General features: G+C 41.6%; 1 protein-coding gene across 1 annotated transcript; it reads right to left on the bottom strand.

Moving 5' to 3' along the window:
• Window positions 1-27,998: 27,998 nt before the first annotated feature.
• LOC126100536 (protein downstream neighbor of son homolog) lies at window positions 27,999-108,486 on the bottom strand. The gene is made up of 10 exons (XM_049911153.1): window positions 108,389-108,486; window positions 83,378-83,591; window positions 80,316-80,502; window positions 68,294-68,439; window positions 58,989-59,238; window positions 52,602-52,752; window positions 48,254-48,504; window positions 38,342-38,545; window positions 33,797-34,007; window positions 27,999-31,335 (listed from the first exon to the last, which is right to left on the bottom strand). The coding sequence occupies exons 2-10, from the start codon at window positions 83,584-83,586 to the stop codon at window positions 31,118-31,120; spliced, it is 1,827 nt and encodes a 608-aa protein (XP_049767110.1). The 5' UTR covers window positions 83,587-83,591; window positions 108,389-108,486; the 3' UTR covers window positions 27,999-31,117.
• Between the last annotated feature and the right edge of the window lie 35,693 nt (window positions 108,487-144,179).

Consider the following 144,179-nt stretch of genomic DNA (forward strand, 5'->3'; position numbering starts at 1 on the left):
CACACAACCTAACAAACACTTGCACGAAGACCTGAACGATATCCTACAGTAACTAAGCACACACGAAGACAAATCGGAAGGCGATATATATATATATATATATATATATATATATATATATATATATATATATATACACACACACACACACACACACACACACACACACACACACACACACAACTCATGAACGACAGGCGAGCCAAAACGCGTCGCCCGGTAGGACGATCGACCGACGATTCACAAAGACCGTGGCCCGTCTTAGGTGATACTTGGCGGCAATGGTCGGGCGAGTCATGTCGACGCAGACCTCAACGCTGCTCCAATCCGACAGCACTAGTGCCGCATTGCAACTCCCCGACTGGCAGGTCCGGACTGCACTCTAGACGCGTTCCAACTGACTGGCAGACTCGAACTCGCGACGTGAGGGGATATATCGATACACGCTGCTAGCGCCGCTCACGATCAGGCAAAGCAGCAACTCAGTGACAGGAGTAATTTAAATTAACGTAGTGAGGTGGAAGTACGTTAAAAATAGGGTGTCAGATACATGATGGCGGCAACACGAGCCGCGCATGGCTCATAAACGATCTTCCGTCTAATATACAACAAGCAGAACTACTTCTCTCTGCTAATACGCTAGCATTGTAATCAGTTCAAGCATACATACCGAAACAGAAGAAATGGTAAACAAGGTTCTTAAAAGTATCATCGAGTGGCTTTCTTCGAATAGTCTCACCCTCAATTTTAAAAGACACGACGTATTCAGTTCTGTACAGCTATGAGTAGTACACCAATGACAAGTGTAATATATGGCGAGGAAATAATAAATAGGGTGGGAGCTTTAACATTATTGGGTATCCAAATTGATGAGAATTTCAATTGGAAAAAAAACACTGTGGAGCTCCTAAAACAGTTTAGTTCAGTCACATCTGCTCTTAGAATCATTGCAAATCTTGGGAAGAGACAAATCAGGAAGCTGACAGATTTTTCACATTTTCATTCAGTAATGTCATACGAAAAAATGTTCTGGAGTAACTCATCTTTAAGAAAGGAAGTCTTCGTTGGTCAAAAAGGTACTGTAAGAACAGCATGTGGTGCTCACCCACGATCATCTTATATATATCTGTTTGAGGAGTTGGCCATTCTGACTACTGCTTCACGGTATATTTCTTTCCTCGTGAAATTTGTGTCAACGCTGCTGTGTCATAAATCGCAATGGAGACACATCTCTACACCAAGTGTTCAAAACAAAGAGAAAAGAATGTGCAAAGTTTGTCCCTCACACCTTGATTCCAGAAGAAAAGCGATGATGCGGGGGCACCTGCCGCGACTTGATTGACATGCAAAATGCGCGACAAGTCTTTTCTGGTAAAAATCATCATCGGTGACGAGACGAGACCTGAAGTTAGGAGTACAAACCAACTACAAATTAAGAAAGAGCAGATATTCACATGAAGACGAAGCTTTGACGTCGTAACCGAGATACAAGCCAATGCGACACCCGAATTGAACAACGTGGCAAAGGACAATTTTTCTGACAGTTTCATGTGGTTGTATGAAGGTTCTGTGAGTTTTACTCAAGTGGAGGAAGACTGTGTAGAAAAGGGCCGTTCAAGCTTCCTCGCAGAATAAAACTGTGTTCGCAGGAGAGCTTCTGTAAAATTTCGGAGGTAGGAGACGATGTACTGGCAGAAGTAAAGCTGTGAGGACGGGGCGTGAGTCGTGCTTGGGTAGCTGAGTTGATAGAGCACTTGCCCGTCAAAGGCAAAGGTCCCGAGTTCAAGTCTTGGTCCGGCACACAGTTTTAATCTGCCAGGAAGTTTCATATCAGCGCACACTCCGCTGCAGAGTGTAAATCTCATTCTACGGCCGTTGAAGCTACCACTCTATGGAGCAACGGGATTTCGCTCTTCGCTTCGGCCTCGTCGGAGCTCTGCCAGAGGGAGCGCTTGGCTGTTTGTTAATGAAAGCCAAGAGGAGCCGTGCGAAGCGGGCATATTCTCCTTTTGGGGAAGACTGTGCTGTCGTAAATTGAAGACTGAATTTGAAATTGTTTAATCACGAGCTAATCAATGCACTGGTGAGCAGTTGAGGATATACATACATTACTGGCCATTAAAATTAATACACCACGAAGATGACGTGCTACAGACGCGAAATTTAACCGACAGGAAGAAGATGCTGTGATATGCAAATGATTAGCTTTTCAGAGCATTCACACTAGGTTGGCGCCGGTGTCGACACCTACAACGTGCTGACATGAGCGAAGTTTCCAACCGATTTCTCATACACAAACAGCAGTTGACCGGCGTTGCCTGGTGAAACGTTGTTTTGATGCCTCGTGTAAGTAGGAAAAATACGTACCATCATGTTTCCGACTTCGATAAAGGTCGGATTGTAGCCTATCGCGATTGCGGTTTATCGTATCGCGACATGGCTGCTCGCGTTTGTCGAGATCCAATGACTATTAGCAGAATCTGGAATCGGTGGCTTCAGGAGGGTAATACGGAACGCCGTGCTGGAACCCAACGGCCTTGTATCACTAGCAGTCGAGATGACAGTCATCTTATCCACATGGCTGTAACGGATCGTGCAGCCACGTCTCGATCCCTGAGTCAACAGATGGGGACGTTTGCAAGACAACAACCATCTGCACGAATAGTTCGACGACGTTTGCAGCAGCGTAGACTATCAGCTCGGAGACCATGACTGCGGTTACCCTTGACGCTGCATCAGACAGGAGCGCCTGAGATGGTGTACTCAACGACGAACCTGGGTGCACGAATGGCAAGACGTCATTTTTTCGGATGAATCGAGGTTCTGTTCAGCATCATGATGGTTGCATCGGTGTTTGGCAACATCGCGGTGAACGCACATTGGAAGCGTGTATTCGTCATCGCCACACTGACGTATCACCCGGCGTGATAGTATGGGGTGTCATTGGTTACACGTCTCGGTCACCTCTTGTTCGCATTGACGGCACTTTGAACGATGCGTTACGATTTAGATGTGGTACGACCCGTGGCTCTACCCTACATTTCAGCAGGATAATGCACGACCGCATGTTGCAGGTCTTGTACGGGCCTTTCTGGATAATGAAAATGTTCGACTGCTGCCCTAGCCAGCACGTTCTCCAGATCTCTCACCAATTGAAAACGTCTGGGCAGTGGTGGCCGAGCAACTAGCTCATCAAAATACGCCAGTCACTACTCTTGATGAACTGTGGTATCTTGCGTAAGCTGCATGGGCAGCTGTACCTGTACACGTCATCCAAGCTCTTTTTGACTCAATGCCCAGGCGTATCAAGGCCGTTATTACGGCCATAGGTGATTGTTCTGGGTACTGATATCTCAGGATCTATGCACCCAAATTGCTTGAAAATGTAATCACATGTCAGTTCTAGTATAATATATTTGTCCAATGAACACTCGTTTATCATCTGCATTTCTAATTTTAATGGCCAGTAGTGTATTAAAGGAACCGTAAAAAGGAACCACAATTCTAATTAAACATGTTGAACATTTAATGAAGACGCTTATTACAGTAAGTATTAATGCCAAAAACATTTCCAGTGAGAAAGGACAAATGAAAGTAAATATTTACTAACTACGAAAGTTAATGCATGATGGCAAACTGAAAGGTAAAACTAGGAAACCAAAGCGCAAAGGCTGTACGAAATTAATCCACATCTGTTTTGTATAGTTGCTTTCTATATTTTTTTCTTTTCGTTGCGTAAGAGCTTCAGTGTTGGGAATGACTGTTTCAGTGCAGCTCAGTCTCAAAATACATTTCAGGTGGTAATCTGATATAGAGGATCTCATTCGCATTCTATACAATTTCATTAGGGAAAAGAATGTCTCACAATTGTATGTTGATCCGAACAGGCTAAGCATCTCTATGCAGTTTAGGGTAACGCGTCTGTGATAAATGTTTTTAAAAGTCACTTAAAGTCTTTAAACTCTGATATCTATCTTTCAGTTCGGAGTCGCACTGAAGATCTATGATTTCCATTTGAAGAGGGTGGGTTACAGAATCGACGTCCACAGAGTAAGGAGTAGCAAAAATTCTTAAATCTGTTTCCAAGCGCGGAACATCAGTGAACCTCATTTCAAATTCAGTACGCAATGTCCTTAAAAGATCTACATACTCTCCAAAATCTGCAGCAATGGCAACGTTTTGTTAATGCTGACACTTTCGGAAAGTAAAAGACGTTTCTAGCCTCCAGCTGCCTTACCCTGAGCGACAGTTTCATCTTGAGCGCCTTTATTTTGTCACAGAAATGGATGATGAGAATATCCTTCCCTTGAAGTGAAGACGCAAAGACACCCTGTTACATCAGTTAAGATGACTAAATCAAAACTCTATATACCATCCGACAGTTCCGGAACACTTTCTCCCTTAATTTCCATGATTAACGACGTTTCTTCGGGCTGTTCAATGAAGCGCTCCAGAAATCTAGCACAGCTGAGCCAGCGAACCTCTCAGTGATAAGGTAAATCTCCATATTCACGACCAACATCGTCCAGAAACGCTTTGAAGAAGCGATTATTGAATCCTCTTACTCGACTATAATTAGTGATTTTCTCGACCAAGTTCATTACATTATTCAGTTTTACCCTTTTGAAATAGAAATGTTGTTGAGGACTCAAACAATGAGCAACCAGGAGACCGTGATTCTTCAGTTTTCTCTGGACGAGGCCTACTAAGCCACTGATTTCACCAGTCATAGCTAGAGCACCGTCATTGCTAAGGAAGTCAGTAAGTCCCACAGTGTACCAATGTTCTCTATAACCCTTTCAAGTACATCAAACATGTCTTGAGCTGCTGTTGTGTCCTTGAATGGGATGAGAACTAACATCTCCTCGCAAACTTCCAGCATTTTGCAGACAACCTTGTAGGTACGGCAACCGCAGCTATGAATAGTAATCTTGGGTATTAATAAACCGCTTCAGTTGTATTTAGTTCTTTATTATTGGATCACTACGGTTTCATCTTCAGGTGAACATATAACTAAAACATTAGAGCGGGAAAGCTCGGAACCTTTTTACCCAACTTTCGTTTTCCGTCAGAACAAAACACCGCTAAAAAGCGGTATGTCATAGAATTTAACAGCCGATTTCCAATATAGTGGATGGATCCACTTCTTTGATCTATACGGAATCGCGAACAGGGTACGCCGCTGCGTGCTCTGTCATTTTCCGAGCTAATATTTTAGTCACACGTTCACCTTAAGGTGTAGCTTTTCGTACCACGAAACCGGTAGTGACTCAATAATAAAGGACTAAATACAGCTCAAGCTGAACAAGAAAATTATTAACGACATTCTGCAAGTTCTGTCTGAAGCACCCTACCACTAGAGCTCCTGATCCAGGCGGTCTATAAAAGCATCCGACTATCATTTTTGGCCGATCTTCGATACTTAATTTCACCCAGATTAATTCACAGTCGGAATCTGTGACAACCTCGTTAGATTTTATGAAATTCTTTACTGCAATAAATACTCCACCACTACTAACCTGTCTTTACGATAAATATTCCAGCCTGAACTTAGGATTTCGTTGTCATTAACTAACCTTCTGTTCTAATACTCTCTGTACATTATATCCTTCAGTTACGAATACTATTTCTAAGATGTTTCCTTGCATGCTCCTGCAATTTACTAAAATCGTATTACGTTTTCTATCTCTGATCTGCGACGACGCACATTCTCTGATGACATTGTGGCTAATTTATCAGGCAAATCGTCTTTGATCCCAAGAAAAGGTTTCGCTAACCTAAAAAAGTCCTATGTGCACGCCACACGTACTCCACTCCCCTAGTAGCCGCTTCCTGCGTGCAGTGCACGGGAACCCCACAATTCCGCACGCGAGAAGTTTGCATCCGATACAGTCGCAGAGTCGTCTGAGTCTCTGGTTTAGACCTTCCACTCTGCTCCAAACCAGAGAATCCCGATCAACCCAGGTACGACGAAAGGAGCCGAGAATACCCTCAGAACTCAAGCGGCAGGCGTCATATGCCACTACAAACAACCGATTGCACCTAGTGCGCTCGGTAACCGCCGGCAGGGCCTCCTCCACGTCACAGGCGACACCCCCAGCAAACGCACCGAGTGCATACTAGCATTCTTTCCCGCCTTGCCTGCTATTTCCCTGAGGGGCTCCATCACCTGCCTAATATTGGAGCTCCCAATGACAAGCATATCCACCCTCTGCACTTGTCGGGACTGGACTGGAAAGTCGGCCACAGGCTCTGCAGGAGAGGCATCCAGAGCTATCATCAGGATTGGATACCACCTCGTACCTGTTGCGAAGGCTTAGGGAGCCAGCCTCGCGACCTGATCCAACTTCCGCTTTCCGGTCAGTGACACGCAAACCCACAGCTGTCTGCCACCCACTCTCGAGTGACGACAGACATGTCAGATGTTGCGTATCGAAAATGCAGCGGCACCCGGGTCACCAGGGGATTCCAACGGCACCAAAGGTGTCGCATGTGTCGTCACCAGCGCCCCGATGTTGCCGCAACTTTGAGCTTTAGCCAGAAGGTTGTCGACGCTACACAACTTCCAGCTGTTTACGAACAGCAGCCAAGTCTCCATGTGTCCGCTCACAACGAGCACAGTATCTAGCCATATCATCGCGTGTAAAAATAGATATAAGATCTAAAATGGCACTACTGAGTTTGGAACGCACACAAAATGTGATGAGGAGAATACAAAAACACTAAAAACTCCTCTACAGATTTCTCACTGTACCCTGAGGCGGAAAGGTCTTAAGTGCAAATATATTTCTCTACTGAAGTGGATGTATGTACAGCTACCTGTCACTAGCAACTCTGCTTATCCATTATCTACAGCTACCTGTCACTAGCAACTCTGCTTATCCAAAAGCTACTGAACGAGGTACGTATACAAACTAGAATGCATTGATCTAAGCCATATGCTGTGTACCAGCACGAGATTTAAACTTAGAAGGGTGACATGGAGCTTCTAGCGACAGGAAAATTACATTAGGAAGCCACCTTACAGAAGGATATGCACCAAGATTTACACAAAAACAAAACCTTAGAGTAATTTGCTAACCATTAGTCTACACAATAAAATACACAGGTATAGTTCACGTTTTTGCAGAAGCACGTGAAAGAAAGGGAAACTAAACTAATCATTGGGTATCAGACGAATGATGCTGATGCTGCTGCTGCTACCGCTGCTGGCGCGTCACCTCGATAAATCAACCCAGAAGGGTCAGTGATAATATTTCGAAATTCTCTGCAATGACAGAAAACTTTATGACAAAGGAATGGATCAACAAATGGACACTGCAGAAATAGGTGTACTTTTTTGTGTGACGTAATGCATTTACTGTTGTGCTCCCTGATATGGTGGATTATACTGTAATTTTTATGTCTAGTTTACAATTACATCACGATTATAGTTTGTAAAATGTGGTACTTTTCTGCAGGCATTAAAAATAATTGTTTCACAATGTGAAGATGCGTTTTATTACCAAACAGTGAAAGTTTAAAATGAAGAGGATGCATAGTTAATGACATGACACACTTATTTGTTTATGGTTACGTGCAAAAACAAAACAGCTAGCCGAAAAAAACACGGTTTTATACAGTCAAAAGACTGTCCTGAAAGGAGATGAGAGGACCTGCAAGGCAGTTACATCTTGCGGCCTGCATTCAAATCGGGCAGCAGGCAACATCCGGTCACTGCGGTAAGTTGGAACAAAAATATCCTGTTCTTAATGTGTTAAAAAATAAAGCATTATTCACATTAACAAACATTGGCAGAGGTGAAAGAAGTGTTAAGTGAGAGACAAAAGTCTTAGAAAACACCAAGGATCGAACCCGCGCCCGTCATTTAACCAATGAGCCATCAAGTCACGTAATTTATCAATGATGAAAAACAGGAAGCTATCCTGCTTCCATAAATCAGCTTTTTTTCTGTTTCAGCTTTCGTGTTATTCAATATTGAGCTGTGCCACCATTTTTTTCTCTAATTCTTCACCAGATTTCTCGACTACATCAAATGGCTCACAGGCATCGGAACTAGCTACTTCTTTGCAGAGTATTTCTTCATGCTTCTCGATGCGCTACAACTGCAATTGCGGCTGCCTCGTCTCCGTCTTTCTTTGTTGGTTCTTGGAACCCTGTTACCACCGATCTGTCTTTCCTTTAAGTTCTTGAACCCGCTTTCTGTCACTAGTTGACTTGAAAGGTTTAGTTCTTCTGTGTTGTGCCGCTTCCGTTCATTGCCACTTTTCTCTAGATTTCTTTTCCAAACATTCGTGCATTTTCTCTAGCTTTACTTTTTCCTCATCCTGTGATTCCGTCTGCCATTTTAGCTTCTTTTACTTCTCGTGGCACACCATTTCAGATTTACTTATAATGATTTCTTTCGCGAACCTGAAGAACGTAGCACTAAAAACTGGTGAGTAGTCTAAACTCACGATTCATAAAACAGTTACTAGAGCATTATAGTGTAAAATATTCCGACAACTAATTTACACGGTGCTAGAATTCTAAGATGCCTCTCTGGCTTGATGTGTGTTTAGTGTCGAGTCACAGAGTACGTTTAGAAATCACAATGTAAAGTCTTCAAAGAAATCTTAATTATATGGGTAATCCTCTTTGTGTCTTTACTTTCTAAATGCGTCTTACTAACAGGTTTTCAGCTACTCAAGGTCAGATGAGCGCTGCGACACAAAAAGGATCAGAGAAGAAATAAAAATGTTGAGGTTTGCCGATGACATTGTAATTCTGTCAGAGACAGCAAAGGACTTGGAAGAGCAGTTGAACGGAATGGACAGTGTCTTGAAAGGAGGATATAAGATGAACATCAACAAAAGCAAAACGAGGATAATGGAATGTAGTCGAATTAAGTCGGGTGATGCTGAGGGAATTAGATTAGGAAATGAGACACTTAAAGTAGTAAAGGAGTTTTGCTATTTTGGGAACAAAATAACTGATGATGGTCGAAGTAGAGAGGATATAAAATGTAGACTGGCAATGGCAAGGAAAGCGTTTCTGAAGAAGAGAAATTTGTTAACATCGAGTATAAATTTAAGTGTCAGGAAGTCGTTTCTGAAAGTATTTGTATGGAGTGTAGCCATGTATGGAAGTGAAACATGGACGATAAATAGTTTGGACAAGAAGAGAATAGAAGCTTTCGAAATGTGGTGCTACAGAAGAATGCTGAAGATTAGATGGGTAGATCACATAACTAATGAGGAGGTATTGAATAGAATTGGGGAGAAGAGGAGTTTGTGGCACAACTTGACCAGAAGAAGGGACCGGTTGGTAGGACATGTTCTGAGGCATCAAGGGATCACAAATTTAGTGTTGGAGGGCAGCGTGGAGGGTAAAAATCGTAGAGGGAGACCAAGAGATGAATACACTAAGCAGATTCAGAAGGATATAGGTTGCAGTAGTTACTGGGACATGAAGAAGCTTGCACAGGATAGAGTAGCATGGAGAGCTGCATCAAACCAATCGCAGAACTGAAGACAACAACAACATACCCTTGGCGACTAACACATCTCATTAGAAGAACTCACACAAAGAGTGACGTGCTGGTGATAAATTTTTAGTGTCCATTGCTTTGGAACGCAAACTGTCATAATACCAGTACAGCCGAATACAGTGAAATCCAATACGTCGTTAATTCACAGTAAGCTGAGCATGATACTTTGTTGACTTCCATTCAGCTTCGTAGTCACATCAAGTGACATATCATTTTGACATCAGTCTGAGGCAAGCCGCGTGTGACATTATAGCTTGTCCCAGATTAATTACCCTAAGTTGAAAATAGTGAGAAATTTAAAATGTTGGCCATCTTTAAAAATCAAAGATGGCATCATATGGTGGGAAGAACACTTCCAAGTTAAAATGGCGGGAAATTTATACACACGCTCGTCCTTAGCCAGTTGTGCAATGACCGATACATTTACGGACTCTCCCCTACTCCCAACGCCCCCCGACTCCCACCACTGCGTTCAGGGTTGACGTGGACTACTAGAAACTCACAGTGCAGGATGGCCCCCACCCCCGCCATCACTGGGGAGATAGTTAAACATGTGCATATAAACTCAACAGTCATCTGTCCGTCTAATTCTTTTTACACACGATATTCCTACTCACCAGTACCTATTATTTGACCGCCAAGGGTATAAACGTGTGAATGTCGGAATAGCATCCAACACTGAGTTCAAAGTTAAGGTATACGTAGAAAATGTACAGCGAGGTGTGAAGGTGCCGTTCCTTCTGATAGAACGGCAAGCAATCTGCCTTATACTGAGAGCCAGTTGACAATCTACTACAGTCCATTCCATTTCAACATTGTTGTCTTCAACACCAGCAGCGGCGGCCGCGGCGTCAGGGTATCAATAGTGAAAGTGTTTGGCGGTGCAAACGTTAAAATTAATAGTTCAAGGATCATCAGAGTGTGTATTTTTAAAGCATCAAAGTGTTCCAAACCTGTGCAGTTCGTAAGACACAGTATGTATTGCAATGGACAGACTATTTAGATGGCGAGTCCATACTAAAGTGCCTTTTGGCGATGATGCAAAATGTGTACTGCAAAGTAAAGTTCAGAATGCCGCCAAGATAGATAGTTGCATAGGTATTTACATTTATAGGGTAGTAAGCTATTCCCAATAGGTTTGAATACAATACATGATGAATTTAAAGCATATGAAAAACGATTATTAGAAAAATATTGTTGGATGGCGATTGGGGTCACCTGGAAAAAGAGTGACTATATTTTGTAGTTGCAATATGTGAGCAGTATTCACTTCTTGTTGTGGTGATGTCAGAGCATTTTGTACACCTCTGTAGTATTTAGTGAGTGCTGCTGCTCTCAGTGTCTCAGGAACGCTGACTGATATTTGCTGCCAGCGAGAGGGAAATAATGGTCTCTGCAGAATGTGAAAGTTTTCAAGACGACAAGCATTAGCTGTCAACACCCGCACTGCTAACTGTTGTTTGTAAGACTCATCATTTAGCTCATACAGGTAGTTTCAACCGTTCCAACTGGTATCAGCTATAAACTAGTGGACCATGTCCCAGATTTGTAAGCATTTGTTGAAGTGGAAGGAATTTACATGTTTGAGCTGCAAAACTGGAAGCTGTATTCGTACCACTTGTGGTCATGGATGGACAATCAACTTATAATCAGATGTCAGTTAATGACATATGAGCAGTAAAAGCCTTCAGGAGATCGTAAGACGAATGACACTGTTGGAGTTGGGTATATTCACCACGATCTAGTGGTAGCATCTCTAGATAAGAAAGTAAATAACTAGGTACCAAATCTAGGACCTTGCTGTAAAATATTGAAAAATACAAAACATTTAGTATAGTTCAGTGTAAATTGTGTTATTGAGACTATGCGCAGTCACTATTATGACGATATCCCTCTGTTGCCATTATGTCATTTTGCTACATTGCTTACTTGAGCGCTCAGCCCGTCCAGGTTGTTGCAATAGCATCCATGTTTGCTGCTGCTCCATTAACGTGTCTCTCTCATTGATATTCTGCCTGGCCTTTAACCGATTCTGCTCTGGCACTGGCATAGCCAGGGAATAACTTAAACTATCTTTTATGTATGCACCTGGAATTTTATTCTGGCCCGCAACAGCTCTCACTCAAGGATAACTTAAGAAGATTACCAATATGAAACGTTCTGGGATAGAACTGTCGTTTAGCATATGGCACACAAATGTTAATTACATTGTTATAAAAGAAAGATGTCCACAGCCATACGAGCTAGTAGAAGTCAACACAGTCTAAGGACCCCAAGCGAAATAGTGTGGATTTGTCAAATATATTTATAACGTCCAAAATAGATTACGTGACACTAGTCCTACCACTGCGAAAGGATGTGGCCAAAAGAATTTCATCCGCTCTCCGCCACTTCGTCAGCTGCCGCGAACATGTTTTTAAGGTGAAATATGAAATACTGATATTAACCGACAGACAATGGCAGCTTAAACCACGTGGACGTATACCATAGTGCAAGTGTTGTATATCTGTAAAACGTACAGACAGTGGGGGAAGTCACATAACAATATGGCGGCATCTATTTTAAGTTGGTTGGTTGGTTGGTTTTGAGGAAGGAGACCAGACAGCGAGGTCATCGGTCTCATCAGCTTAGGGAAGGACGGGGAAGGAAGTCGGCCGTGCCCTTTTAAAGGAACCATCCTGGCATTTGCCTGGAGAGATTTAGGGAAATCATGGAAAACCTAAATCAGGATGGCCGGACGCGGGATTGAACTGTCGTCCTCCCGAATGCGAGTCCAGTGTCTATCTCTATTAAGTGAAGTAGCACTGACCACCCTGGGTCCCTACTTAGATGTCCACCATATACCACATGAATTATACCATCTGGAACGTTGCATCACAGAATATCGTCGGATTAAAATGAGAACTCCTGAAAACATGTAACCAAAGTAAAAGAACTTCATGGAACGTAAGTACAAAGGCTTCAAGTGACACAAAATCTGGAAAAATGTCCACGACCCACTATTACCTACAAACGTAAGGGAAAAGTTGTACCATGCTGTAGGATGCATAGTCAATGAATAAAATGTTGGGTGAGGGAAAACTTCTGCATATAAACATTAAAACCAGGTAACTCGCCAACTTTTTGTTTACTGATTATCTGTCCTGTTGACATTATAGTTTTATCTAAGGCTACAAAATGTATTACCACAGCTGTGTACAACCAGAATGCAGTCATTTGCACCTAGTAATGTTTCTCTGTTAACAGACAGTTGCACACGTTTTGGTCAGCCTGGATCTTAATCTTTAATATGAAGCTAAAAGTAAAGCGACTGAGTTATCTAAAAGGCTTAGTTATTTAAGTACAGCGTTGTGTGCTGCTGTTAGCAAGTTGTAGCTTGTTGTGATTCCTATGTAATAATAGGCTGGTGTTGACAAAAGAGCTGAAGGAGACCATTCCCAGATGCCAGTAACAGACATAAAATAAGCTTTAGCCTGGTACTGCAGTCATGCGATTTCCCAGTATGGCTGAGGAATGGTTTTTGGGTTTCCAGCCATGCTGACAATCCCACTTTAAAACACAATATTTCAGTGACTGACCAAACTGTTCTTGTCTTATGTGCATTAAAACGTCTGACTGAATATTAAGTTGGAATCATCAGTCCAGTAAAACCTAGTCCTCTCTTATTCTCAATTCATATATCCCTTATAGTGTCATATGAAATTAGTGTCCCTTTTCTAAACCTATCAGACATACCAATGGAAGGTACAGGTATATTAACTAGTGTCATTATGTCTTCATCGATTGAAGGTGCTGCCAGCAAGGAGAACACAGCATCTCCAGCTGACTGATCATGTGAGACTAGCTACCCAGTCAATTCAACTCTCAGCAGCCACGATATCATTCCCATTCTCTGCTAGTCAGCCAATGCCATGTTCTGGTCTAACCAATGCTTCCCACTGTGACATATTCATGGACTCGATCAATTAGCAGTGTGCTGTTCTTACTGCTGTGCAAGTCAACCATGTCTGTGGCTGAAACTGCTAGAGATGCAGTTACACTTCTGTGCCTAAAGATTGGTATACTCATTCAGCTAAGCAAACTAACTATAACAGTGGTTCCCACCACCCCGCATCAACTTTGCTACACTTGTATTAGTGTACTGCAACTGTGCTGTATTTGGCGTCCACAGCACATCAGTTTGTTCTTATACATGTGTAATAAATAACTGTTGCCACGGAGGAGCAAGTGACAATTACTATAGGAGCACTTGATGTGTAATATTTACATGCAGAAAGACCATGGCCTTGAACTTCACACCAATTGTATTTTCTCATATATTTTGTTATGTTTTAATTCTCTGCAACCCAGTTTAAAAAATGTCTGCAGAAAGTAGATTCTGTCAAACCATCACAATACTAAGATGTGACTGTAATTTTAAGCATTGTTTTTGATAGCTAGGACTACCTTCCATTTGCATTTATTAAGGAAGGGACATTAGGTTATAACCCTCCATTGATGATGAGGTCATTAGAGGTGGAGCACAAGCTCAGATTGAGAAAGGACAAGAAAAAAAAATCAGTCATGTCCTTTCCATAGGTGACATACTACTGTTTGCCTTAAGTGGTTTACAGAAATCTGGGTGTCATGTCAAACTGCCATCCTCCCAAACATGAGCCCAACATCTCTTCACCGTGCAGCCTTGCTTGTCCATTCATGTTTAGTTGTGTAAAATGGTGTATGAAAGTACAAAGGAATAGATACTTCCCACAAAGTCTTTAAGGTACATAGGAACAAATGAAACATTAGAGTATTAAGTACTTTCAGTGACAGGCTCATTATACATAGAGTACAAGCTTGGCAAGTATTAGGCAGAAATCCTAAAAGACCTATTCAATGGAGCAGACTTGACACTCACCTTAAGTGATTTAAAAGAACCTGAATTTGGATATCCTCTGTTCCCTCAGTGCTTAACTGCTGTGTCATCTAGCTTGTTTTCTGATGTAAACCTATTAATGAAGCAGTGGTTGGTATGAATTTTGAGTCTAGAATGTGAGAATCTACATCAAGAATGAAATGGGCAACTGTATATAAGGGAACTTCTAAAAGGTAAGTTACACATCATTCCACACTAATACCGTTGTGCAACAAAAGTGAACCATTGTAAGAACAGAGTACACATTCTGGGTTTCCTGCAGTCACAATTCTGTTGCAGTATGGATAACCAGTGGATCACAGTGTGGGAGTGAAATAGCAAGGTAGCTGGAAATTTACTCAAAAGATGAAGTACATCTGAGAGTATGATTCTTGTGGGCAAAACGTCTAAACTGCACACAGATTCTCTGTGAAATTCTGGCAGTATATGGAAAAAACACAATGTTGCATCCAGCCATAGTGAAATGGTGCCATCAATTTGACCAAGGTATGCTGATCAAAAGGAAGGCCATCGACATCCACCACAGACTGCAATAAGCAGGCAACTGAGGAACTGATTCCCAGCAGAATTTCTAATGATGAGGATATCTAAATGATTAATGGAAAATCTCATATAAAGATGTGAAACAAATACTAACAAAGAGATAGAGGGGCTGGCCAGTACTTACCTCAGCTCAGTACAGCCGATAGATACACATAAAACAGAACCGAAAATTTATGTTCCTAGCTTTCGGGACAAATGTTCCTTCATCGGGGAGGAGAGAGGGGAAAGAAAGGGAAGAAGGGAAAGAGATTCAGTTACTCACAACCCAGGTTATGAAGCAACAGGGAAAGGAAAATAGGGAGGGTAGCAAGGATGGAGGCATGGTTGTCAGAGGGAACAATTAATAACAAAGTTCCCTCCTTGCATCGGGGTGACTTAACTTCAACGTAGATTGTCTTTCCTGCTCCCTTGGGAATTTGCTGAGACTGATCAATTTGAACATTTACTCTGACGGTTTGAACTGATGCATCGTTTGGGCGGTCCATTCCCACAATGTCAGTTTTGCTGCTCCTTTGAGTATGATCTGATGAATGATTTCCTAGACTGTTGTTGCTACGGCCTAGTTTGAACTTTCTTTCTGCGACAAATATCTATGCCTCATTAGCGGACAAGAAATCAAATCCAAGTACACCGTCATAACACATTTCGATATTTGAAACTACACTCATGCTCATAAATTAAGGATAATGCTGATACATGGTGAAACAACACTCTGGTGGGCAGTATGCGGGTTTAAATCACCTCGAGTTATGACCATGCAGTGCACTTGACCTTCAGTCATCGCACGGTGGTGCTGGCATCAGTCCACATACACAGAGGTGTGTTGGTGCATGTCAGAATATGGTGCAGTGACTAAGTCTGCAGACGTTTCCAGGTGTGCTAATGGTGACTGTGTGTTGAACAAGGCTCAAATAACACATAGTAATGACGTTATGTGGGGTAGAATACTAGGGCGACTGGAGGCTGGTCAAACACAGCAGGTTGTAGCACGGACCCTCCGTATGCCACAAAGTGTGATCTCAAGATTATGGCAACAATTCCAGCACACAGGAAATGTGTCCAGGTGCTCCAGTACGGGATGTAAACAGTGTAAAACACCACAAGAAGACCGATATCTCACCATCAGTGCCCGCAGACGGCCACGGAGTACTATAGGTAGCCTTGCTCGGGACCTTACCGCAACCACTGGAACAGTTATCTCCAGACACACAGCAGACCTGCAAGGTGCATTCCACTGATCCCTGGTCATAGGAGAGCCTGTAAAGCCTGGTTCAAGAACACAGTACATGGTCATTGAAACAATGGTCCCAGGTTATGTTCATGGACGAGTCCAGCTATAGTCTGAAAAGTGATTCTCGCCAGGTTTTCATCTGGCGTGAACCAGGAACCAGAAACCAACCCTTTAATGTCCTTGAAAGGGACCTGTATGGAGGTTGTGGTCTGAAGGTGTGGAGTGGGATTATGATTGGTGGACATACACCCCTGCCAGTCTCTGACAGAGGAACTGTAACAGGTCAGGTGTATCGGGACAACATTTTCCACCAGTATGTCCACCGTTTCAGGGGTGCAGTGGGTCCCACCTTCCTCCTGATGGATGATAACACATGGCCCCACCAAGCTGCCAACGTGGAGGAGTATCTTGAAACAGATGATATTAGGCGAATGGAGTGGCCTGCCTGTTCTCCAGACCTAAACCCAATCGAGCTCGTCTCGAATGCTCGGTCGACATACCGCTGCACGTCTTGAAACCCCTAGGACACTTCAGGAGCTCTGACAGGCACTGGTGCAAGAATGGGAAGCTATACCCCAGCAGCTGCTCAACTACCTGATCCAGAGTATGCCAACCCGTTGTGCGGCCTGTGTGCATGGTGATCATATCCCATATTGATGTCGGGGTACATGCGCAGGAAACAGTGGCATTCTGTAGCACATGTTTCAGGACGGTTTTCTCAACTTAAATACCATGGACTTACAGATCTGTGTCGTGTGTGTACCCTACATGCCTATGCTATTAGCGGTAGTTTTGTGTAGTGCCACGTTGTGTGATACCACATTCTGCAATTATCCTTAATTTATGATCACGAGTGTACTTGCACTCTTTCTGTGTATTTATCTTTATCTTTATTTTCATCTTGATCTTGGCCAAGAATTAATTCTACGACAACTTCTCCATAGTTACATAGCTTTCCCCTGTTTAACCCTCGCACTTTTAATAGTGGCAGTTTCAATTTATCTCGTTTATCTATGCCACATCAGATTAATGAGGTCTGTGCTCCTGTGTCAGTAAGTAGTTTGATGTTTCTCCCACAATATACAGCACCTATCACGAAGTCATTTTCGGTCTGATTTTCACTGGAACTAACAGGAATCACTGCCTCTTGCAAGGGGCGGACAGAGTGGTGGCCCGTACATCCCCGTACTCGTTTAAAGATCTGGCAGATTGTCTGTTATTCGCATTACCTTTCTTCTTGTTGCGACAATCTCTTGAAACATGAGCCTGCATCCCACAATGATACCAAATTTGGTTCTCTTTACAGTCCTTATACTTGTGACCCAGCTTATCACATCTGTAGCGTTGTACTGTTGTGTTGAAAACTCTGTGTTCTTGTTTCTGAATCTCATTCAATCGTCTTAGTGCTCCAACAGCTGATTCTACTGCTTCCTGGAATGTTTTACATCATGCCAATCGCTGTGCAACCCATGAATGAATGTGTCCAAGGCTCTCTGGTAGGCTTCGAACAACTGAAGGTTATTTTCATTTTCACCTTCTACTAAATCGTATGTTTGAGTGTTGATGTTTCGAATTCTGTCAGCAAACTGCTCAAAAGATTTGTCTCATCAAATTCGCAAACTGTAAAGCTGCTCTCTGTAAAATCTGATCGCGGTTTTACTTTTAAATCTCTGAACGACAATCGTTCTAAACTCATTGTAATCTTCTGTTCACGCAAGCAGGCTCTGCGCTAGTGAAATCTTGTGCTGCTCCCTGAATTCTTAATTTGGCAACCACCAGCTTATCGGAATCTGTCCAGGATCCTAACAGGGCAGCACCTTCAAGTCTACGAAAAAACACTTTCACATCATCTTTGGGAACACTGGTACTGATACCAATAATGAAAAATTGTACTTATACTGCATGAACTATCGTTTGACAAGTCTTTCGGAATGTTACGCCCGCTTCTTTCTGCTTTTAACTGTCGAATCCCTCTTGCAGTTCATTAATAACAGTTTGTAGATCGACAACGTTACTCTGACTTGATTGCGACATTTCGTCTAATTTAATGCCAATGAGTCACTCAAATGCAAAATAAATATTCATCACCACCTTTCGTATTCTAACCAAACTGAAGTAGACCAACCTGATTTCCAGTGTTGGATGTCCCCATGTAGTCGGAAGATGTTCATGCTGCTGCTGCTGCTCGAAGTTAACGTTGTGCTGCACCTCTTATGTAGATTTTCCATAATTATCCCATGCTGACACCACTTCTTTAAGGGGGTTGTTTGTGTTGATACCCCCAGATGATAATTACACAAAATATTTGTCAGGATTTGTAAGTGGTGGGTCCTTGAGGTACAGCAATACGCGAACACCGAGAAGTAAGTTTAAATAGTTTTACTAAGAAAAGGCTTATTATGAAACACACACGGTACGTGCACCCATCATCACTGTGCCTGACATCCTAACAGCAGCTAATTACGGTTGTATCGAAAGGCTCCATGGTGAGCTAAGAAAAAGAGACATATTCGCGCCCGAGGCCGTGCTAGTTAAAATGGCGCGATCGGTGGCCAGTCACTTACTCCCTGCGTTGCACTGCGGCCGGACGAACATGTACTGACCAAGCAAATTGTCAGCATTCCAGATAGGTCAGATGACAAGCGTGTATTATGTGCCATACAGCTGCGTCACCCCGTAGACCCTTACAATTACAACATTTGTAGCTAGTGATTATGTTTTGTTTTAAAATTTTGTGGATTAACATGTCTTGATCAAGTGATTCAAATGAAGAACAAAATGTAAAGACAGTAAATTAAATAAACAGGAACATTTAAAGGGAGGTGAAAACAATGGTTCAAATGGCTCTGAGCACTATGGGACTTAAATTCTGAGGTCATCAGTCCCCTAGAACTTAGAACTACTTAAACCTAACTAACCTAAGGACATCACACACATTCCTGCCCCAGGCAGGATTCGAACCTGCGAGTGTAGTGGTCACGCGGTTCCAGACTGTAGCGCCTAGAACCACTCGGCCACTCCGGCCAGCAAAGGGAGGTGAAAATAGTGTTAGATAAGGACGTTAGAAATATATTTCCGCAAAAGATCTACTTCTCTATGAAATACGACAGAACCAGCCAATAAATACAAGGAAAAATGCATGGCGGCACGAGGAAAGCAATACATTTTAATAAGCATATATGTTGGAAAACTTGCAACTACAAACATACCTATCACACTGCAGTTATTAGAAGATTTGATGTGTTGTCTTCAGTCCAAACACTGGTTCGATGCAGCTCTCCGTGCTACTCTATCCTGTGCAAGCCTCACCATATCCGAGTAACTACTGCAAACTACATCCTCCTGTATCTGCTTACTGTACTCATCTCTCCGTCTGCCTCTATGATTTTTACGCTCCACGCTTCCCTCCAGTACTTAGTTGGTGATCCCTTGATGACTCAGAATGTGTCCTACCAACCAATCCCTTCTTCCAGTCAGGTTGTACCACAAATTTCTCTTCTTCCTAATTCTATTCAGTACATCTTTATTACTTATGTGCTCTACCCATCTAATCTTCAGCATTCTTATGCAGCACCACATTTCATTAGCTTCTATTCTCTTCTTGTCTAAACTGTTTATCGTCCATGTTTCACTACCATTAAAATACTTTCAGAGGATATGCTGACACTTAAATCTATCCTCTATGTTAACAAATTTCCCTTCCCCAGAAACGATTTTATTGCATTACCGGTCTACAGTTTATATCCGCCCTACTTCGACCATCATCGGTTATTTTGCTTAACAAATAGCAAAACTCATTTGCTACTTTAAGTGACTCATTTCCTAATCTAATCCCCTAAGAATCACCTGATTTAGTTCAACTACCTTTGCTTTTGTTGATGTTCATCTTATATCCTTCTTTCAAGACACTGTCCACTTTCTTCAACTGCTCTTCCAAGTCCTTTGTTGTCTCTGACAGAATTACAATATCAGCAACAAATCTCAAATTTTTATTACGTCTCCCTGGATTTTTATTCCTACTCCAAATTTTTCTTTTGTTTTCTTTACTGCTTGCTCAATATGCAAATTGAAAGACAGTGGGGATAGGCTACAACCTTGTCTCACTCCCTTCTCAACCATTGCTTCCTTTCATGCCCCTCAACTGTTATAATCACTGTCTAGTTTCTATACAAACTGTTAATAGCCTTTTGTTCCCTGTATTTTACCCCTGCCACCTTTAGAATTTCAAAGAGAGTGTTCTAATCAACATTGCCAAAAACTTTTTCTAAGTCTACAAATGCTATAAACGTAGGTTTGTCTTTCCTTAACCTATCTTCTATGTGAAGTCGTAGGGTCAGTGTTGCCTTGATTGTTCCAACATTTGTCCAGAATTCAAATTGATCTTCCCCGAGTTCAGCTTCTAGCAGTTTTTTCAATCTTCTGTAAAGGATTTGTGTTAGTATTTTGCAGCTGTGACTTATTAAACTGGTAGTTCAGTAATTTACACACCTGTCAGCACCTGCTCTCTTTGGAATCAGGATTATTACATTCTTCTTGAAGTCTGAGGGTAGCTCACCCATCCCATACGTCTTGCTCACCAGATGGAACAGTTTTGTCATGGCTGACTCTCCAAAGGCTATCAGTAGCTATAACGGAATGTTGTCTACTCCCGGGGCCTTGTTTCGGTTTTAGTCTTTCAGTGCTTTGTCAAATTATTCATGCAGTATCATATCTCCCTTCTCCCTTCTCATCTTCCTCTACATCCTCTTCCATTTCCATAACATTGCCTTCAAGTACATCTTCCTTGTTTACTCTCCATATACTCCTTCCACCTTTCCGCTTTTCCTTATTTGTTTAGGACTGGTTTTCCATCTGAGCTCTTGATATTCATACAGGTGGTTCTCTTTTCTCCAAAGGTCTCTTTAATTTTCCTGTAGGCAATATCTATCTTACCCCTAGTCATATATGCTTCTACATCCTCACATTTCTCCCCCAGCCATTCCTGCTTGGCCATTTGCACTTGCTGTCAATCTCACTTTTTAGACATTTTTATTCCCTTCATTTATTGCATTTTTACATTTTCTCCTTTCATCCATTAAATTAAATATCTGTTTTGTTATCCAAGGATTTCTACAAGCCCTCATCTTTTTACCTACATGATCCTCTGCTGCCTTCACTATTTCACCTCTTAAAGCTATCCATTCTTCTTCTATTGAATTCCTTTTACCTGTTCTTCTCAACCATTCCCTAATGCTCCCTCTGAGACCCCCCACAATTCTGATCCTTTCTTTTGTGACAGCTCCCAAACCCAAGCTCCTCGGCGGTACTTTTGGGGCAGCCACCACAAATCGTATAAACATGGGTAGTGACCAGGATGTAGCTATGTCTGTTGGCCGAAAAACAATTAATGACAAGAATTGCACCAGCTAGAATGAAGAGATACTTATCTTTATTTCTGACGAAACGTGCACCAGCAATACAAGTCCAAGTAATATCCAAGAGTAATCCGTATAATGAGCCTAGTCGAATACAATAGCAAGTATCACACTGCAATGGCTCCACTATAAACTCCACGAAAGGCTAGCAATAGACAATCAACAAGTGACTGTCCATCTCCGGGCCAGCGTTCCTCCTTATATGCAAAAGGCAGAGGGCACTGCGGACGCGAGCTCAGCCATGGTGCGACCTCTTCCGTCGGCGGTAATGCTCTGAGACGCTGACGGTCGCGACAGGAACTGTGGCCAGCGATGTCACGGTCAGGGCGCGTGTGCGTGAGTTGGTTGGTTGGTTGGGTCCGTGGATACAACACTTTCAGCAAATCCAGGTTACATCTCCTTAAATTACTGCCTATTTGCAATTTCTTCAGTTTTAATCTGCAGTTCATAATCAATAAATTGTGGTCAGAGTCCACATCTTCTCCTGGAAATCTCTTAAAATTTAAAACCTGGTTCCTAAATCTTTGTCTAACTATTATATAATCAATCCAAAACCTTTCGGTATCTCCAGGTCTCTTGCACATATACAATCTTCTCTCATGATTCTTAAGTAAAGTGTTAACTCTGTCCGAACAGGCCTTGGAAGGCCAAACAGCACCAACCGGCTGCCTTGTCATCCTCAGCCCAGAGGCGTCATTGGATGCGGGTATGGAGGGCATGTGGTTAGCACACCGCTCTCCCAAGCCACGCCTTAGCTATGATTAAATTATGCTTCGTACAAAATTCTACCAAGCAGCTTCCTCTTTCTTTTCTATCCCCCATTCCATATTCGTCTACTACTATTCCTTCTCTCTCTCTCTCTCTCTCTCTCTCTCTCTCTCTCTCTCTCTCTCTCTCTCTCTCTCCCCCCCCCCCCCCCCCTCCACTATCGAATTACAGTCCCCTATAACTATTAAATTTTTGGCTCCCTTAACTATCTGAATAATTTCTTTTATCTCATAATACATTTCCTCTCATCTACAGAGCTAGTTGACTTATAAATTTGTACTAGGTGGGTGTTGGCTTCATTTCTATCATGGCTACAATAATGTGTTGATTAGGCTGTTCATAGTAGCTTAACTGCATTCCTACTTTTTTTTTTTTTAACAATGTTAAAATCCATCCTGGATTTTACTATTCTTTACTCATTATTAAACCTACTCCTGCATTACTCCTATTTGATGATGTATTTATAGTCCTATATTCTCCTGACCATAAGTCCTGTTTCTCCTGCCACCGAAATTCATAATTCCCACTATATCTAACTTTAACCCATTCATTTCCCGTTTTATATTTTCTAACCTACTTTCCCAATAAAAGTATCTGACATTCCACGCTGCAATCCATAGAACAGGTTCACATAATGAGGTAGTATTAAGTAAACAAAAATTTTAATTAATGACAAGTCACCAATGATACGGCATGAAAACATCAAAATTGTGGAAATGGGAGTGATGTCACCACGGTAACTGAAGTCGCTCATGATGCTCAGAAGACACTGAAAAACAACATGCTGCTTCAGCACTTCACTTCTTTTATAAAACTGGTAGCCAGCACCATGGCCAACTATTCTTAAAATGTGCTAACGAGAAGCTACATTCACTATCACTGTACTGCACTGTCATCTCATCACCTACATGTTCCAAACATTCAGTCCCACTGGCTGTATGTTGGTTTTGAAAGCCACGTTCGTCAGGATGTTCACAGAGCAAGTGCAAGGCATGTCATGGGAAGAACACTCCTTCGGGAGTGGATCAGACTGCGCAGCTGCAGTCTCCATTGCAATCACACCGTAACAACATTTTTCTTCAATAACCTGTATTGCAGCACAGTGATTCCATTTCTACATGTTGTTAACTATTCACTGCAGAAAAAATGATAAACAGATGTGAGTGAGTAATTCCTATCCACCACCTTTTACACATTACAATACCAGAAATTCTTCTACAGAATAGAAGGAGTTGTCAATGAGAAAATTTTGTCAGTCTTTTACCAAATTTTACTTTGCTGTCTGCCAAACATTTATATCGCTGAGTAAATGATAAAAACTTTTTGTTGCAGCACTGCGGAGCCCTTTTTGTGCTAAAGACAACCTTAATGTGGAGTAATGAATGTCACTTTTCCTTCCAGCACTGTAATTCTGTACCTCATGATTCCACTTGAACTGCTGTGGATTATTTACAACAAACCTCCTGATAGAATAAATACACTATGAAGCAGTAGTCAGAATGCCCATCTGCTTAAACAGATGTCTACAAGATGAGCGTGCGTACATTTTTGCAGAATGAAGACTTCATTCTTAAAGATTAGTTACCCAGATTTGTCTCCCCCCAAGATCTGTAATGATTCTAAGCTCAAATGTGGCTGAACTAAGTTGTTTTAGGAGTTCCGAATCCAAGTCATTTTGTTACAGCATACACACACAGATATTTCATAGCTTTTGAAATATTTTTTTCTTTTATACATTCAGGAAATCAAGTAGCACCAATATTATACCTATGCTATACACTTACATAGACTAAAGGTGTTTGTCATTGGTTAATCATTGAGCATATGTTTGTATTCACCATAGTCTTCTCCCTCACCCCAACCCCCTCTGCTTGATAATGTTCTCGTAGCTTTCAATTCAAATTTTCTTCCTTTTTCGCAATTCCCACTTTAGTCTGTAATTAGCCTTTCACATTAGTTCAAATAAAGATGCTGCACAAGCAATACACATAATGAGTCCTTCCAATTACCACCAAATTACAACATTTACACAAAATTTAGATCTAATTCGATAATGTGAGTCATCCAAACAAGTACGGCAGGGATTCCAGACAGCCTCTGTTCTGACAGTAGCCTTGTCCTCTCACACAGCACTTCCGGTGAGAATTATTTTCTCATTTTTTCATATTTTCAGTTTTTTTTAACATACTTCTATATTAGCCATCTTTTTCTTACAGTCATCTGTCTCATTTCTCAGGCCCTCTGAATGTGTCTTGCTTTTTCTTCCATCTCCTGAACAATCTTTTTAACTGTAAAAGCTTCAGATTGGCTGTCTTCCTTGAGTATCTCATTATTCTATTGGATATGCACCCTATGAACCCAAACCCACCTATGGACAAGAAAAATATTTTATGTCTACGGCAGCATACAATCCTAGATTTTCTTGTATGGTTTTTCAGTTATACATGGATCACAAGGTGATCCCCTATAAAATTCATATGACATTTCTTGTTCTGAACAGCTGCACATATGTACAAGGAGTTTTGAGTCATGGACAAAAACAATGAGAAAAAGATGTCCAGCATTATTTTTCATTGTGGCTGTCTGCAGCTCAACGACTCCTCAACATAACGAGTACTAATCTACCCTAAGTTGTTATTCCATCCTGAATTTTGAATTTCTTATACACTCCTGGAAATTGAAATAAGAACACCGTGAATTCATTGTCCCAGGAAGGGGAAACTTTATTGACACATTCCTGGGGTCAGATACATCACATGATCACACTGACAGAACCACAGGCACATAGACACAGGCAACAGAGCATGCACAATGTCGGCACTAGTACAGTGTATATCCACGTTTCGCAGCAATGCAGGCTGCTATTCTCCCATGGAGACGATCGTAGAGATGCTGGATGTAGTCCTGTGGAACGGCTTGCCATGCCATTTCCACCTGGCGCCTCAGTTGGACCAGCGTTCGTGCTGGACGTGCAGACCGCGTGAGACGACGCTTCATCCAGTCCCAAACATGCTCAATGGGGGACAGATCCAGAGATCTTGCTGGCCAGGGTAGTTGACTTACACCTTCTAGAGCACGTTGGGTGGCACGGGATACATTCGGACGTGCATTGTCCTGCTGGAACAGCAAGTTCCCTTGCCGGTCTAGGAATGGTAGAACGATGGGTTCGATGACGGTTTGGATGTACCGTGCACTATTCAGTGTCCCCTCGACGATCACCAGTGGTGTACGGCCAGTGTAGGAGATCGCTCCCCACACCATGATGCCGGGTGTTGGCCCTGTGTGCCTCGGTCGTATGCAGTCCTGATTGTGGCGCTCACCTGCACGGCGCCAAACACGCATACGACCATCATTGGCACCAAGGCAGAAGCGACTCTCATCGCTGAAGACGACACGTCTCCATTCGTCCCACCATTCACGCCTGTTGCGACACCACTGGAGGCGGGCTGCACGGTGTTGGGGCGTGAGCGGAAGACGGCCTAACGGTGTGCGGGACCGTAACCCAGCTTCATGGAGACGGTTGCGAATGGTCCTCGCCGATACCCCAGGAGCAACAGTGTCCCTAATTTGCTGGGAAGTGGCGGTGCGGTCCCCTACGGCACTGCGTAGGATCCTACGGTCTTGGCGTGCATCTGTGCGTCGCTGCGGTCCGGTCCCAGGTCGACGGGCACGTGCACCTTCCGCCGACCACTGGCGACAACATCGATGTACTGTGGAGACCTCACGCCCCACGTGTTGAGCAATTCGGCGGTACGTCCACCCGGCCTCCCGCATGCCCACTATACGCCCTCGCTCAAAGTCCGTCAACTGCACATACGGTTCACGTCCACGCTATCGCGGCATGCTACCAGTGTTAAAGATGGGATGGAGCTCCGTATGCCACGGCAAACTGGCTGACAGTGACGGCGGCGGTGCACAAATGCTGCGCAGCTAGCGCCATTCGACGGCCAACACCGCGGTTCCTGGTGTGTCCGCTGTGCCGTGCGTGTGATCATTGCTTGTAAAGCCCTCTCGCAGTGTCCGGAGCAAGTATGGTGGGTCTGACACACTGGTGTCAATGTGTTCTTTTTTCCATTTCCAGGAGTGTATGTAACATGAAAACATGCACCCAAATTCATCAACACCTTGCCTTTATTTTGGTAATTTACTCATTGTATAACTGCCATCTGCATTTAATTACTGGGGAGTCTGTATGTACTAAACTTTCATATTTCTCAATACAAGCATTTTGACTGCAAACATTTAGTAGTAGAGAATAAAGTATTGTGAAGCATCAAGACTCTGATGAACTGTGCACTAGATGTTCATTTTGAAACACTCTGTGTAATGCCTTAAACAATGGGAATGTCATCACAATAACTTTTCGTACTTTGCTGCCCACCAGCATCGTCAAATTCAGGTTTACTTAGCATTCATTGGGATCTCAGATATTCCAATTCTTGCGAAGAATACTGTGAGATGTCATTGTCCCAGTTAGGCTAATAGCCATCTGGCTGAAAAGAACCACGAGTCCTACAATAATACTGTCCTCTTCAGTTGCGTCATGTAAAAGTGAATCCAAGTCTGTACAATATGGTCATTTATATAAAAATGTGAGAAGTAACAGAAACACATCAACATTTCCACTTCACATAGTACAACAGATAACAGACACACTATATAAACATGGCAATTAAGTTCTTTTCCTCTCAAATAACTAACACGTATATTGTATGACACAGACCAGTTATACTACTGCTTTGCACTATTCAAAGGAAGGGGAAGAAAGGCAAACATCAGCATAAATGTTTTGTATGATTGAAAATGAACATAAATATAACTCAGAAAAATCACTGCTCATCCTTCTATATTCCAATTTAAAGTAAAAACATGAAAATACATATTATAACAATTAATACAAACTGTTGGTTCACTGAGATCCATTAGCATCTAGTTTATTAATGAATATTAAGTGGTACCACTAAAACATGGTAATTATTCAGGAGCAAAGCTGAAATTAAGCTTTTGAAGCTTACATTGGTTGGATAAAAATTGTTAGATATACTTCTGTCGAATCTCTCTGAAAGAGAGCAGATGAATAGTTGATATCAAATAACGCATAATGAGGACACCAAATTACACAACAAAGACGTGTTTGAAAATGTCCAAGGACAGAAAGTGTATGAAGTGACCTCATATGTAATTGCTGCTTCCTTCCTTTGCTTCTGCTGGGGCAAGACTAAAACCCTCTCAGAAACAGCCATCCAGCAATTAGTCTGAAGTGATTTATTAAAACATAAATCAAAATGCTTGTCTTGCAGTTAAATTTCTTACAATTAGAAGCCTAGGATTAATGATGTGCTGCAGGGTGTTCAACAAGGAGTCCATTCCTTTTCATGCACAGTATTACAATGACCAACCCAGCTGTGTTCTTCAGATATTGTGTGTCCAAGAGTCATGAAAGTTTCTTTAGCATTGTTAAACTATGCAATGTACTAACTGTAATAAGAAACATATTGTGGTGAATATCCAACCAATAAGGTACGAATCCTTCCAATGTCATAGTTATTCTCGGTATATGGCAAATAAATCACTCAGCGCTGGAATGTTCTCCTGGCCTGAGCTTTGTATAATCATGCTCTTGATTTTCAGTATGCTATTAAAGGAAGTATATCAAACTGAATAATAATTTCACAGTGTTTTTTTCAATAAACAAACGACACTAGCATCCCAGAATATTATTTAAAGTAGAGATGCTATCGACACAGCCAACTGTAAACCCCATAATCAGAACTTTTGCAGCTCCGGTTGTTTCCAGTGTACTGCAATATCTGTTGCAAGGGACATCATCAACAACAGCACTGCAAAGAAAATAACAGAGGAAGTCCTACATGCTGATTCACAAAGTTAATAAGAGGAAGGTTTATCATCTCCTCTACAATCTCGGCTGCAGAGGAAAGATCAGCTTTACTGTACAGCTCCTATTTCACCTTCTACAGGCACATGGCTGTCCTGAAAAAGATATATAGAGGGGATTTTGCTACTTGCAGTGCCTAAAGAAGACAGATGAGTCAGCCATCAAACTACTGTGCATAAAATGGAATTAACAGCTCAGCTGAATACCCAAAAGAACATCACTAATCAATGACACCATGAAACCCTGAGACAATCACAAAATCCTAGAACCTTCAACTCTGTGCTACCTTGGTAGTTTGGAGCCGTGTACTGATAGATAATGCACAAGAGTACATGCAAAATAAATATGGCCATATTACAAATGGGGACATAAACAGCTCGTCTGTGAGATGGAATACCACTTTGTTGACAGTGTATGGCTGCAACCCTGCTTCAAACTTAATCAGTTACCCCTGCACTTTCTCAAAATACACAAATATTATGAAACATAAAGTGATTGTACATACTGCCTATGCCTGATGTTCTGATTAACATAAATCTTAATCCTGGATGAGAGACAAGGAGCAAAATGATACAATGTTATATTTTACTGTTCTTTGAATAGAGGCACAAAGAGCATCACATGCTCAATGAAATCTTTCATATGAACATTTTGTCAGATATTAGGTGTGACTGGAAAGTTTTAAGAATGGATCTGCTACTGCTTACTGGTTTGGCGGGCAGGAACACAGAGGGTGGAAAGTGAGTCATTGCCTTGTCCTTGAATGCTCTCTGACACGAAACTTGTTTCCTTTACTCAGTTTGTTGTGGCAGCTGATTGAGAGTGGATCTGTTAGGGCTTGTTGCCGGATTCTGTCTGCATGAAAATGGATGTAAAAACGGAGCAACTAGTTTGTATGAAATTTAGTTTTAAAACCGGGAAATCAGCTTCTGAGACTTATGAACTATTAAAAACAGCTTTTGGAGATAATTGTATGAGCCAATCAAATGTTTTTGTCTGGTTCAACAGATTTAAAGTGGCCGCGAATCATTTGAAGATGAACCACAGTCCGGCCGTCCTTCCACCTCAAAAGCGAATGAAAATGTTGTGAAAGTTCGTGACTTAGTGTGCTCTGATCATAGATTACAATTAGGGAGATGGCTGATGAACTTAATTTAAATTTCTATGCAGTTCAGTCAATTTTAACTAAAGATCTGACCATGCGTCGAATGTCCGCAAAATTCATTCCAAGAGTGTTGTCAAGTGACCAGAGACAATACCGACTTGAAGTGTTCCAAGAACTGATTAATCGGACTAAAAATGACCCAGATTTGTTAAATAGGGCAATAACAGGTGACGAATCTTGGGTATATGGATATGATCCTGAAACCAAAATGCAGTCTTCGCAGTGGAAGACTCCAGGTGCACCACAACCGAAAAAAGCACGGCAAAGTCACTCGAAGGTGAAGACAATGTTGGTGATTTTTTTTCGATTCTACTGGTATTGTGTATCACGAATTTATTCCTGGAGGACAGACAATTAACAAGGAATACTACAAATGTGTTCTTGAGTATTTGCGTGAAAAGGTGCGAAAGAAAAGGCCTGCATTGTGGAAAGACAGGAGTTGGGTGCTACGCCATGACAAGGTTCCAGCTCATCGTGACTTCTCCATCATTGAACTTTTGACGAAATTCAAAATTCCTGTTTTTCCACAATCGCCATATTCCCCTGATTTGGCCCCTGCCAACTTCTACCTGTTTCCTAAACTGAAATTTCCACTTAAAAGGAAAGCGATTTGACTCAATTGAAGACATCCAGGCAAATGCGGAGAGCATCCTTAACACACTTCAGGAAAAAAGGAGATGGATCACAGTACCACCATTTTATAATTACACGGCCATTCTTAAAACTTTCCAATTTCACCTCATATTACCGAAATGGGATAGGAGGGTGCAGCAGGTTCTGCAAAGATCCAGTAGCATCTTATTTCAGATAGGTCAAATTATATGGCTAATTGATACACTGAAACAATTTGATTACCTCAACATTTTCAATGGCAAATTTTGCTCTCTGTAGTAAATATTTCTAGTGGACACTAAATGAATGTCCTCTCTTTGTAAGACACAATGTGTTTATACCTTGTTGACCATTTAACAATTCACTCACTCTGCTCATTTCATAATTTTTCATATATTCCATATGGAGTTAATTGAAACACTAGCTCATGATGTGTAAATCATGATGAGTAGATCACAATGGAATGACACAGACATCAGTGTTGTTTTCACAATCTCTCTGGAGTCTATGATACAGGATTTATGTCTGTTCGAAAACTAGACAAAGTGTGGCATGGTGTAAGTGTCTGCTAGGGACCAGTAAAATTTTGTATAATGAGCTTGTAATAGCTCTAGTCATACCACACATTTGGTTTCAGCTGTGCTTATGTCAATTCAATAACATCACCATATGTTTTATACTTCTTAATCATGAATATCATACTAAAAATACAAACAATCACAATCTAACAGTCTTTCAAGAGGTATCCTCATTATTAATGATCAGAATTCCTAAAATGTACCTCAGTACATTCTTACCAAATCTGAATTTCACACACCATTAAAAAAAGAAGACACTTCATTTACTTAGTAACAGCAACAGCAAAGTGCTGCATCATTTACTCTAAATTAAAATAATTGTTTGTTGTAAATTAAAATAAGGATTGAAAGCTTTATCCAAGAGCAGTATAACTCCTTACTCTTTTAATATTTGTCTTCACTGTGAGACAAGCTCTGTGACTGCTGCCTGATGCAGGCAAAACAACCTTGGGTGAACTGCCAACACCTATGACCAAGTATATGTTCCATCACTGCAGTACTTTAAGCCATCCAGTAACTCGACACTTTCTGGATCAGCACAACAAAAGTTCTGCAGCACTGATGGTTGCAGACCACAGTCACTTAGGTTCTCCTGACCAAAAGCACTAGGTGCTTTTGTTGGTGTAACAGGGCAAGTCGATATCGCACTCTTACTGGGTGAAGCTTCCGATGAGGTATTTATTCCTGCAACAGTTAAAACTGTGTTGAAGTGCAATACTCATATACTATTTCAAATTATTTGAGGCCAATGAAACTTCATGAGCTCTGTGGATTAAGTAGTAACAAATACTGAAAATGTATTTACTATTTCTTCATCTTAACACAGTAAAAGTGATTAATCATTATTGCATATCAAGAAATAAACTATGTTTAAAAATCAAAGGGAGATTATTAATCACTCTCCAGACATTGAACCCCAAATGTTATATCACTGACTAAATGATTACCTGCTCACACAGCTAATGAATTCGCAAACATTATGGCCAATGACACTTTTGACTTGAAAATTACGAGAACAATAGTTGCACTGTACATTGAGAATTTCTACTTCTATCTAAACATCAGTTTTACCTTGAGTAACATGGCTAATAGGTGACATAGCAAGAATTAACATTGTTGGTCATTCTGTGCATGTGACACCCAAGTAACAGTTTACGATTCCTCACACAGGTTTTTCGCTGATAACCACGCTGTTGAGCGCCCCACAAACCAAACATCACACAGGTTAAACACCGCAACAGGTAAAGTCAGCTGCTGAGATGGTAGTTCTCATAACAATTTCAAAATTTCTGGCACTTTGGTTTTCTGGGAACTAGGCCATTGTCAAGACTTATTTTTGTGCTTGCATTTCAGCTCCTACTGCAAGAGCGACCCTCTGAGGTACCACAATTGTAGGTAGCCTAGTCGATTTCCAATGTAAGCTGCTTCAGTAATTGAATTAATGTGCATTCTACTTGCTCAGCTACCTGAAACTGCCAAACTTTTTATTTGTAGATGCGTAACAGTCAAACCATGACATTACCCGAATACTGCCAAAGATAAAAGAGGGGTGAGAATGCATGATTTACTGAAGCTTCTCTGGTAGAAAATTAGGTGGTGTGTGCTGCTTTTAGTACCAAGACCCCAACTTGTTTAATTTCTGTCTGCTTTCTTTTCTGTTAATGTATCTATGAAAATAATCAATGTTTGATGATATAATTTGGTTAGCTAAAAAAATCTGCCCACCAAGTGGAAACACGAGAAAAGATGATGTTATTTCTCCTTATGTAACCCCTTGCCAGTCTTTGTTAACACCTATCTTGTTCAAACTGTCTTCAGTTTTTATCCTTTACTTTTGGGTTTCTGAGTTTCTACAAGCAGTCAATACATATATGATTGGATGATGATGATTAATGATTGGACTCTGATAAAACTTAAGTGCTAGAGAATTAAATCTGATTGTCCCTTGGTCCCAACATGTGATCTGCTAGTGCCAGTTTACCTGTGTTGCTTTTCTTAGTACTCCGTGTGTACACTTGATTGCATGTGAAATAGGTTTTACATGCTCTTAATCTGACAAGTGGCGATACATACACTTTGCTGCATTCAAATATTTACACCTCTCCCTTGTTGATTTACAGTCTCTGTCAATAACACATCATATTATCTCAAGGAAAAGTTTTCCCACTCATTCATAAAAAAAAAAAATCACAGATCACATCAGCATAGTGCTAAGAAGACACAATAATGACACTGTATTTAAACCAACAAGACAAGTGTGTGAATATCTAAATACTGCAACGAACTTTGTGACATGCCACGGCAGTAATATACAAATTCCCTAGCACATGCGGTGAAGGGTACATAGGGAACTAGTAAAAGAAATGTTAATATTTGGCTCAAGGAACACCAGAATAGCTGACTGGACATTGCAAATAAACTGGCAGTGGTGCATCACACACTGGGACCAGAGACCAACAAATTCAGTTTTCTGATACTAAAAAAGTCCAATCACAAATGCACGCCTTAGGCCATGGCCTAGTTCCCAGAATAGCAATGTCACAATGTATCTAAACACCAACAGGGAAAGTCTACATTTATATGATTTATGGCATTTTTGGAAACATGTTCTTACCCAGTATCTCATGCCATAAACACATCCACTTCATCAAGGCCAACTCAAGAACTATGTGAACAAAGAGTCTGTTGATGACCATCTGTCATTTCTCCATGTGAAATGCATGAGGCTGTGATAAAGGACGGGGTCTTCAATCATTTCTCTGTCACAGCCATGCCATTTTCACACACTATGCACCGGCAACAATGACAACATCTCAATAATCCAAAATTTAGCTTGGACCAGCAAATGTATTCTACAACCAGGGGTAAAATACGAAGCTACTAGAATGACATGCAGTGTCAAGCCTGTATGGCAAGAAGCAGTGACATTATACTGCTGTACCCATTAGTTTAGGTTTTAAATCACCTTCACTGATCACAAATTCGAGAACAAAATGTCTGCTCTATATCTGAGGGTGGTAGCGTCAATAACCCTGCAATGTTAATATCAACACATTGTATCACAAATGGGGAAAACGAGCGCGCGCGCACACACACACACACACACACACACACACACACACACACCTGAGGAATAAATTGTTACCTTGCTCCAGTACACTTTCTCCAGGCTGCTCAGTTTTGGCTGCCATTGTAAATGCTCTCGTCTGTTCAATATGGGCAAATGTGACAGAAAATTCTTCATGCGTGTGCTGAAGAAGGCTACATAGGTCATGCAATACATGGGGAAGTATTGGACCCCTAAGTTCCACTGAATGATATGTGCTTCCTTCCAGTTTCACTACACTCTGACGAACCTGTAACGTAGAAAACATTTGCCAACTTAATGATGGCAAATTTTGGATGCGGCCTCACATGAAGCCACTCAAAAGTCCTTATTGTACAGTTTCATGGCAACCAGAAACAATGAATATTCACGTATTTGCAATAAATCTATGAATAAAACATAATAAATATGCAAAACACTGTAAATGAAAATCAAGTCCAATCTCACAAAAGATGTAAATAATTAACATGTTTCACCGGCATCATACGGTACTGTTAGTAGTACTTTGGGGCATCACATAGTTCACATTGATCTGTGTCCTGAATGAATATTTATTTGGTTCACTTACCCAATATGTTAATATTTTCTAATGTATTTTTACCTTATAACATTTTCCCTCATTCATAAAGTCTTCACTTCTTAAATGATTTAATTTGATTACAACTTATCACAAACAGCACATCTGACTTCCACAGGAATGCAAAAAATGCCAAATGCTCACTAGTGACTATAAAAAACAACTGTGAAGCCAACTTCAAAGGTTATAAATTACCTCCTCAATTTCAAGAGACATATTTAAAATATGCTGTGAGTGTAAAGAAGTGCTACTTCCCGTAATGATACAGCACTAATATTAAACATTACCTACTCAATGTACGCAAGTTTCTTCATCAGTAGAAACCACAGAAGGAGCAGTTGACCACCAGCTTAAAGACTTAAAGACTACCAGCCACCAGGCCATCTACACACTAACCTCGAAGTGTGCATTGGTAACACCCACCATGAATAGTCATGGGAAGTTATGATGGCAGAAAAGCTGATTTGCATGGCAGATGGCATAGCAAGATTTTTGTTTTTATCATGGGAAAATTTTAAATATTTAATGTAGCCACTACCTTAACATACTGGGAGTTATAACGCAGTTAAAATGAATTTTTGGAAAAAAACAATTTGTTTACAGGAGCGCACGCACGCACGCGCACACACACACACACACACACACACACACACACACACACACACACACACACGCGTAATGAATAGTTTAACAAGATGAATTTTCATCATCTGCTTTTTCCATGTAGTGAGGCATCTGTTATACATGAAGGAATCAAAACATTACAACCACTACTTAATGCAAGAGCACTTCAAAAAGTAAGTTGCACATTATTATGGCAGGACAAGTAACTTTTACTGAATGCTGCACTACACTTTGAAGGGACACAGACACATTACACTACTTTTCAACAAAGTCATCAAGTCTCTGTAAACAATGGATAATTCTACCAATCATTCAGTTCCTCAATAATAGGAATCTGTTCCTTGTTCATGGAGCCATAGGTGAACCACTGTGTGAATGTACTCATCCTTAGGAAATCTTTTTATCGCCATATATTCTTTCAGCCTGCCAAAAATTTCACGGTGCAAGAACTGGGCTTCCCGATCAGCATTACCCACATCCGAGTGCCATTGGCCAAACTGTTGGCACCATTTCACTATGGCTGGACACGACATTGCAGTCGTTACATATACCGCCAAATTTCATGGTGAATCTGCAAGCAATTTAGAAATTTTACTCCAAAGAACTGTACTTCAACTTTGGAGTAGGTTCCCAGTTGCTGTGCCACATCAATTGCACACAGTGATGCACCTGCTATCCACAACGCAGAACTGGCTGCAGGAAACCTGAAACATGTACTCTCTTCTGACAATGTGCCACTCTCATTGTACAATGTATGTGGCCCCCAAATGTCTGCGCACTGGTCATGTAATTCTTGTAAATTAAGAGCCAGTAGTCTGTGGGTGCACAGCTGGCATATGCAAACATCCCAGGTGTGTTCCATGAGTTTCATGTCAGGCAAATTGGTGACCAAGAATTCATTATCATACTCCTCAAACCACTATAGCACCATCCTGATCTTGTGACTTCCTGCTGGAATATGCCATCACTATTAGAGAAAATATTAAGCATGGGATCAAATAAGGAACGCAGAAAGTCCACAATAATGTCCACATAATCTACAAATGTCATATCTTTATCACCACAAATCCCATGGAAGCCTACATGAAAGACCTCGGTAAAATAATCCGGGCCCTCAATGGTCAGCATCCAATTGTGATGGATGTTTCGAGCAGCCGTCAGCCTGGATGATGATGTTTCCAGACGCAGTAACAAGAAATGTGATACATCCAACAACTGACACATTTCCACTGATATACAGTCATAATAACAGTCTCATGTCCAATACAATTGTAGCTGACAGTGTTGCTGGGTCAACATGAAAACCCACAGAGGTTGTCTATCGCAGGGACCCATGTTGAATAATATTTGCCAAATATTGTGCTCTGAAACACCACCACTGTAGTCTAAGATCAAATCTGCCACTGATCCCCATCTATCATTATTTACATAGCAGGCAAGTCTCCGAATTCCACATTCTGTGATATCTGAACATCCCACATCCTGTCATCTACTCTTTGTTTTGCTGTCCTTCAACCACATTCCATAAATGCTTATGACAACAGCACACAAACGGCTGACCATATTCACTGTTTCCTAGATGCTCTTCCCCAGATACTTGGCCATAACAATCTGCCCTTTGTCAAAGATGGTTATGTCAGGGGATTCCCCATTTGTTTCTGCTTCTCTTATATACTTTCCTTACTGAGGTATGTGCTCTCAAAGCCACCAGGCAGCATTCACTCTTACTGTGTTTATGTTTTGGTTCAGTGTATATAAACAGAAAACAATTGAAAATGAAATTATCAGCTTCCAAACTAACATAAATTTTTAGCTACACTACAGTGCCACATGTCACCTCAATCAGCATTTCACCTATGCATTAGTTGGCTTCACCAATGAACAACCAAATCATCACCTACCAACCTAACCCAGACCTCAGGCTACACTACAGATCTACCTGACACCACAATGTAGATTTTACCTTTGAGAAGAAATCATTAACAATATTTCAACATAGATGGTGCAGATGTGCAGTATATAACAAAAGAAAAGGCTGTAAGCAGCGAAAGCTGAGGATCGAAGGTAGGGCCAGACAGCAAGAGTAATTCTTATCACTTTGATACCACAATGAAGATTTGTATTTCAGAAGACATTGTGGCAAAACAGGACTTTGAAGGATAACCCATCCACAAAATGTGATAGCGGCATAAAGATGTATCTACAGTGCAGTCGCTGTAATAAGATCCCCAACAGCTAGCAGTGCTGTTGCCAGCTAACAATCTCAGCACACAGCACAGCTGACACTGAGTCCGTGCCATCCCTGCACCCTTATGCTCTTTTTGTTCTCATAGCATTCAGTCTTGACTGCATATCCTTGTTGTCTGCCACTAGCGAAGTGACCTTTTTTGCTGATGTCAGTTCTGATAACGTCTGTGCAAAATGATGGCATCTCATATGGGATGCCACAGGGGAGTATTTTCTGAGAATGTGTACAGCAGATATTGTTGTCTGCTGGGTTACTGGTGGTCACAAACAGTCTGAAAAGCTTGTAGGGTTGGTTGTGCTGAGAAGTAATCGTTAACAAATTTGAGACACAGTGCCATTTCTGAGTTAATAAGATTGAAGTTAGCCAATCAGGCCATTGCATCATCTCTTTCGTGTCTATTTTTTTCACTAATTCTGAAAGTTCTGGTATTTGCATATTCTGTTCTGACTTTATATTGTTTTCCCTCAACCAGACCAAAATTTCATCCTTCTTTGTGAGTTCAGTCGATGCCTTACTTAACTGAACAGAACAGCATTATCTATTACAACAACACAACCTGATATTTGGCAGTAAGAAAGTAACATTTCAGCAGTCATTTCTTCTTGTTAATCTACAGATTTTTCTTATTTACTAAAAAAGTAACACAGCGGCAGGCATAAAAGAGTTCATTGCACCAGCAGGAAGAAGAATAAGTTGCCTGTCCTCTGTAAGCACACCCATTGTGGGGCGGAGGGGGGAGGGGGAGGGGGAGAAAGAGGGGGGAGAAAGAGGGGGGAGAAAGAGGGGGGAGAGGGAGGGAGGGAGAGGGAGGGAGGTAGGTAGGGAGGGAGAGGGAGGGAGGAAGGTAGGGAGGGAGAGGGAGGGAGGAAGGTAGAGAGAGAGAGAATATGTGTGTTTTTGGGGTGGGGGGGAGGTGTGAGTTGGGGGAAACTGCCCAATGCCTCTTCTACACTGTGAGCGTCTGTCTTTACTGCTATCACAATTTATGTTAAGTTCAAGACTTATATTACTATTAACTTCTAAATTCTTTAGCTCTGTCCTTTTCTTTTTTATAATGTTAAACACATGAAGTGTGGCAGTATGACTGGTAGCAACAAAATAAATGCAAACAGTGGTTATATTACCACAGACTGACCTTAATTGGCCGAAGAGTTCCTCCTTGAAATGCAACAGGTGCAATAAGTGTGGGAGGAACACCAGCTAATGGTCCAGATGCTGCTACTGTAGACTTGCAGTTCATAAGGAAATTGAAGAATGCCTGAGCCTCCACACCTTCCACATAAATAAGACTCTCAGGTGTACGATCCACTTCACGCTCCTTGTTATGAACAGTCTTAGTCTGGAAAAACAATAATTACTAAACAAAACACTCTTTGGAAAGAATTAAAAATTTGAGCAGAATATAAGAATAAATAATTTAATTTTTACATGTCAAACTTGCAGGCAGCAGTAGCAGAAAATAATGTTGGGAACACATTATTCAGGGTAGAAACACACTGAAAAATTGTTAATCAGTGAAACAAAGCTATAAGATAAATTGTTAAGCACAAAGCAACAAGAATCGTTCATTGCACTTTATTGGCTCTCCCTCCAATGTGTTATCTACCTCCAGCTAGTCCATCTGCAACTAAGTAAAAGTTATTTTCTTAATTAATATTTAGCTCTTTTCAGACATTACACAGCTTACTGCCATATGACAGCAAAATATGAGATGAAAATAAAATATTAAAATGATGATTACAGATCTTTATCTGAATGTGATTTTCCTTTTTACTGATATCAGATAGGACTCCTGTTCACTGGCCATGACAAGCCCATTGATACCCACCAACTGCCATGTAATCGTCTGCCAATGGCATCATCGGATGCAGTTTGGAGGGGTGTAGAATCACAGCACATTGCTCTCCATGCCATTGTCAGTTTTTGTGACCTGGAGCTGCTACTTCTCAATGAAGGAGCTCCTCAATTGGTCTCACGAGACTGAATCTATCCCATTCCAGTCCTCCAAGGAAAAGTCACTGGCAGTACCAGGAATCAAACAACACAGGTCCTATGCATGGCAGTCACTCAGTCATGGAGGCAGACACTGATGTCAGAACAAGGAACAAATTGCAGTGCCTTCAAAGTAATGAAAAGCAAATCTTGCAGTATTATTTCTACCCCAATCTTTGGAATCAGTGATACAATAATACTTATGACAACCATAATAAAAAATATAATTGCAATGCTTCTTACACACAACTCTATTTGAAGTTACCATGGTTTACCAAAAATATAGACCACACCTCTTGTCACTGCAGGGTGTTCCAGGAGTGATGGTCAATATTCAAGGATGTGACAGAATGATTATTTGAAGCAAGAAAGTCTAGTAAACAAGGGCTCCAAAATGCATACCTTAAGAGCTATGAGCACTACATCTTCAATATTATGAAACAAATCCCTTCTACTGCAAGCTCTTTGCTTTTTTGTGTTTTGAGGGGTGGTTGTACGGAGAAAAACAAGAAACAATGTTCAGTAAATATGGACTCTAAATTGCATGCCTTAAGAGCTTCAAGCACTTTTTCATCTTCATTGCTGTGAAACACATCTTTTCTACTGAGCAAGTATTCATAGCTCTTAAGGTACAAATTTTAGAGCCCATGTGTAACAGATTTTTTTTTTTCATATTTACGTCCTTGCTACCTCCTCCCAAAACATGAAAGCAAAGGGCTTGCGATAGAAGAGAATTTTTTCGCAGTATTGAAGTGAAGAAGTACTCACAGCTCTAGGTATGCATATTAGATCCTCTGTTTACTACACTTTCTTGCTTCAAATGATCATTTCTATCATATACTGACCATTCCTCCTGAGACACACTGTATTTACAGAACTTCCTCACAATATTATGAATTATTTATCTTCTTTATTTATAGTTTTAAAGAACCACTGTAATTTTGGCACACAATTATGCAACATGCTACTACATCCAACGAACAACATTAAAGACAGGGAATAATAACAGTAAAATTATGTGATTCTGTAAGATGTTAATTTCAAATTAATAATGATGAACACGTGATGTCAAATATGAAAAACTTGGCGCACTGTTAGAAATCATCAAAGTATTTGTCCAAAATGGCAACGGAAAACCTATAACTGAACGGTTGTAAATGCTAACAAACACAAGTCCTTATTGAAATAACTATATTTTCCAAATGATATTTCAGCAAGTTACAACAATAACAGCCATACTAAATAATGTTATACATTTAGCCAAAGCCTTCTTCAGAAAAGAAAAAAAAAAGAAGAAGAAAAAAGCACACACACACACACACACACACACACACACACACACACACACACACACACACACATATTCACACAAGCAAGCACACATTACCACCATTCTGGCAAATCAGACTGGAATTCCAAAAAGGAAAGGCTGATTGTTGGGGACTGCACCACGTGAGATTTTAAAATCTGAGAGCTTGAAGATGGAAGACTGGGTAATAAACAAGATACGAGATTACCAATAAAACATCGTGCAACAGTTAACAAGAGGGAAAGCTGAGTGCATTGTATGAGGTAGAGGTAAGGCCAGGGAAAAATAGACACGTCAGAAAATAAAGAGAGATCAGCAGTACCAGTATTAGATGTGATGGAATGGGAAATCTGTTAGGCTACTTGGTAATTAGGCCCAGTGAAGGTTGAGGTAAGAATGGTGGTGTATTGCTGTGAAGAATCTGCATCTGAACAAATGTTTGCCTCAAATACCAAGGCCATATGAGAGGGAATGTTTGACATGGTAAGGATGGCAACTGTCAACATATAATTACTGTTGTTTGCTGGTAGGTTTAATGTGAATAAAAATGTACAGCTCACACGTGGTGAGGATGAGGTCAGCATCAAGGGAAGTGGCACAGGATTCAAAACAGGATCATGTGAAATTTAACTGAGATACTGTATCTAGAGTTTACAAAAATTTTAACAGCTCAGCCTCACAATGAGTCCATATGGCAAAGATGTCACATTCTTAACCACACCATGGGGCTGAAGGCTTACAGATACTCCACACTATTAGCCGGTTGGCTGACAACTCCATGTACAGCATCTGCTATTAAGATCTCATCCCTATGATACAAACTGATCACCAGTCCCTCCTTAAAACATCAGGCTCATCACAAGGACCAACGTCTCAATCCACAGAACTTCTTACTCCACACAAATCATGCAGTTCCACCTTTTGTCTTCTTTCTATGACCCAAAAATCAAATTACCCTGGCCATCCCATAGTTGCTGGCTTCGAAGCACCCAGCAAATGTATATCCGCCTTAGTTAAAATTTGCAACCTATAGTACAAAGATTTCCCTCTTATATTAAAGATACCAATCATTTCCTAGATTATCTGAAATTTGTGCCTGTCACACTCCCATCACAACCTTCGCTTGTCACCACTGATGCCACCTCTCTCTATATCAACATCCCCCATGTCCATGGTCTGTCTCTGCTGAACGTTACCTCGACCAGTGCATACCTGATTCCAAACCTATGTTGTCCTTCCTCTTCGCCTTAATGAACTTGATACTTACCAAAAACTACTTTAACTTTAAGAGGTAGACACACATACAGATCAGGGGCACAGCCATGGGAACCAGGATGGTTCCTTTCTATGGTAACCTTTTCATGGGTCACCTGGAAGTGGCTTTCCTGGAATTCATATGTCTTCAGCTCCAGATTTGATTTAGATACATTTATGACATCTTGTATGGACTCACAGTACAGCTGGCATGTTAAAATTTTTGCAAACTGTAAATACATTCTTCAACTTAAATTTCACATTGTCCTTCATTGAATCCTTTCCTTTATGTTTACCTTATCCTCATCAAGTGTCAGCAACATGTCTGTTCACATTAAACCTACCAACAAACAACAGTACTTACATTTTGATAGTTGCCATCCACTTCATTCAAACGTTCCCTTCCATACAGCCTTGGCATTCTAGGCAAATGTTTTAGTTCGGATGCCAACTATTTACAGTAATACACCAACATTCTCTCCTCAGCCTTCATGGGACATAAGTACCCCACCAGCCTAAGTTCAAAAGCAGATTTTCGGGGGCATCACACCCAGTCTTGGTAATGTTGATCCCTCAAAAAAACAACTTAGGAGTACACCTCTTGTCACTCAGTATTATCCTGTTCTTGAATATATCAGTCAGCTACTTTGGCAAAGCTATGACTTCCTAAAATCATGTCCTGAAATGAGGTCCATTACCATTCTGCCCACCACACCTAGAATAGCTTTCTGACACCCCCACTCCTCCCCCCAAATCTCTGCAATATCCTGGTCAGACCTAGACTGCTTCTGCATCAATTTCCCTACCATATGGCTCCTACCTCTGTGAGTGTCCCACTGTGCCCTATGCATACTCCTACCACCACGTATACCAGTCCTGCAACTGGCAAAACATATACTATCACTGATACAGCCATCTATGAAACGACAGGATGTATACTACTTGTTATGTAAACATTGTTTTGCCTTTTCACTGGTGTGTCTACCAACAAGTTATCAATTAGGGTGAATGGACATAGACAGAGGTGGTTTACCATCAATACACAACATCCTGTTCCAGCTTGTACTCCACAACATAACAACCATGACCTCAGTGACTGTTTCACCACACGTGTCATCTGAATTCTTCCCCCAAGACACCAGTGTCTCTTAACACCATAGGTGGGAACTGCCATTACAGCATGTCCTCACTTCTCACCAGCCACCTGGCCTTAATTTCTTCAGTCTCAGCATTTCTTCTCAGTAACTATTCCTTTCAGTTTTATGTATCTTTTATGTCCTGGCTTATCTATTTTTCGCTGCCCCTCACCTCTACCACATAAAACGCACTCAGCTTTCTGCTCTTATTAACTCTCACACGATGTTATGTCAGTGAGATCTGTCTTGTTTATTTCCCTATCTTCCACCTTCAAGCTCTCAGGTTTTCAAATCACATCTAGTGCAGTCCCCAACAACCAACTGTCCTCATCCCGTCTGGTAAGTTTCCTGTGACCTGGGCTTCTGGGTACAACTTTTCCAAACTCTCCCACTGCCAGAAGAATGAAGCATTCATTCCAAGAGCTTGCATATTTCCTTATCCTTTACATATGTTTTCACCTGCCCCTGCCTAGTTGGTAGATTTTTTATCAATCCATTTACATGAAGTTTCTATCAGGGAATTTGAGTTATAACAGAAGTGTTTAGTGAATCCTCTTTGAAATAAATATAAATCCTGATCAGTAATTAATACATACTCCCATCATTTACTCAATTACTTTATTGTTGTAACAATGTTATGAAAAGGAAAGTTGCCACTCACCATATAGTGGAGATGCTGAGTGTTCCAAATAGAGCTTTCGGCCCATAAGGCCTTCATCAAAAATAGACCCCCCCCCCCCCCCACACACACACACATATTACTGCAGTCTAAGGCTACTGTAGCCATATTGTGAGCAGCAGCACCAGTGCATGATGAGAGTGGAGGACTGGGTGGGGGTACGGAGGAGGCTGGGGCGGGCAATGGAGGGATAGTAGGGTACGGTTTGCGGACAGTGCAGTACAGCTAGGGAGCATGCAGGAACAAGGTGGAGAAGGTAGTGCAGCTTGTGCAGTCGGGAGGTCAGACAGAGGGCAGGGGAGAGAGGGCAGCGGAAAAGGACAGAAGTAAAAAGACTGGGTGCAACGGTGGAATAAAACTACCCATCTCCGGATGCCACCCCTCCTCCCACAATGACTTCCACCTGTTCAGATTCCACCAATCCTTAGCCCTCACCAACATAGTCCTGCAAAACCATATCAACCTAGCCCAAACCTCCTTGCAGTACCTTCACTTCATCTGCAAAATTCTCCTGCTATGCAATCTGAAATTTCTGGAACCCACAACACACACCGAAACTCTTGCCATCCAGGAACTAGAGCAACATGGACAACGCCACCTCAAAAAGCTCTCCACCCTGCTCACTTCCTATTCCCACCTTGTAGTACCACAACAACCTCCATACCTCCTCCACGCCGCCTCAGCTGACAAACCCTGTCTCGCAGACCTACTACATTTACCCCAACCTCCAAACTTGTCATGAATCCTTCCTCCAGAAGCCTTAGCCCCACAGAAATATTAGTCCTTTCCGAAGGCCTCGCCTTTTGCCCCACTCCCAAATTCAATCATGCAGGACTTGTTAAAGATCATCTCACCTCACCTTCTCTCCTTCTGGTCGTTACAGTAGAAATACTTTTTCGCCACCAACCCTACCAATCAGACTCAACCAAAGACCAATGTTGAACTCTGCCTAACTCAGTCCACTCCTCCATCAAACCGTGATCCACCCCCACTGCCCCCAAATCACCCTGTTAACTTTCCAGAATTTCTTAACCTCAAACGTTGCCTCACCATCATTCCCCAAGTCCCTCAACATGCAAACTAACCTTACATCTGCAGAAAGAATTGCAGTCCACTATCTAAAAACTGATCCCGACCTTATAATTTTACCTGCAGACGATTCCACCACTGTTGTTTTGAACCGCAAGCATTACCTGGCAGAAGGACTCTGCCAGCTGTAAGATACATCCATCTACAAACCTTGCCGCAGTGACCCCATTCCAGAAATCCAGAAGGATCTCCAGTCACTTCTCGATTTCTCACACCCATCCCAGAACCTCACACTGGAGTCCATCTCTCTGCTCACCCCTACCACTCCCCACACTCCTACCTTCTACATGACTCCTAAAATCCATAAACCCAACCACCCAGTATGCCCCATTGTGGCCAGTTACTGTGCCCTCACTAAGAGAATTTCTTCTCTCGTTCCTCCACCGACTCTCCACAGTTCCTGTCCCTTTACCACCTGGTGCCCTGCTTGTCACTATTGATGTCACCTCCATTTCTCGAATGTCCATGGCCTTATCACTATTGAACACTACCTTTCCCAACACTCCACGGATTCCAAACCAACAACCTCCTTTCTAGTCGCCATGACCAACTATATCCAAATTCACAATTACTTCTCCTTTGAAGGCATTTCCTACAAACAAATCCAAGGTACAGCTATGGGCACCCGCATGGCACCATCCTATGCCAACCTATTCATGGGCCATCTAGAGGAATCCTTCATATACACCCAGAATCCCAAACCCCTCACCTGGTTCAAATTCATTGATGACATCATTGCGATCTGGAACACGGGTGAGGACACACAATCCACATTCCTCCAGAACCTCAACAACTTCTCCCCAATTTGCTTCACCTGGTCCTACTCAACCCAACAAGCCACCTTCCTGGATGTTGACCTCTGCCTCAAAGATGGCTATATCAGTACCTCTGCCCATATCAAACCTACTAACCACCAGAAATACCTCCGCTTCGACAGCTGCAACCCATTCCATACCAAGAAATCCCTTCCGTACAGATTAGCCACCCACGGTTGCCACATCTGCAGTGACGAGTGGTCTCTCTGAAATATACCGAGGGTCTCACTGAAGCCTTCACAGATCATAATTATCCTCCCAACCTACACAAACAAAGCTCCTGTGCCTTACCTTTCCAGTCTCCCACCACCTTCCAAAGTCCCACCATCCGGCCATAGAGCAGTCTTCCCAAAGTAAATCAGTACCTCTCAGGACTGGAGCAACTGAATTACATTCTCTGCCAGGGTTTCAACTACCTCTCACTGTGCCCTGGAATGAGAAATGTCCTGCCCACTATCCTTCCCACCACTCCCACAGTTGTATTCCACCATCCATCGAACCTACACAATATACTCGCCCATCCATATACAACCCCCGCTTCCAGCCCCTTACCTCATGGTTCACACCCCTGTAATAGACCTAGATGCAAGACCTGTCCCATACACCCTCCCACCACCACCACCACCACCACCACCACCACCTACTCCAGTCCAATCACAAACATCACCCAACCCATCAAAGGAAGGGCTACCTGTGACACCAGTCATGTGATCTACAAGCTAAGCTGCAACCACTGTGCTGCATTCTTTGTTGGCATGACAACTAACAAGCTGTCTGTCCACATGAATGGCCACCGACAAACAAGTGGACCACCCAATTGTTGAGCACACTGCCAAACATGAAATCTTTCATTCCGATAGCTGCTTCACTAACTGTGCCATATGAATACTTTCCACCAACACCAGCTTTTCAGAATTGCATAGGTGGGAACTTTCCCTGCAATATATCCTATGTTCCTACTACTCTCCTGGCCTCAACCTTCATTAGTCATTGTCCTCACCCAGCCAGCATCCCTGTTCCCATACCAGCACTATACAGCCCTCATGCCACTATCACACCCAGTCTTTTTACTTCTCTCCTTTTCCACTACCCCCTCTCCCCACCTGTCTCCGTCTAACCTCCCGATTGCACATAGCTGCCCTACCCTCTCCACCTTGCCCCTACGTGCTCCCTAGCAGCACTGCACCATCCACCACCCCTACCCTAGTATCCCTCCCCCTGCCTGCTCCAGCCTCCTCCTTATCCCCCACCCAATAGCCACACCCATCATGCGCTGGTGCCGCTGCTCACAGTGTGGCTACAGTTAACTTAGACAGGAATCGTGTGTGCGAATTGCGCGCGTGCATGTGTGTCTGTAGTCTATTTTTTATGAAGGCCTTACGGGCCAGAGCTTTATTTGGAACTGTCTTTTTGTTGTGCCTATCTGCGAATCAGCATCTCCACTATATGGTAAGTAGCAATTTTCGTTTTTATAATATTGTTACATTCCACGGTGGATTTTCCATTGTTTAATTATGTTGGTGTAATATGTCCATACTGGCATTGTCAAAGCTACATCAGGGAAATTTTACTTAATACTTTATTCATTATTCAATACATGCGAGGAGGGTAATCGTGTCATTTTATGGGTGCTAGATGAGTAGCAAAGAGTACTTGGAAAGAAACTTACTACTGCAGACGCAGACATTCATTCTAACATAGGTACATCATTTTAAAATCACCAGATGATTTCAAAAGGCTGGTTTGTCTATTTGGAACTGAAAAGAGCAGGTTTGTATTGCATCATAGTCATTGGAACTGTGCTACACAAGAATTAGAACATTTTCTCATGTTATTAAAAAAAAAAAAAAAAAAAAAAGTGGTGTGTGGTTTTCCCTTTGCTATGTTGCTTAATGAAGCACCTGCTCAAAAAGATGAGTTCCATAGCCAAAAAACAGGGATCCACAACACTGCGAGAACAGTCTTGTATGTTGCAACATTTCCCATACAACCGATTGCCATACTTAGTGCATGAGCTCTCAAAGGTGAGAGAAATTTGCCATATCTTGTGTGTCACCTTTTGTAAATGACTCAGCTCAACAGCCAGCAATTCTGGTACAATGGGCAGAGAGTGCTCACCTGGGAGAAGAATCAATGGATGTCGCCACACTGTCTAACCAAACTGAATAGGGAAAACTGGCCTGTAATTATTCAGGTGTACTGGAAGAAAAAACAGCACCCAGAATTTTGCAGTGATTTTCAGGGAGCTACAAATTATTAGCAAGTTTTGAAATTTGCCATAATCTCCCATATTCCCTCCCTCTATTCTACAACATACTATGTAGTGATATTATAGGGAGAATAGAAATTTATGTCAGCAGTCTTGAGACACCAGTAGAGAGATAACATATTGAAGTATCCACTTTCAATAGACATAGTGTATATCCTGATAAAAACTACTGTAACATGATTGAAGCACGAGTTGTTTTAATAGTTTTAAGTATTTTGTATGGTGGCAAAGTAGTAAATTCTAAAAGATTCTAATGTATACTGAATGAGCCACCATTTGTCAAAACTGGGCTGAAAACTATGGGTTACATAAAATGAGACAAAGTGGTAGGTGGAGCCTCCTGTGTACATACATAAGACCACACAAAAATAAACCACACTGTGGATACACTTGTAGACACAACACCTACCTTGGACCCGTTTAGATCCATAGAAACCAACAACTTTCATTTCATTGTGTTTTATAAAATAATAATAACTGATAAGTAAATGTTCAGATTTCTACCTGTTTACTGTTCAGTTTCCGAATTTCTTCTTTCCCCATGCCCATACTGTGCAACCAGTCTTCTCCATCTTCATCATCAAAATCATCTAAATCCTCTTCTTCTTGTTCCTCGGCATTTTTTGTTTGTTCTCCCTGATTATCTTCTCCTGCTGAATCTTGGGTCTCGTAACCCATATCTGAATTTGTACCCTCTGAAGAACGTTTGCTTCCACTTGGATTGCTTTTCTTCAGTGGCATAGTAAATACCACATCTGTGCAAAATTTCAAAGTATGGTATGAAAATGCTGAAATGTCAGCAACGAAGAACAACACAAGATTACAGTTTCAATAAATTATGGACAATTGCTGGTCAATAATTACTTTCCAGAGGCTAAAGATTTAGTACTGCTGACAAACAAATTCAAAAGCAAAAGTGACCTGAAGTGAGAAAGCGGGTAATTCTGAAATTAAAATTATTTTACATGTGACTATTAGCAACACTAAACATTTCCCCCAGGTCAACAATTCCGTTTGATAATTTACTACTTTCCTTAATTAAATGTTTTTGACATGAATGCAATTTTAAGCTCAAAATGAGAAAGGGTGTTGAAGACAACCAATGATGCCATATTCGAGAAGTATTTCATATATACAAATGTGTATGACCTCTTCTTACTATTGAAATAAAACTTCTGAAGATTAATGAAATGCTCACAGATGCTGACTCTACTCAAAAGGTTAAAACTTATTTCAGACAAGATCTTCACCTTTTGAAGGTAATGAACTACCAAATGAAATAATGGAAACACCTAGTAGGAATATCAATGTAAATGTCTTAATTGTGCCTGTCTTCTTTACAGGAACAAGTAAATGAGCCATATGAGAATGTTACGCCTTTGGTTAACAATTGTAATACAGTTATTGTCATTCGGGTGAATGTATCTAACACAATGGACTGGAAAAAACTCTTCAAAAGAATCCTTCCATTACAAGTTTTAGCAAAATTTTGTACCAAAAACCTGATTAATGGAATACAAATGTGCTGCTTGTCTTTTAGTTTCAATAGTTTAATAAATGTGAAGTTGTTAATTCTAATAATACCAAGCACAGCATCATACAATTTTTCCACTGTAATTTTTCCACTATAACACGACCGTGTGGTTTCACTGTTGTATGTCTGTTAGCTATTGTTCAGTGCTGTATTGAGTAGTAAGTTGTGTCGCATTGTTTGCAAATTTCGAGATAGCAGAGCTACAGGAGCAACATGTCTGCATTAAATTTTGTGTGAAACTTAAGAAAACCTACACAGAAAAACACCAAATGATGCAGGAAGCTTATGGCGATTAGTTCATAAGCCATAGTTGGTGTTACAAATGGTTCACATAGTTTAAAAATGCCCAGATGGAAGTTAAGGATGACTCTCGTTCAAGACGCTCTTCGACATCTGCCGACAATACTCATGTCAGGAATGTCAACGAAGTTGTGCATGCCATTAGAAGACTGAATGTTGAGAAGTTGCAGAAGAATGTAACACTTCAGTTGGGTCATTCATGAAATCCTGACAAAGCATCTTGGAATGCATTGTGTTGTCACCAAGTTTGTCCCATGGCTCATGAGTCAAGACCAGAGAGACCTTCGCCTTGCAATCTGTGAAGAGCTTTTGGATTGTGCAAATGAGAACATGTTCCTTAAGAGAATCATAAGAAGAGACGTAGGCCTACACTTATGATATTGAGACCAAGGTTGAGTCTTCACAATAGGTCAGGAAAGATTTTCGAAGACCAAGAAAAGCTCGTCACATCAGGTCAAATGTCAAAGTCATGCTGCTAAGAGTTCTTTGATTTTGAAGGATTAGTTCAGCATGACTTCGTGACACAGGGACAAACTATTAATTGACAGTACTATTGGGACGTGTTGCCACATCTTTGAGAAAATTTGAGAAGAAAACAACATGAAAAGTGGTGAGTCAATTTATGGCTCTTGCATCACAATAATGCACCCGTACATTCACTCCTGTTGGTGTGCGACTATTGCACACCTGATTTTTTTTATTTCCACAGCTGAACATCCCATTGAAAGGATGAAGATTTGCAATGATACATGAGATAAAAGAAAACTCACAGGTGCTCCAGCAAGAGGAGTACCAAGACTGCTTCTGGAAGTGGAAACACTATTGGGGGCAGTATATCGATTTTGGAGAAGAGTATTTCAAAGGAGACCATGCACAATAAGTAAAAGGTAAGAAAAATTTTGTGCACAAAGTTCTGGAATTTGTTGAACAGACCTCGTATTTGTTACCTTATGTGAAGGATTGTATTCTACTTGGTAAACTAAAATATTGTGACCCTAATGGCATAGCTCTTGCATGAATGAAGACTACATGAGAGAAAGGAGGGGACTCAGGTTGTGTCACAGGCACTATCTCTGAATGAGGAACATAAGTGACGTTGCACAACGATTAGTACTGAGACCTCTCTCAAGCTTAAACTACATGAATAATCTTCTGATCATTTTCAAGGGCAATTCAAGAAGCATAATGTATGCAGGTGACACAGGCATATTAATGAAGTGTCAAACATAACCTTAGGTGAGACAACTAATAGTTATGTGTAAATCTCACGTAAATTCACATTATGTGATTCCTTTTGACACCAGAATAGACATTAATGGTCATACCTAAACGAAACACACTGCATAAAATTTCTTGGAATACAGCTGGACACCAAGACAAAATACAGACAACACATACATAAACTAATCAAGAAACTCAGTTCAGCAAGTTTTGCCCTTAGATGCATCTTTCACTGTGTTGGAGCAGAGACAAAAGTGTTGACTTATTGTGCATATTGTAACCTTCTGTTGTCTTATGGAATTATCATCTATGGCAGTGCACCTAAAGTGCATTTAAATTCCCAGCTCATCACTCCAAATGAATATTAAAGCGCTTAAACATTCGTTAATAGTGGAAGGCTGATAAAAGTTCTGCAGAAAGCAGAGGCACTTGCAACAGCAATTAAGGTAAAAAGTTAATGAAATAAAAACAATTGTGTCAGTTACATAACTCACCAAAATGATTTCATTCTCCATGTACAAAAATAATGTGTTTTCTTTCTTTTTCATGCCCATGCAGTAACACAGTCAGAAAAGATGTGAATTGTTTACTGTTTTTCTTTTCTTTTTTTTTTCAACTGAAAGAAATTTTATGCTGGCTTACAGGAATCTACTGCAAAGATAAAAGTTAAGAGAGCTGCTAAATCAATTGAAACAGCAAAAAAGAGGAGGCTTTACTGATCTGAAACTAGGCAAATTGCCCGACTCCCTGTTCCTGTCCTGGGGAGGCGATACTACAATCCAATAGCAAAAATGTTGTGCAAAATAGGTAACTATAGGTCTTGCAGGAAGCATTTTAAGGAACTTCGAGTTCTTACACCGATTTCCAAATACTTTTACTACCATGTGATTTTGTCGCTGACAACAATAACCAGTTTAGTTGAAATGCTAATCACACGAACGTAATACAAGACACAAAAATAGCTTTCATGTAGGTTTTGTCTACTTGTGTAAGGTTCAGCATGGAGTTATGTACTCTGATGCGAAGATTCAACAAGATGATATCTAGTGTGAAACAAGAAATTCAAGATCTTTAGCAACTTGAAAGAAAATTAGAATCATACCTCACCTGCCACTCTATCTGCAAATTATCTGAATCTAGACTCAAAGATTGAAAAGTTCTATCAGCAATATGGCAAATAGTTTGAGACTGCAGGGCAAGTAGTAGTGGACTGTAAGGAGTTTACAACCCATGATTTTTTTATCACCATACTGCGATTTTTTTTTTTGCATTTGTGTATGATATAGGCCTATTTTAGTTTTGGTAAAATAAAAAGGCATCAAGATAGATTGTTAGACATGTATATTCTTTTTTATCTCGCAGAATGTTTAAGATGAGTTTTATGACAACAGGCCATCAGAAAGAAACAACATAGTGCTTGCACTGAAGAGAAATGACATTTCTTCGGTTAAAGTGCACTTCTGGAAGGAATAGTACCACAAAATGAGAATCAATGCCACTAAAAATATAATGAAGTTTGCTGTGTAGGAACCAGTGAAATCACAATCTTGGTAAAGAAGTAACTTAGAAAAATATTTCAATGTAAGCATAAGAAAGGTTTTCTTTTTTCCAATGAACAGCCAACATCAGGTGCATTAGTTCATTATCTGAGGCATGAGGTGTCAAACAATAATGCCATTTCCTCTACAAGAAAAACAAGCTCATTTACATGACAACCATACATTAATCTTTGTTAACTCTTATCAAAAGTCTCTGAAGTGTCAAACAAAGCTTTTACAACAGAATATAGGTACCTACCTTCTTCTTTTAGCAACTGCCTAAAACCTCTTGTTGTTGGTGTAACAAAAGCATGTGTATTGCTGAAACCACCTATTCCAGCTGCACGAAAAAGGCACGTGAAGGTGTTTGTACAAACATAAAAATATGGACACTGGCATGCCCGAACAAGCTGGAAGCAGAAAAGAGCTATGTTAATGTTTATCAATAAAATTCTTAATACATTATGATGTTAATCGTGAAATCATTATTTGTTAGTAGGCAACATTATTACCAACAAGAAAACAAGCATTATTGTGGAGAATTTGTTACAGTATAAAGTCAAGTGCCAGCATGCCAGTCACGAATGATGGAGAAGATGATGATGATGATGATGTTTGGTTTGTGGGGCGCTCAACAGCGAGGTTATCAGCGCCCGTACAATTACCCAATCTTTGCTCAGTCCAATTGCGCCACTTTCCTGGATGATGATGAAATGATGAGGACAACACAAACACCCAGTCATCTCGAGGCAGGTGAAAATCCCTGACCCCGCCGGGAATCGAACCCGGGACCCCGTGCTCGGGGATGGAGAAGAGATGGCTGATAGAAGACATCAGCCAATTGCACGCTGACTGACCGCTCTCCAGGACGACAACGTGACAGCAGCAGCCCCTTTGTAAAGAGGACATAAGTGCCACGGCCCAGTTCAATAGTAGCTACAAGACTAGTAACTTGTATAGCAGCAACTTAGGATTGTCTATACTGAAGACGATTGCTTACTTTGTATGTCACCCTTTGCTTGTGACACTTCTGTAGTAGTCAAAGTTAAATATTGTCTCTTTTCATTTTGAAATAAAACTCATTAACACGATTTGTTTGAATTATTTATCTAGAACACCGAGTATGTAAGATTCCTAGGCTCCACATATTTGACAATGAGCATAGAGGCATAATATTTTATGACTACACTGGATTTAACATTTGGCGACGAGGTGTAAGAAAACCCCACTGCCTGGCTGCCACACTTGTTTGTAGTGGGCTTTTGTATTTTGCTGACACCTTAATACTACCTTGTCTTTTCTTTTCATGTCACATATCTACATGTTACACGTTTTAAGTGTTTCTTGTAGTATTTTTGCTAATCACTGTTTTCAGGTGGGCACTGCTGAAATTTTCTTTGCTCGTGTGCTTATTTTTATTGCTAGCATTGTCTGTTTATTGCATTCGCCTATTCCACAATGAACAACCCACCTCTCCCACCCCCAGCACAGGCGCAACAGCTGCAAGTGATAGATGCAACGCAGCTAACACGGATGTTTCAGTTTCAGACACAGCAGATAGCTACGCTACTAAACACGGTACAGCAGCTCCTGGTGAACGCTGTGTGCCCAATGGAACAACAAGCAATACCTGTAACTCCAAGTGCTATACTGCTTTTTCGCCAGTTTAATGAAAAAGAAGATGAATGGCTTGAATGGTTGCAACAGTATTAAGCCCACACCATTGCTCACAACATACCAAGTACTGTGAAATTACATTACTTTTTGTCAATGTTATGAAGTACAGTCTTTTGCCTCATTCAGAAATTGTTCCCTAATGCAACTCTGAGTGAACTTTCCTATGATCAGGTTGTAGATTCACTAACCACTGTGACCCACAAGTGAATGTGTGGCAGCTAGGTACCAATTCTTTCGTTGGAAACTTATTGCGAGTGGGTAACAGATTCGCAGGGTATGAACAAGGAAATGCCAATTCAAATGTGCTTGTGGTGCATTATATTCAGATGCTACACTGCGTGATGCGATCATGTACAATGTAACTGGTGTCAGACTCAGAGAACAGATTTTGAAACAGGCACAGCCATCATTTCAACACGTAGTGCAAATTCTAGATCAGTATGATTCAGGTGCCGTGTCGGCCAATAAAACTGAGCAGGCACTAATTTGTCAGGTTGAGTCGTCCCTTGCTTGTGACCGGCTTATCAGGCAGCAACAGCCCACATGCACCAAGCCTTGTAAACAGTTCTCTACACAGGCGAACAAAATTAAGTCATGCCCTCGGTGCTATTCATGGCACAAACATCAAAACTGCCCATCCAGAGAAGCGCAGTATTACGCTTGTGGCAAGAAATGTCACATGCAATCTGTATGTTTGCAACGGAACAAACAACAATTCTGCTCACTAACATAATTCTTGTCATGGGGCCCATGTAATCAATGCAGTGCATTCAAAGCCTGCTACAGGCTTAAGCAAAAGTAGCAAGCAAACACTTTCTTCAGTGCTACTCCAGTCCAACAAACTTTTTGTTCATTTGCGTATTAGTGGAAAAGTATGGAGTTTCAGTTGGACACGGGTGCCCTGTTACACCGCTGAATCGTACCACATATGAACTGTTAGACTCCGAATGCCTGTCTAAAACTAGCAAGCACCTGACAGCTCATAATGGACAAGACATTTCCGTTCTCAGAAAATGTATTTTACCTGCCACATATTGCTCGTATATGCTAACTGTGACTTTCACTGTGCTACAACCACGCAATTGTGAGAACATATTTGATCTTGATTCATTTGATTCTTTTGGCTTTAAACTTCAGGATAATGTGTTGTCAGTGACTGCATGCAATGCTAAAGACACTGTACCTAGATTGCTGAAAGATTCCCTGAACTCTTTTCTGAAGGTTTAGGCAAGACTAACCATTATGTTGCACATATTACTATGAAAAACAATGCAAAGTCGAAATTTTGCCAGGTCAGTACTGTTCCCATTGCATTACAGGACAAAGTCGTTGCTGAACTTAAGGAATTGCAAGATAGCGGAGCTGTTGTGCCCATCCAAGCTAGCCAATGGGCAAATCTCCTGGTTTTGCTCCCCAAACCTTCAGGTCGCATTTGCCTCTGTGTTAGCTTTAAGTCTACAGTCAACCCACAAACTGTGATTGATACTTACCCATTGCCATGCGCAGAGGATCTCATGGACAAATTAGGCATTGGTCGCTACTTTTCAAAAATTGATTTGCACGACACATATCTTTAAATACCACTAGAAGGCGGCTCTCAAAATGAGTGTGTTGCGAACACTCATTTGGGCTTGTTTAAATATTTGTGCTTGCCTTTTGGCAGTGCTTCCGCACCCACCATTTTCCAATGGTATTTGGAACAGCTGACTGCTCAAGTACTAAAGTGTTCAAACTGTTTGGACAATACTGTCGTAGCAGGTTGTACACCTGAATAACATATTGAAAATCTGCATGCTTCCTTTCATGTGTTATCTGATGCAGGACTAAAGTGTAGACTTGGTCAGGTCATAAACAGTCAAGGTGTACATCCTCTTCAGTCACATCTGTTAGCCATAGGAGACCTGCCAGTTCCTCGCGATGTCACAGAATTGCAGCCAATCTTAGGGAAAATGAACTATTATATTTGGTTCATACTGAATGCGGCACAAATTGCAGCTCCATTACATTGCTTGCATCACAAGAATGTTCCCTTTGTTTGGACAGATGAGTGCCAAGAAGCTTTTCAAAAACTTAAAGGTGCATTGCTCAGTGATCAATGCTTGGTTCACATCGATCCTCACAAACCAGTTGTGTTGCAGGTAGACACTTCCTCTTATGGAATTGACGCAGTGCTTTCGCACAGGTTTGGTGATAAAGACAGCCATATTGCTTTCGCATTAAAAGTGTTGTCCAAAGCTCAGTGTAAATATTTACAAATAGAGAAACAGGCATTGGCTATTTTGTTTGGTGTCACCAAATTCCACCACCACTTGTGTCACAGAAAATCCTACATAGTAATGGATGACAAGCCAGGACAGCCCTTGTTTCATCTGATGAAGCCGGTTCCTGTACAAACTGTCCAAAAATTGCAAAGATGGGCTTTGTTGTTGTCTCAATACCGGCATGAGATTGTGTATCGTCCGACAGCTAAACATGGCAATGTGGGCACACTTTCACATCTTCCGATTGGCTCTGATACAGACTTTTGACGCTTTTGCTGCATCTTGTTATCACATCGATGCTCACAATTCTCAGTTTCTTCACTCATTTCCTCTGAACTACAGGAAAATTGCACAGGCCACAGAAGCTGATCCAGATTTGAACATTTTGCTAAAATACATCCACACATTTTGGCCTCACTTATTGCATAGTATAAAGAACCCTATAGTACGCTGATATTTTGCACGTTGGCATAGCATCCATATACAGCAAGATGTGATTCTTGTTAAAAATGACAGTCTACAGTCATGTATGTTGATCCCCAAAGCTTTGCAAAAAGAAGTTTTGCATTTGCTTCGCCAAGGACACTGAGGGATTGTCCATATGAAACAGTTAGCACATCAACACTGTACTTGGTAGGGTACGGACACTCAAATAGAACAGATGATGTTACAGTGTCACACATGTGTAGAAAATCAGACCGCTCTCCCACAAAAATTCTCTGCTTGGCAAGTCACAATCACAATGGCAACGTGTGCACATAGACTTCGCGGGACCTTTTTGAAACACTCGTCGGTTGGATGTGGTACACTCGCACAGTAAGTTTCCTTTTGCTGTGCCAATGAATTCGACATCACATAGCACAGTTCAGGTGTTGCCTATTTTTTGCCTTGAAGGTTTGCCTGAAGTCATAGTGTCAGACAACTGCCCTCAGTTCACATCACATGAAACTGAATCATTCTGTGAATGTAATGGCATACAGCATCTACCTAATGCACCACTCCATCCACAGTCAAACAGCAAAGCAGACCGTTTTGTCAGAACCTTCAAGCAGCAGTCGGCCAAACTTTGCACCAAACACATCAGGGATCAAGCAACTGTTTCTCCCCTCCTATCATTTGGATGCATTAGATGGACCATCACTGGTGAAATTGCTTCACGGCCGCCGCTATCAGACACTGCTTCAGCTGCTCTAACCTCCTCAGCATCCGGCACTGACGGAAGGCCGCAAGTATCGCTTTGCACTGCATGATATCGTGTTTCTCGGGGTTTTCAGAGGCAGCAGACAGTGGGCGCGAGGCGAGATCCTTCGTCGACTTGGCACACGCATTTATCTCATTTCAGGCCCCAACAATTGGCAGCACCGACATCACAATCAAATTTGCCACTGACAGGTGTACAGTGATCCTTCTGTATCTCTTTCACCCGATTCATGGATCCTGAGGACAGTGCGCCACAGCAGCCACCAGAGGGTGACAGCACACCACCGCGGGATGACCCCATGGAGACGGAGCCTTCACCTCCTCTCATCCTACTGATGGAGCTGGACCCACCCACACTGTAGCAGCCGATGCCTTCTACATCTTATTATGGGTCACAGGAGGTGGACGCGTGCCCTTCTGGGCATATTCTGGGGGACATTTCCACCAGAGTGAAGGTCTGATGGTGGGGTACAACTGGAACTCTGATGTCCCCTGCAGCAACAGCTTCAAGTCCCTCAGAGCGTCCATGCTCCTGCCTTCCCCCACTGTTGTCAAGCTCCCTATATGACGACGGTCCACCGCTCTGTGGGGGAAGAATGTTATGGCGTAAAGTCAAGCACCAGAAAGGCAGTCGGGAAAGATACAGAAGAGATGGCTGTGAGAAGACATCAGTCAATCGCACACTGGTCGACCCCTGTCTAGGAAGACAATGCAACAGCAGCGGCGCCTATGTGAAGAGGACATAAGCGCCGCGCCTGACTGGCCGCGGCCCAGTTCAATAGCAGCTTCAAGACTTGTATAGCAGTGACTTAGGATTGTCCATACTGAAGATTATTGCTTATTTTGTATGTCCCCTTTGCCGGCAACACTTCTGTGTAACAGTCAAAGTTAAGTATTGTCTCTTTTCATTTTGTAATAATACTCATTAACACAATTTGTTTGAATTGTTTATCTAGCGAACCAAGTAAGTAGGATTCCAAGACTCCACATATTTGACAATTAGCATAGAGACATAATATTTGATGACTAGGCTGTATTTAACAGAATGCATCAAGCAAATGAATACAATTAACAGCAGTGATGTTGCATGTCTTCACTCATTAGCTCCCTGACTTATTTAATACGATTCCACAACTATTCTATGTGGGAAGACTTCCTAATGTTGATAAATTACTCCATGACAGTCAAAGACACAAATAAAAATTACCTTACTTCAGGCTAAATACTGTTAAAATCCTTTACTTAAGTACTGTATGACGTTTTGATACATAAACATAAACAAGATAATGCCCAAGATTAGAATGTGTACGGACATGATCAAAGTAATGTACTGGACAATGCAATCACAGTGCTAATTTAACAGTGTTCCTCTTCGCAATTCATTCATTGAAATGGAAATAGAAGTAAATGGACAGGCATAAACATCATGCTGCTAGAATTCAAATCTTATTTCCTAGACAAATCTTCAACCACAATTTAAGAAGAGAAAAAAAGATAGATTAATATACCTGAAAAAGGGAGCGCAGACTCTCACCCCACTCATAATGCAGAGAATCCCGAAGCTTAGTGTCAGAAGCAAAGGGACTGTTAGCAGTATCGCTGACTCGCCCTGTCGAGCGAGGGAACAACTGTAACCATGGCAGATATGGATGCATCCACACTAGACAGCATTGGTGAAATCTAGCACTTGGACTAGTGTCGAGCCGCTGATAAGCATCTGTTGACTTATTTGGGCTGACACTCATACATCTCACAAACCTGAAAGCAACATTTATACCAGTTTCAGTGCTATCAGACACACTTAAATACAAAATAGGGCCCTGTGCAAAAACTGTGATTACACATACTTAAACATGAATTATACACATTTCATACAATACTGATTTACAACAAAGCAATGTCTGCAAACCAGTCCAATAGAACAAGGCATCCGTTACCAGATTAACACAAAAAAGGGTGAAGAAAAGACTTCTACAATACCATGGTTAACGTATGACAAGTAAGGCTGTGCACAATGACAATGCATCTCATCTCAGGGCAAAATGAGATTAAGCTTTAACTCAATGTGCATATTCCAGTGACTTTTCATTTGTTCCCACACGAAACCTTCATAGGTGTTGATCATAACAGACACCTTCAACTCGCAAGGAGGGGGAAAGAAACACAAGTGCCTTCATTGGAATTAGACAAAGCGTGTGCGCACGCACGCACGCATGCGCGCGCACACACACACACACACACACACACACACACACACACACACGGCCACAGTGTCTGGCTGCTGAGTCTGGCTTCAGCAGACTGTTGTCCATTTCCAATGGAGGCCTTGTTGGCCGAAAGCACATTTTCTGACAGTCTTTTTGTTGTGCCTATCTGCAACTCAGAGTCCCTGCAATATGGTGAGCAACAACTACCCTTTTCATATAACACTGAAATTCTGTCCTAGATTTTCCTTGTTTGTTTTTCTAGTTGCAGTTTTAGCACCTTTCATGGCAACATTTCTGTTACTCGGCACATCAAATGACATTGGAGTTTCGTCAAAATTTGCAATCTGGCTTAGTTCCACACTCGTTTTCTTTCAATGTTGAATAATAAGGCAATTGAAAGATACTATTGTAGCATTTTTTGAGATATTTTGGTTTTGGTTTGCATGCTAAGTCCATAACACTTCATAAACCTGTAGTACCAACCAACTCCATCCTTGCAGTCTGTTAAGTTCCACTGTACCATTAGCTAATGAGCACATATTTGAATCAATTTTTTATTAATTCCGATGTCATTTTGACGGTGTCCTTGGATCTATTTCAATATGTCATCTGGTTTTGGCCATTTTGCTTTCAGTTCTCTGTTTACACATTTAGTCTACCTCATTTTTTTCACTTCTTCTTTATCAGCCCGCCAAAACGCGAATGGTTTTTTCTGTTGGTGGAGGGCCAATACTGTTCAGCTGGTCTGTTCCCATGTTGTTCTGCATTTGCTATTACTTTCAATTTATAGCCCGCATCATATGAATACCTTTCATTCTTTTTTCCATTACAAAACTAGCTACCAACAGAAATATTGCACTGTTACTGATAACACAAATCACTTTCAGTTCACTTTCACTGGCAGTGTATACTGCAATGGTGCATCATAGGCTAGACAGTCTTATAGGTTTGTGATGGTGGGACGAGAGGGAGACTGCATTAGCAAGCTTGTGGACACTCAAAACTTATGTTCAACGTATCGTTGTACTGCTGCTGTCAGTTGAATCCAATATTGCAAGATAGAGAGAGGTTTCCCGTGACACTGAATATATGGACACCTTTAAAATTGGCAGGAATTTTAAATCAGGCACTGGACATTTTTATATTAATTTTGAGTATAAACGCATCTGAATTTTGGAGGAAATTTTTTGAAGGAAAAAGTGTCTTGTAGTATGTAAAATACGGTATTACAAGTCACTGGAAACATCGTACTGACCTCTTGACAGAAATACTGATTTTTTTGAAAGCATTATAAAAGCCCATTTCATGTTAACTTACTTTGCAACACAACATGATGGTTAGCAAATAAAAAACAAAGACAACATTTCTGCAAAAACACTATTTCTTGGATATTGCTGCAGCAGGGATACGACTTCCTCAAATCCTGCCCTGAAATGAGATCCATCCTTCATGAAATCCTCCCCACTCCACCTAGATTGTCTTTCCACCGTCCACCTAACCTTAGTAACCTCTTAGTTCATCCCTATGAAATCCCCAAACCACCTTCCCTACCCTCTGGCTCCTACCCTTGTAACCGCCCCCGGTGTAAAACCTGTCCCATGCACCCTCCCACCACCACCTATTCCAGTCCTGTAACCCGGAAGGTGTACACGATCAAAGGCAGAGCCACGTGTGAAAGCACCCACGTGATTTACCAACTGACCTGCCTACATTGTGAAGCGTTCTATGTGGGAATGACCAGCATTGGATGTGTGTGTGTGTGTGTGTGTGTGTGTGTGTGTGTGTGTGTGTGTGTGTGACCACGCGCGTGAGTGAGTGAGTGTATACCTGTCCTTTTTTCCCCCTAAGGTAAGTCTTTTCGCTCCCGGGATTGGAATGACTCCTTACCCTCTCCCTTAAAACCCACATCCTTTCGTCTTTCCCTCTCCTTCCCTCTTTCCTGACAAAGCAACCGTTGGTTGCGAAAGCTTGAATTTTGTGTGTGTGTCTATCAACATACCAACACTTTCATTTGGTAAGTTATATCATCTCTGTTTTTAGATATATATTGTTAAATAATTTAGTTACATGTGAATGTGTTGAGGTGAACTTCTTTAGCCAGAAATTTGTTATTTTATCTTTTCCAGGGGCTTTCCAATTGTGAATTGCAAAATTATCACTTCAGGCATTTGTGATATCATCTTGTATGTGTCTGTTTCTGCTTGTATCCACCGTGCATGCCTGTTATGTTGTACCGGGTTTGACCATATGTTGCTCCAAAAGTGTTCCATGTCTTATGTTTGGTGGATTGTCTATTTTAAGGTGTGTGTTATCCATTGTCTGGTAAAATTTCTTTTGGTTTGTGTTGAATGTTTGGTTTTGTTTCCTTCTATTTTCACTTTTTTTGTATCTTCCAAGTCGTTTGGCCAATGTTTGTAATTTCTGTTTCTTTTCATCTAATTGCTCTATCGCTTCTTGTTGTGAGATTTTACCTAACCTTTTTCGTTTTTTGTCTGATATTTCATTTCTTATAAACTGTGTTAGCTGTCGATGTCTTTTCTCAGTTTTTCTATTCTGATCTGTAGCCTGTGTTGCCATGCTGGTTTTGTGGGTTTCGTCTGTGTGTTGGTTGGTTCTGATCTCTGCCTAGTGTGTATATTTAGTGTAGTGAGTGCTCCTATATAAACCAGTAGTTGTAACTCTTCCATAGTTGTATTTTCATTTATTTTGTTGTGTATGATTGCGTTGATTGTTGTTGTTGTTGTTGTTGTTGTTGTTTCGACATGTGGGTTATTTGGTGGTCTATGCAAGAATGGTCTAATGTCTGTATTTGTGTCTTTGTATTATATATATGTCAGCTGAAATTTTTCTTCTATATCTAACATGCGTGTTACTTCGAGTTCTATTTGTGCTTGTTCTGGTGGCTGTCTTAAGATTTCGCTTTCATCTGATTGTTTAATTGATGGGTGTTGTTGTTCGTTTGTTTGCTCTGGGATGTTTGAGTCCATTACTGTATTTTCTTCCTCTTCTGATTGCACATTACTTTGTTCCAGTATTTGTTGTTTGATGTTTTCTAATTCTGACTGGGGTATCGTGTTATTTTTGATAATTACACGGATCTGATCAGCTAGTCGTCGTTCTGTTAAAAATTTTAATTCTAGGTATCTGGTAATAAATTTTGTGTATACTTGTGATCTGTATCCAGTTGTGTTGGTTCCCAAGTTTGTTGCTTGGTAATAACAGAACATGAGGTGTCAGTTAACTTCATCTGACCGTCTCATCCTCTGCCCTTGTTTTCCTTCTAGAATGGTTGCAGGAAGCATATCCTACAAAACACCTCTATTTGGATTTAAATCATTTTCTGTGTGGCTAGCAGTGTCGTTACCATTGAGGACGGGCATAGGGTTTTCAAGCGTCGTCCCCGACCATGACAGCGCTTGTCCGAGGCTTCATTAGATCTGTCCTGAACCAATTAATCACACTAAAAGGGGGGTTAGCCCTATTAGTGGTTTGTTCTTTTCGTCGCCTTTTACAACTGGCAGAACATACCGGAGGCCTATTCTTTTCCCGGGCCTCCACGGGGTTTATTATTATTATTATTATTTTAAAAGTTACTACTAACATTTTAGTGTCTCAAGAACACATGAAATTGAGAATCAAATACCAACCACATTCTAAAAGGAAAATGCTGCAGACAAGCCCAAGGAGAAAGACTCAGAAAACATAACTTTTGTCTTGCTGACAGCTGAAGGAATACATTATGGAGAACTACCAGTATTTATTTAATCTTTAAACATTAATCAAAAATTAAAATTTCCCCAAAATAAAATTGTCCCAGGTACTTGAGGGAGCAAGGTTAGCTTTGATGCTTGAAAAAATTACTGAAAGACAGTACACTTGATTAATTCTTGAAGAATGCTAAACTTGTCTCAGTCATACAACAAGGCATTGTCCACTCAATGTGATTCCAGAAATGGTGTGCGATGCAGGACCACACGTAAGATAAGAATACATACCTCGAAGGGAACGCTAATGCTTCACAGGAGTGTCACAGAGCTTCTGAATGGAATACTTAAAATATTATACCAGGACAGCATTCCCCAGACAAATAATTCTCACACTGAGGTGACAAAATTCATGAGATAGCGATATGCACATGTGCAGATGGTGGTAGTATTGCGTGCACAAGGTATAAAAGGGCAGTGCATTGGCAGAGTGTCATTTGTACTGAGGTGATTCATGTGAAAAGTTTCCCACTTGATTATGATCACAGAACAGGAATTAACAGATTTTGAATGTGAAATGGTAGTTGGAGCCAAATCCATGGGACATTCCATTTCAGAAATCATTAGGGAATTCAATATTCTGAGATGCACAGTGTCATGACTGTGCTGAAAATATAGAGTTTTGAAAACTAATGAGTCATTACTTTTCACCATGGATAATGCAGTGACCAATGGCCTTCACTTGAACAACTGAGAACAGTGGTGTTTGTCTAAAATTGTCAGTGCTAACAGAAAAGCAACAGTGTGTGAAATAACCACAAAAAACAATGTTGGACTTATGATGAATGTATCCTGTAGGACAGTGTGGTGAGGTCTGGCACTAATGACGTATGGTAGGAGATGAGAGATCGAGTGACTTTGCTAACAGCACAACATCGCGTGCAGCATGTCTCCTGGGCTTGTAGCCCTGTCGGCAGGACCCTAGACAACTGGAAAACTGTGGGCTGGTGAGATGAACCCTGATTTCAGTTGGTAAGAGCTGATGGTAGGGTTCAAGTGTGGAGCAGATCCCACAATGCCATGGACCCAAGCTGTCAATAAGACACTGCAAGTTGGAGGTGGTTCCATAATGGTTTACGCTGTGTTTACAGGGAACGTATCAATCACTGGTTGAAAATGATTATGTTTAGCTATCTGCAGACCATTCAAGTTCCCAAGCAACAATGGAATTTTTATGGATGGCAATGCGCTGTTTGAAGAACATTCTGGACATTAATCCCTTTGGACATTTATGACACATAATCAAGAGTTCAGTTCATGCACAAAATCCTGCACCAGGACCACTATTGCAATTACAGACAGGTATAAGGCAGTATGTCTTAAATTTTTCTGCAGGGGGCTTCCAATGACTTATTGAGTCCATGACACACTGAGTTGCTGCTCTACACTGGGCAAAAGATGGTCTGGCACGATATTAGGAGGTATCCCTAGACTTTTGGCACATCAGTGTAAATACCATATTTTTTTTGTGTGGAGACCTTTGTTCTTAAACAGAGTAGGCCCATTCCACCTTTCAAAAATCATTGTGACAGTCTCACATACATGTTACCACACATGAAGTACAGTATAATATCCTATTACATTCCCAAAGTAACATTTTCCAATGTTCTTATTGGTACTTTCAACTGATCAAATTCGGACTCACTTTTGTGTAAATATAATTATAAATTTCCTGCCATTTACACTTAATTAAACCACGTTCATGGAGAAAAATTGTAATTGACATAAAATAACTCTGGAATTGCATGGGTCTTTCAAATAGTGTTTACAAATATTATGTGCTTGACTTTGCCAAGCAATGAGTTCCCTAGTTCTGGATCAGTAGATGTCGTTACAAGTTGCATCACTACTGCTTTACCTCTAGTTTCACTGACCTAACAAGAACTATTTAAGGGCTACTATAAATGACTATTAGTTTTCAAACCCCTATATTTTCCAAAGTATGACATGTAAAAATGTGACTGATGCTTGAATAGAACTGTGAAGCACAAGTTTTTTGCACTCTACAAATATTCTATGACTGCTCCTCTGCTCAAATACAACATACGTCATTACGGTAGTCAAGTTTGTTCCATACCTCATGCAGTAACATCCTGTCAATTACCACAGCAACACTGATGTATGTATGATGGAAATGGGAGATGCTCTGTCGACAGCTGATTTTAAGTGACCAATGACTGAACTGCAGCAGACAGCGCATTTATAGCCCCACATTTAAACTTGTGTCCTAACCTAATCACAAACTTGTGATGTTCAATGTATCTAAGCTAATGGCAATGATCAATTTATGGCAGAACTAAAACCATGATTGGTTAAATCTGCAATCAAACTAAAGACAGAAAATTTTCATAATATGTTTGTTTGCATGGCCATCTTATGCAGCAAAACTTCAGTTTCAGCAGTAACAGCAAACTGTTATTTCTCCCTGTCATTGATTACCTGAAACTATCCTCACATTGGATACATGGGATGCCGCATTACATACCAATGGGCAGTCCTGGTTGGCACTTGGTTGCAGATTATACGCTACACAAGCAGATTCCAAACATAACACAAAAATAAAGAACTATCCTCACACTGGCTACATGGGATGCCGCATTACAGACCAATGGGCAGTCCTGTTTGGCACTTGGTTGCAGATTATAGGCTACACAAAATCGGATTCCAAACAAAACAAAAGAAAACAAAAACAAAAAAGATAGGAAGAACAGTAAGAACAAATAAAAACAGTCAATATGATAATGAAAACAAGGCAACAAAGTACTAGAAATAATAAACAGTACACTTAAACCAATTAAACCAAACCAATTAAAAATTATATGATGATCAAAGTCTTTTGATTAGATTTCGGAAAATAAAAAATTTTGCTGCCTCTGACAAGATTTGAACTAAAACCTGCCATACACGGTGTTTATATGCTAACCACCTTGCTATGCCACTAAACTGTAGAAGTCTGTTGTACTTACAACTTAGGTTACACAGTTGCAATGATTAATTGCAACAGTCAAAAATTCAGTTTCACATAATATCATAAGAAGTTTATCTAATGTAAGCCAATATCTGTGACTATAATAACTGTATATATAATGCTGAACTGTTATGTGCAGAAGGATAGAGTAGTGTTTGGTTAGTGCAGTGTATGAAATGTGTGTATTTCGTTGGCACTGTGTGTGTGTGGTTTTTGGTGTGGTTATAATGTGTGATGAAATACAAAATGTAAGGCTACGGACCGGACCAGACCAGGATTCAGGATCCAAATCAAGAAATTCGGGAGGACGACGGTTCAATCCCGCGTCCGGCCATCCTGATTTAGGTTTTCCGTGATTTCCCTAAATCGCTCCAGGCAAATGCCGGGATGGTTCCTTTCAAAGGGCACGGCCGATTTCTTTCCCCATCCTTCCCTAATCCGATGAGACCGATGACCTCGCTGTCTGGTCTCCTCCCCCAAAAACCAACCAACCAAATCAAGAAAGAAAATCTGGACAGTAATTAGAAGTGAACTGACTAATTATTTTGGCAGTTTGGCAACAGCAACCAGTTTGGGCATGACACTGAGCATTGTGGTTGGAGGAAACCAGGCACAACATATGGGGTGTCAACTATCACGTAATTTTAACTAGACCAAACTGTCACAGATGTGGCACTTCTCGCAGAAAATATATAAATTACATAGGATTTGTTTGAATGTTATTTTGTATAAAAATGCACTAACTTATTTTTACAGAAACATTAAAAAGTGGTGTATTTGCAGCTTTCTCTTTTTTCTTTCCCCCGAAAGGATTGAAGAGTGTGTACTTTTTGTACAGAGTGCAACAATGTAATTGAACTATCAGATACAGGACATTTTCATGGAAACAGGAACATAACCCATACCAGGAGATGTCAACAAATATAACAGGTTTCTTTTTAATTAAAACAGTTTCTTAAGAAGCCTACAATATACACCCGTTTTGTTAACACTGAGTTCAACTCTTTATCTTGTGTGTATAGCTTTGATCAAATCACAATATTACGAAAAGGATAGATTACTACTCGCCATATAGCAGGGATGCCGAGTCGCAGATAGGCATGACAAAAAGACTGTCAAACAAGTAAGCTTTTTGCCAAAAAAAAGGCCTTCATTGGAAATACATGAAAACACACACACACACACACACACACACACACACACACACACACACACACACACACACACTTGATACGGGAACAGTCCTGGCTCATACTATGCAATGCTTACCCCCTACAAGCTAAAATGACATACGATCTGCTGGTTTAAATTCAGTTGGTCTTGGTCATCTGAAAATGCTAATCCAATGCTACCATTGTTAAAAGAATTTGGAAAAATTTCTCAGAGACCTCAGGAACATTGAAATGTAATTAAAAATGGAGAGGAGGGGTTATACTAAACTGTATGAACATTTTTACTCTTTACTGACAAATAAAACCATCTGCTTTGTTCTTTTTTGGGTCTGGTTATTTATAGATTTCTTACAAATAGGGCTCACTCAACTTTCTGTTTCATGTGAATTCTGATTTGGACACATTATAATCCTGTACCACCAGCAATATTCCGAAGTTTAATCAACATTTCAGCCTCTCAAACACAAACTACATCACTTCGGGCAATAAGGCAATGAAAACTATAAAAGTACTAATGATGACATGTAAATCACTTATGTCTGTTGTTTATGCTCGATTTCCTGGATTTGCAACCCACATACATTACCTTTCATTCTCTCCTGAAATCATCAGAAGTCACCCTGCACTCTGGGGCAGTAGTACAAATTTCTCATCACTTTAAAATCAACATCCGCATACAACAAAATTAATTTAAATACTAACCCTGTGGTTCCTGATGCCTCTTCACATGTGCGAAGTTGCTGTGTCCATGGAAAAGGTTTCTCTGACATAAACCTCATTTTTGTTTTAAGGGACCAATCCACTGGAATGTACTTCTTTCCTGCTGCCTTCAGTTCTGGAATGTCATCCTGCAAATTGAATTGTTAATGTTATTTTGAAATTACCTTTCATGCCATATAATGACTGTTGCACTTCCGATTCAAAGGAGATTGCACAACTGATAACAAGCAAAATTAGTAGAAATTCATGTGTCTGCAAAAAGATCGATATGCAAAGCATAGAACTATCACCTGATACCTTAGTACCTCTAAGCAGATAAAAGGCTTCTATCCAACCAACCACTGATCAGTCCAGCATGGCAACAGAAGAAAGCAAAAGGAAATCCGAAATTATAAATTTCCCACAGGAGGATCACACAAACATACCATTGCTCAGACTCCCATAGGGAAGACATGGTAATAAGCACCCCTGTCACAGAAAAACAACTGCAAGAGTTGAAAGCAATTAAGTTGCCAGACCTGGGTGGTTTCCCAATTTGGTTTTACAGAGATTACTTTATGGCATTGGGACCTTACTTAACTTTACCTCTCACCCAATGAGAAGTCCCAAGCAACTTGGGGAGGGGGGGGGGGGGATGTGTAAAGAACAGACCCACAAAATTACAGACCAATATCCTTAAGATAGTTTCCTGAAGAATTCTTGAACATATTCTGAGTTCGAATCTAACACATGGTCCAGTCACATTTATGTGCCCACCACCTATGTTCAAAGTCAATGTGCAATAACCACTCACAGGTTGCAGGTGGCAGCACTAGCCACGGACGGTATATAAAAATACAAATATTCGACTTGCCTTTCGAACTAATAACAACCTTTCAACAAAATCATGTTGTGCCACCAGTAGAACATCAAAATATAACTCAGGCATATATAAAAATCACGTGTAGCAGCTGAAATAAGATATTACATTGCGCAAACAGGACGAAAATTTTAACATCAGATATAAGGAATACATTAGAAACAGCGAAAATAATCACTCAAGCTTCGTTTCACATCTGAAAAATCAAAACCACACTGCTAGTACAATCGAAAATACACTCCAGATTCTGCAAAGACTACCAAAATTTTTTTCAATGAACATTCTTGAAGAAATGGAAACGTACATATACACACACAAGAAAATACCCACAAGAAATATTAAACAAGCTTACAGAATTTTGACAAGTACTATCTAAAAAAACTTTATTGAACCTTTAGAACATGAAAATGGATAAATCTGAAATAACATATGGAACAACCAGAGACAACCATGACAAATTTTAGTTAATAATACCACTGTAAATCTGGACAATATTTGTAAACACATAGTGCCGTAAGAGTTGAATTGTAAAACTCCCCTCAAACCATAATTAAAATATTATTTCAATATACTTACATCATTTACCATTTTATCAAAACAGCGAGTTACACGACAGTTCACTAATGACGTAATACAGACATCACTTCACTCTAGACACGAGTACAACATAGTCGCTTTAATATAAATGACACTCATATTTACACACATTCTTACTAAAACTGTATTCACAGGCAATAAATGCCAAAACAGCCAGTCATGAACACAGGTTAGGTATTATAAGCAGCTATTCTGGTGCATCTTCCAGACAGCTGACTTATAATATGCTGTTGGCCCTAAAGAAGAAAGACAGGTGGAGTTGGGTGGGGGTTGGGGGAGGGGGTGGGGGGGAAGATGTGGAAAACAGTGCAGTAATGTGGAAACAGAGTGACTTATTTGGTGTTCAAAAGGGCACGATCACTGGCTTTCACACCAAGGGTGGAAGCATTTCCGAAACAGCTAAGTTCATAAACTGTTCGCGTGCCATCATGTTTAAAGTATACTGCACATGGCAAAATGGTACTATCCAAAACCGGTGCCAAGATAACTGTGGTGCATCATGGACCGTAGATGACAAGGGCGAATGATGGCTGTGGAGATGTGTACTGTGGAACAGACATGCAACTTAAGCACGTGATCAGCCAGATGAACCAAGGGGCTAGTAACAGGTCTCCTCAATGACCGTTCAGCGAACGTTGCTGCGTAGGGGCCTCCACAGCAGGTGACTGGTTCATGTTCCTATGCAGACTGCTATTTATCAGCACCAAAGGCTGGAACTTGCATGCAAATACTGCAAATGGACATCCAATGAGTGGTGGTAGGTGGCCTTCTGAGAAGAATCGAGTTTTATGTGCCATCGGACAGATGGCTGTTGGTGTTTACAGCATGAAAAATCTGTTGAAAGCAAATATCCTGCTATAATTGCTGGAAGGATCCAGGCCAGATGGAATTCCCTGGATGATCTTGTCATTCTGGAGGGCACAATGGATCAACACAAGAATGCATCTATCCTTGGGGGACCATGTCCACCCCTCTATGCAGTTTGTTTTTCCGTGACACGATGGTACCTACCAGTAGAACAATGCAATGTGTCACACAGCTCTTAGTGTATGTGCATGGTTTGAATAGCACCAGGATGAGTTTACCATACTTCCCCAGCTACCAAACTCCCCGGATTTAAACCCAACCAAGAATCTGGGGGACCACCCCAATTGGGCTATTCATACCATGCATCATCAAACAAGAAACCGAGAGCAGATGACCAAGGCACTGGAGGCAGCTTGGCTCCACATCCCTGTCAGTAGCTTTCAGAACCTCACTGACACTCTTCCTGCAAAAGGTGGTTAATCAAGCTTTTGATAGGTGGTCACATTAATATGACTGGACAGTGCACATTTCCTTCAGATAGAAAAGCTTCTGTCCACGAATCAGACCAGATTTAAAAAGTATCACTCATGTGAAACTCAGCTTGGCCTATCCTTACATAGTAACTTGTGAACCACAGATGAAGAGCAATTGGCAGATTACATATTCCTAGATTTCTGGAATGTATCTGACACGGTGTCCAACAGTAGCTTATTAATGAAGGTACAATATTATGATACTGGTTCCCAGATATGTGAGTGGCTCGAAGACTTCTTAGGTAACAGAACCCTATATGTTGTCATTGATGAAAAGTGTTCATCAGAAACAAGGGTGTCATACAGATTGCTCCATGGTAGTGTGACAGGACTGCTCTTATTCTCTATACACATAAATAATCTGACAGACAGGGTGGGCAGCCATCTGCATGTTTGCTGATGATGCTGTGGTGTACGAGAAAGTACTGTCGTTTAGTGACTGTAGAGGGATACAAGATGACTTAAACAAAATTTCTAGTTGATGTGATGAAAGATAGCTTTCTCAAAATGTAGAAAAATGTAAGTTAATGTAAAAGAGTAGGAAAAACAATCTTGTAATGTTTGAATACAGCATAAGTAATATGCTGCTTGACACAGTCATATCAATTAAATAAGAGGTTATAAGGTTGCAAAGTGATATTAAATGCAATGAGAACACAAGTACAGTAATAGGAAAGGCGAACGGTTACTTCAATTTCCTGGGAGAATTTTAAGAAAAGTGTTGTTCAACTGCAAAGGGGACCACATATAGAACACTTGTGCAACCTATTCTTGAGCACTGCTTGCGTTTTGAGGATCCCCACTGGATAGGATTAAAGGAAAACTCGGAAGCACTTCAGAGGGGGACTGCTAGATTGGTTGTCAGTAGGTTCAATCAACATGCGAGTAAAATGGAATGCTTTGTGAACTCAAAATGGAAACCTGTAGAGGGAATACCATATTCTTTCCATGAAACACTGTTGAGAAAGTTTACAGAACCAGTATTTGAAGCTGATCAAAGAATTATTCTACTGCCACCAACATGTATTTTGCGTAAGGACCACAACAATAAGAGAAATTAGGGCTTGTACAGAGACATATACACAGTCATTTTTCTCTCACTTTATCTGCAAATGGAACAGAAAAAGGAAATGACTGGTAGTGGTACAAGGTATATTCCGTCAGGCAGCATACAGTGGTTCGTGAGGTATGTACGTAGATGTAGATTAGTTTAACTATAATTAGTTAAAATACTGAACATACAGATTATATAGTTTCACAAGTTACACGCAAACAACATATTACACTCACAATTGAACTTCTTGTGCCCAATATTTATTTCCAGAAGATAAGAAACCGTCTCCAGCTCAAAATACACCTGTCCCGTTGTTCAACAATCGCAAAAGAAACCCTGAGTTTAAAAGATAAGGAAGTATGTGTAATTTTTGTAGTCTATATTTATCTATCATCTGTCTTACAATTCTAGTACTCCATTTTCAACTTACACTCTTATTTACCCTTGTGATAAATTAAATTTCTGAGTGGTATGTTCAACTCCGGCATAGTCGGTCCAAAGCCCAGTTAGAAAGGAGGAGGGGGAGGAGTAACACCGCGTTAAAAATCCCTTGGTTCACTTGGCCCGGGTGATAGTACCTCCTGAGGGCCCCTTGCCAGGAATACAGTGATGACCTCAACGGCAGCGAAGGCGGAGAAGATGGACTTCGGTACGGCAGAGCTGGCGGAAGAGGCACCTTTTCTCTTTGGGTACAAAAAGAGTACAAGTAGCGACTGAACCCCAGAGGGGTGGCTACAGACAGCGTCTGACTCATGGTGAGCAGCTGACTTTAGGCTGGGCATCCTACTGTCTAGGTGGAAAGTAACGGGAAATCACCACATTACATTCCCAAGCAGTACATGGTATGTCTCTCCATGTGAAAGATTCCGGAGTTAAAACTTCCCCTCATTCAGATCTCTGGGAGGGGAACACATTGAAAGTAGATGTATTTGAAAGGAAGAAAGGGACAGTGAAGGGAGGAAAGATAAGGAATGGAACTTGGAATGTGAGGACACTGCTGCAAGCAGGAAAGCTAGAGAATGCAAAACAGGAACAGATTAGATGCCCTCGGTTTGTGTGAAATGAGATGGGGAGAGAACGGGGAGATAGAAAGTGGAGATTATAAGCTCTTTTACTCGGGGGAAATCAAGAGTGGTGAAAACAGTAGGAATATTGATAGGGCAAAAGTTGAAAAATAAGATAATGAAGGTACAATATATTGATGGAAGATTGATGATGATATGACTGAAGGGTAGTTCACAAGATTTGGTATTAATACAGGTATATATGCTAACCAGCCAGCATAGAGATGAGGAAGTGGAAGAATATTATGAGAAAATACAAGAACTCATCAAGAAAGAAAATAGAAATGCCTGCATTATCATGGGGGACTGGAATGCAGTAGTGGGTGAAGGAAGAGATGAAGATGCAGTAGGAAAATTTCGATCAGGAATAAGAAATGAGAGAGGTGAATGACTAATTAGTTTCTGTAAAGAAAATTCATTAGCAGTGGCTAACACATTATTTGGACACCACAAAAGGAGACGTTACTCATGGATATCAAATTTGAATAGGGAAAGATATCAGTTGGATTACATCCTGATACAAAAAAGGTTTAGGAACTGTTTGAAGAATGTTAAAGCTTATCCAGGAGTGGATATAAATTCAGACCACAACCTAGTAATGAGAGAAATACAAGTGAAGTTGAAAAAAGTCTGGAGAGGTAAAGCAAAGGAAAGGTTAAACATAGAAAGATTCAAAGAGGTAGGAAAGGCATCAGATTTGGAGAACAGATTTATGGAAAAATGGCAAAGCGGTAGTGTTGATGAAAGTGTTAATGACAAATAGATAAAAATGAGAGAAGGACTCATGGACTCTGCCAAAGAAGTACTAGGAATTTGAGTATCCCAAAGCACCAGGCAAGAATGGATAACAGAAAACATGTTGAAAAAGATGGAAGAGCGGAGAAAGTGGAAAAGTGTAGAAACTGAAGAAGGCAAAAAGAGGTACAGGAAAATGAATAATGAATTAAGAAGAGAAACTGAAGAAGCAACAGAAAAATGGGTGAAACAGAAATGCGGCAAAATAGAGTAAATGGAGAAAGACGGAAAGTATGAAATGATGTATAGACTGGCCAGTGAGATAGTTTTTGAACGTAAAAGAAAGAGGAATAACATGGAAAGAGGAGGAGTGGATGGTACTCTAGCAGAAGAACCACAGGAGGTTTTGAACAGATGGCAAGAATATATTGAATGTCTGTATAAGGGGGATGAAATGCAAAGCAAAATTAAGGTTGAAGAGGAGCAATATGTGTCAGAAGATGGAAAGGGATTTACCATCTTGGAAGCAGAAGTAGAAAAGGCGCTGAAGGAGATGAAGAATAGGAAGGCATGTGGAATTGATGATTTGCCAGCAGAACTGTTGAAGAGTCTGGGAAACAAGGCAGGAAAAGAAATAGTATACCTCTGTAATGAGATATATGACAAAAGGAAATGGCCTGAGGACTTCCTTGCAACAGTTATGATACCAATAGAGAAAAAGAGAAACACTAAAAAATGTGAAGAGCACCGAACCATCAGTCTAATTTCTCATGCAGCTAAAGTCTTGCTGCGAGTCTTGAATAAAAGGTTATATGGCAAGCTGGATAGAGGGATTGCAGAGGAGCAGTTCGGATTTAGAAGAGGAAAAGGTACAAAAGATGTTATTGGCCTGTTAAGAACTATAGGGGAAAGATATATGGAAAAAGGTAGAGAAATCTTTGCTGTTTTTATAGATTTAGAAAAGGCTTTTGACAGAGTTCAGTGGAACAAGCTGATGGATATTTTGACGAGGAAAGGAGTAGATTGGAAAGAGAGACGACTGATACAGAATCTATACTTACACCAGAAAGTAAGGATAAGGATTGGAAATGAAATATCAGGAGGAAGCAGCATTGGACGAGGTGTTAGACAATGTTGTTGCCTTTCCCCACTGTTGTTTAACGTATACCTTGAAGAGATTATTGCGAAAAGCTTAGATGGGAAAAGAGGAATATGTATTGGTGGAAAGAGAATAGAATGTATAAGATTTGCTGATGACATGGTATTAGTGGCAGAAAGTGAGCGGACAGTGAATAACATGCTGAAAGATCTGAATGAAGCAAAAACAAAGAGTAAGGTCATCAGTACAAGTTTTGCTGCCATACAATCATTACAGCTTACATTAGACCTTTGTTAGTAGCTGCACTTTAATTATAACCACACGGTGCTATCTGAAATGAAATGAGCGTATGGCATCGTTGGCCGGGAGGCACCTATTCGGGGAAGTTCGGCCGCCAAGTGCAAGTCTTATTTCATTCGACGCCACATTGGGTGACTTGCGCACCGGAGATGTGGACGAATGATGATGAGGACAACACAACACCCAGTCCCCGAGCGGAGAAAATCTGCAACCCGGCCGGGAATCGAACCCGGGCCCACTTGCATGGGATGTGAGCACGTTACCAGCCAGCTAAGCAGGCGGATAGTACCATCTGAAAAATCTGCAGAAATATTCATTTAGATCTTATTAAGATTTCAATGGCACAGATGCAACTGAGGTACTTGGCAATGAAGTTGTCAATCCTGGCAACATGACATATGTCGGTAACAAATTTGGAAACAAATGAACTGCTGGACTTGGGGTGGGTGCACTGGCCACAGTCCTCTGCAAGGGCAAACATCATAGGTTTGGGGTCAGTGAAGACCGTGACATAATGGGCCTCCACTGATGGCCAAAAAGTATTTGATTGTGTTGTAGATAGCGATGAGCTCTCTGCCGTATGTACTCCAGCACTGCTGAACTGCAGAGAGCTTGCTGGAGGAGAAAGCTAGCCACTGCCTGGTGTCTGTCGCTGGTGTGTCATGTCCATCGCGGGGTAGGCACACAGCAGGCGAAGGCTAAGGGTCAGGCTAGGTTGATAGATTTCTCACTTGGGACTGAGCTAATGTTCTCTACCAATAGCCAGCGACCATAGCATGCAAAAGTATCCACTTGCACGGCAGGATTAACAATTTGGAATGGAAGTAAAAGTATAAAGGAAGAAACTCATTGCCTTAGCAGACAGCCAAAATGATTTAGTGACACATGGAAGCAGTAAGACTGACGCGCAGTGAAAGGCTACCACAGCAGGATTGCAGTTCAGCTTGTAATCTGGGTTGAGGGGTTGTGTCAGGTGGCTGGCTCATCTGTAATGAGGAGAATTTCCTTAAACAGTATGCTGACAGTCACATTAAGGCCTTCACAGACAGGCATATCCTTGCATATCTTCCATATCTTCAATCTTCCCATTACTCCCAAACCTCAGCTATGAAGGACTCTCTCTCATCAACAAATATCATCCCACACTGGAACAACTGTACTACATCCTTCACCAGGCATTTAACTATCTATCATTATGTTCAGAAACATGGGATACCCCACAACCATTCCCACACCTAATACAATAGTATTCTGATGCCCAACCCACCTACACAGTATCCTGGTCCATCCCCATGCTATATCCACTTCCCAACCCCTTGCCATGTGGGTAATCCCTGGGGAAAACTGAGATGCAAGAACTGTCCGATACATTCATCCAGCACACCCTGCTCCAGTCCCATCACAGGCTTATCCTATCCCACCAAAGGCAAGGTCATCTGCAAAAGCAGTTGTGTCATGTAGCAGCTCTATTGCAATTTCTGTACTGAATTTGATATGGCCATCAATTGTCCATCCAAGTTAATGGCCACTGCCAAACTGGCCAAGAATGGTGCTGACTTTCCACAGGCAAAACATGCTGCCAAACACAACATACTTGGTTTCAATAGCTGCTACACAAACACATCTACCATTCCTTCTCTGCGTGATAGCAATGGAAATACTATCGACGATAGTGCTGCCAAAGCAGAGTTACTAACACAGCTTTCTGAAATTTTTTCATCAAATAAGATGAAATTAATATTTGAGAATTCAAATCCGGAAGAGGTGCCAACATGAATAACTTAGAAACATATGTCCTTAGAGTAGTGAAGCAACTTAAATCACTTAATAAAATCAAGTCTTCTGGTCCAGACTGTATGCTAACTAGGTTCCTTCAGGAGTATGCTGATGCAATAGCTCCATACTTAACCAGACTGTATGCTAATTAGGTTCCTTCAGGAGTATGCTGATGCAATAGCTCCATACTTAACCATCTTATACATGTGCTCGGTTGAAGAAAGATCTGTACCCAAAGATTGGAAAGTTGCACAGGTCACACCAATATTCGAGGAAGGTAGTAGGAGTAAGCCATTAAATTACAGGCCCACATAATTAACATCGAAATCAAGCAAGATTTTGGAACATATATTGTGTTCGAACATTATGAATTACCTTGAAGAAAATGGTATATTGACACACAGTCAACATGGATTTAGAAAACATCATTCCTGTGAAACACAACTAGCTCTTTACTCAAACGAAGTGCTGAGTGCTATTGGCACTGGATTTAAAACTGATTCTATATTTCTAGATTTCCAGAAGGCCTCTGACAGTGTACCACACAAGCGGCTTGTAGTGAAATTGGGTGCTTACGGGATATCATCTCAGTTATATGATTAGATTCATGATTTCCTGTGAGAGAGGTCACAGTTCATAGTAACTGATGGAAAGTCATTGAGTAAGACAGAAGTGATTTCTGGCATTCCCCAAAATAGTGTTATAGGCCCTCTACTGTTCTTTATCTACATAAATGATTTAGGAGACAATCTAAGCAGCCATCTTAGGTTGTTTGCAGATGATGATGTTGTGTATTGTCTAGTAGTCATCAGAAAATAAAAACAAATTGCAAAACAATTTAGAAATGATACCTGTATGGTGCGATAATTGACAGATGACCCTAAAAAATGAAATGTGTGAGGCAATCCACATGAGCGCTAAAAGGAATCCACAGTAAATCAGTCAAATATAAAGGTTGTAAATTCAACTAAATACCTAGGAATTACAATTACAAACAACTTAAACTGGAAGAACACATAGAAAACATTGTGGGGAAGGCGAAACAAAGACTGCATTTTATTGGCAGAGCGCATAGAAAATGTAACAGATATACAAGAGAGACTGCCAACACTGTGCTTGTCCATCCTCTTTTGTAGTACTGCTGTGCACTCTGGGATCCTTACCAGTCAGGATTAACGAATTACATCAAGAAAGTTCAAAAACAAGTAGCATGTTTTGTATTATCGCTAAATAGGGGAGAGAGTGTCTCTGACATGATACAGGATTAGGGGTGGACATCATTAAAACAAAGGCGTTTTTCGGTGCAGTGGAATCTTCTCACAAAATTCAATCACCAACTTTCTCCTACAAATGCAAAAATATTTTGTTGACACTGATCTACAAAGGGAGGAATGATCGTCATAATAAAATAAGGGAAATCAAAGCTAGCACACAAGCATGTAGGTGTGCTGTTCGTGATTGGAATAATAGAGAATTATTGTGAAGGCAGTTCAAAAAACCCTCTGCCAGGGTGTGATTTGAAGAGTATCAATGTATATGTAGATCTCTCCCCAGCACCAGCTTTTCTGAACTAAACAGATGGGCCATCACATCCTATGTTCCCATAATCGTCCAGGTCTCATCCTCTGGTAAGCCCTGCATCCACACCGTCTTTCACAAGGTCTCCCATTCCTCCACCTGCCAACCTCGCCCACGTCATTGTCATCATGTGCTGTAGGATCTCACCAGTTCCAGTGCCCTTTTGTTACATTCCTATCCTGTGCACTTGCTATCTTATACACCTTGTGCCTCCCTCCGAGCCATGATCCATGCTTCATCCAAAAATTAATCTGCATTAAGTCCCTACATGAAACAACACCACTAAAATTCCAGGCATTATGAGATTCATATTTAGTGATCGTGTGATTATATGAGTAGTTGACAATTCTACTGGTACTGACCCATTTCTCAAGTGTTTCTTTGACTTTAAGGTTTCTACAAGGACTTAAAAACTTTGAGCACGTAAAGTGCAGAACATCTCAAAACAAATCATCATGAAAATGCTCTGCAAGAAGGATTAAATGCTCCTATACAATTATGGCACATGTATGAGAAATTGTTCATGCTGAATATTTAAAACATTTCTTTGTAGGGAAGGTGTTCTGCGAACCAACTGATCACTCAAAATGGCAGGAGTGTTTTTATAAGGGATCTTCACTGGGGCTTCATACAGTGCTCAGAAAAAGTATGTCTATTAGATGGAGGTTTACAGATACAGATAAGTCTAATTACAACTGGAGGGCACTGAGTGCCCTAGAGATGTTACCCAATCATCACACAGCACATCCTGAGGTTAACTAATGTTAAAAGAGATTTCTACATTCTTACAATTTAGGCAGTTAAAACAAAATTCCCAATCTCTCAGTAATACAAAAATTTCACCAGCAGATCCCAATAGTGTTCACAAAATCATGTCCCGAGTTTACGGTAACACAGGACTGGTAGCATTTGGTGGTCCTTAGGAACCCTGAATTCAGCAAGTTTAAACGAGCCATTTAGATTTTCTGCTGTTTCACTAAATCAGTATCAACCTAAATAAGAGTCTGGAGTTTTAACCAGATACACTTCTCACTCTGTTGTGCTTTTTCCATTATGTTAAACACATTGTCAACTTCAGTCCTTACCTCTTTCTCAATTTTTCATCAGATTCTTTCAAGCCAGCTGGACATCATAATATGAGCAATAACCAGATCAAATAAAATATTTCTGCACAAATGTAACTTATAACATTTTTATAATAGAGGGAAACATTCCACGTGGGAAAAATATATCTAAAAAGAAAGATGATGAGACTTACCAAACAAAAGCGCTGGCAGGTTGATAGACACACAAACAAACACAAACATACACACAAAATTCAAGCTTTCGCAACAAACAGTTGCTTCCTCAGGAAAGAGGGAAGGAGAGGGAAAGACGAAAGGATGTGGGTTTTAAGGGAGAGGGTAAGGAGTCATTCCAATCCCGGGAGCGGAAAGACTTACCTTAGGGGGAAAAACGGACAGGTATACACTCGCACACACACACACACACATATCCATCCGCACATACGCAGACACAAGCAGACATTTGACAAATGTCAAATTTCTTATACACAACTTTCATAAGAAACTAATGACATATCAGAATTACTGCTGCTGTTACCTTTATGACAGTTGTTTGAAGTCTGCTGAGTATGCTGGAGAACGAAGTTTCAGTAAATGACATGGAAGCCGATGACTGTGGTGCCGTTAACAGTTGAAAGAGAGAGTTATCACACGAAGTCTCAAAATCAGCAGGAAACACAGCTGTTGCATTATCTCGAGATCTCTTTGTAGGTACATCCCCACACCTGTTAGACAGTTATTTTTCAAATTTGTAATCATAACGCCAAAGCAAAGAAGATACAACACACATTTTTAAGTATTAATTACTAATAATATGTAAGTAATAGCATATTACTTCACACCTCATTTGCATAATGTAAATAGGTAATAAACTATTGTGATGATTTGAGTACAGAGGCCAAACAAACTGGCTGGGATGGAGTTAAGCTACAATCATAAAATTATTAATATACACCAAACTGGTGGATAATAGATACATTCAGTAGGTGAACTGCAGAACAGCAATATACACATTTTTAAGTTGACAGAACTATTTCTAGCTTTGGAACTGGGTTCGGGAAGGTTTAAAATTAAGAGCTGGTCACTCAGACTCCATGATGAGAGGAGCCCACCTGTTGAGAAGACGAGGGGAGATAATGATATCTCTGTTTCTCCTCATACTTATATTATATGCACTTCCTATAAACTAAACTAAGCACAGACTGTGTATTAGGAGCTAACCTCAGAAGAGCAATGGACTTATAAAATAGTTCTCAATTTATTTCTTCATGATAGTCACTTGTTTCCTTTGACTTATAAATGAGAACAGAATTTGATGCAAAAAGGAAGAAGCAACAGTGTACAGGACAATACATCCTATGACTCTTCACACAGGATCAGGAAAACTTCCACACACCCTGCCATCTGTCCAGTCTTTTCTGACAGAATGACAGGCATTAATTAACATTATACATACATACATAATCATTATGACAAACTGTGTCTCGCTGAAATGTGGTAAATCTCATTATTCCCTGTTCTGTCTTCCTCCTCATTTCCAGTGCCCAAAATTAAGGCCAGCCTGCCTCTTCCTGTTACTCAAAATATTTTTCTCTGTAAACCAACATTAATGTTTATTTGTATCTTCACGGCATCTGCAGTCGTCTCCACTACCCTTTCTATAGGCAGTACAACTATTTCGTTTTGTTTCCCTCTCTTTCAAACCATTCCTGCACTGAACACATAAATTCATATGTATTATCAGACAAAACATGAACAGCAGCTTACTGAACTAACCATTTCACAAGTAATTCTTTCTCCTCCTCCCCCCCCCCCCCCCCCCTTCCACTCTTTCGCTGTCACCTTCAGACTTTCTGTCATATAAAATTAACACACCACACACAGAGATACGGAAAATCCAATGACAACAAATCGCAACAGTTCGGTTATTGGCAGTGAACAATGTTCACAACTGACTTAACAGGTACCCAAGGTGGCTAGGCAGAGCAATACGGCACCGACGAACAGAAGACAAGACCACACACTTTCTGACTGGCTAACTGCCTTGTATACAACTTGCCATTAATCACTATTATTTTGATCAAGGTGTAGTTAATCAGCAAAGCTTTTAATCTCATAGTGTACACAGAAAAGTTCACCAGTACATGTAATATTAACAACATGCTATCCTCTGCAAAAGTACTGCTGTGTGGTGTGTGGTCCTTACCAGATAGGGTTGATGGAAGACACTGAAAAAGTCTAAAGAAATGCAGCTCATTTTGAATTACCACAAAATATGGAAGAGAATGTCATGGACATGAGTCAACTGAGGTGAAATTCATTAAAACAAAATTATTTCTCATTGCGGCTAGAGCTTTTAATGAAACTTCAATGACCAACTTTCTCCTCTGAATGCACAAACACTTTATTTTGCCAACCTACGTAAGGAGAAATGATGATCAAAATAAAATATGAAAAATTAGAGCTCATACAGAAAGATTTAAGTGTTCATTTTTCTCCATGCACTGTCAGAGTGGACTTGCAGAGAAATGCTCTGAAGGTGGTTCCGATGCATCTTCTGCCAGACACTGAATTGCAGAGAAGTCACGTACAAGCTGAAAATCAAGTGGTTGATTGTTTTCAATCTGTAATTAATGCGCATAAAATCAAAGTTGTGTAACACCGCAGATGATTCGCAGTGAGCGTCTTTCAAACAACAAAAGCTGAAACATATGTATGGTTACCACAATCAACATTGCAACATGAAAAACGTGTTAGATACAAATCTTTGTATTGCTGCTATAGTCAATGACCACACCAACACACTTCTGAAAGACAGCAAGCAAATCTGGTATATATTAGTTATTATATGTATATTTATGAGTGTGATTGACACAATGGTGACAGATGTCACTGGCACTGTGCAAAACAACATTTTTTGTTGTGACAATGGTGACAGATATCACTGGCACTGCGCAAAATGTTTTTTGTTGTGCTGTGTTTCCGAGTATTTTGTGTAAAATGAAAGGATGCAGCACCTCGTTCAACAGGATAAATACACCTTATTACTCCATGAAATAGTATCACTTTAAACAAAATTAAATATTTAAACTTTCCATTTTCTCTATTAGTCAATTTTTGCTCAGCAGGTACCTGATACAATCTATACAATACACATCATAATTTTCTCAATGATAATGATGATGATATTTGTTTTGTGAGACGCTCAACTGCGTGGTTATCACAGCTTGCACAAATTCCCAATATTTACACAGTCCAGTCTCACCACTTTCATAAATGATGACGAAATGATAGGACAACACAAACACCCAATTCCCAGTCAGAGAAAAACTCCAACCTGACCGGCAGAGGCAGCAATAATTTTCTTGGTCATATTACATGAGAAATTGGAACTATCCAATTCTATAACATGCAACTTGACCATGTGGCACGTAGCTTCCTCCATTCACTCCTCTGGATGTGGTTAAGCAAAAAAATGTGTGGACATTAAGTCACCATTCATGATACAGAGGCAAGGTGAGGTAAATCATAAATGAACAGCATACAGTGAAGAGAGACATCCTTAGCATAAGTATTTTTTTCTTACTCTCATATGTTCACCTGAAAGGATTCTTCCTTTTTGCAGTACCAGTAGAGGAATTATCTTTGCTTGAAACACCAGAGTCCTGTGACAGAGTACGGGATAGATCTTTCCCTCTTAGTCTTGCCTGTAGTGCTCTTTTCTTCATCTTTAAACGATGTATCCGCATAACATCCTCTGGCAGCTTCCATGATGGAGATGTTGGGAAATGGTCTTGAGAAGTGTTCATTGTTCCTGTGAAGAAGAAAAAAGGAAAACAAAATTCAATAAAATTACGACAAAAAGTACTGTGTGTGTTTACATATTTAATAAAGAATGTCCTGCAATTTGTACAAACTGTGAATGGGGGGAAAATTTACAAATGTCCATTATAATGCTAAATACTGGTCATTTCATAACAGCCAATCAGATTTTTAAGGTCTTTTCCACTCCAGGCAGCTCAGGTTATGATTACATTTGGCCTAACAATTTCTCTGAAGCCCAAACAAAACTACAAATAATTTTTTGCTCAGCACATCACTGCCCTCTCACCCTATGGACAGCTCAATAACCTATTGATACAACTGGGAACTTTCCCCCACGTCACACTAACCCAGGGCATACATCTACAACAGACAGCTTTCTTAAATTAAAATCAAACAATGGAAAATCTAAGGTGGAATAACAATATGAATTAAGAAAGATTGCAACCCAGAACACAGAAGAGGCACAGAGCAGTGGACAGGCAACAGGCACATTTAAAAGTAGATTTCTGGATGAGCTGTTGAACTACATCTTTCGTCAGATGTGCACAACATTGGGCCTTAATGCCTGGAGACAATAGTGATCTAACACGCGCGCACACGAGCGAGAGAGAGAGAGAGAGAGAGAGAGAGAGAGAGAGAGAGAGTGTGTCTGACTAGTCATTCTACATTAATTTGGTATTTGCATTTAGCATTGGGAGAGAGTATTCTTAAAATTGCAGTGAACGGCACAACCATCAAGACACCAGTCAAATAAATATAACATTTCTACTTGTTCTGTAAATAAAACTGCTTTTCCTGCTGCGACTTAATTTATTTATCCCAGACGTGTTTCGCCTTTTTTTTGTTCTAAAGCATCATCAGTCGGATGATTTTCTGATCTGCGTTCCCTCACATCTGATCTGGAGGTCGCACTGCCACTTTATTACTGGAATATAAACACAAGTTTGCGTTCTGCCCTTCTTTACACTGTTCACCATGTTTCTCCTTGTTTTTTGTGGTGTACTATTGTTCTTTTGCGACTCAATATAACTATTTCGTCAGACATTGCTTTTCAAAACATAAATATTGCAACTCCATTACGTGTTAATGTTAATATAACATTTCATTGCTGCTTCTTCAATAAAAGTTTTAAAGAACATCAGTTTCTGACTTTGAAGGGTCTCTCTGAATCGGTTACTGCAATAGCAAAATCAGAGAACTGTCAAATTTTTCCCCCTATTAGGAATTACATGTTTATTGGTGGTTTTCTTCAAGATTTTAGATGGTTACAACAAAAGTGGCAAGTTGCTTCTGATCCTTTTCAGTTGTTCACCATTTCTTCCACACTGCTAACCCGTTTTACATATACTGCATAACTAACACAATAAATGTATTAATAACTACATGGACAACAGCTGTACCACTTTTGATAGGTTATTATATGACCAATGGAGTACAAATTATATATTTTTATGTTGCACTAAGGGCTTACTTTTTTAGAGAATTTTAATGCTGTACAGTGTTTTGTTATGTACAGGTTGAAGAATATAAACAGGCCATTTGTGATATCACCTTATTACATTCACATAATTGGAAAAATGGTGCCGGTTGATGTTGTAGGTAGTGATTCAGATCCCAAAAACGACAGGTTCATCCACGATATTAAATGTGTAAAATGTAATAGAAACATGAGAAATGGTATTTTGTGTGATTCGTGCGATTGTTGGAATCATTTTGTGTGTGCAAACATTACCAAAAATGTCCTTACTGAAGAAAGTGCTGAATGGATCTTTCCAAGGCGTGCTAATAGCCACTTCAGTCTAACAGGTAAAATTTTAAAACCTCACACGGTATCTGATGATGATAAAAATTCTTTACTGTGAATTATTGCTGAGCTACAAGAGGATTTAAAAATTCTGAGTGATGAAAACAGAAGACTCAAGCTTTACATGGAAGACAGTGATCAGCAGTTGTGTGTTAATATGTCTAAACACGTGGAAGGGTTGCCAGAAAGTGAGGTTAGGACTATAATGGCTCGCAATAACAGGTCAGACAGTAGATTGAGTAACTGTAAAATTACCAATTAATACCAAATATGATTCAATTCAAAACACAGATGATACAGAAACTGTATCAGCATGCTCATCTGATAAGGTGGTGCAAGAGACTCGGAACCTAGTAAATAACAAACTAACATGTAAGAATGTAAAATCAAGAATTACACAGACAGTTATGCACGAGGATTGTCAGCTATAATGATGGAAAGTAGGCCTTCTGTGACTAACGAGTTTGAAATTGAAGAAATTGTTGAACCAGGGGCTGGTTTACAAGAGATTTCAACATCAATCAAGAAACGCGGAACATCCCTCATGGACAAAGAGTTTGTAGTGTTAATGGCCAGAGCAAACGATGTCAGTAGAAACAAGAAGAAGATAGGCAACATCGACACTGAAGAAGACTCTCGAAGTGTAAACCCACACTAATGTGATTATCGTTAATGTGCCTCATTGACATGATTTGCCTCAGTGGTCATGTGTGACTAAGGAAATGGAACAAACCAACAAGGAGTACAAAGCTATTGATACACACTTTAAAAATGTTATCATAATTAACACCAGTAGTTGTAGCAGAGACTGGTATACCACGCTTGGCAGGCACTTCAAAAACTAGGTAAACGTTTAAGTGATACAATTCTCAAAGTAATATCAGACAAGCTTGCGAAGGACAAAAGACCAGTGCTCTGTTTAGATTATGTCTCAACTGAAATGACAAAAAATTTATAGGCACTGACCAGAGTGGATGTTCCAGTAGTACAGGGACACTACCAGGTCAACTTTTATATGGTAACATTATGCTGCATCAATTCAGTAAAGATGCAAATAAAGCAATGCCAAGGTAGAGTTTAAAATAGGCTTCCTCAACATTCAGGGTATGGCAGATAAAAATTTAAAATTTAATGAATTTTCCAATGAAAACATAGTGCCTATTGTGTACTTAAGTGAATATTGGGGTAAAAAGGATGAGCTTGAGTAAAAAGTATTGGATGATTACATATTATTTAGTTGCTACAATAGAGAACATCACTTACATGGAGGTGTAGCAATATATGCAAAAACACCTCCTGCACCAAACTGTGGCACGGTAGATCTCAACACCCTTTGCGCTGAACTACATTTTGAAATATCATGACTAGTAATTGAGAGTATTAAGCTAGTGGTAGTGGTAGTGGTAGTGGTAGGCCACCTACTGGTGACCCACACATCTTTCTTGAGAAATTTGAGGACCTCTTAATGTACTTCGGTATACCAAAATGGGAGAAATATAACACTGTCATTGGAGGGGATGTCAATTCAAGCTTTGATGTTCTGCAGGACATAAAAACTGTGACAGAGCTCATAAATTTGCTTTGACAATTTAACCTATACTATGTTAACTGTAAACCTACAAGGGACTCTGCCTGTCTAGACAATATATTTATAAACATTAAGAGAACTTGAATGTATACTGATGTAATTAGTTTCCCCTTTCTCAAAACATGATGCAGTATTAATTAGTGTTAGTAATGTAACTTCAGATTGCACCAACCCAAAAGCCAAAATTGTGACTACTAGACCAATGAGTAGAGAGGGGATGGATAGGTTTAGACATGCCCCCCCTTGTTTCAGCTGGGACTCCCTTTTTAGTAGGCTTCAACATTGTTCTTCTGATATTGTTATCACCGATTTTTTTCTGTGTTTTTAAATATATTCAAAAATAACATCCCTCTGAAAAAATGTACAGTAAATATTAGCAGTGATTACAAAAAAAGGAAAAACAAGGAATGGTATGCTCCACAGTTAAGGCAACCGAAAAATAGTGTTATGCTATATTCTGGCATGTACAAAAATGGTAAATCAGAAGTGTACAAAGAATTGTATGCTATAGCTAAGCATAAGTACAGGCAGGCAATCAGTGAAGCAAAGAAACTACATCATATAGTAAACACTGAAAAGTCCAAAAACAAATGCAAAAAAGCCTAGAGTGTAATTCTATTGTCCACACTAAGCAAAAATATGATATTGCCATAACCCCAGAAGAATTCAATAAATTTTGTATCCAATTTGTTACAGAAATTAGCAGTCCAATAAACAAACCTAGTGAAACTACCCTTAGGATGGACAAATGTTTAGAAAAGCCTTCCCCAGGCACTTTCACTTTCACAGAAGTGTGTCCATATACTATCCTGAAAATGGTGAAAATTTCAAACCTTCAGCTAGTGTTGATTACTATGATTTGTCATGTAATTTGTTGAAAGATGTTATTGACTGTACAATTTATTCTTTAACTTATTGTGCAAATAAATGTCTTGTTGAAAGTAAGTTCCCTGATAAACTAAAAATTTCTAGAGTTGTGCCCATATATAAAAAAAAATGTGAATAGAACTGTTTCACTAGCTATAGGCCTGTATCCATCACAATAGTTTTTTTCCATAATGTTTGAAACAATAATGTACAATCAAGTTAGTTTTTGCTTGGGCAAGTAAAATGTAATCAGCGATAAGCAATTTGGATTTAGGAAAGGTAAATCCACAACTGACGCAATGGATTCCTTAGTAACATTTGTCCTAGATGTGTTTGTGGCTGGGGGCTACGCTCAGGCTACGTTTTGTGACCTGAGCAGAATTTTTGATCATATGAAGCATAATACTTTGTTAAATAAGCTACTCTATTATAGTTTTGATGGCAACAGTGTAAATACGTTTAAATCTTTCCTAAAGAACCACCAACAAGTTGTCTGCTTTGGTAGAGAGAAATCAAATTTGGTTTATGTTAGGTCTGGAGTGCCACAAGGGTTGGTGCCTGGGCCTTTATTGTTTCTATTAATGATTGATGATCTACCTTTATTCATAAATTCACATGCATTATTGTATGCCGATGACAGAAAATACACTTGCTTAATATTCATTATGGTTCAGAACAAATGGTTTCTTCCTAAACGAAAATAAAACCCAGGAACTTTATTTATGCTTGAAGGAGATCCCTAACCACCATGAATAAGAAACCATTAAATTTTTAAGTGTTACTGTTGACAACAAATTGACCTGGGAACCACACATCAAAAATGGTTGGTTGGTTGGTTGGTTGTTTGGGGTTTAAGGGACCAAACAGCAAGATCATCAGTCCCTTGTTTCAATTGTGGTCCATTCCGCGAGTGTGACATCTCAGGAAAGTCGGAACAGTAAAAGGGCAGTCATGTTGTCAATGGTAAAAACCTGCGACATAAAAGGTGCAACCGCTAGAATGTAGAAGTACATCTGGGAAAAGGAGACTAAAAAAAAGGGTTAAAAACAGAGTAAAAGGGGAAGAAAAGAGGATCTCAGTCAGGGAGGTGAGTCGGGAATCTCCAAACACGGCTTACAGTGGGAGATACCCCAACACTCACCGCCCTGCCCCAACACCAGAGAGAGATTAAAAACCTTAAAACTGACAATAAAAACCACTTCCCCGGAGGAAACCGAGAACCAGAGAGACCATCCGGGAATCGTCAGCCAAGATCAAAGGTAAAGTGCGGGGGGGTCTGTACTTAGCACGCAGGGCCAAAAGAAGGGGGGCATACAACCAAAATGTGGACTACTGACTGGAAAGCTCCACAGCCACAAAGTGGGGGTGGCTCATCACGCAAAAGAAAACCATGGGTCAGCCTGGTATGAACAATGCAGAGACAACACAGTGTGGTCAAGACCTTTCGGGAGAGGCAAAAGGAAGAACGTCACGGGCCTGGTGTCACCTTAATCGCACGAAGTTTATTAGACAGGGGAGTAGCTTCCCAAGAGTTGGCCCACAACTGTGCGAAGTGGGATTTGATGTGAAGCCATAAATCCGCTGCAGGAGGGGTTACAGAGAAGGAGGGGTAAGTGACTGCTCCCCCCAGCCAAACGATCAGCAAGCTCATTACCTGGGATACCCACATGGCCAGGCACCCAAAGAAAGTCAACGGAACAAGCAGCATGGTGAAGATCATTATGGTCATGGATGGCAGAGACCAAGGGACGGCGCGAAAAACACCGGTCAATAGCCAGAAGGCCACTCAGTGAGTCCGTACATAACAAACTGCAGTTGTGTTGGGACTGTTTAATAAAGGTAAGGGCTTGGGAAATTCCCATCAATTCCGCAGTAAACACCCCACATGCAGGTGGCAGCAGATGATTTTCCGTTCCAACAGAGGATGTGAAGGCATCCCCACATGATCAGCAGATTTAGAGCCATCAATGTAAAAAACAACAGCATCCCGAAACTCCCATAAAATTTGGCGGAAAAGGACGGAACACCACCAGGGGGATGGAATCTTTCGGACCTCGGTGGAGATGCATAAGGCCAAGTAACTAACCAAGGCAAGGCGGGGGAGGGGGGGAGGGGAGGGCGGGGGGTGCAAGGAAGACAGGACAAAGAGGGAAGCTGAAAATCACGGCAAAGACATGCAAGGCGGAGCCCAACTGGTAAACCCGCCCGAGGGCGGGAATCGGGTGGGCGACGTCCATGGTCTGGGAACAGGATAGAATAGGAAGGATGAGTGGGAGAGGAGCGGATAGCGAGTGCATAAGACACCAGAAACTGGGACTGCCGAACAGAAAGGGGGGGGGGGGGGGGGGAGAGATCCCAGCTTCAACCAGGAGACTATCAATAGGGCTAGTAGAAGGAACAGCTGAACCATAAACTTGACAACCACAGTCCAAGCGAGACAGAACTAGAGCACGATAAAGACGGAGAAGGAGGGAACGGTCCGCACCCCAAGAGGAGTGGGCAAGGAAGTGAAGTACATTGAGTTTACGGAGACATCCTACCTTCAGAAGTCTGATATGGGACAGCCAAGTGAGCTTGTTGTCGAAAAGAAGACCCAGAAAACGAAACTGTGGGACCACAGGCAATCGTTGTGCATCAAGATAGAGCTCTGGATCAGGGTGGATCGTAGTACGGCGACAGAAATGGACCACCAGCGATTTTAGAGGAGAGAACTGAAACCCGCGTGAGAGGGTCCATGCAGAGGCACGCCGTATAGCTCCCTGGAGCTGCCGCTCTGCAGAGGCCATCGAAGAGGAACTAAACCAAATGCAGAAATCATCCACATACAGGGCAGGGGCGACCAAAGAACTGACAGAGGCCACAAGTCCATCGATAGCAATGAGGAAAAGGAGGACACTCAAGACAGAACCCTGTGGGATGCCCGTCTCCTGGGTCCGTGGAGAACTAACAACAGTACCAACCCGAACCCTGAATGACCGATGGAACAGGAACTGGCGGATAAAAATCGGGAGTGGGCCCCGAAGACACCTCTGATGAAGGGGAAGTAAGATGTGATGGCGCCAGGCCGTGTCATAGGCCTTGCGAAGGTCAAAAAATACTGCAACCAAACGGCGGCACTGGAAAAAAGCCTGCCGAACTGCGGATTCCAAGCAAAGTAAATGATCGATTGGAGGCCGTCCTTCTCAGAAGCCACACTGGTAAGGGGACAATAGATCCCGAGATTCGATGACCCAATTGAGCCGACGGGCTACCATCCGTTCAAGTAACTTACAAACAACAGTGGTCAGACTAATCGGCCGATAGCTGTCAACAAATAGGGGGTTCTTACCAGGCTTAAGGACAGGAACCACGATGCTATCCCTCCACTGAGAAGGGAAGTCACCCTGGAGCCAGATACGGTTAAACACCCAAAGAAGATTTTGCCGTTGTGGAGCACAAAGATGCTGAAGCAGTTGGTTATGTATGGAGTCTGGGCCAGGGGCCGTATCATGAGAAGAAGAAAGTGCAGAAAGAAATTCCCATTCAGTAAAAGGTTCGTTGTAAGATTCTGACTCACAAGGGGTAAAACATAAGGTGGAAGCTTTGGCCTGCTGTTTCCTGTGAAGGAAAGCAGCCAGATAGGAGGCTGATGCTGATGCCATTGCAAAATGGGTTGCAAGATGTTCCACAAGAACTAACGGGTCCGTACAAAGGCCATCTGGGAGGTGAAGGCATGGGAGGGTGGACTGCCGATGGCAACCTTGGAGAGAGAGCAAAGTGTAGCCCATACCAGTGACAGAGGGACAGTAGAACCGAGGGAAGAAACAAATCGTTCCCAACATATCCGCTTGCTCTGTATGATTAAATGACGGGCTTTAGAGCAAAGGCGTTTAAAGGTAGTAAGGCTGTCTACGGATGGGTGCCTCTTAAAGTGTTGCAAAGCTCGACGGCGATCACGGATGGCAATGGCAATGGCCGTACTCCACCACGGGACTTGCCGGCGACGAAATGGTCCAGATGAGCGCGGGACAGCACGGCTAGCAACACGAACAATCGCGTCAGACACGTCACATAGGACGTCATCAATACAACCCAACAAAGAGGGAGAAAACATGACCTGTGCAGTGTATAGAGGCCAATCGGCACGGTGGAAAGACCAACGAGGTAACCTGTCCATCAGGGAGGGGGAAGGGAGAGAGAGAATCAATGGGAAATGGCCACTATCACAAAGGTCGTCGTGTGGTGACCAGTGTAATGAAGGGAAGAGAGAGGGAGAAGAAAGAGAAAGATCAATGGCAGAAAAGGTACCATGACCGGCACTGAAATGAGTAGGGGAGCCATCATTAAGAAGGCACAAGTCGTGGTCTGCAATAAACCGGTCTATAAGAAGACCTCGTCTAGATGGAGATGCACTGCCCCACAAGGGATGATGAGCATTAAAATCCCCAAGGAGGAGGAAGGGAGGAGGAAGTTGCTGAAGAAGGGGGCAGTTAAGGCAGCAGGTTTAAGAGTCCTGTCAGGAGGGAGATAAAGACTGCAAACCATGACCTCAGAGTCCAGGTGGACCCTAATAGCAACCGCTTCCAATGTAGTTTGAAGAGGAATCCACGTGCTAGCAATGTCTGTACGGACTAACGTACAAACGCGACCAGAAGCCCGCAGGGGTCCGACCTGATTTCAGCAGAAAACACGGAACCCACGGAGGGGCGGTGAGTGAGCATCAGTAAAATAAGATTCCTGTAGAACCACACAAGCTGCAGAGTAAGACAAAAGAAGGGATTTCAATTCCGGAAGGTGACGATAGTATCCATTACAATTCCATTGGATAACCACAGAACGATTATTTAAATGGGGGCTGAACACGCTTAAGCCAGTCATACCGCCGGGTCACCATCCGTCACCGACAAGGAGGGGGCCACATACATGAACGACAGGTCAGAATCCGGTTGTGAAGCCGGGGATGGGACTGCTGGTGACACCAGAGGCTCTTTGTCCCGGGACTTATGTTTCTTCTTCTTTTCAGGCTGAGATCGAGGAGAGCTGTGTGGCATAAAGGAGCCAGCTGCAGCAAGATCGGGAACAGAAAGAGACCGGGCGACCTGGGGGCCGACAGACCGTGGCTCTCGCGGTCGTCGCGTGGCAGCAGACCTTTGGCCTGGAAGGTGCCGGGAAGGGGCATCCCGGGAGAGGCGCCCTTGACCGGCAGACGCCGGAGGAGTGGGAAACTTCTTCGGCTGGGGAGGGGGAGCAGCACCCAGAGGAGAAGCTGTGGGAGCCGCAGGGGAGGGGGGGGGGGAGGAGAGGGGTCCAGGATTGGGGTAAGGAAGGGGGAGGAGAGGGGTGAAGATGTAACTGAAGCATAACTATATGACATGGACACAGGGTGAAGACGTGTATACTTCCTACGAGCGTCTGTGTAGGTTAAACAATCGAGGGACTTATACTCTTGTATCTTCTTTTCCTTCTTATATACTGGGCAATCTGGTGAACGTGGAGAATGATATCCATGACAATTAACACACACAGGAGGGGGAACACAGGGACTCCCTTCATGTAGTGGACATCCACAGTCACCACAGAGAGGGGCCTGTGAACAGCGGGAAGACGTGTCCAAAACACAAGCACTTAAAACACCTCATAGGAGGTGGGATGTACGGCTTCACATCACATCGATAAACCATAATCTTTACTTTCTCAGGGAGGGTATCCCCTTCAAAGGCCAGGATAAAGGCACCAGTATCAATGCGATTGTCCTTAGGACTGTTCTGAACACGCCGAACAAAGTGAACACCCTGCTGTCCGAGATTGTCCCGAAGTTCCTCATCAGTTTGAAGGATGAGGTCTCTGTGAAAAATCACACCTTGGACCATATTTAGGGACTGGTGGGGGGTAATGGACACAGGAATGGTGCCAAGATGGGTACAGGCACGAAAGACCGCAGATTGGGCAGCTGAAGCAGTTTTGATCAGCAACAAACCCGACCGCATCTTACTCAGGGAGTCCACTTCGCCAAACTTGTCTTCAATGTGTTACACAAAGAATAAAGGTTTGATATTAGTGGAAGTATCCCAATCAGTCCTGGTGCAAACCAGATAACGGGGGAAAGGTTTCGCCCCTAGCCAACGGGCCTGACCCTCTTCCCAGGGGGTAGCCATGGAAAGGAAGGCCGAAGGGGCAAGAGAAGCGGCACTCGAAGAATCAGTTCCACGCAGTTGCACAGTTTGTACACCTATATGATAGCAACGTACTGTAAAAATTTCAACATTGATATCTGACTGTGAACAAGGATATGGTTTTTGAAAATGAGGAGATAATTCACATTACTCTACAACCGATCTTATGGCTGTTGCCCATTCATGTGTGATATTGGCGGGATATGATCAATTATTATTGAAGTAAGGTACTGAGTTATATACAAAAAGTGGAAACATCACTAAAATTAACATTTATATTATTTTGACATACTTAAAATAAATATTTTCAATTAACATCCTTCGAGATGCGACTGTTCCAAAGCCTGGTGGTGAATGTTAAGAACACTTCAGACAGCTACTGTGGTATAGAATAAGGCCTCTCAGTTGCTGTGTAAGTTCAAGCACTGAAAGTTTCCTTAAAACATTTTTCATTGGTATCCAAACTCTGGCACTAGTAGATTTCTTGAATGATGTTCTTTGGCCAGCAGGAGGGTAAAAATGAACAAAAACAGCATTGTTTTCCAAACTTATTCTTCCAACCTCTGCAAGCCACCACTGTTCATCATACACACATGCCACTCTGTCATTCAACGTTAAAGACAGAGATGTAATTTTACTAACACAATGATCCTCATAAATTTTGGTTTCTGATGTTAGATAGCATCAAACTAAGTTTTCTGCAGTGCCACGGAATTTGTGGAAATGCCTTGTTCCTTTTATTGCTACACAGTTTTCAAATCTAGTTTGAACTGTTGTTTTCACATGCAGAACAACTACTTCTTTCTTGATCAGAAAATAGGCAATGCCTTTAATATTATCCTTGCAAAAGGACATGTATGTATGTCCTGTACTGTGAGAATTTGGTCTGTGGTTGGTCTTTGTAGGCTGTCTTTACTTACTTCACGTTTTGTTGTACCTCCTGCTCCGTCACATGCATTTTTAACATGGCAAGATGCAAAAAAGTGCCGTTCAGCCTCCAAGCCAAAATCTACTTTGTGGTTGCACAGATTTGAAAAATTCTTTTTGTTCTTATACTGACTACCACTTTCATCTGAAAAGCATATCACCTTCTCAACCTTGGGAAAATTTTGTTTTATGTAATTTATTACATACTTTTGAAATGCACGTACAACCAAAGTGTTGTGCTCCAAGTAGTCGCTTAGAATGCAAACTGAAGAACAGAAAACTTCATCCTTCTCATTTTTAAAGTAGAGGATAAATGGATGCACTGTTGCCTGGTCATTGACCCATGGTACCATTGTATTGCATCCTGAATCACAAATGTAAAATGTTCTGCAAAATCAGCTAGCACTATGCATTCAGTTTCATGAAGTTGTGCTTTTTTGTCCTCCAAAAACTTACCTTGGACTTGAGAAACCCAGTGGTGACTTGAGTTTTTGTAAGTTATCAATTAAAGATTCCAAGTACTCTTCCTGAGATTTAACCACTGTTATCATTTCTGCCCTGTCAATTGTGACCCACTGTTTGAAGGTAATACTGTCTGGCATTTCCTCATCATATTCATGAAACAATTCAGTAACGGTTTCCTTACCAGGGCATTTATTACAGAAACTCATCATGCAGTCATAACTGTTAGTGTCACAGACCATTAAAAGTAGTAACTCTTTTTAATTAAGATCACTGAGTTTTGCACCCACAATCATCAGTTTGACATTTTGATGATATAACAAACACATACGGAGAGTGTCCCTGAGGAGGCAGCCAAAATACACCACTTAGGGCGGAGGTCACAAAAAATTTGACCTTCCAATTTTGCATTCAGGATGAGAATTTTTGAACGTTACATAAAGTTCATTTAAATTTGACAGCACTAAACGTTTCTGCTTTGTTACTTTAACTCCATTTATAATAACTCTTTTGCTATCTTTGCAAACTGGGCACATTCTACTGTTTTCAACATCTTCAAACAACTGCTGTATCTTTTTAATTGTTTCTTCACTTATACCAACTTCTTTCTTCTTTCCTAAAACTGAAAGAATGCCTTGCTCTTTCACTAATTTTCAGGTTACTTTAACCAAACAATGAGAAACGTTGAATTCATGAACTATTTTTTCTCTTGACCATGAGTCAGGAAGCAAACTTAAAATTTTAACTTTTTCCTCTTTAGATGTCACTGAACATTTAATTTTTAATTTGTCTATTAAGCTCAAATATTCAGTGTCAAATGATGCTGGTGGTAAGTTTTCTTCTCCATTAGAAATAATGTTGATATCTGTATTACTTTTTTTTTTTTTTTGTGGTTTTAGGGCGCACAACTTCAATGGTCATTAGCGCCCTGACTACTCTAAGAATGCACCGCGAGGCACAAGTTGATAACAACAACTAAAAGGGAAAACACGATAAAAGACAGACTGACAGGCATAGGATTAAAAAACAACATCATCAAATGTCCTTAGTGAGGTTTGTCAAATTGATAAAACGAAGAACACGAGCAGCTGCTCGTGGGTCATCCGCTAAAATGGCATCGAAAGTATTAGGCAGGTTAAGATCGAGGCGCAGTGTGTTAAGATCTGGACAGGACATTAAAATGTGTCTAACCGTCAGCAAGTGCCCACATGGGCAGAACGGCGCCGGCGCAGCCGTCAGCAGATGGCGATGGCTGAACCGGCAGTGTCCAATTCTTAACCGGGCTAAAACGACCTCCTCCCGCCGAGAAGGGCGTGAGGAGGACGTCCAAGCCACGGGAAGAGGTTTTAAGGCCCGAAGCTTGTTGTCGGTAAGTGCAGCCCAATCGGCATGCCACAGCGATAAGATGCGCCGACAAATGACCCTGCTAAAATTGGACGAAGGGACACAACAAGAAGCTGTCCGAGGCTGGAGGACCGCAGCCTTGGCCGCGGCATCTGCAGCTTCGTTCCCAGGGATACCGACATGGCCAGGAGCCCACATAAAGCTAACCGGAGAACCGACGTCCACCAGCTGCTGAAGAGAGCGTTGGATCCGGTGTACGAAAGGGTGAACCGGGTACGGATCACTGAGGCTCTGGATGGCGCTCAGGGAATCTGAGCAGATGACATAAGCAGAATGTCAGTGGCGGCAGATGTAAAGAACAGCCTGGTAGAGGGCAAAGAGCTCAGCTGTGAAGACCGAACAATGGCCATGGAGCCGGTATTTGAAACTTTGTGCCCCGACAATAAAGGAACACCCGACCCCGTCATTGGTCTTAGCGCCATCTGTATAAATGAAAGTCATGTTGATGAACTTCGAACGAAGTTCCAAAAAACGAGAGTGGTAGACCGAACCGGGGGTGACCTCTTTTGGGAGCGAGCTGAGGTCAAGGTGAACGCGGACCTGAGCCTGGAGCCAAGGTGGCGTGCGGCTCTCGCCCACTCGAAAGGTGGCAGGGAGTGAAAAATTAAGGTGTTGAAGGAGGCGATGAAAGCGAACGCCAGGGGGTAGCACGGCAGACACATACAACCCGTATTGACGGTCAAGAGAGTCGTCAAAAAAGGAACGATAAGACGGATGGTCGGGCATTGACAGTAGCCGACAGGCATACCGACAAAGCAGTATATCGCGCCGGTAGGTGAGTGGCAATTCGCCAGCGTCAGCATGAAGACTCTCTACGGGACTGGTATAAAATGCTCCGATCGCAAGTCGTAAACCCCGATGTTGTATGGAGTTGAGGCGGCGTAAGATGGATGGCCGTGCAGAGGAGTATACGAAGCTCCCATAATCCAGCTTGGAGCGGACGATCGACCGATATAGACGAAGTAGGACGGTTCGATCCGCTCCCCACGACATACCACTGAGAACACGGAGGACATTTGAAGAACGGGTACAACGGGCGGCCAAATATGACACATGTGGAGACCAGCTAAGTTTCCTGTCAAAGGTAAGGCCTAAAAATTTGGTTGTCTCCACTATTGGGAGAGCAACGGGACCGAGTCGTAAGGACGGTGGGAGAAACTCTTTGTAGCGCCAGAAGTTAATACAGACCGTCTTCTCGCCAGAAAAACGGAAGCCATTAGCGACACTCCAGGAGTAAAGACGGTCAAGAGAACGCTGAAGACAGCGCTCCAGGACATGTGTACACTGCGCGCTGCAATAGATGGTAAAATCGTCCACAAAAAGGGAGCCTGATACATCAGCTGGGAGGCAATCCATTATTGGATTGATTGCGATGGCGAAGAGAGCGACGCTCAAAACTGAGCCCTGTGGCACCCCATTCTCCTGGCGAAAGGTGTCGGACAGGACAGAACCCACACGTACCCTGAACTGTCGATCCATTAAAAAGGAACGAATAAAAAGAGGGAGGCGACCGCAAAGGCCCCATGTATGCATGGTGCGGAGAATGCCCTCCAACAGGTGTCGTAAGCCTTCTCCAAATCAAAGAACACAGCCGCGGTCGGGCGCTTCCGCAAGAAGTTATTCATAATGAAGGTCGACAATGTAACCAGATGGTCAACAGCAGAGCGGCGCCTACGAAATCCACATTGTACATTGGTAAGTAGGCGTCGAGACTCGAGCAGCCAAACCAATCGAGAGTTAACCATTCGCTCCATCACTTTACAGACACAGCTGGTAAGCGAGATAGGTCGATAACTGGAAGGCAAGTGCTTGTCCTTCCCCGGCTTAGGAATCGGGACAACAATAGACTCGCGCCAGCATGCGGGAACATGTCCCTCAATCCAGATGCGATTGTATGTACGAAGAAGAAAACCTTTACCCGCAGGAGAAAGGTTCTTCAGCATCTGAATATGAATAGAATCAGGCCCTGGAGCGGAGGACCGTGATCGGCCAAGTGCGTTTTCGAGTTCCCGCATGGTGAATGGGGCATTATAACTTTCACAATTCGAGGAGCGGAAGTCAGGCGGCCTAGCCTCCTCTGCCTGTTTGCGGGGGAGGAAGGCAGGGTGGTAATGAGCGGAGCTCGAAACCTCTGCGAAAAAGCGGCCGAAGGCATTGGAGACAGCCTCAGGGGCCACAAGGACTTCATTCGCGACCTTCAAGCCAGAAACTGGGGAGTGGACCTTAGTGCCAGATAGCCGGCGCAGGCTACCCCAGACAACAGAAGAAGGAGTAAAACTGTTCAAGGTGCTTGTGAAAGCAGCCCAGCTGGCTTTCTTGCTTTCTTTAATAATACGACGACACTGAGCACGTAATCGTTTATAATTAATACAATTCGCCACTGTAGGGTGGCGTTTAAAGGTGCGTAAAGCACGTCGACGAGCACGTAAAGCGTCTCTACATGCTGCGGTCCACCAGGGGACCGGTACGCGACATGGAGAAGAAGTAGGGTGAGGGATGGAATATTCAGCAGCAGCGAGAATGACTTCCGTGAGGTGTGCGACCTGACGATCGCAGCTTGTGAAGGTTTGATCCTGAAAGGTCGCCCTGGAAGAGAAAAGCCCCCAGTCTGCCTTGGAGATGGTCCAACTAGAGGAGCACGGAGAGGGAGTATGCTGCAGGAGATGGATAACACACGGGAAGTGGTCGCTCGAATATGTATCAGCAAGTGCATACCACTCAAACCGGCGTGCAAGTTGGGGAGTACATATAGAGAGGTCTAAATGGGAATAGGTGTGAGATGTGTCCGAAAGAAAAGTAGGGGCGCCAGTATTGAGGCAGACAAGATTGAGCTGGTTGAAAAGGTCTGCTAACAAGGAGCCCCTCGGGCAGGATGCTGGAGAGCCCCAAAGGGGATGGTGGGCATTGAAGTCTCCAGTTAACAAAAATGGTGCAGGTAGCTGAGCAATAAGTTGCATCATGTCTGCCCTGGTAACGGCAGATGACGATGGAGTGTAAACGGTACAAAAGGAAAACGTAAAAGTGGGGAGAGTAATGCGGATGGCAACTGCCTGCAGGCCGGTGTGCAACATGATGGGATCGTAGTAAATATCATCCCGGACCAGCAACATAACCCCTCCATGAGCTGGGATACCTGCCACAGGGGGTAGGTCAAAACGCACAGAGGTGTAGTGTGCCAAGGCAATTTGATCGCATGGGCGTAGCTTCGTTTCCTGGAGGGCTACGACGAGCGGACGATGCAAGCGGAGCAGCAACTTCAAGTCCTCTCGGTTGGAGCGAATGCTGCGAATATTCCAGTGAATAAGTGCCATCGTACGAAAAGGAAGATGAGAGAAGGGGTCACCTCGAAGGCCGCTTAGGGCCTGGCTTCGAGCGAGCACTGCCGCCGCTATCAGTAGGCGGACAGTCATCGTCCATGAGGTCTATAGGGTCATCGGCCATCTCAGGAGGATGGCCGGGAGGGGGAGCTTCCTCCGCCGGTGAACGACCAGATGTATGGCTACCAGCGGTGCGGCCAGGCGAAACGGATGACGGCCTGGGGCGGCAACCGCTGGGTGGCGCAGGAGAAGAAATGCGCCGTGGCGGAGAAGGAGAACTGTGCTTCCTATGCGCCTTTTTGGAAGGACGTTTGGTGGAAGTACCGGTCGAAGGCTGGGAGGTCGAGGGACGGAGGAAGTCTGCACGGGATGGTTCCTTCTTGAAGGCCCGTGCATCTGACTTCGGGGTCTTCGACTTAGCAGAAGCTGAGGATGGGGCTGGCGTCTGTGGGGTGATGGGAGGAACAGGAGACGTCGACCGCGCGATCTTAGCACTGGCCGAACGGATGACCGTGGTGCTGAAGGTCAGATCGCATGTCTGGGTTGCTACCTCCCGGGTAGTCCGAGGAGAGGCGAGGACAGTACTGTATTTCCCCACTGGGAGCAGCGTGGGCTTCCTACTAGCCAATAGCTTGCGAGCAGCCAAGGTGGACACTTTCTCTTTGACCCGAATTTCTTGGATACAGTGTTCTTCCTTATAGACAGGACAGTCGCGGGAGGATGCGGCATGGTCACCCTAACAGTTCACACAACGAGGAGACGGAGGTGGACAGTCACCCTCATGGGCATCCTGCCACAAGTGACACATTTAGCCGCATTGGAACAAGACTGTCGAGTGTGATTGAAACGCTGACACTGGTAGCATCGCGTAGGTGTCGGGACATAGGGGCGAACAGAAATTACCTCGTAGCCCGCCTTGATGCACGATGGCAGCTTAACACTATCAAAGGTCAAGAAAAGTGTCCGGGTCGGTACAAGGTCATTGTTGACCTTTTTCATGACCCTATGGACAGCCGTCACGCCCTGCTCAGCGAGGAAAGATTGAAGCTCCTCGTCAGTCAATCCGTCGAGGGAGCTAGTATAGACTACACCACGAGACGAATTCAAAGTTCGGTGGGCCTCCACCCGGACAGGGAACGTGTACAGGAGGGTGGCCCGAAGCAGTTTTTGTGCCTGAAAGGCACTTTCAGTTTCTAGTAATAAGGTGCCGTTACGCAACCTGGTACAAGATTTGACAGATCCGGCTATGGCATCTACGCCCTTCTGAATAACGAAAGGGTTGACAGAAGAAAAATCCTTTCCGTCCTCAGATCGAGAAACTACGAGGAACTGTGGGGCAGGCGGTAGTACTTTTGTCACTGTTGGCTGGTCACGTTTCCGTTTTTGGGTCGAAGTCAAGAGAGATGGAGTAGAATCCATTGCGGAGGAATCCCCCATGATTGCCAGCGTCTCCGATGGCGCGCTCCTTCCTTGTGGGGACCCTCTCAGAGGGCACTCCCGCCTTAGGTGAATGTTTACACCTCAGGTCACACCTCCCGAGAAACAGACGGAGGGACCAATCGGCATGGTCAGAAGGTATCAGCTCAGGCAATCACCCCTCCCCGGGCCTGGCCTTTACCAGGGGGTACGCGCGTGCCTTACATGTCTACCCAGGGCGGGGACTTACGCGTTACCCCGTCACCGGCTACGCGTGCGAACGCGTGGGTCGGCCTTCAGGCACGCACAGGGAGGAAGGAAGAAGAGGAAAAAGAAGAGAGAGAGGGAGAAAGAGGACAGACTGTCTCAAACGCCAAGGCGGAGACCAGAGAAGGCAAGGAGAAGAAGGCAATGAGAAGGCAAGGAGAAGAAGGCAATGAGAAGGCAAGGAGAAGAAGGCAATGAGAAGGCAAGGAGAAAAAGGCAATGAGAAGGCAAGGAGAAAAAGGCAATGAGAAGGCAAGGAGAAAAAGGCAATGAGAAGGCAAGGAGAAGTCAAGGGAAAGAGTAAGGAAGACAGTGAGGTAGAGAAGAGCAAAGAAAGGAACCAACAAAAGGAAAGAAGAAACGAGAAGTGAAAAACCAAAAAGACCACGATTATAGGTCGTGGAACCGTCCGTCTCCGGACGCAGGCGCTAACTACCCCCGTGAGGGGGATGGACTCCTTTTAGTCGCCTCTTACAACAGGCAGGAATACCTCGGGCCTATTCTAATCCCCGGACCCGCAGGGGTATCTGTATTACTGAAGCATGATTCCAAGTCTTTTCTAATTTCGTATGAAATTTGTTGTACCTTATTTTCAATAGCTGCTTTTCTTTTTCTGCTACTTAATTTTATTATATTCGAAGCAGGAGATAAATCTAACTTAGAACAAGCAAAATCCAATATGCTAACAGCTTCCTCATTAGGACTATAAATGCCATTAACAAGGTTACACGATTATGGTTCTGGATTCACAACAAATATTTTTGAGTAACAATTTAGGCACAGGGAATTTCCAGGAATAACATTACATTTCACTTGGGAAGCTCTTTCACTCTCACATAACAAGGACAAATGTTCCAAGTTTTATGTCCCTCAAACCCTTATTAATAGGCTTTTTATGATCTTTAAGTGGATCACAGCACTTTCTTCCAATAATGTGGTTGCACTTCAGTATATATTTCTTCTCATGATACTCCCACACTGATGTTACAGAAGAACTTACTCAAAATTTAAACATAGTTGGTCTAACTTCATCAAAATCATTGCCATTTTTCAAGTTTTTTTAAAACTGAACCATAAACTGTTTTGTGACACACTTCACTTGCTATCTGTTCAACAGAGCATTGTTCATTCATTGCATACCAATTAATCTCTCAAAATAAATTACAAATAACACACACAATGATGAGATGCTTTACAACATGAGGCACCCTGAATACAACCCTCTCCCGTAGCAAGGAATTAAAGTGATACAATGAGTGTGTCTTTTGCAGATATAGCAGTTCTTAAGTGAGTATTGTGCTTTGTGATATGAGGATACACTTCACTGAGCACATACAGATGTATGCTCATCCATTCTTAAGTAATTGATTTACGACTCGACGTCCTCCACTATAAGCTCACGTAACAAGTTACGTTGAATGCTTTTATCGTGTCGTCGTAAAACCCATGGCTTCACCCAGGTATGTTTCCTTTTTTTCCTCCAATTCTCTTCCACATGTGCACACATTGCAATTCTGGTACATGCAACTGCTGCAGTTAATAAGAAGTAGTAGTTGTCAGCCATCTTGAACTTTGACGAAAAATATGACGACAGTGTAATATCCCATTTTAGCGCCACATCAAAGATCTTTGTCAAATATATTTGACAAATATTTGATCACATCTTTGATCAAATCTTTGACAAAGAAATTTGATAGTGTAATACTGGCCCAACAGAGGTTTCAGAACAGACTGACTACAACAATGCCACACCCAGCAATAATGTACTTCTTTACTGACAATAAACCTAAACGTAAATGGGCATTTTTATTACCATAAAACAAAAGCTCCTATTGTTTAATATTGCATTATTAAAAATAAATAAACTAGATGAATACAGGGTGACAGTGTTAACCAAGTAATTGTCACAATTAAATTTTATTACAATGAAACAATAAACCATTTAAATAGGCCACAGCCATAAGATCAGTTGTATAGAAATGTGAATTATTTCCTCATTTTCAAAAATTCATAACTTTGTTCACAGTCAAATATCAATGTTGAAATTCTTACAGTACATTGCTATCATATAGGTGTACTAACTGTGCAAAATCTTATTTTTATATTCAGTCCCACCTGAGATAACTAACCCCAAACTCTACAAAAAATGAAAATTTTCAAATTTCAAAAATTCACAAAAAATTCAAATTTTCGCTAATGTCTCCAGACTGAAAAATTGTCACACGCTTGCAAACAAAAATGGCCGCCATTCAGTAAAGATGCAAGATAAATTATTTTAAAAGCACTGTTTTGAACTTCTCAAATATAAGGTAATCACAAATAAAAAAATTCAAATATTTAAAAATGATCAAGCAACCGTCACTCGACCACTTCATATGGATTGGCCCAAGTGTTTGATAGCTTCATGTATGATTTATTCTTCAGACTGTGGCACAGTGACTATGTTAGTCACAATAGTGCACACTTATTACTAATCGTGCAAACACACAATCTAAACAGTGAGACAAGGGCACAGCTTTTGTCATCCTATTTAGTGGCTTTCCAAAGGGCTTCCAGGCACCAACAATAGGTAACTGTCAACTACTGAGCTACCTACATGCACTACTTCAGATAGTGGTAACTATTTCTGGAGTGGGTGTGATGTTTAATTTTTTGTACTTTCGTTCCACTTACAAAATAAAATCTGTAGAAATCATAATGTTCAACCTTTACTTTTCATCTGGCAGTACAGACAATCTTCAGAGTCCAGATGGCTGAGTTTCTGGTCAGTTTTTGGAAGATCAATAAGTTCTGTCACGTAAAAGTTAAAGCGTGTGAATACTTTTTGTTAAAGATTACAATTACTATTCAACTTTTATGTAATAAGCTATGAAACAGGGCACAGCATGTACTGGTAAGCTGACATTTTTTTATTGATATCTGGAGTCTTGGCACCATTTTCGAATGGTGTGAACCATGTATCTACACATTAGCACACCACTGTTATAAGTTTTATCATGTTTGCTTCCATAGGGACACTGTTGTGCCCAATGATTTTACCCCACTGCTTGCATTGCAAAAGTGTTTCCCTGGGAAAAAAATTAGAAGACATATCCCCATAAATAGCTGAGAATTCTTTTCCTACATCACCTTACCACTGTTCTAGTGCATAAATTCCTACAAGTTCTCTTATGAGAGAGAGAGAGAGAGAGAGAGAGAGAGAGAGAGAGAGAGAGAGAGAGAGTAAACTCTATTATTTTTCCTTGTAATCACCCACAGAAGAGTATGAAAAATAAAACACCTTGGTTCAGAATGTGAAAAATGAACTTTCTGCATCATTTTACAGTCCTGTTGATTAATTGAGCTTAGCAGTATGTCATGACTGTAAACCTTCTTGTACTCTAGTTTTAATCCAAATTGCAGAACTTTGACACAAAAAAAGTCTTCAGCATGTCTATGATACTGCAGTCGTATCTCACTTCTGTCACACAGATATCCCATCACACAAGGACCATCTTAATATAAGAATAAACCACCATAATAACCATGTTCAAGCAAAACCACTGTCACACATGTGACATTTGATATTGGTGTGGGAAAGTCTGAAAACTGGAGATGATGTACTGTCAAAGCCCGGCTTCAGGATGAAAGCAATTTACAACATTCTGTATGAATGTCTTCATTATCATTGTCACTGATGTTGCTGCTACTGATTTGATGGATAGTATAATCAAGATTTCCCGGCTGATCAAACATGAGACAGACCACATAATACTCCTGATGCTGGGCCAGCATTTGGGTCTTCCACTACCTCACTATTCAGTGTACCTCTCCATCCAGTGTTGGTATTCCTGTGACAGAAGTTCATAAAACAGGAACAAAAGGTCCACATTTTATGCTGTGATAGCCTAAGTCCTAACAGGTAAGACAAATGTTCAGAAAAAAAGCAAGAAATCTTTGAGTCTTCATTCTAGTGTGTCACATTATATGTATATGAATGCAGTCACTGTGACTGAAATTCCTGTGTTTGTGTAAACAGATTATACATAATAGAAGTGCACCACTCTGAGTGGAGCACATCCTCCCTCCCCAAACACAAAATAGAAAAGTAGTTGACTGAAGAAGAAGAAGAAAAAAAAAGATTAGTTCACGATTGTCTCTTTTTAGCTAGGCCTAAATGATTTTCGAGCTTTCAATTATTCCTACAACCTTCATTAAATATACATATGGAGTTACCGGCAAATTCCTGCCAACGTGGTCACCAGGGATGGAGAACAAATTCAGTGGATCAAGTGTAACATTTTCAGTTGACTGACTAGTTTTTATTGCAGTGTCCTAATAACAATGGCTATTCTCTATTTGTACAAAACAATATTAACTGAAATTTGCTAACATGGATTATGACTATTAAAGGTTCCTACTTGAATAGTAAACAATTTTTGTTAGCCAGTTTATTGAAAGACAAATTTTAACAGTATAATTCAGAAGACTGTTCACCACACTAAGTACCTTCCTTGACAGATGTACAAATCGAATTCATTAATTAGTTTAACATCAAAATGCCTTCCACAAACACAGGAGCAATTCCGACCATATCCAAGTTATGTGTCACCCTGTCTCCTCTTTGATTTGTGCTAGATGCACTCTACACAGCTAGCACTTATTAGTATAAAAATAGCTTGTAGTGTTAGCAGCAGTTACTTCTTCCACTGTTCTGGAGTATTCTGCCCACACGGCATCTACAATCAAATTAAGTAACTACACAAAAAAAAGCAAGTTCTAACATGAGCATTGTGTGCTTATACAAGGATGGAGCCCATAGGAATTCGGTCTTGATACTTTTAAAGGGGCCACTCTGCCATACACTTGAAATAATCTATGAAAACCACAAATGTAAAAGCTATTAATAGCTTCGGCTTTCTCACCAAGGCTGACCATTGTCCCAACTTGTGAAATACAAGAAGGTACAGAAGGTATATCATCTTTAAATATGTATTATCTGCATAGGATATTGTGTTGTCGGAAGACCTTCATGTCAAAACCCTGAAAACAACTGCATTTAAGAGACCTATCTTTTCAATCAGAGGCAGCAGTACATTTAAAAAGTATATGTAATAGTATGAACAACAGTCGCTGGAATGTGATCATTATAGTTGGGCTAATAAAATGAGCGTAAAGTCCAAAGAAACTTTATCTACACCACATGTCTGGCATTACAAGCACCGATTCTAGTTATTTCAGCGCAGAGTAATGCCTCTTATCACCAATTAAATTGGCATACATGAGATCACAATACAACAAAGTACAATGCCCGATACATCAGATGATCAACCAGAGAGCAGAGGTTAAATTTTCATAGCAGAAACAAATTCTAGCAACTATTAGCATGTGATAGCTCAAATGCCAACAGATGCATTCAATTGTAACTATAATGGACGAACTTGTGTGCTTCAATGGTACAGACAAGTCATATGTGCAATCATATAAAAGGGGTATCTACGGCAAGGCTTGACTAACGTATGGTTCCTGAAGCGGGAAAGGCCTCTTCAGTAGTTGAAGGGGCAACAGTCTTGGTAGTTGAGTGATCTAGCTTTGTAATGTCAGCCAACACACCCTTGCAATGTTGGTACTGTGGAGAGCTGAAATTTCCATGTATTTCCACAGGATATGGAGCTCGATAAAAGTTACATATTGGACCCCCCTTGCATTTTTCAATGCGACACAGACGTTAACATTAGACTTCTCTACCGATCAGTTTGTTACCACAACCAATCTAACCTAGACCGTGGGCTGCACTAAAGCTCAGTCTGTCACCACAAGCAAGATTTCAGTGGGGAATCCAATACGTAACTTTAGCCTACACCATCAAGGCCTAACTTTGTAGTATTTACGTTTTTATATTATAGCATCGTTAGAATAAATAATTGATCAATGTAACTAACGGTTTTTTTTAAAATGTTGATATAATCCTTACCAGTGCCCGTTGCAACTATCATTTCATAATTTTCTATAGCCCATAAGGTACGTCTGCCTCTCTAGACTGAATCGGTCAAAACGGGAGAGGCTGATGTTTCTATGCATATCTGTATAAACCATCCTGAACGAGCAAAATATAACTTTTTCTCTTTCTTTTTCTGTCTTAAAATTCCTATGTCCTCTAATTTAAAATTTACATGATGCCACTTTATATATGCTACATCAGAATAGACTGCAAGCAATGGAATATTTTAAAATGTTCTTACAACACGGAAGATCTATATTTACATGTGTCATGGTAAAATCGAAAATTTCTCGAAACGTGACATCCTGAAAAAAATGCTATTAAATTTACGTGTCTAAAGGCTTTGAAGGGCCAAGTCTGATGAATTTGGGTTTCCACAACACCTCTGTGAGAGCTGACTGGGGAACTAGACTTATTTACTTTTACATTCTGAAGAACATCATACCAAGCGATGGAAATTTTTTGTGGCACCAAGTGCTTTAATGACAACCACTCTGCAATTCGTATTAAACGCCGAGCAACATATCGCTGCTTAAATGAGTGTGAAACACTAGTTTGATTTCCACGATAATACGACGATTAAACTACTCAACGAAACTTACCTTATCTCACTTGAACAGTGTGTTTTTAAACAAACGGCATCTCCCCCAACGGATCTTCCGCCTGAATATGATGTTTGATTCTCACAGATGTTTCAGTACTACCAAATACGTCATGACTCATGAGAGTTGCAGCTGCACACGCAATTCTGCAGTGCAAACTGCATTCTTAAAACACGTGCTACATTACGAGTTCAAGCATCAGCAAAAAGAAAAAAACAAATATTGTATTTTGTCAATAAATGCCATTATGGTCGCCTCCCCCTTTATCTTAAATATGCTTGACTATAACATCAGCAGTTAAACGTCTTTGTCGTTATGTGATCATATGATCCACCTCATGATTCGCATCAGTTCTCTGTTGTTGGTTGAGGGTGGGAGTGTGGTGTCTGTCGCTCGCGTGAGTGAAGTTACCAAAATTTGGGTACCTGCCCAGTGTTGTTGAAGCTTTATTCAAAAACAGTCTGCTGATTATGGAGAGAAATTTGGAAAGAGTGTTGGAAGAAGTGATGGAAGTTCCAGAAGTTACGGGATGTGTTCTAACAAACAGCCAAGGTTTGTGTCTTGGTGTTAAGGGAAAGGCTTCACACGAAAGCGCTGGCATAATTAAAGCAATAGCGAGTCAGGTATCCCGATTAGAGCCCGACTCGAAAACTCCAGTAATCCTCTTCGAAAATGATACAAGACAGTGTCTCATCCAGAGTCATGGAAATGTGACAGCTGCTATATATAAAGCCCATACTGCCACAGCCTGAGAATTAGTGGGGTAAGATCGAAGCAGGTAAGATATTCATTAATTTACGAGTAGTTTTATAAATATTTATACGTACCATTTAGATTATAAAGTGAATAGTTAGTTGTATGGATATTCACAAATGAAATAGTTAATGCATTACAATGCATTGTGTAGATGTACTGCAGCATAGAGCATACCGTTCCAGAAAGTGATAATCTTTTATTGCAATGACTCGATAAATACGAACTGCGGTTAGTTAATTAGTTTCATGTTTTATGGATATTTTGCACTATAAATTGTAATGATGTGTGTAGTCATTTTACATTCACGTCACAAAGGTGAACATTTTAAGAAAAAAAAACACGGAAGTGAATTAGCGATTCCAACCCACCACCTTTTACACATTACAGCAATAGAAATTCTACGAAATAGGAGCTGTAAAGGAGACAAGATCTACTCTCTTGCATCTGCTTTGATTTTCTAAACATTCCTTTTATTCTTTTACCTGTAAGGCTTGTAAAATCTCTACCCAAATGACAGGAGTGCTTCTGCGTCAGCAAACAGCACAAATCTTCACTGGTAATATAATAATGTTTTTAGCTTTGATGCCTGTTTTAACGTAAGGGGGATCAAACATAACACGTAGGTTCCCATAAGAATTTATTCTGGATCCTCTCTTGGTTCTTACCAGCAATGAGTAATCTTCCAATGATTTTAAAGTTCAAAAAATATAATATTTACCTATGACACAGGCATACTCGCCATTAAAATATGGCACAGCACAGCTGACAGTTCATGTCTTAATGTCGCAAAGACTTATAGTGAGATTTCAAATAGGCTAAGCAGTAATGAACTGTCGGCACCAGAAGTAAACATTATGGTTAAGTATGCTAAATGGAATACACTGTGTAAAATACTATGGGGTCTAGTTAAGTTGAAACGGAATCAACACACGTATAAACTAATGACTCACCTTTGATGTGGTTTTGCACTCAGAATAATCTTTCATTTGGCTGACTTAGACAAATTTGTTGGCTTATTTTGCATATTGTAGCTTCTTATAGAGTTATCTTCTGGGGCAAGCACATAAAGCAAATAGTTTTTATTCAGTGGAAGCAGGCAATAAGATTATTTTGTAAATTAGATAACTATAATTTCTTACTTACTTCCCAATACATTTACTCCTTAATGGTTTTTGTGGCTGACAATAAAAGAAACAGTTCTGTCTGAACTGTCTTTTGCACGATGTCGGGACAAGACCCAAAAATTATTTTCATGTAGACTTTTGCTATCTTGCCTAGAGTTCAGACTGAAGCTGTGTGTACTTTGGTAGGAATATATTCAAAAAGCTCTAGCCTACATAAAACAATAAATTGGGAATCCATACCAGTTCAGAAGGAAATTAGTAACATCTCATTAGTCACTCCTTCTACAAATTGTCTAATGTGAAGAATAGAAAAGTTCTATTAACTAAATGGCGAGTAGCAGTCTTTGCTTTAAAGTGGAGGGACAAGTAGTAATGCACTGTAAACTAGATGCAGTAGCATGTGGACACTATATCGTGGCAGCTGCCGTTACGTACAAAAATGAGAACTTGCACACCCTGAGGGAAGAGGAGAGGAAAGGAATGGAGTGGGGGAACAAGGCCTGCCCGTCTCTCACAGGGCTGACAGCCTGCATGAGGTTCTGTGCTACAGCAAAAGCAGAACTGACACAATGGTCATAGAGATCACCAGTACCTTTTGTTGTTGTGAGCATCGTACTCTAACCCCATTATGGACCATAATTAGTCTCTTCAGTCATCGCAAAATAAGAAAACAATGAGCAATCCACAACACAGAGTGCAGAACATAAAGCATACACTAACAGCTGCAGGGCAATTGTTTACCCATGTTGGCAGTGTCACAAACATGGTAGTTCTGACCTGATCTCTACCAGTATCTTAAGCAACCGTAAATCAAACACCCTCCACCTAAAAGTGTCACAATAAAGTGTTTGCATAATATTTACAGATGTAGCCCATGTAAATGTTCTCACTGAAAAATACAACTGGAATAAAGTTAATATTAAGCTCCCAATAGTAGATAAACAGCAGCTATTTAGGGAAATACGGAAGCGTCCGATCCTGCCCATCTGCTTTGACCCATGACGTCACAGATATGGCGGAAACTACCATAAACCACGATTCCAATATGGCGCATATAAAGTTGTTACGTACACATTATGAGGACGAAAATACATCAAAAACAAACACACACAGGTTCCACAAAAAGGCTAATGACACTAACGGGACAAGCGCCGGAAATAGGGGTTTTTTGGGTTGGGACAAACTAAATATAAACAAATTTAGACACCCAACCCAATACAAAACCACGCAAAACGGCAAAACAACCGACATCACAAAACTCTCCAAATACCACTAAACACAATATCATCTGGAATCGGACACTTCCCTTGACCTATATAGCTCAACAGCAGCTCTCGCTCTCATAAATTGGGATCGAACACTTCCCTTGACCTATGTAGCTCTAAAACATCTCCCGATACCAATACCAAAAACCACACATTGGGATCCAACACTTCCCTTGACCTGTTATCCTTACGACATGTCCCTGGTCTGAGACGCCGGAACTTTAAGTACGCCTCATTTCTTCACGACATACTGAACACTTCACGACTTCATCCAAAAATCCGAATAGTTGAAGAAATTTTATTAGAGACAACGCACTGTCCCTCATCATCGCTGACAACCGAAAATTGTTGACCCTGTCAGTCATATCCATACCTACCAAAGACATAAAAAAAGCAACTTACCAAAATTCACACACGACGCCACACTCGCAAACTAAACCAAAAACATCACCTAACACACCACTAGGGAGCACCACCGATCGCATCAAAACGACACCTACAAACACGCCACACTCACAAACTAAGTTCCACGCCGTCATGACATCACACACAACAACAGCCTTACGTCACGGGTCAAAGCCGATGGGTGGGATCGGACACTTCGGTCGACCCCTATTTAGTATAATCAAAGAGGCAGCAGGTTTTTTGAAGTAGCAGCTTTATTTTTTAAGTTACTTGATTGAATTCAGTTAGCATAAGAATAAATAGCATTAAGTAGTATAGTGATTATTTTAATATAGTACACAGAATGACAACAGACAAGGAAATTCATGAAACTTAATGTGTATATTTTGGTACCTTGACTCATTCCTCATCCCTGAAGATTCTCCTCCATAATGGGAGCCATGGGACTCTATGCATGAAAAAAAAATGTTCTAACAAGATGTAAGACCTGGGAGTGCAAATGTAGGACCTTGCAATACAGTAGAGCTCTAGTCTCGGAGCAGAGTTCAGCAGCAGCTGTTTATTGTTAGTACACAGATTATATAGGATACATTGTTTAGTTTAGTGGTGTTCTTGCATGCTTCAGAGCAGAAGCGAACAGTAGTTGTTTATTTATCTGTTTGAGTGGAGCTAATTTTTATGTCATAAGAGTTTGCATATTTTTCTGTCATTTGTGTTGAGTGAATTCAACTTCTTGGGCTAGTGTTGTATTACATATGGTACAGACTGTAACTGATTGAAGATGGATAGGAACTGCACCTGTTATGTACAGATGCAGGGGGAATTGGCCACTGTCTGTAAACAGTTGGCTGTGTTGGCCATGATCAGCAGGCTGCCACCCTGGGCGGTGGTGCTTAGACATCTCTGGAGCAGGTAGCATCATGTGAGGTCACACATGCCTGAGAGTGATTGGCGAAGGGATGTGAATCTCTGGGTGGAAGACAAAAGTGGGTACCAGTTGCTGTCCCCTGATGTCTTGAAAACTTGTTTGAGTTGTTGTCTACCTCTGAAAACACAACAAGCTTGTCATTGGGAGCTTCAATGATGGTGATGGAGCCCCTCAAGCAACAGTAGGCAGGTCAGGAAAGGCCAGTGTCTACTCTGTTTGCTTGCCAGGGATCTTATCGAAGATTTGAAGGAGCCTCTCCCAGCAGTGATTCAGTGCAGTGGATACACCCAGCCACAAATCGTAACTCATGTAGGCATAAATAACAACTGCCGCCTGGGTTCAGAAGCCATTCTCGGTTCCTACTGGCAGCTGTGTGATTTGGTGAAGACAGCAAGCCCAGCCCCTGGGTTGCAAGCAGAGCTGTTGTTTTTGCAGCATCACTCCTAGAACCAACCATGGTTCTCTGCTTTGGAGTCAAGTGGAAGGATTAAACCAGAAGCTCTTGACGGTTCTACAGTATTCCTAGTTGTGGATTTCTTAACCTTGAAGAATTATAGTGTCCCCTTAAAAAGTCAGGCATACACTTCTTGCAGGAAGCAGCTGCTAGGGTAATGGAATACATATGGTGTGAATATGTGGGCTTTTTAGGTCCGACAAGATTCATTATGATTCCAGACAATGTAGCATTCATTATAGTACTTCGGAGAAAGAAAATGTTTATATAGTACTGTATTAATGAACTGCAGGAGCTTTTTGGAAAACGTCCCAGAACTAGCCTCACTTACAAACAGTAACAATGCCCACATAGCGCTAGGGACAGAAACCTGGCAGAAATCATATGTCAATAGCAATGAAATTCTGAAATGTGAACTATTGTGGATAAAAAAGTGTTGAAGGTGGAGCAAACATGGTCATTGGACGCTTTAATAGACCCCCCTGTCTCAGGAGCAGAAGAGGTGGAACATCTGCACCAAGATGAAAATTTCTCATAAATTTCCTACATCCTTCTGAATCTGCTTAGTGTATTCATCTCTTGGTCTCCCTCTACGATTTTTACCCTCCACGCTGCCCTCCAGTGCTAAATTTGTAATCCCTTGATGCCTCAGATGATGTCCTGCCAACCGATCCCTTCTTCTAGTCAAGTTGTGCCACAAACTTCTCTTCTCCCCAATTCTGTTCAATACCTCCTCATTAGTTACGTGATCTACCCACCTAATCTTCAACATTCTTCTGTAGCACCACATTTCAAAAGCTTCTATTCTAATCTTGTCCAAACTATGTATTGTCCATGTTTCACTTCCATACATGCCTACACTCCATACAAATACTTTCAGAAATGACTTCCTGACACTTAAATCTATACTCGATGTTAACAAATTTCTCTTCTTCAGAAACGCTTTCCTTGCCATTGCCAGTCTATATTTTATATCCTTTCTACTTCGACCATCATCAGTTATTTTGCTCCCCAAATAGCAAAACTCCTTTACTACTTTAAGTGTCTCATTTCCTAATCTAATTCTCTCAGCATCACCCGACTTAATTCGACTACATTCCATTATCCTTGTTTTGCTTTTGTTGATGTTCATCTTATATCCTCCTTTCAAGACACTGTCCATTCCGTTCAACTGCTCAACTGCTCTTCCAAGTCCTTTGCTGTCTCTGACAGAATTACAATGTCATCGGCGAACCTCAAAGTTTTTATTTCTTCTCCATGGATTTTAATACCTACTCCAAATATTTCTTTTGTTTCCTTTACTGCTTGCTCAATATACAGATTGAATAACATCGGGGAGAGGCTACAACCCTGTCTCACTCCCTTCCCAACCATTGCTTCCCTTTTATGTCCCTCGACTCTTATAACTGCCATCTGCTTTCTGTACAAATTGTAAATAGCCTTTCGCTCCTTGTATTTTACCCCTGCCAGCTTTAGAATTTGAAAGAGAGTATTCCAGTCAACATTGTCAAAAGCTTTCTGTAAGTCTACAAATGCTAGAAACGTATGTTTGCCTTTCCTTAATCTTTCTTCTAAGATAAGTTGTAAGGTCAGTATTGCCTCACGTGTTCCAACATTTCTACGGAATCCAAACTGATCTTCCCCCAGGTCGGCTTCTACCAGTTTTTTCAGTCGTCTGTAAATAATTCGTGTTAGTATTTTGCAGCTGTGACTTATTAAACTGATTGTTCGGTAATTTTCACATCTGTCAACACCTGCTTTCTTTGGGATTGGAATTATTATATTCTTCTTGAAGTCTGAGGGTATTTCGCCTGTCTCGTACATCTTGCTCACCAGATGGTAGAGTTTTGTCAGGACTGGCTCTCCCAAGGCCGTCAGTAGTTCCAATGGAATGTTGTCTACCGTATTTACTCGAATCTAAGCCGCACTTTTTTTCCGGTTTTCGTAATCCAAAAAAACTGCCTGCGGCTTAGAATCGAGTGCAAAGCAAGGGGAAGTTATGAAAAATGTTGGTACGTGCCGCCACAACTAATTTCTGCCGTCGAATATATGTAGCGCTACGCAGGCATGCAGTTTGTAGGCACAAAGATAAATACTGGCGCCAAAACCTCTGCGTCAGTAAATAAATTTTTGAAAAAAAGTGGAAGACGAGGTTTTTTTCTCCGCCGCGAGTTTCGACCACTGCATTTTCATACATTATCCAACGAAGTAAATACAAATTCCATATTGTTCATCTTCGAATGTAGCACATTTTCAGTGTACTACGAAAATCTGACTGGCAAGACTGTTTTGTCAATATGGCCAACTCTACGTTCTGAATTTTTTCCTATCTGTGAGAAGAGATGGTTGCTAATAGGAACCTGATGAAATTTGAAACACATACAGTATTCTCTTCACCATAAGAATAATACGAATATAAACATTTTGCCATGTATTCTTTCGTGTTTGCTGTTCTCTCATTTAAATCCTGCCTGCCTAATAAACTACGAAACTAGAGTGAGACAACAGCAAACGCGGAAGAATATACGTATCGTGTCATGTTTATATTCGTATTATTCTTATGACTAATAGTGATACAGTCAGAAATGAAGCACGGCAAGTGACTAGATTTTTAAATCAAAGATGACTCCAATTTCTATGCAGAATTTGATGTAATAAAGAAGCGTCCGCAAAGATTTTCAAACGGAGAAAAATTTTCGCCCAACTCTCGTTCAGAACATGTTCTATCATACGCAGTCTATTATTTGATTCTTGTTGATCATCATCAAAGAAAGCACCAGTGTAAGTAACAATAAATAGCAGTCTCTTGCCATTGTTTCGCTACTGAGATGATTCCTCTCTTTTTTTTTAAAAAAAAAATTGTTCGCGGCGGTAGCGCGCACAAAAGCAAGCCATGCCGCGAGCCACGACAGGCCGTAAACACGCACTATCAGAAAGCGACAAACAATGCATGACACAGTGCAGTAATGCATTTTCAGCTTAAGAGTGATGCAAACACCTATAACAAAGAAAACGCCACTTATCAGCTCAAAGCAAAATAAGCAATCGATTCAAACCAGACGAAGCACGTGAAAAAGGAAGGGCACCCGTATAAATACGGACGGAGCGCCTGACGCATAGCAATGGCTACGTGGTAAAGCTTAACTGCTAAGCTTACGACTCGAACCAAACTACTGTAGCTGTATCGTCATTCATTCGACCTAAATTGTGTCTCATATTACAATGGACCAACTTTGTTTCGATTTGGAGGTGCGACCTAAAACTTTTCTGTCCCCTTGAATTTCGAGTCTCAAATTTCAGGTGCGGCTTAGATTCGGGATATTTTTTTTTCCTTTATTTCGAGTCTCATTTTTCAGGTGCGGCTTAGATTCGAGTAAATACGGTACTCTGGGGGCCTTGTTTCGACTCGGGTCTTTCAGTGCTCTGTCAAACTCTTCACGCAGTATCGTATCTCCCATTTCATCTTCATCTACATCCTCTTCCATTTCCATAATATTGTCCTCAAGTACATCGCCCATGTATAGACCCTCTATATACTCCTTCCACCTTTCTGCTTTCCCCTCTTTGCTTAGAACTGGGTTTCCATCTGAGCTCTTAATATTCATACAAGTGGCTCTCTTTTCTCCAAAGGTCTCTTTAATTTTCCTGTAGGCAATATGTCTTACCCCTAGTGAGATAAGCCTCTACATCTTTACATTTGTCCTCTACATAGAGTATGTGAAAGAATCTGCCCCTCTTGTAGCAGCAGTGTACTGTTAGTCCCTGGAGAGGCGAAGTGCTCCTGATGATTGGAAAAGAACACAGGTCATTCTTTTTTCAAGAAACATTGAACACACACAAAACTATATCTCTGATGTCAGTCAGTTGTATAAGTTTGCAACATCTTTTTCATTTGTGTATCTTGACACACCAGCACCCAAGTAGACAACATGTTCCTCGACTTCCATAAGGCATCAAATACAGTTACAGACTACCGCCTAATGAACAAAATACGCTGCGGTCGCAGGTTCGAATCCTGCCTCGGGCATGGATGTGTGTGTTGTCCTTAGGTTAGTTAGGTTTAATTAGTTCTAAGTTCTAGGTGACTGATGACCTCAGACGTTAAGTCACATAGTGGTCAGAGCCATTTGAACAAAATATGAACATAAAGAATATCAGATCAACTGTGTGACTGGATTGAAGAGTTTCTAGCAAACAGAACACAGCATGCCACTCTCATCGGAGATAAGTCTTCTGATGTAAAAGTGACTTTGGGCATACTACAAGGGTGTGTTATGGGTCTCTTTTACAATATACGGGGTGTCCCATTTATCTTCACCATCCTAAATAACTGGTTGTCCAGATGCAACTTAAAAAATTCTTCAAGCAAATGTTCTTTAGCCATCAGGGGGACATCAGTCAGCATGATTGCTTTCATTCTAGCTTTGTTTTTTACAAAGATACGAACAGCAGTATGACTTTTTTAAATGGCACCCTGTATTTTTTATTTGGTAATTCATTACCTCTCCTAAAGGCCTATTCAAACATGTATCACAGTCTACCATTCACTGAAATACAACATTATTAATTACATAACACAGTATTGACTTTGAGCCCAGGATCACAAACTCGTCCACTTACTGGAGTTGTCAGAAAACAAATGAAAACCAAGTAAAAACATAACACAAAATTGACTTTGACTCTCCTGTACCATTGCCCAAGAGTAGAACATTCAAAGGCAACACTTCCAGTGTTGCCTGCTGAAGAGAATTACAAGCAAGCACGGTACGTTCCTGCATGTCCTCTGGAGTAGTTGAAGTATCATGATAGACAACATCTTTAATGCATTCCTGGAGAAAAAATCCAGATGATTTAAATTAGTACACCAATCTGGCTGGCAGGGTACCTTCGTTTCAGAACAAGACATGCACACAAGGCATTATGTGCTGGAAGTGTTGATACCACATAAGCATTCTCGTTCTAAGTGGCACTTCATCCAGAAGAGGAGGAAGATTTCGTCGGTGGAAGTTGGCATACGCTGTGTCGTTTAGACTTTGTTGTTGTTGTTGTTGTTGTTGTTGTTGTTGTGGTCTTCAGTCCTGAGACTGGTTTGATGCAGCTCTCCATGCTACTCTATCCTGTGCAAGCTTCTTCATCTCCCAGTACCTACTGCAACCTACATCTTTCTGAATCTGCTTAGTGTATTCATCTCTTGGTCTCCCTCTACGATTTTTACCCTCCACGCTGCCCTCCAATACTAAATTGGTGATCCCTTGATGCCTCAGAGCATGTCCTACCAACCAATCCCTTCTTCTGGTCAAGTTGTGCCACAGACTTCTCTTCTCCCCAATCCTATTCAATACTTCCTCATTAGTTATGTGATCTACCCATCTAATCTTCAATATCCTTCTGTAGCACCACATTTCGAAAGCTTCTATTCTCTTCTTGTCCAAACTATTTACCGTCCAGGTTTCACTTCCATACATGGCTACACTCCATACAAATACTTTCAGAAATGACTTCCTGACACTTAAATCTATACTCGATGTTAACAAATTTCTCTTCTTCAGAAACGCTTTCCTTGCCATTGCCAGTCTACATTTTATATCCTCTCTACTTCGACCATCATCAGTTATTTTGCTCCCCAAATAGCAAAACTCCTTTACTACTTTAAGTGTCTCATTTCCTAATCTAATACCCTCAACATCACCCGACTTAATTCGACTACAGTCCATTATCCTCGTTTTGCTTTTGTTGATGTTCATCTTATACCCTCCTTTCATGACACTATCCATTACATTCAACTGCTCTTCCAAGTCCTTTGCTGTCTCTGACGGAATTACAATATCATCAGCGAACCTCAAAGTTTTTATTTCTTCTCCATGGATTTTAATACCTACTCCGAATTTTTCTTTTGTTTCCTTTACTGCTTGCTCAATATACAGATTGAATAACATCGGGGAGAGGCTACAACCCTGTCTTACTCCCTTCCCAACCACTGCTTCCCTTTCATGTCCCTCGACTCTTATAACTGCCATCTGGTTTCTGTACAAATTGTAAATAGCCTATCGCTCCCTGTATTTTACCCCTGCCAGCTTTAGAATTTGAAAGAGAGTATTCCAGTCAACATTGTCAAAAGCTTTCTGTAAGTCTACAAATGCTAGAAACGTAGGTTTGCCTTTCCTTAATCTATTTTCTAAGATAAGTCATAGGGTCAGTATTGCCTCACGTGTTCCAGTATTTCTACTGAATCCAAACTGATCTTCCCCGAGGTCGGCTTCTACTAGTTTTTACATTCGTCTGCAAAGTATTCGTGTTAGTATTTTGCAGCTGTGGCTTATTAAACTGATTATTCAGTAATTTTCACATCTGTCAACACCTGCTTTCTTTGGGATTGGAATTATTATATTCTTCTTGAAGTCTGAGGATATTTCGCCTGTTTCATACATCTTGCTCACCAGATGGTAGAGTTTTGTCAGGACTGGCTCTCCCAAGGCCGTCAGTAGTTCCAATGGAATGTTGTCTACTACGGGGGTCTTGTTTCGACTCAGGTCTTTCAGTGCTCTGTCAAACTCTTCACGCAGTATCGTATCTCCCCTTTCATCTTTATCTACATCCTCTTCCATTTCCAAAATATTGTCCTCAAGTACATCGCCCTTGTATAGACCCTCTATATACTCCTTCCACCTTTCTGCTTTCCCTTCTTTGCTTAGAACTGGGTTTCCATCTGAGCTCTTGATGTTCATACAAATGGTTCTCTTATCTCCAAAGGTCTCTTTAATTTTCCTGTAGGCAGTATCTATCTTACCCCTAGTGAGGTAAGCCTCTACATCCTTACATTTGTCCTCTAGCCATCCCTGCTTAGCCATTTTGCACTTCCTGTCAATCTCATTTTTGAGACGTTTGTATTCCTTTTTGCCTGCTTCATTTACTGCATTACAGTTTAGACTACCATTGATAAAATAAGGACCATAATTGTAGTACCAAGCATCCCACACCATACGTTTACTCTCCATTGAAGCTAATGTTCCACCTGTCTAAGCCATTGTGGGTTGTCGCTAGACCAATAATGCATGTTCCTTGTATTTACCTGTCCTTCATTTGAGAAGGAACATTCATCGGTAAATAGACATTGGAGAAAAAGTTGGGTTGGCAAGGATTTGCTGCTGTGCCCTCTGACAGAACTGTACACGATTCTGGAAATCATTCCCATGCAATTCTTGATGTAGGTGTACATGGAAAGGATGGAACCTGTGACATGTATGCTGGTTTTAGTAATACCAGTCTCATGTTCACGCTGTCATGTGCTCACATGTGGATTCATAGCAATGGAAGTGAAAACAGTAACTTTGGTAGGTTCAATCTGTGCGAGTGCTACGATGATTGTATTGTCATGGGTTGAAACTTCCCATTTCCTGAAGTGTCGCAACGAGATAAGAAAAGATCCATCAGGAAGTTGGGTTCTTGTCACGATATCGCTCTCAGTACAGTTCCGCTGCCTGCATAGCATTTCGCCTACCTTCAACAACAACAACAACAACAACAAAAGAAACATTATGTCGATGCAGTTTTGTAGGAAGGACAGCCTTTACTTATGCGCACTCTGCACAACAGTATTTAAAAGGACTAAACTACTGTGCTAAATGAACCTGTAAATAAGAAAACAGTATTGCAATTACTTTTATGCTAAGTTACATTCTGTCGTGTCTGATTTGTTTCCTGCGAGCGGATCAGGAAGAGGGAGCTAGACACTAACCTGGCTGAGGCGGAGTGGGCTCGTCCAGCTCGTAGTTCTGGAGCAGAATCTGTAAAGCTGGAATAATTTTTAAACGAGGGAACTCAGTGTGATCATGAATAAGCTTCTAATGAAGAAGAGAGAGAGTTAGAGTAAACATTACTCAAGCTTATGAGGCACTGACACCTGAACCAAACTGTGGGAGGTGTAACTACTACTCTGTGCAACTAGATGCCGCGAGAGTCTAAGTCCCGCCCCTGAGGCAGAGTAGTGCAGTGACCACGTCGGAGGCAGAATATTAGCGGAATCCTCATCAGGCTGTTAAGCTGCCGTTTATATAGTCTCCTGTGACATTACTATAATGCTTGGGGAATCTTCCATCGCTCTGGCTGCCTTCCGATCCCCGGGTCTGTCACGTAGCCGGTCTGAGTGGAAGTTTCCTATTATCATGTGCTGCGTTGTGCCGGCTCTTTCCGTTGTGTACTAACCCTGTGTGGAGGCTTTCCATCTGTCGAAGCACTTTAACGCGTATAACAGTGGCTCCTACTGCTATGTCACAGGACCGTAGCTTCACAGACAGCTTAACATACGCCTGTTCGTAATTTATTCGCGACACCTCCCGCCTACGGGGAAATATTCGCAATCTCCATTCCCGAGAGTGCAAAATTTTCAAGTGCTCCCAGTGCCTCATGAACTTGTTATGCTTAATTATTTCAACCTCTGTTTCAATAAATGAACAATACATTTCATACTCATTTTAACTTTCTCAGATAATATACAATTTGATATCGCATTTTTATTACTCTTCCATATCTCAATACAACTTTCCTTGATTGCAACTAACTTATACAATTACTTCAACTTCTGCTTGAACAAATGAACAATACGTTTCACATTCATTTTAGGGCTCTTAGATAATGTACAATTGATAATGCATTTTCATAAATCTCCCATGTATCAATACAATTTTCCTTGATTGCAACTGACTTATACAATTACTTCACCTTTCTTTGAACAAAGGAACAGTACATTTCACACTCGTTTTAAGGCTCTTAGATAATATACAATTTTAAAACACATTTACAATAATATACAGTATACATATTTTCATTACCGTTTGTTGGTCTTAGATAGATACATTAAAGGTTTTCTTTGCTCTATGTCAATACGTCTCTCTGGAACATGACTGCGTTCCCATAAAAGTATATTACTAGGATTTTCAGTGTATCTACTTCATACTGGTTCAAACATAATCCTTTCCTCTTCTTTATTAGTATTACCACTATGCTGATATCGAACTATCTCTTTGTCTACATATTGGTTCACAATTTTATTTCTTACACATATTCTTCTACAACAATCATCGTCCATACTTTTGAACAGGAATTTGAAACAACTTCGACAACAATTACAATATCTACAGATACACAATACCACAATCAACATGACTATACCTGTACCAAAGTAACTCCAGATAGGTCTACTGTCAACTGTAAACAATTTAAAAGCATTTCTTTGTTGATACGATAGCTCATTTTCCAATTCATCCAACTTATGTCCTGCTGCTGTCAGATCATCTAACTGTCTAACAACTGGTGTAATAGGTAAGTACAGAAGTAATTCTGATATATTACGTTTTTCATCATTTACCATACAACACTCTATATTCATATTTAAATTTGGCACAATGTCATTAATAGATACATTTGATCTAATAATACGTTCAGATTGGATTAATATCTGCACTCCATAACCCTTACACTTGCTCAAAAATTTCAGTTTACCAGTTCCTCGTATAATTATGTCTGACGGCGTTTGCTCATTACATAATATTGTGAATCCCTCGTCTTTAGGTGCTACAAAAAGCCATTTATTTCCTCTAATTTGCATCCAGACACTTTCATTCAATATTATGTACTTTTGAATACAATCAGCAGGAATTTTAATTATTGGTTGAAGCATTCTTGCTTCACAAACTTCATGATCATAAGTGGAAAGTAAGACAAAGGTCTGTTTACATATAGTATGATCAGGTTCAATCTTTTTACAAACCAACTGTTCATTGCTTAGTTTTACATACTGTCTTTTAGCATCGTCCATTAATAAAAATTCCTTCTCTGGTGCTATATACGTAAACAACCGTTTATTTCTATCAGCCTCAACTGGTAATGTCCAGAGCTTGTATTGTGAAACACACTGTTATCAACTAATGGAATGTTTAGTACATAACTTAACAACAAATACATCTCAATCAATCACCTTCATTAACTGGTACCCCATGTCTTCTGTTAGAGCTACTGGGAATTGCTTATCTTTAATCTCATCTTTAATTAGTTCAAGATATTTTACAACTTGTATAGGATTTATTAAGTGTGATTCTAATATTCTCTTCTGAGCATTGACAATAGCTGTTATCATTAAATCGTACTCTCGCTCTAGTTCATTGAATATTGATATTAACTGTATAAGTTGCTCATTTAGTGTCATCGAAATAGCAATTTTTCTTAATTGTCGATCTGTTGAATTCTCATACTGCAACACCTGCTGATTCAGTTTCAATATCCCTTGTGTAATTATCTTTCCATTTCTTGCTATTGAGTTTACAGTATGGTTGAAACTATGTAATGTTGCCTTGACAATAGTTACCTGTTCTTTTAACAACCTAAGTAATTCCTTCTGTTCTCCTTCAAGCAGGTTGATCTTGCTTTTAAAATAACATGCGTCATCTTCGTCTAATGTTCCAAAAAGTACTTTGCTTATTTCCCCAACATAGTTTAAAATTACACGTTTTCTACTCCTGTGCCCATGACGTGCTAATTGCCCTATTAGACCTTGTAGGTTTGTTATCTTACGTACATGCCATTGTAGCGCCTGTTTCGCACTATTGCATTCTATCGTGCTCATATTCAATTGTAAGAGTTTTTGCTGGCAAAACTCTACTGCTCTTGCTGCTAAGGTTTCAGTGGTCTCAAATTTTTGTTTTAGCTCTACTAGATTAAAGTAGCTTACAATTATCCAGGTAACGCTATATAAACTGACCGTGCCTTTGTTGTCATAATATAAACCCGGGGACGACTGGAATTTGGTAACCTGTAGATCCGGTTGTGTCCTTACCGATGCAAATCCCGTAATTAGGCTGACCAATCCTATCTTCATGAACGTTGCCATTTTTCCTGCAATTTAAAAGAACTCTTTTAATCTATTTGCATGCACCTTTAGGTACTTGTTCCCTCTTAACCGAATTACTACATTAGGACCCTTTACTTCGGTTACAATATAAGGGCCTCGCCATTGACTATCTAACTGCTTCGAGCTGCCTCTTCGTATACTTTCCGTGGATTTTGTGTTTTGTCATAGTACCCTTTATTTTTAACCTTTGTTTGTGCTGTTAATTCTTGTGCGCTCTGATGCATATTTTGCAATCTTTCTTTCAGTTCAATAACATAATTTTCATAATTGTAAATTACATCTGTGGGCCTTTCTTGTAATACACCTGGAATGTTGCATACTCTTCCAAAGAACAGCTCATGTGGGGTATAACCTGTGGCACTATGCGCAGTAGTGTTAAATACAAACACTGCATATGGAACCCAAGTGTCCCAATTCGTTTGATTTCTATTTATATAGTGTCTCAGTGTTTGTCAAAGTCCGATGTGTTCTCTCTAACACTCCATTGGCTTGCGGATGGTAACTAGTATTGTGGATCTTTTCTATATGTAATAATCTACACACTCTTCGCATTGTTTCACTCATAAAATTGCTTCCCATATCACTTAGTAATGTTGTTGGTATGCCATATCTTAAAATAATTTTCTCTAGCAACTGTTTCTGCGTCTTGTTGCTGGATTCGTTTCGCTACTAAAAATTTTGTTAATGCATCTTGGAACGTAAGTATGTACTTCTGGCCTTGATCTGTTAGTGTGAGTGGACCAACTATGTCAACATCACAACGCTCAAATACATGTTCTGTGGTCAATGTTATTTCCGTAGGCATCTTAGTTTTACTTTGTGTCAACTTATTTCTTTGGCAGCTTTCGCACTTGAGAATGTACTGCTCAATATCTGCTTTCATACCATCCCATGTACAATATTATTTAATTCTTTCATACGTCCTACCAGTTCCTTGATGTCCCCCCAATTGGTGAGTCATGGTACTGCTTAAGAATTTTCAATTTCTCTTTGGGGGTTAGACTTTGACTGTTCTTGGGCTTTACTTTCATCTACGGCTTCTCCTGACCCGACATTATCATTTGCTTCTTGTTCATTTACATTCGTCTGTACATTCTGGTTTGTTGTCTCAATGTTTCGTATTCGTGATAGCGCTTCTGCTCCAGATTTCTTTTGCCATTTTTGTATACAATCTGATAGTCATACTCTTAGAGTTTGAGCCTAAATTTTAACAATCGGGATGAAGGATCTGCTACACTACTTATCCACAACAGTGGTTTATGATCTGTACAGACAGTAAACTTACGTCCAAACAGATATGGTCGAAAATGTTTGACTGCCCAACATATGGCTAACATTTCCCTTTCGATTGTACTATAATTTTTCTCCGCTTTATTCAAAGTTCTTGATGCATTTGCAACAGGTAAATCACTTCCTAACTTACCTTGTGATAAGACTGCTCCAAGCGAGGTCTGACTCGCGTCTGTGGTGACAATAAAGTCGTTACTAAAATCAGGGTATTGTAAAATAGGGGGCTTCAACAGTTTTTCTTTCAGCTGTTGAAACGCCTCTTCTTGCTCATTTCCCCATTTATAGATAGTTTCCTTTTTCAACAATTCGTACAATGGCTTTGCAATCTTACTATAATTGTCCAAAAATCGCCGATAATAGCCACTCAATCCAAGGAATGCCTTCAACTGAGTTGTGTTCGCTGGCCTTGGATACTGTTGCACAGCTTCAACCTTACAGGGATCTGGCTTCAGTCCATCGGCTGTAAGTACATGTCCCAGAAATGTAACTTCTTTTCGCAGGAATTCACATGTGTCTATCTGCAATTTTAAATTATACCGTCTGAGTCTCTCAAAACCTCTTCTAGCCTGCGATTATGTTCTTCTAATGACAAACCAAAAATTATCACATCGTCCAAATAAATGAATACCTTCTCACCTTGAAGTCCCATTAAGACCGTATTCATTAACTTTTGAGAAGTATTTAGAGCCGTTTTCAATCCCATAGGCATCCTTTTATACTCATAATGGCCATATGGAGTGCTAAAAGCAGTCTTTTCTTGGTCTCGTTCATCTAATGGCACTTGATAATAGCCCTTGGCTAGATCCAGAGTGGAAAAATACTTTGCTTTACCCAATCCGTCTAAAATTTCATCTATTCTTGATAAGGGAAATACATTATTAACCGTTAATTCATTTAATCGTCTGTAGTCCGCTACTACACGCCATTTTTGCTTTCCACTGGCGTCCATCTTTTTGGGCACTAATATTAAAGGTGAACACCAGGCACTATTACTGGGTACTACAATGACATCTTGTAACATCTTATCAATTTCGGCCTGCAATACTTCTTTTTGTGCCTGTGGTATTCGATAAGGTCTCATGTTAACTACCTTTCCCTTGGCTTCTGGAATTAGCGGAATTTCATGCTTAACAGCCTCTGTATAGGTTAACTTATCTCCCGGCAATTGAAACAAAACATTGTAAGCTAAACATATCTCTATTATAGCTTTCTTCTCTTCACTATTTAAGTGATTTACATGCAGTACTTCTTTTAATTTAATGGCTCTGGATTTCCTATCTGAATGTACTTTTTGTACTTGTCTTACCGTCGCTTCTTCCACCAGAGGTAGCTCCTCGGCTAACAATACAGGATCGTCTAACTCAACATTTCTTTCATTAGTATTTAAGACACTTATTATACACTTACCTTCCCTTACAGCAACTAATGCATTGGATACAATTAAACCTGCCTGTAATTCTTGTCTTGGAATGATCACTTCCGATGCATCCAATAAACTTACTCGTACTTTTTCTATCTTTTCTTCTCTAGGGCCTACAATTAACGTACACTTTTGTTTCACTGTACTACCTTCATGTCTCACAACAGGCTTACTATCATAACGGTTTTCTAATTCCGCAGCTTCAACTGCAGCTAAATCGACCTTCGAATTGTGTTCTGCAACACCTCTGCATAACTGCGTCTAGACTTTTTGTCAGGCTCTACCTTTACTAACTCGGCTTTTACCGAAACTGAATCATTACAATTTTCATTTCTTGCTTTTGCAAAATCTTCTCCTTATAGGCAGCTACGATTACACCATTCCTTTGTGGGACTCATTAACCTCTTACTAACGTTTTTCTTACGTCCGGCTCTTACCGCCATAGACTTCTTTCTAACATTTTCTCATGCGCGGCTTTTCTTACCGCCATAGACTTCTGTCTAACATTTTCCTCATGCGCGGCTCCTACCACTGTCGAAGTGCTTACTCCTTCCTTCGACACATCTTGACTTCGTTTCACGGTTCCGACTGTAAACGGATAAATATTTCGCGGTGTCTGTATCCTGCTAGCAGCCGTGGTACTCTTCACGTTGCTAGTAGCGCTTTCTAACGCTCTCTTAACGACAACTACTCGACGCGACTCTTGCGCTGTTTGCAACTTAAATCATTTCCCACAAATCATAACATCTCTTGTACCATAATCTATAATTGCCTTATGCTTTGCAAGAAAATCTCTGCCTAAAAGTCCATCTAATGGCAGATCCACTTCTGCTCCTATTACTCAGAACTGGTGTCTTACAATTCCGTCTTCAACCTTTAACTCAATTTCTAGGGCGCCTTCTGTTTTAACAACATCTTTACTAATACCTTTAATTCTAATACCCTGAGTAGGATCGCACTTTTCTGATCCCCATACACTGTTCTTTTTCAACAGACTTATTTGTGCCTCACTATCTATCAAAAGCCTCATTGGATTCCGTACGCCCTTTTCACATCTTACCGTGATATACTCATTTCTGTTAGTGCAGTCTACCTTATATACCTTGCCAGATAGGTCGCAATGCGACTGCCTCATTGCGCCTCCTCTTAGTTTCCCTGTGCTCCATATTTCTTTCGGATTAAAGGCCAATTCTTACAGTTTTGAGTGTAATGACCTTTTTGATTACACTTAAAACACACAATATTTGTCATTGGGTCGTTATGTTCCCCATAAGCCTTACCTTCTTTCTGCTTTTCTGCAAAACTTTCTTTGTCGCCCTTTTGTTCTTTTCGCGGTTTCATCTGTACTGGTACCATGCCTACACTGCGTACCCTCTTATTATCAGAACACTTCTTTGCTATGTGCCCCAGTTTTCCACAATTAAAACACTTTTGAATTTTGTGAGATTCTATTTTCTGAGTTCTCCTTTCCATTGGTTTGTCTCGTGCAGACGCAATCGCGCTTTCTTCTGTTGATGCTATATCTACTGCTTCGGAGAGAATTATTGACTCACCTCTAGCCCTTACTATTGTCTTAATATTGGTGTCATACAAGCCTTATATGAATACTGTATGACCTAATTTGAACACTAATGCAAGGCTGCCCGCTAACTCTGATTCCGTCATCACCCCTTTTATTGCCTCACGGAACTGGTGCTGAAGTGCAACTATTCGCAAACCCCATTGTGCTATGTTTTCCCATGGTTCCTGTCTGCTTGCGAACATTTTGCAAGCGTAATAGTCTCGCATTCTCTTGCACGCGTAATTTTCTACTGATATATATTAAAAACAAAGATTGCATGACTTACCAAACGGGGAAAGCGCTGGTAGATAGGCACAATAAAACACACACACACACACACACACACACACACACACACACACACACACACACACACACACAAAATTTCGAGCTTTCGCAACCCCCGGTTGCTTCGTCGGGAAAGATGAAAGGATGTGGGTTTCAAGGGAGAGGGTAAGGAGTCATTCCAATCCCGGGAGCGGAAAGACTTACATTAGGGGGAAAAAAAGGACAGGTATACACTCGCGCGCACACAGTCACATATCCATCCATATCTGTATATGTGTGGATGGGTGTGTGTGTGTGTGTGTGTGTGTGTGTGTGTGTGTGTGTGTGCACGCGCGCGAGTGTATACCTGTCCTTTTTTCCCCCCTAACGTAAGTCTTTCCGCTCCCGGGATTGGAATGACTCCTTACCCTCTCCCTTAAAACCCACATCCTTTCATCTTTCCCTCTCCTTCCCTCTTTCCTGACGAAACAACCGTGGGTTGCGAAAGCTCGAAATTTTGTGTGTATGTTTGTGTGTTTTTTATTGTGCCTATCTACCAGCGCTTTCCCATTTGGTAAGTCATGGAATCTTTGTTTTTAGTGTATTTTTCCCATGTGGAATGTTTCTTTCTATTTTATTTATATAATTAATTTTCTACTAAGATAGCTCTGACTGAAGGCCAAGTAGCAGTTAAATCTCGTACTAGCAATTTGCTTCTAGCAGCCCCAACTATATGTGCTTTTACAAATTTCAACAAAACGTCATGCTGCTCTGGTGCTACCAAGTCGAAAGCACTGTCGCAATTGTCCAAAAATTCATTTAATTGTGTCTTATTTCCATCAAACGGATGCCATAACAATTTGATAGCCTCACTGAGGTTAATATACTGCCTTGGCGGTGCGGATGGATTTGCCTGACTATCACAAACATTTTGTTCATTAGACATGATGTTATTGTTAAACCTGTGTCTCACCTTCTACTTTAAATTTTCTTCTGTTGTTGCTGTGTGTCGCCGGCTGCGGTGGACCCGCAAGTCTGTCTTCTTGGCGATGTAGCTGCTACCGATGGACCACCTTGTCCACCTGATGGCCTCGGATGTCGTCTTCTTCCGTGGGTGGAGTGGATGGAATGGCGTGAGGGTGTAGTCAACCCGCGATGCAGGGGCCTGGTCAAATTCGCTCGATGGGCGGGCCTCCTTAGCCCGTCTGGTCTTCTTCTTCTTCTTCTTCTTCTTCTTCTGCATCCCTTGCCTCCTAACGTCTGCCTCGACTATTTTCTCTCTAAGCCATCAGTCAGTCTCAACTTCGGGCTGAGCTTTATCCGAAATAAGAAGCTTCACACCTATTCCTCAAGTTTATGGGCTGTAACTAAATGGTTGGCAAACCTATGTCCCCCCCTACGGGTCCGGGGATTAGAATAGGCCCGAGGTATTCCTGCCTGTCGTAAGAGGCGACTAAAAGGAGTCCATCCCCCTCACGGGGGTAGTTAGCGCCTGCGTCCGGAGACGGACGGTTCCACGACCTATAATCGTGGTCTTTTTGGTTTTTCACTTCTCGTTTCTTCCTTCCTTTTGTTGGTTCCTTTCTTTGCTCTTCTCCACCTCACTGTCTTCCTTACTCTTTCCCTTGACTTCTCCTTGCCTTCTCATTGCCTTTTTCTCCTTGCCTTCTCATTGCCTTCTTCTCCTTGCCTTCTCATTGCCTTCTTCTCCTTGCCTTCTCATTGCCTTCTTCTCCTTGCTTTCTCATTGCCTCCTTCTCCTTGCCTTCTCTGGTCTCCGCCTCGGCGTTTGAGACAGTCTGTCCTCTTTCTCCCTCTCTCTCTTCTTTTTCCTCTTCTTCCTTCCTCCCTGTGCGTGCCTGAAGGCCGACCCACGCGTAGCCGGTGACGGGGTAACGCGTAATTTCCCGCCCTGGGTAGACATGTAAGGCACGCTCGTACCCCCTGGTAAAGGCCAGGCCCGGGGAGGGGTGATTGCCTCAGCTGATACCTTCTGACCATGCCGATTGGTCCCTCCGTCTGTTTCTCGGGAGGTGTGACCTGAGGTGTAAACATTCACCTAAGGCGGGAGTGCCCTCTGAGAGGGTCCCCACAAGGAAGGAGCGCGCCATCGGAGACGCTGGCAATCATGGGGGATTCCTCCGCAATGGATTCTACTCCATCTCTTTCGACTTCGACCCAAAAACGGAAACGTGACCAGCAAACAGTGACAAAAGTACTACCGCCTGCCCCACAGTTCCTCGTAGTTTCTCGATCTGAGGACGGAAAGGATTTTTCTTCTGTCAACCCTTTCGTTATTCAGAAGGGCGTAGATGCCATAGCCGGATCTGTCAAATCTTGTACCAGGTTGCGTAACGGCACCTTATTACTAGAAACTGAAAGTGCCTTTCAGGCACAAAAACTGCTTCGGGCCACCCTCCTGTACACGTTCCCTGTCCGGGTGGAGGCCCACCGAACTTTGAATTCGTCTCGTGGTGTAGTCTATACTAGCTCCCTCGACGGATTGACTGACGAGGAGCTTCAATCTTTCCTCGCTGAGCAGGGCGTGACGGCTGTCCATAGGGTCATGAAAAAGGTCAACAATGACCTTGTACCGACCCGGACACTTTTCTTGACCTTTGATAGTGTTAAGCTGCCATCGTGCATCAAGGCGGGCTACGAGGTAATTTCTGTTCGCCCCTATGTCCCGACACCTACGCGATGCTACCAGTGTCAGCGTTTCAATCACACTCGACAGTCTTGTTCCAATGCGGCTAAATGTGTCACTTGTGGCAGGGATGCCCATGAGGGTGACTGTCCACCTCCGTCTCCTCGTTGTGTGAACTGTCAGGGTGACCATGCCGCATCCTCCCGCGACTGCCCTGTCTATAAGGAAGAACGCTGTATCCAAGAAATTCGAGTCAAAGAGAAAGTGTCCACCTCGGCTGCTCGCAAGCTATTGGCTAGTAGGAAGCCCACGCTGCTCCCAGCGGGGAAATACAGTACTGTCCTCGCCTCTCCTCGGACTACCCAGGAGGTAGCAACCCAGACATGCGATCTGACCTTCAGCACCAAGGTCGTCCGTTCGGCCAGTGCTAAGATCGTGCGGTCGACGTCTCCTCTTCCTCCCATCACCCCACAGACACCAGCCCCTTCCTCAGCTTCTGCTAAGACGAAGACCCCGAAGTCAGATGCACGGGCCTTCAAGAAGGAACCATCCCGTGCAGACTTCCTCCGTACCTCGACCTCCCAGCCTTCGAGCGGTACTTCCACCAAACGTCCTTCCAAAAAGGCGCATAGGAAGCACAGTTCTCCTTCTCCGCCACGGCGCATTTCTTCTCCTGCACCACCCAGCGGTTGCCGCCCCAGGCCATCATCCGTTTCGCCTGGCCGCACCGCTGGTAGCCATACATCTGGCCGTTCACCGGCGGAGGAAGCTCCCCCTCCCGGCCATCCTCCTGAGATGGCCGATGACCCTATAGACCCCATGGACGATGACTGTCCGCCTACTGATAGCGGCGGCAGTGCTCGCTCGAAGCCAGGCCCTAAGCGGCCTTCGAGGTGACCCCTTCTCTCATCTTCCTTTTCTTACGATGGCACTTATTCACTGGAATATTCGCAGCATTCACTCCAACTGAGAGGACTTGAAGTTGCTGCTCCGCTTGCACCGTCCGCTCGTCGTAGCCCTCCAGGAAACGAAGCTACGCCCATGCTATCAAATTGCCTTGGCACACTACACCTCTGTGCGTTTTGACCTACCCCCTGTGGCAGGTATCCCAGCTCATGGAGGGGTTATGTTGCTGGTCCGGGATGATATTTACTACGATCCCATCATGTTGCACACCGGCCTGCAGGCAGTTGCCATCCGCATTACTCTCCCCACTTTTACGTTTTCCTTTTGTACCGTTTACACTCCATCGTCATCTGCCGTTACCAGGGCAGACATGATGCAACTTATTGCTCAGCTACCTGCACCATTTTTGTTAACTGGAGACTTCAATGCCCACCATCCCCTTTGGGGCTCTCCAGCATCCTGCCCGAGGGGCTCCTTGTTAGCAGACCTTTTCAACCAGCTCAATCTTGTCTGCCTCAATACTGGCGCCCCTACTTTTCTTTCGGACACATCTCACACCTATTCCCATTTAGACCTCTCTATATGTACTCCCCAACTTGCACGCCGGTTTGAGTGGTATGCACATGCTGATACATATTCGAGCAACCACTTCCCGTGTGTTATCCATCTCCTGCAGCATACTCCCTCTCCGTGCTCCTCTAGTTGGACCATCTCCAAGGCAGACTGGGGGCTCTTCTCTTCCAGGGCGACCTTTCAGGATCAAACCTTCCCAAGCTGCGATCGTCAGGTCGCACACCTCACGGAAGTCATTCTCGCTGCTGCTGAATATTCCATCCCTCACCCTACTTCTTCTCCACGTCGCGTACTGGTCCCCTGGTGGACCGCAGCATGTAGAGACGCTTTACGTGCTCGTCGACGTGCTTTACGCACCTTTAAACGCCACCCTACAGTGGCGAATTGTATTAATTATAAATGATTACGTGCTCAGTGTCGTCGTATTATTAAAGAAAGCAAGAAAGCCAGCTGGGCTGCTTTCACAAGCACCTTCAACAGTTCTTACTCCTTCTTCTGTTGTCTGGGGTTGCCTGCGCCGGCTATCTGGCACTAAGGTCCACTCCCCAGTTTCTGGCTTGAAGGTCGCGAATGAAGTCCTTGTGGCCCCTGAGGCTGTCTCCAATGCCTTCGGCCGCTTTTTCGCAGAGGTTTCGAGCTCCGCTCATTACCACCCTGCCTTCCTCCCCTGCAAACAGGCAGAGGAGGCTAGGCCGCCTGACTTCCGCTCCTCGAATTGTGAAAGTTATAATGCCCCATTCACCATGCGGGAACTCGAAAACGCACTTGGCCGATCACGGTCCTCCGCTCCAGGGCCTGATTCTATTCATATTCAGATGCTGAAGAACCTTTCTCCTGCGGGTAAAGGTTTTCTTCTTCGTACATACAATCGCATCTGGATTGAGGGACATGTTCCCGCATGCTGGCGCGAGTCTATTGTTGTCCCGATTCCTAAGCCGGGGAAGGACAAGCACTTGCCTTCCAGTTATCGACCTATCTCGCTTACCAGCTGTGTCTGTAAAGTGATGGAGCGAATGGTTAACTCTCGATTGGTTTGGCTGCTCGAGTCTCGACGCCTACTTACCAATGTACAATGTGGATTTCGTAGGCGCCGCTCTGCTGTTGACCATCTGGTTACATTGTCGACCTTCATTATGAATAACTTCTTGCGGAAGCGCCCGACCGCGGCTGTGTTCTTTGATTTGGAGAAGGCTTACGACACCTGTTGGAGGGCATTCTCCGCACCATGCATACATGGGGCCTTTGCGGTCGCCTCCCTCTTTTTATTCGTTCCTTTTTAATGGATCGACAGTTCAGGGTACGTGTGGGTTCTGTCCTGTCCGACACCTTTCGCCAGGAGAATGGGGTGCCACAGGGCTCAGTTTTGAGCGTCGCTCTCTTCGCCATCGCAATCAATCCAATAATGGATTGCCTCCCAGCTGATGTATCAGGCTCCCTTTTTGTGGACGATTTTACCATCTATTGCAGCGCGCAGTGTACACATGTCCTGGAGCGCTGTCTTCAGCGTTCTCTTGACCGTCTTTACTCCTGGAGTGTCGCTAATGGCTTCCGTTTTTCTGGCGAGAAGACGGTCTGTATTAACTTCTGGCGCTACAAAGAGTTTCTCCCACCGTCCTTACGACTCGGTCCCGTTGCTCTCCCAGTCGTGGAGACAACCAAATTATTAGGCCTTACCTTTGACAGGAAACTTAGCTGGTCTCCACATGTGTCATATTTGGCCGCCCGTTGTACCCGTTCTTCAAATGTCCTCCGTGTTCTCAGTGGTATGTCGTGGGGAGCGGATCGAACCGTCCTACTTCGTCTATATCGGTCGATCGTCCGCTCCAAGCTGGATTATGGGAGCTTCGTATACTCCTCTGCACGGCCGTCCATCTTACGCCGCCTCAACTCCATACAACATCGGGGTTTACGACTTGCGATCGGAGCATTTTATACTAGTCCCGTAGAGAGTCTTCATGCTGACGCTGGCGAATTGCCACTCACCTACCGGCGCGATATACTGCTTTGTCGGTATGCCTGTCGGCTACTGTCAATGCCCGACCATCCGTCTTATCGTTCCTTTTTTGACGACTCTCTCGACCGTCAATACGGGTTGTATGTCTCTGCCCTGCTACCCCCTGGAGTTCACTTTCGTCGTCTCCTTCAACACCTTAATTTTTCACTCCCTGCAACCTTTCAAGTGGGCGAGAGCCACACGCCACCTTGGCTCCAGGCTCAGGTCCGCGTTCACCTTGACCTCAACTCGCTCCCAAAAGAGGTTACCCCCGGTTCGGTCTACCACTCCCGTTTTTTGGAACTTCGTTTGAAGTTCATCAACATGACTTTCATTTATACAGATGGCTCTAAGACCAATGACGGGGTCGGGTGTTCCTTTATTGTCGGGGCACAAAGTTTCAAATACCGGCTCCATGGCCATTGTTCGGTCTTCACAGCTGAGCTCTTTGCCCTCTACCAGGCTGTTCTTTACATCTGCCGCCACCAACATTCTGCTTATGTCATCTGCTCCAACTCCCTGAGCGCCATCCAGAGCCTCAGTGATCCGTACCCGGTTCACCCTTTCGTACACCGGATCCAACGCTCTCTTCAGCAGCTGGTGGACGTCGGTTCTCCGGTTAGCTTTATGTGGGTTCCTGGCCATGTCGGTATCCCTGGGAACGAAGCTGCAGATGCCGCGGCCAAGGCTGCGGTCCTCCAGCCTCGGACAGCTTCTTGTTGTGTCCCTTCGTCCGATTTTAGCAGGGTCATTTGTCGGCGCATCTTATCGCTGTGGCATGCCGATTGGGCTGCACTTACCGACAACAAGCTTCGGGCCTTAAAACCTCTTCCCGTGGCTTGGACGTCCTCCTCACGCCCTTCTCGGCGGGAGGAGGTCGTTTTAGCCCGGTTAAGAATTGGACACTGCCGGTTCAGCCATCGCCATCTGCTGACGGCTGCGCCGGCGCCGTTCTGCCCATGTGGGCACTTGCTGACGGTTAGACACATTTTAATGTCCTGTCCAGATCTTAACACACTGCGCCTCGATCTTAACCTGCCTAATACTTTCGATGCCATTTTAGCGGATGACCCACGAGCAGCTGCTCGTGTTCTTCGTTTTATCAATTTGACAAACCTCGCTAAGGACATTTGATGATGCTGTTTTTTAATCCTATGCCTGTCAGTCTGTCTTTTATCGTGTTTTCCCTTTTAGTTGTTGTTGTCAACTTGTGCCTCGCGGTGCATTCTTAGAGTAGTCAGGGCGCTAATGACCATTGAAGTTGTGCGCCCTAAAACCACCAAAAAAAAAACCTATGCCAAATCTTGTAAACGGGTGCCCAAACAGGTGCCCAAGCAGGTGCCCAAACACCCCACACCTGGCACCAAATTTTTATGTCGTGTCTGATTGGTTCCCTGCAAGCGGATCAGGAAGAGGGAGCTAGACACTAACCTGGCTGAGGCGGAGTGGGCTCGTCCAGCTCGTAGTTCTGGAGCAGAATCTGTAAAGCTGGAATAATTTTTAAACTAGGAAACTCAGTGTGATTATGAATAAGCTTCTAATGAAGAAGAGAGAGTTAGAGTAAACATTACTCAAGCTTACGAGGCACTGACACCTGAACCAAACTGTGGGAGGTGTAACTACTACTCTGTGCAACTAGATGCCGCGAGAGTCTAAGTCCCGCCCCTGAGGCAGAGTAGTGCAGTGACCACGTCGGAGGCAGAATATTAGCGGAATCCTCATCAGGCTGTTAAGCTGCCGTTTATATAGTCTCCTGTGACGTTACTATGATGCTTGGGGAATCTTCCATCGCTCTGGCTGCCTTCCGATCCCCGGGTCTGTTACGTAGCCGCTCTGAGTGGAAGTTTCCTGTTATCAGGCACTACGCCGCGCCGGCTCTTTCCGTTGTGTACTAACCCTGTGTGGAGGCTTTCCATCTGTCGAAGCACTTTAACGCATATAACAGCAGCTCCTACTGCTATGTCACAGGACCGTAACTTCACAGACAGCTTAACATACGCCTGTTCGTAATTTATTCGCGACAATTCCCCATAGATGAGTAGCATTTCTACCTTCTCTTCTTTGTTGGTGTACATTCTACTCACACAACTCTTCAACTGGTGATGGTTGACAGAGTGACGGACATGCATTCTACTTATGTTTACATTTGTCAGTGTCAGCACATGGATGTGTTCCATTACCCCAAGTACCTGCACTAAGCACTTGGAGCGTCAACGTCAGTGTTGTGTTATGTAATTAATAACATTTTGTTTCAGTGAATGGTACACTGTGATACATTTTTTAATAGGTCTTTGGGAGAGAAAATGAATTACTGAATAACAAATACAAAGTGCCATTTAAATAAGTCATTGATGGCTAAAGAACATTTGCTTGAAACATTATGTAATTTGCATCTGGACAAACAGTTATTTAGGGTGGTAAAGATATAAAGGGGACACCCCCTACATATAAATGACATAGTAGACAACATCAGATGTTCCATGAGGCTTTTTGCACATGATGCTGTCATACACAGAAAAGAGACAATGCTATAAAATTGTAGCAGAATGCAGGATCAGTGCTTGGTGCAGGGAGTTGAACTTGATACTCAACATAAACTGATGTTATCTATTGCATGTACACAGACAAAAAGACCCATTATTCTATGATTGCGCAATTGCAGAACACTAACTGGAAGCAGTTACTTCCACAAAATATCTAGGAATATGCATATGGAGCAATTTAAAGTGAAACAACCACATAAAACTGATTGCAGGAAAGACAGATGCTAAAATGAGATTCATCGCAAAAATCCTCTGAAATTGTAGTTTTCCAATGAAGGAGGTGGCTTACAGAACTGTCATTGCATAAATGCTTGAATATTGCTTATGAGTACAGGATCCCTACCTGATAGGATTGACAGAGAAAATATAGAAGATCCAAAGAAGAGCAGCCCATTTTGTTACAGGTTCATTTAGTAAGCACGATGATCAATCAACTCCAGTGCAGACATTGTGAAAGAGGCATTCTGCATCACAGTGTGGTTTACTGGTAAAGTTCCGAGAGTGTGTGTTCTTAGAAGAGTCAACAAATATATTGCTTCTTCATACATACATCTTGTGAAGAGATAAAACTAGAGAGATTTAAACCCACAAACAGGCTTACCGGCACTCTTTCTTCCTGCGAAACATTCATCAAACGTAGAGAGGGAGGGGGTTTACAGTGGTACACATAATACCCTCCACCACACATTGCAGGGTGTCTTGCGGAATATAAATGCAAATTAGAAGGTTTAAAGTTGAAAAGTAACATTTTACTTTACATTATTTTAAAACATAAGCAAGAACAAAATTCTGAGCAATTTACATTCATGACTCGGATGTTGCAACCTTTATTATGAGAGCTAACGAGTCACTGGTAATTATGTACATGTGATCATACTCTTGATAGTAACATCCAAATTTGTTTCTGCTTTTCCGATAATAACAGTAACAAAATTTCTCAGAATGTAAAGTGTTCCAGGTGTTTCGCTACTATCAGACATATAAAATCATTTAGAATGTATGGTTTCTATTTATTGTACCTATTTTGTACTCAGATTGAACTTGATTCTAAATTTGAGCTTCAGCCATCGCACACTGATAATTCCCAGCCATTCTTCACAGATGAATATAACTTTGAAACAAACATATCAATGAACCTATTTTTCTCCCAATTTTGCCTCTTGTTGATTGTAGACATATTTTTACTTTTTACTTCTGTTCAGAAGTATTGATTCATTCAAATTTAACAGCATCAGCACAGACTTTAATACTCTTATTCGCTATTTGTCACTTCTCAAATAACATCGCAATATTTCTTTTACTTCTAAGTACCTTCGGGTACCTAGTTACCTTATCGTTGTAGTTTTTCTTGCTTAGCACTTTTTATTTTATCTTATAAAAATTTATAAACTATTTTTTAATTAATCCAACATCAAAATGTGATAAATTGTGTTGGTGCACAAACATGACTGTCATGCATCCACGCGTCAGCTTGCATGTGTGACATTCACTTCCTCTCGCAGATAGGGGTAATGGCATTCCAAAATGTTAAGCAACAAAATTAAAGAACAACATTGCATGCATCACTTAGTGTGCCTGAATAGGCTGGGTAAATTTCATTAATATTTATGCTATGCTTACCCAGAAATGAGATGCTGTAATGTGAGAGCTTTTAACATTGCAGCGTGTCAGCAATCATGAATAATTTAATGATTATAAAGATTCCGCCTTGATTGCAAGTTGAAACCAGATGTTGACCTAGGTTTCGGCGCGGATAACCATGTCTTCTTCGGAACACACTAAAACTACAAACTGCCTAAAGAGGCATGGTCCAACATTAATACAGAACACCCAAAAGGGCAAAAGACTCGCATAAAATGTAAAATAAATGGTACATATGTACCATGTCAATAGCTGTACTTAGCTCAAACATCAGAAGCGTGCTTCTTCACTACAGCCAACTTTCAGTGGGCCGTGGGCTCTCAGGTAAACTCAGTTTTGGGCGTTCTGTATTAATGTTGGACCATGCCTCTTTAGGCAGTTAGTAGTTTTAGTGTGTTCCGAAGAAGGCATGGTTGCCTGCTCTGAAACAAAGGTCAACATCCGGTTTCAATTTTCAATTGAGGCAGACTCTTTACCGTCATTAGATGCTGTCAGAAAAGGAAGAAAGGAAGAGTAGGCTTCACTGTCCCATCAACAATAAGATAATAGCTGATGAAGCACAAGCTCAAGACCTAGTATTTTCCTTAAGCAATTTAGGGAAACCATGGAAAGCTAAATCTTTATGGATTTATGGGATTTGAATAGCTGCCCTTCTAAATACAAGCCCAGTGACTTCTAAAAATTTTGATAAACCTTTAACTTCCACTGCTTTGGGTGATAACTGCAGTGTTTTGAGTGTGGTATCTCACTTCTCCTGGCACATCAGAAGGTAATAAAAGCCTTGGCAAAGAATGTAATTGAGTAATTCTTCAGTCTTTCCCAGCAATTTTATGATATTTTTGAGTTGTTGAATGTACTGTTGAATATCATAGTCTTCCTTTAAAAAACAATTTGATGACATTATACTTTGCCATCGTGCTCAGGTGCTACGTGAGACTGATCATTGGATGAAGCATGTCCGTAATATATATTCTCTGCCTTCTCACTCCACCTGTGGTCCACTCCTAAAGGCACTGCCCTTGAATGTCCACACCACCTGACATTCCGAATGCCATCTGCTCCTGCATGCACTGCCCTTGAGTGTTCTGTTTTTGATTCAAGTTGATGGGTTGTATTCTGTTTGTGGTCTGTTCCCTTTTGCGTTGTACTGGGACAATCTGGGGTCTGACTGCAGAATGTCCAAGGATGACCCAAATGTGACCAATTGGTTTGGACTAAGAACACAACACTTAAGAAAGGCACCTGCTAGAGCGGATCACAGATGGAGCGGGAAGGCAGAGGATACATGCTCCATGGTCCATTAGACAATCAGTCTCAAACAGCACCTGATGGGGGCAATAAGTCACACCACCAAAATACCATGGAACTCAAATTTCAGTGTGATTGAGTTCCTGAAAGTGTGGATGATACAAGAAGGGAGCACTAGCACTATTTAATTGTAGGTTCACATTAGCAATAGGTTTGTCGGTAGCATAGAAAGAAGTGGCATGGGAAATATATTTCTAGACTATCTAGGAAGGATGGTGTCTGTTTATTAAAGCTCTGTTGAGGAAGTTGACTTTCTTGAGTAAATTGTGCTTCCCACAGCAGATGTCATACCAAAGTCTGTATGGTAAGGACTATTTGTCGTGGGATAGTAAGGGCTGTCAAAACCACACTGAGTCCACATTATCAAAATGTCAATGAATCTGAACTAGGCAATGGTTTTAGGTGTTGAGTGAATAAAGTGGATTCCTTTAAGTAACCAACTTGCCAAAGGATGTTGCTTTGTAACTTGCCATGGCAGTTAAAAACAACACCCTTCAATGAATGGAGAAATAATTATGGATTACAGTGTGGCCAGTCACAATGATCAGCAAGGAGATAGCACAGCCAGTCTCCCTTCTTTCCTCCAGAACACCATCCATTCCCTTATCTCCTAACATGGTCATTCTCAAGTCATTGGGATGCCTTTCTAGTTCAGATCTCCACATCTCAGATGACTGCATAAAAGCTTCTGCCTGTTTCAAATGCAGTAACTACAAACTTTAACTCAGTATTGACATCTTCAAACTTTCCAATGTCACAATGTCTCTCTGATGCAGTTTGGCACCTGTACACACCACATCTGCAGTAGGAAACTAGAATTACAGAAATACACTGATAACCTTATTTATCTCCCACAAATCATGCCAAGATGGGATGAGTTGCTCCCCTCAGCGACCATAGGTACAACCACAACGGAGGGGTATTTGTGGAGAGGCCAAACAAACATGGTTCCTGGAGAGGGGCTGCAGGCTTTTCAGTAGTGCAGGGAATACAGTCTGGATGATTGGCATCACTGTGTAACATTAGCTAACATGGCCTTGCTGTGTTGGAGTGTGAAAGGGTGAAACGAAGGAGAAACTACAGCCATTATTTTTCCTGAGGGCATACAACTCTACTGTGTAACTTAATGATGATGGCATTCTCTTGGGAGGTATAATAGTCACCAACTCAGATCTCCAGCTGGACACGTCATAGAATGTTGCCATCAGGAGAAAGAAAATTGATATTATTCAGAATGGAGTGTGGAATGGTAGAAGCATGGATTAGTAGGCAAAGATAGATGATGCCTAAGAAATCTTCAGAGAAGAGAGAAGCAGCTGTATGAATATCAAATACTCAGACAGCAAACCAGAGCTAAGTAAGGAAGGGAAAGTTGAAAGGAGTACATAAAGATCTATACAATGGATATGAGCATCAGGAAAATGTTATAGAAAGGGTGGAAGAAGTAAATGAAGATGAGATGGGAAATGTATGAGGGTCATTCAATAAGTAATGCCCCACTTTTTTTTTTTTTTCTCAGAACATATTTATTGTTAAGAGTCAGCATTTGGTGACAATATACATCAACGTCTTGTTCCTGTCCTATTTTTCTAAGTAGTCTCCGTTACATTCTATGGCCATACACCAACGTTGTGGAAGAGCATGTATTCCCCACCAGTAAAAGCTCTTGTCCGGTAGGTGTAGCCATGTTTTCACTGCATGACTGGCATGCTCATCATCTTCAAAACGTCTTCTGTGTAGAGAATCCTTAAGTGGCTCAAAGAGGTGGCAGTCCGAGGGTGCCAGGTCTAGACAGTATGGTGGATGAGGCAATGATGTCCAATCCAATGTTGTGTTCCCGGATTCTCAGGCTTGTGTGTGGGCGTGCATTACAGTGTTGGAGCAAGATTTCTGCTAGATTCTTGTCCGATCAAATATGTCGGAAATGGTTCTTGAGTTTATTCGGATTCTTCACGTATGCCTCTGAATTGATGGTTGACGCTCTTGGCATGACATTCACGAGAATGACACCATCACAATTCCAGAAGACTGTCACCATGACTTTTCTGGCAGAGGGGGTTGTCTTGAATTTCTTCTTTCGTGGTGAATGAGGATCATGCCACTCCATGGACTGCCTTTTTGTTTCCGGCGCAAAGTGGTGCACCCAGCCTTCATCCCCTGTAACGATCCATGACAGAAAGGCCTCTTTGTCGGTCTCAAAATACTCCAACAATTCAGATGAAATGGCCTTTCTTTAAGTCCTTTAATCCACTGTGAGCATTTGTGGAACCCATCGTGAGCACCTCTTTGAATACCCAAGAGTCTTGATCATTGCAGATGCACTTTCAATGCTGACCGACAACTGTAAAGCCAATTGTCAAGTTGTGATGCACCAGTTGCCATGAATAATGGTATCTGCATGATTCAATGTGTCTGGAGCACTGGATGTGACAGTACATCCTGAGCTTAGCTGATCATGGAGCTTTGTTTCTGCCTTTCCTGAGGCTGCAACTTTCTTTACCGATCGCCCAACTGTACTCCCTATCAACTGCATCATCACCATAAACTGCACACAAATGTTTATGGATGTTCATCACGGTTTCTTTTTCTGCACACAAGAATTCAATAACAGCACACTGATAGTAATGTGAGTCGTATCTAGATGCCATTTTGACACTGTTCTACAGCACTGCCATCTGTCAGAGCAGTTCGAAACTTCACCAGCGCACAGAACAGACATCAGATGTGACCAACAAGGACATTTGTCTGTGTATATTAATGGCTTTTAGAAAAATGTGAGGCATTACTTACTGAACGACCCTCATACTTGTACTGACGAAGAATTCATCAAAGTACTATGAGGCCTAAATTTGAACAAGTCCCTGGAGCGCACACACCTCTCAGAATTATTAAGATTTTTGGTGATGTCAGTTGCGACAAAATTATTCCATCTGGTATGCGAGATAGAAGATAGTTTGAAGAAAGACAAACCTACATTTATAACATTTGTAGATTTAGTTGATGCTTTTGACAGAGTTGAGTGGAATACACACTTCAAAATTCTGAAGGCAGAAGGTATAAAATACTGGAGGTATAAAGTACTGGGAATGAAAAGTTGTTTAAAACTTGTAAAGAAACCAGACCAAAGTTGCAATTCTGTCAAAGATGGCAAGGGACTTGGAAGAGCAGTTGAATAGAATGGGTGACAATATTATATTAGATGAATATTAACGAAAGGAAAACAAGGGTAATAGAAGGTAGTCACCTCAGGTGATGCTGAGGGAACTGGATCAAGAAATGACACTAAAAGAAAAATAACTGATGGTGACCAAAGTAGAGAAGATATGAAATACAGACTGGCAATTGCATTACTGCAAAGAATAAATGTGTTACATGAAATATAAATTTAAATGTTAGGAAGTCTTTTCTAAGATCTTTCTCGTGGGTACCCTAATACGGGAATGAAATACAGGTGATAAACAATTCAGGCAATAAGAGAATAGAAGCTACATAAGAATGCTTGAATAAAGATGGGCAGGTGGAGATACTAATGAGAAATACTGCATTGAATTTGGGTAAAATGGAACTTAAAATAAAGGATCGATTGATAGGACACATCCTGATTCATCAAAGAATCATCAGTTTGGTTATGGAGGAAAATGTGGGTGGCAAAAATTGTAGAGAAAGACTAAGGCTCAAAGACAGTAAGCAGGTTCAAATAGGTGTAAGCTGCAGTTAAGCAGCAGCAGCAGCAGCAGCAGCAATAACAACAACAACAACAACAACAACAACAGCTCACCATGCAAGATAAAGATTATCTTAATCAAA

Source organism: Schistocerca cancellata, chromosome 9 (assembly GCF_023864275.1).
Source record: "Schistocerca cancellata isolate TAMUIC-IGC-003103 chromosome 9, iqSchCanc2.1, whole genome shotgun sequence".
Classification (NCBI taxonomy): domain Eukaryota; kingdom Metazoa; phylum Arthropoda; class Insecta; order Orthoptera; family Acrididae; genus Schistocerca; species Schistocerca cancellata.

What these genes read in the sequence shown, in the direction of transcription:
- LOC126100536 (XM_049911153.1), bottom strand. Translation starts at nt 83,586, where the DNA reads ATGAACACTTCTCAAGACCATTTCCCAACATCTCCATCATGGAAGCTG. An exon ending in TTCAAACAACTGTCATAAAG is followed by an intron (nt 68,440 to 80,315) that starts GTAACAGCAGCA and finishes TTCAATTTGCAG; the next exon opens with GATGACATTCCAGAACTGAA. An exon ending in GGAAACTGAACAGTAAACAG is followed by an intron (nt 38,546 to 48,253) that starts GTAGAAATCTGA and finishes TTGTTTTTCCAG; the next exon opens with ACTAAGACTGTTCATAACAA.